Source organism: Zingiber officinale, chromosome 4A (genome assembly GCF_018446385.1).
Source record: "Zingiber officinale cultivar Zhangliang chromosome 4A, Zo_v1.1, whole genome shotgun sequence".
NCBI lineage: Eukaryota > Viridiplantae > Streptophyta > Magnoliopsida > Zingiberales > Zingiberaceae > Zingiber > Zingiber officinale.
Window position 1 is genome coordinate 56,519,885 of NC_055992.1, and position 144,179 is coordinate 56,664,063.

General features: G+C 36.8%; 2 protein-coding genes across 3 annotated transcripts; both read right to left on the bottom strand.

Annotated features, from left to right (window-relative positions):
- Positions 1-28,625: 28,625 nt before the first annotated feature.
- LOC121969933 lies at positions 28,626-110,550 on the bottom strand. Of its 2 annotated transcripts, XM_042520259.1 has the most exons (10): positions 110,102-110,550; positions 98,960-98,998; positions 98,613-98,727; positions 96,394-96,455; positions 61,191-61,258; positions 61,033-61,082; positions 57,471-57,540; positions 38,899-39,022; positions 38,720-38,836; positions 28,626-28,863 (listed from the first exon to the last, which is right to left on the bottom strand). In XM_042520259.1, exons 1-10 carry the CDS (start codon positions 110,444-110,446, stop codon positions 28,771-28,773), a joined length of 1,083 nt encoding a protein of 360 aa, XP_042376193.1. In that variant the 5' UTR covers positions 110,447-110,550; the 3' UTR covers positions 28,626-28,770. The 2 variants fall into 2 exon arrangements, with proteins under 2 accessions (XP_042376193.1, XP_042376194.1); XM_042520260.1 differs by lacking the exons at positions 28,626-28,863; positions 38,720-38,836; positions 38,899-39,022 and adding an exon at positions 56,653-57,120 and having other exon boundaries at positions 110,102-110,549.
- On the bottom strand, positions 47,500-51,716 carry LOC121969932. Its single transcript, XM_042520258.1, has 2 exons — positions 49,819-51,716; positions 47,500-49,738 (listed from the first exon to the last, which is right to left on the bottom strand). Exons 1-2 carry the CDS (start codon positions 49,826-49,828, stop codon positions 48,432-48,434), a joined length of 1,317 nt encoding a protein of 438 aa, XP_042376192.1. The 5' UTR covers positions 49,829-51,716; the 3' UTR covers positions 47,500-48,431.
- Positions 110,551-144,179: the final 33,629 nt, after the last annotated feature.

A 144,179-nucleotide genomic window follows, 5' to 3' on the forward strand; every position in this document is an offset into this window, starting at 1 on the left:
ATTATCAATGAAATCTTTTTGTGATCTTCCTTCATATGCTATCTTTTTACTAGTATCTGGCTATATAGTTCTGATCGGCCGCTACGACCGTACTTTCTTTATTAGTAGATTCTCTAGGAGCATACCTCCTGGATTTAAGGTCGTCGCTTGACCCGAGGGTTTATAGTCGCCGCTCAACTCCGGGGTTTAACGTCGTCACTCGACGATTTGGTGAAGATCGGGGTTTAAGGTCGCCGCTCGACCGTCGATGGAGACATGGGTTTAACATCGCCGCTCGACGATTCGGTAAATACCAGGGTTTAAGGTCGCCGCTCGACCGTCGATGGAGACCTAGGTTTAATGTCACCGCTCGATGATTTGGTGAAGACCGGGGTTTAAGGTCGCCGCTCGACCATCGACGGAGACCTGGGTTTAACGTCGTCGCTCGACGATTTGGTGAACACCAGGGTTTAAGGTCGCCGCTTGACCATCGATGGAGACCTGGGTTTAACATCGTCGCTCGACGATTTGGTGAAGACCGGGGTTTAAGGTCGTCGCTCGACCATCAATGGAGACCTGGGTTTAACGTCGCTGCTCGACTAGAATTTTGGTAACCTTTCATTTTTCATTCCAATCCTACACCCAAAGGAAACAGGAAAAATGGAGAGTACACCTCAATTACATTGGCACACCTTTCATCCAGCTCAATACGGCTGGAGATGGTTCACGCTCCAGGGACGTTCTAGTTGTCGCCTGTCTTCATCCTCTAGGTAGTAGGCACCAGAGCGGAGCTTCTCCACGACTTTGAATGGTCCAGCCCACGGAGCTTCTAGTTTAGTGACGTCACTGACCGACTTTACATTCTTCCACACGAGGTCGCTGACCTGGAACGACCTTGGGATCACTCATTGATTGTAGTTCTGTCTCATCCTCTATCTATAAGCCATCAGCCGAACGACTGCTTTATCGCACGTCTCATCCACCAAGTCTAACTCCAGAAGCCTCCGCTCGGCGTTGTCTTTGCTGTAGTGATGTATTCGATTGGATTCGACTCCGACCTTGACCGGGATGACCGCTTTAGTGTCGTACACCAGGTGGAACGGGGTTACCCTCGTGCCTTCCTTAGGGGGCATACGGATCACCCATAACAGGCCGGGGAGCTCGTCCACCCAGCTCCCTCTGATGTGGCCGAGCTGAACTCGCAAAATCCGCAAGATCTCCCAATTGGCGACTTTAGCCTCTCCGTTGCTCTGAGGGTACGCTATGGAGGTGAAGGCCTGCTGGATGCCATACTCCTCGCATCACTCTTTGAGTTTCCGTCCGACGAACTGTCTACCGTTGTCTGAGACAAGTCGATGCGGAATGCCAAACCAACAGATGATATGTTGTCAGATGAACATTTGAACCATCTGATCAGTTATTTTCGCCAACGGCTCGGCTTCAACCCACTTAGAGAAGTAGTCTACCGTGACGAGCAAAAACTTTCACTACCAGTCGCCATGGGAAAGGGTCCCACAATATCCATGCCCCACTGGTCGAACGGGCATGACACAATGGAAACCTTCATCTCTTCAGTCGGCCAGTGGGAGAGGTGGTGGTACTTTTGGCAAGACAGACAGTTAGCTACTGTCCGAGTGGCATCTTCTTATAGTGTCGGCCAGAAGTACCCGGCCAATAGAATCTTCCTCGCTAGCGACCGACCGCCCGGATGCCCTCCATAGGAGCCTTGGTGTACTTTTTGCAGTATATAGTTGGCGTCCTCCGATCCGACGCATTTAAGGAATGGCCTGGAGAAGGCCTTCTTGTAGAGCTGGCCCCCAACTAGGGTGAAACGACCAGCTCTTCTTCTCAATAAGTGAGCTTCCTCTCGATCGAACGGCGTAGCTCCTGATCATAGAAACTCTACCATGGTCGTTCTCCAATCGCTAGGGAAAGTGAGCCCCTCCATCCGATCGGCGTGCACCACCAAGGATACTTACTCAATCGGCTGAGTAACGACGATCGGCGAGAGTGAGCTCGCCAATTTGGCCAACTCGTCGCTTGGTTTTCTGCTCGGGGGATCTTCTCGATGATTACCTCCTAAAAGTTTGCCTTCAGCTTTTCGAAGGCTTTAGCGTACAACTTGAGCCACGTATTACTGATCTTGAATGCCCCAACCAGCTGCTGAGCAGCTAATTGAGAATCAGAGTGAATAAGAACCCTGCTTGCACCGATATACCGAGCGGCTTGTAAGCCGGCTATAAGAGCCTCATACTCAGCTTCGTTGTTAGTTGCCCAGTACTCTAGTCGAACGGACAACTGCACCCACTCTTCTTGTGGGGGAGATAAGTAGTATGTCAATCCCACTACCCTACCGGGTGGACGACCCATCCACGTATACTTTCTAGATCGAGTCGAGTTCAGGGTTTTGTACCTCCGTGACAAAATTGGCCAAGGACTGCGCCTTGATGGTCGTTCAGGGCTGATATTGGATATCGAACTCGCTGAGCTCCGTGGTCCATTTGATCAACCAGTCGGACGCCTCTGGGTTAAGTAGGACTCTTCCTAAAGGGTTGTTGGTCATCACAACGATAGTGTGAGCAAGGAAATAAGGACGGAGCCTCCGAGCGACGAGTACCAATGCAAATGCGAGCTTCTCGAGACCGGTGTAGCGAGATTCAGCATCCTTTAATATATGACTCAAGAAGTACACTGGCTGTTCTTCGCCGTTCTGTCGAACCAGCCTTGAGCCAACAACATGCTTGGTCGAAGATAAATAGATCCGGAACGGTTCACCGGTAGTAGGCTTAGCTAGTATAGGTAGTGAGTTCAGATATGCTTTAAGTTCTTCGAAGGCCTGGTCACATTCCTCGTCCCATTGAAACTTGGTGGCTCGGCGTAGAATCTTGAAGAAAGGAAGGCTCCAGTCGGACGACTTGGAGATGAACCGTCATAATGCTGTTATCCGGCCGGTGAGGCGCTGCGCTTCCCTCAAGTTTCTCGGTGGTGGCATATCTTGGAGTGTCTTCACCGTGATGGGGTTTGCCTCAATGCCTCGCTCGGTGACGATATATCTCAGGAAGCGCCCACTTCTCGCGCCAAATAGACACTTATGAGGATTTAATTTGATTCCGTACGCTTGGAGGGTCAGGCAGGTCTCTTGGATATCTGCACAGAGATCGGCGACTCCGACTCAGAGGGATTTAATTAATATGTCGTCGATATATACCTTCATGTTGCGGCCGATCTGCCGCCTGAACATTTTGTTCATCAGCCTCTGGTAGGTGGCTCCTGCATTCTTTAGGTTGAACGACATTACGTTGTAGCAGTATGTATCGTCGACAGTGATGAAGCTGACTTTTTCTTGGTCTTCACGGGCGAGCGGCACTTGATGATACCCCTAATATGCGTCCAGCATGCATATCAGCTCACACCTGGTCGTGAAGTCTACCATTTGATCTATACTAGGCAAGGGATAGAAGTCTTTAGGGCACGCCTTGTTAAGATCCTGAAAGTCGATGCAACCCTTCATTTATTGCCCGACTTGGAGACCAGCGCCACATTGGCAAGCCAGCTCGGAAACTGAACCTCGCGTATGTGGCTGACCTCCAACAGCTTCTCAATCTCCGCCCAGATAATCAGATTCTGCTTAGCGCTGAAGTCTCTCTTCCTCTACTTCACCGGCCGAGCGTCTGGTCGGATGTGGAGCTCATGTTGCACGATGTTCGAGGAAATACCGGGTAGCTCATGGGTAGACCATGCAAATACGTCATGGTTTTGCTGGAGACAAGTGATTAGCTCGACCTTCTACCCGACCTCTAGGTCAGATGCTATAAAGGTTGTCACCTCTGCTCGGCCCGGATGTATCTGCGCCTCTTCTTTCTCCTTATAAACCAAAGTAGGGGCTTATCGATTATGGTGCTTACCTCCATCCGGGGTGTTTTCCGAGCGGACTTTACCTCGGTCTTGACCATCTTGACATAGCATTTACGAGCGGCCAGCTGATTCTCCTTTATTTCTCCAACTCGATCTTCTACTGGGAACTTAATCTTTTGGCAGAAGGTTGAGACGACCGCTCGGAATTCATTGAGGGGCAGTCACCCTAAAATGAGATTGTAGGCTGAGGGGGCATCTACTACGATGAAGTTGGTGGTCCTTATCCTCCGAAGTGGTTCCTCCCCGAGCGAGATGGCCATCTTGATCTGGCCAATCGGCAAGACTTCATTTCCGGTGAACTTGTATAGAGGGATCGTCATTGGCAACAACTCGCCTCGGTCAATTTAGAGTTGGTCGAACGTCTTCTTGAAAATGATATTAACCGAGCTGCCTGTGTCAACGAATATACGGTGAATAGTATAGTTTGCGATTACCGCTCGAATAATGAGTGTGTCGTCATGCAGCACTTCAACTCCTTCGAGATCACGGGGGCCGAAGCTAATCTCAGGTCCACTGGCCTGCTCCTGGCTGCAACCCACCGCATGGATTTCTAACCGCCGAGCGTGTGACTTCCTAGCTCGGTTGGAATCCCCTCCAGTTGACCCACCAGCTATGATGTTGATCTCCCCTCGAGCAGCATTGCTCTTGTTCTCCTCCTCCCGAGCGGACGACCTATTTCGCTCACGCCCGGCTCTTGCCGGCTCTGCGCTTCTCCGATGAGGCTTCCTTGGGGATCACCTTGCTTCCTCTCGCTGATCGGAACGATGATACTCGTGTCGACGGTCAAGAGAGGGGGATCGACGACGATAACTCTTAGGCGCTGATTGGGCGACCGGGTTGAATCCGCTACAGTCGTGGGTGTTGTGAGTTGCAGACTGATGGAACGAGCATAACAAAGGGGTTCATACCTTCCCCTAGGGTCTCGGCCGCTCGGCGGCAACATGCTGGACTACGTGTGGCTTTGCTTCCTGGTGTGGGCGTACTCCTTCGACTCGAGGCCCTCTCGGAGGTTGATGGCAGACCAGCGGCCTTCGTTCGGTCACAGAGGGTGGCTCGATCGGCGCCTCCTTCCTTCTTGCTGCCTGAGCCTCCTCTACATTGATGTACTCGTTGGCCTTCTTTAGCATGTGGTCGTAATCACGGGGAGGCTTTCTGACGAGAGATTGGAAGAAGTCCCCATCCACGAGCCCTTGCGTGAACGCGTTCATCATGGTCTCGGACGAGACCGAGGGGATAACCATCGCCATCTGGTTGAAGCGCTGGATGTAGGCTCAGAGAGTTTCCATCTAGCACTGCTTCATGGAGAACAGGTTGACGCTTGTTTTCTGATAGCGTCTACTGCTCGCGAAGTGGTGAAGGAAAGCCGTTCGAAAGTCTTTAAACCTTTTGATTGACCCGTTCGTCAACCTCTGAAACCACCGTTGCGCCGAGCCAAAGAGAGTGGTGAGGAGCACTCGGCATTTGACTTTATCTGTGTACTGATGAAGAGAAGCGGCGTTATCAAATTTACCGAGATGGTCGTCCGAGTCGGTCGATCCGTTATATTCTCCGATCGCCAAGGGAGCGTAGTGCCTCGGTAACGGATCCTGCAGAATGGCCTCGAAAAATTGTCGGTTGATCCGCTCAGGCGACGAATTAGCTCGAGGTACTTTGCCCTTTCTTGTGTCCCACACGGGAGTCTCGTCCGAAGAAGAACCCCTGTCCTGGTTGGCCTGAGTGATCTCTGAGGGTGTTTGAAATAACGCATGGTGAAACGGAATGAGCGTTGGTGGAACCTCTCCTGGAGTGCCGGTTGGCATCTTGTTCTGTCCTCATATGGAGAGTTGCTCTGGCCAGTCCTCATGTGTAACACCTCGGTCCGAGCGGGCCCCACCCGAACCGAACCAGGAACGCCACCAGAATTGTCCATCGGGTTGACGACTAACTCCACAGACCACCTGAGGTCCTTTCAGCGTGCTTTGTCCTTACTCGGACGCACTCTGAAAATCTTCCCAGGAGGTCACCCATCCTCAGATTTCTCCAAGTCAAGCACGCTTAACTTTAGAGTTCTTAAGTTTGATCTTCCAAAAAGGAAGGTGCACCTTGGTGATATGGATAGTATCATCTAATCTTTTAAGTCATACTTAACCAGAATCTCAAAACCGGCGTATTACAATCACCCCCACTTAAAGACACAACGTCCTCATTGTGTAACCACGAATCACACCACGGACAAATCCCAGAATCTCCCACGCTAGGTGGTGCCCTAGGTGCTCCTGCCACAGGCGCACTCACGGTCGCAAAGTCGCTCTGATACCATCTGTAACGCCCCGCCCCGAGTGGGCCCCACCCAAACCGAACCAGGAACGCCACCAGAATTGCCATCGAGTTGACGACTAGCTCCACAGACCATCGAAGGTCCTTTCAACGTGCTTTGTCCTCACTCGCACGCACTATGGAAAACTTCCCAAGAGGTCACCCATCCTCAGATTTCTCCAAGTCAAGCACGCTTAACTTTGAAGTTCTTAAGTTTGGACTTCCAAAAAGGAAGATGCACCTTGGTGATATGGATAGTACCATCTAACCTTTTAAGTCATACTTAACTAGAATCTCAAAACCGGGGTAGTTGTAACGACCTGGCCCCTTGGGCGGCCCCTTGACGGTCCCTTGGGCGACCTCACTAGCGACCCCTTATGTCGTCGACCGACGACCCTCGACCGTGTCATTACTCACTAGGTCTTTCCACCCCTGGCCAGTGGATTTTTGCCTTCCCCAGGATTCGAACTCTAAACCTCCAGGATAAGTATTAGAGTTTATGAATCCTGGTAGCCAAGTGGGATAAGTATTAGAGTTTATGAATCCTGGTAGCCACTCACTTGGCTACCAGGATTCATAAACTCTAATACTTATCCTGGAGGTTTAGAGTTTGAATCCTGGGGAAGGCAAAAATCAACTGGCTAGGGGTGGAAAGACCTAGTGAGTAATGGCACGGTCGAGGATCGTCGGTTGACGACATAAGGGGTCGCCAGTTGGGCGCTAGTGAGCCTGCCCAAGAGACCGTCAAGAGGCCGCCAAATGGGCCGCCGGTTGGGCCGCCCAAGGGGCTGAGGGGCTGGGTTGTTACAATAAAAAGGCACCTTTTTATTGTAAGGGCCCGACCCTTTGGCCTCTTGGGCGGTCCTTGCGGCGACCCACTAGCAGCCCCTTATGTCGCTGGCCCATTTGGCAACCTCTAATGTCGTCGACCGATGACCCTTGGTCGTGCCGTTACTCACTAGGACTTTCCACCCATGACAGTGGTTTTTTTCCTTCCCCAGGATTCGAACTCTAGACCTCCAGGCTAAGTAGTAGAGTTTATGAATCCTGGTAGCCAAGTGAGTGCCATAAATTGTCACGCCCCGGAAGAGTCCCTACCATAAGAAATTTCGACAACAACTCCCTTGTACGGGTGACAATCTGAGACATATCTACAATGCCCTCAGAGCCACATATACCTCGACCAATACGGCCGGAATAATAACAATAAAATAACTAAACAACCACGCAATTATATATGTAGCAACCCACTCGGCTATACTAAAACCAAAACATAGCGAAAAATGATAGAAAACCAAATACAAACCAAAATACAAGGCTGCTAGACGACTAGGCTTACATAACCATCAAACAACACAAAACACTCCATAACAACACTCCAGCGCCAAAACCAGAATATACAATGCTAAGTACTCTTAATACACAAAACAAATAAAAACATAAATGAAATCGGTAAGTCTTCAGATGTGACGTGGAAACCGGCAGACAGGATGCTCCAAGCGACTTCGTAAACAACCTGGTACCTGAAAATAGTGTCCAGGGGGTTCAACAACTCAGCAGATACCTAGTTGACATGTATAGTAAACTATAACAAATAGGAATAACTATGGAGTACAGTCTCTTGGACAAAAGATGGAAATGCACAATAGAAAAGGCTGAAGAGAACTATACTCACTAGGGCCTCCTATTAGAATAATCAGGTCGTCAGACCGAGAGTATCATAAATCCTGTATGCATGTCAAACATATGCATCCATCCAAATGCAGCATATAAGTACAACAAACACAATCAGTAAATGCATAAATGCATATGATGTCAATGATGGGTCCTGGTCACCCTTGACGCCTGTCAGCCATCTCACACACGATGGTGAGACCGAGTGGGTAGGGCTGTGACAACCGTGCACTCTGCCATCACTACTCCTGATGAGTGACCAAGTGGACGGGATGCTGTCGGAGTACACCTATCCTCCTACCCCAAATCATAAGTGGGGAGCGCAATGCTCTCATCTCCCAGTGCACAATGACGGGGAGGGATCCCGGCGTACTACCACGCTACAGTCACACTACCCATGAGCGTCCCAGCGGAGCACCACCGAGCAAATCTGACGTGCTACCACACTGCGTCACGCTACCCATAAGCATCCAGCAGAGCACCGATAGAGATGAAACTAGCGATGTGCTCAACAATAATGGAGCAAACTATCGCGCAACATGCAATCATGTGAATGATGCATGACACTAAGCATGACAAAATCCTGAATAGCATAACAATATCCATATATATATATAATGTGTACCATAGGACAATGAACCAAATCAAAGGTACACAGATCAGATAAGGTATAAAAACCTAGATCCTGAACATAATAAACACATGGTTGTGTCACTACCCCTATAAGCATGTATAATCAGGTAAGTACTAACATGAAGTGCATAATAAGTAAACAAAACAAGTATGTAGCAGGTATCGGGTAGTGACCAACCGAAGCAAAGACGAACATAATCATTACTAAGGGTTATAACCTACTAAACATATCAACATGACATTATCAAAGATAAGTCAAGATACCCGCCTCAAATAGCAGGTCCAATCCAGTCAAATCCAACGTCAAGACGCTCATCTCGAATCAGAGTCCTGTAATACATGGTATCCAGATTTAGCTAATTACATATAAATAAATTAGCTGCATCAAATCTTCGAGAAGCTAACATAAATCCAAATCCAATTATAAACCCTAATTGGATCATCTAATGCCTCGATCATATCTTAACCAATCCATTCAAATTTGGACTTGTAATAAGCATAATCTATCACAACAACTTAATCTAAACCAATTCATAAGAACTCACCTAAATCCAAGATGATCGCTGATGGCTCACGGTCGAAGGGGTTCCCTGCCCAAACAGACCGGTGTTATGGATCGCCAATGAACAGTGTTGGCCAAGCTACAAAGGCTGGTAGACTAACAATCACAACGGAGCTGCTGGAATACTTCATAGCAGTGCTTGTTGATCTAGAGCATTCAGCACTGGATACCCTTGGTGAGCAAGAGACAAGAATGCTCAATCACATAATAATCTCAACATCCATACAGAACATGAAATTAACCTAACACCCACCAAATCTTACCAAAACCAGATTTGTAACCTCCTCCCCAAAGCTACTGTGGTGGTGAACCAGAGCAGCGAGTAGCGGTGAGAGAAGATCGGCTGGTGTCACGATGAAGAGCCACCAAGAGTCGGCGATTTAGGGCACAGAGGGAAAAATCGGTGCTGGTTCGAATCTAGTGGCCGGCGACAGTGCAGTGCAGAGGTGCGGCGGCGGCTGTGAACCCAAAACTAGGGCACGCGACTGGAGGCTAGGGCAGAGAGGGTCGGCTAGAGAACTAGTGTAGAGGAAACGGCGACCCTCGGTTGACTCTCGTTGGCCGGTGAAGATAGCGTCGACAGAAGAGAGGAGAAGGGAGTCTTCGGCGTCGGTGATTGTGAACCCAAACTAGGGCACAGAAATCGGCCGGATAGGCGGCGATGGTGGAGATGGCTAGGGCAGAGGAGAAATTGACCGGCACTAGGACTGAGGAGGAGCAACAACCGGCACTGCTCAGTGATCGGAGGAAGGGCTCGACCGGCGATAGTTGAAGGGCGCATAGTGGGTTGCAGTCGGCTCTCGGCTGTGGTGGCGAGAAGTGGTTGTCGGGCGAAGGTAGAAGAAGAGAAGTGGGCGGCAGATTTAGGGCACGGGTAGGAGAAGATGAATGGGAAGAAGAAGAGAAATAAAAGGAGGAAAACCGTCGCCCGTTAGGGCAAGGATCGAGAGAAGGAGGCTTGGCGTCGAGCGTATGAGTTCGGCGGGGGAGAAAGGAAATAAGAAAAAGGAAATAGGAAAAGAAATAAAATTTTTCCTCGTTCAGTGAAGTAGCCTAAACAGGCTTTCCCGGGGCCCAGTTTTCATCCCCGTGAACTCATCCATACGGGTTTGGAAAAGTTCTCTAAAAATTTCTAAAAATTCCAAAAAATTACGTTAAGGTATTACGCCCATTTTCAGTATTTTACAGTAGTACATCATGCGCCGCCCGACCCCCCGAGGCCGACGTCGCTTGCTGCACCAGACGATCGGCTAGTGCCTTTTGCTGTTGCTGTTCGGCTATCTTTGCCAATTGTACTTGAATGAGCGCATCGAGCTCCTCTGGAGTGAGTGTCACGGTGTGGAGACGTCCAGCTTCTTCCATCTCGTCAGCTCGGATTCAGGTGTGTTCCCACAAACGGGGCCAAATTTGATCCTGTCCGAGAGTGAGTTGACGGATGCTAGGGAGGTGGCGCTCACGTTGACTGGATATCGACTAAAGATGGCTTGGACATCCAACGAACTAAGCCTGCAACCACAAGTCGTTAGTGCCTAGCCAAGGAGGGGTTCCCCGATGATGGCCCTCCGACGCTCAAGCCAATCACCGGCGGCAAACGAATGAAGTGGAGAAGAAAGGATCAGCAGCGTAACTGTAGCTACAATAGTGAACATACCTTCGTCGAAGCCTGAGGGTCCTTATATAGGGCTCCTAAGAGGTGTGTGCATGATTCCCAAGGTGTGCACGCTTCCCAAAGCATACCTGGAAAGGATGTATCAGAAAAGCATGTCTGATGTCATACCTTAACAGCCTGAGCATACCCTGACGTGACAGTGGAAGCTTCCACCGTACAATTCTCTGTCTGACCATGCCACCGACCATGCCGCCTGTCGATGACATTGGTTCCTAGGGAGATATCGCCAACTACCCCTTTTGTCTTTTATTGGGTCAAGCGGGAAAGTCACTCGGCCAGTCTGCCGTCCAGGTGATACAATGGCCGAACCGCGCGTCCGCTCGGCCAATGCTCTACTATCCGGCTCCCCCCTATAGGGCGAGGGAGCCCTATCTGCCAGGTCGAGGTTATGTCCACTATTTAGCCGAGCGGGACGGTCGCTCGACCTTCGTGCCTCCCTGCTTGAGCATTATGAGCGTCGGAAGCTCGGTATCTGACCGAGTTGTCGGAGTGTCGGACCGGCTACTCTTCATGCTGACCGAGAAGGTAGTTCGCCCAATCAGACTCATGCTTGGGACGTTGACCACTTTGATCTCCTGCCGGAGAGACCCCACCTACCTTACCACCGGATCAAATATATTTGTGAGTCTTGGTAATATATATATATATATATATATATATATATATATACGGAGATTACTCCCGAATCTATGATTTTGCAATATGTAGCTCCGCAACATAAGAAATACGTGACTTTGAATGATGATGATGATGATGATGATGATGATGCCCTTAATATGATACATATTCATATGTGTATGAAACTCAGCATGATCGATTTGAGTGTAGAGAGTATAAACGAACATGTTAATAACCTAAATTTTGAGAGGTAAATTATTATATCTCATTTCATATTGTGGTTTTGATAATATTTTATTTTACATTTAGCACAAGTACATATGATATCATTTATTTGACACTACTAATTGTATTTACATTCAGTACTTTCATTTAGGGGTGAGCAATAGGTTTAAACAAAATTGACCGAATAGATTAAACTAAAAATCAATCCGATTAGATTTTTTTCGAACCAACCGAACTTTTCAAAAAAATCAAACTGACCTAACCGATAAAACATAGGTTAATTCGGTTTCAATCGAAATAACCGAATTTTTTGATTTCGTTTGATTTGATTCTGATTTAGTTTGGTTTGGTTTGGTTTGATTAGGTTTGGTTCTCATTGTGTTCGGTTCAACTGATAATATCGATTCGATTTAGTTTTGGTTTGGTTCAATTTGGTTTGATTTAGTTTCGGTTTAATTTGGTTGAACTCAAAATATCAGTTTAATCGGTTTAACCGAATTTCGATTTTCAAAACCGAAACCAAACCGATTAAACCAATTAAACCAATATTTCTAGAAAAAAAAACTAAATTTCTGAATTAACTGAACCAAACTTTTAACTTCAATCGGTTCGGTTGGTTAATTCAATTTAACCGAACTTTTGCTTATCCCTACTCTCATCATGTATGTATGGTATATATTTTATACTTATTTGTGTCCAATGCATCTTAATAATTTTGTATCAAACTAGTAAGGGTTGAGAAGGAACACACACAATCAAGGAGTGATGAGGAAATCGAACAGACCCTGTTGTCAAATACTATAGATGTTTGGATTAATTGCATCCATGGCGAAGGGCAAAAATTCAAGGATGTTGTTGATTTTAGAAGATGTGCTAAAAACTATATTTTTACTAGATATTCATTTTTGTATATAAAAAATAATAGCGAGAAGATTATTGCTATTTATAGTGAAAAAAGTTATGGATGAAAAATTTATATTTTAAAATATAAAGTAGATAGTATATTTGGAATCCGAAAATGCAACTTACAGTATACATGTGGTGAGAGCAATCTATGTAGTAGAGGACATCCTAAAGTCGATGCAACTTGGATTACTAATGTGGTGAAAGATAAATTGAGAGCAGAGCCCTCATATCGCCCTTGTACAATCAAAAAGATTTACAAAGAGATTATAGGATAGAGTTAGACTACCGTAAAGTGTGGAAAGGCAAGGAGTTAGTGATATATGATATTCATGGCACAGAGAAGGTATGCTACGACAAGATACGATGGTATTATCGTATTATTCAAGAAACAAATCTTGGCAGTGTTGATGAGTGCGAGATTGATCATGTAACTAATAAATTTAAATGATTATTCATTTGTTTCCATACATGTGCAGTTGGTTTTATTACTAGTTATAGGCTGCTGATTTTTTTTTGAATGGAACTCATATAAAGAATAAATATAAAGATAGTATCTTAGTTGTTGTGTCGAAGGACACCAATGATGATCTTTTCACAATTGCTTATTCTGTAGTGGACGCGGAGAATGATGTTAATTGGGAATGATTTTGTTAACATTTGAGAAGTGTCATAGTTTCGTGTCAAAGCATTCCATTTGACGAGTTCACATTTTTCTCCAACAAACACCTTGGAATTATGAAGGTAGTTGAGCAACTATTTGTGGGTAGTCACCATTCGTATTGTTCCAGGCATGTAGTGGATAATTTTATGAAGTAGGTAAATTAATTACTTACTTTCGTCTAGAAAATTTTTATTTTAATTTTTATATTAATACATACTTTGAGGGCAATTTACGAATGTTTTGAATCTGAAATATTTTTATTTTTATCATTCTAGGTGTTGCGAAGTTATCCAAAACATTAAAAAAAACACTGGTCTTCAGTATTCAAGAAAGCTATGTATGCTCCATCTTTGCAAGAGTATGAACAACATATAAACAATATCATGCATTTCATGCCACTTATCATAGGGTTTATTGCACATTCCTAGCCACAAAGTTAGACAAATGCTTTGTTTCTTAGTGATAATAAATTGGGTATTATGAATAATAACATAGCCGAATGTTGGAATAATTAAATTAAACCAGCTCGTTATCTCCCTATTATGGCTATGGTAGACCACATACACATGCAAATCATGAACACGATGTACCTACGATGTGAATCGACATTGGCAATGGTTAAAGAATTAACTCTAAGAATAGAGAAGGCTATTACTAGTGTTTATTTTGAATCCCAAAATTTAAGAATGCATTGGTCATGTTATTGGAAGTTTGATATAGTTGATAGTGAAAAGTCCTTTACTGTTAATTTAATGGATAAGAGTTATTCATGCAGAGCCTGGCAAATCAATAAGCTTCCATTCAAGCGCACTTGTGCCACTATTGAGTCGAAGTCGTTGTCATTATCTAATTTTTGCGACAAGTATTTCAAGACAGGAATGTATCGCCTAGCATATAAAGGAATTATTAATCCATTCTCAACTTTTGACATTAATGAGTCAAATCTTGATGAAGAAAATGTAATCAATGCCCTTGATGTGCACAGTCAGCCAGATTGTAGGAGGACAAAGAGGATGTCATCGCAAGTTGAAACACGTGTGTCAAAGTATAGTCGTTGTCATACAAAAGACCACAACAGATGCAGCTGCAAAGAAGCTATAAACTATCTGTTATTTATTTGTTTCATTAAAATGGTGTTTTAATATTTCAAACTTGCCTATTTATTAGTAAATATATGACACTTGACTTTTTGGAATCTTACTCTATATTTTTTATGGGTAGCCTGATAAACTTTTTTACACTTCCATGTAAAAAAGAGATTGCTAGAAAGGGAATCAAGCATAGTCTTACGTTCGAAATAACATACATGTTTAAGTGGCAACATTGGTGATTTACATATTGTTTAATGGTTTTCTATTTGGAAATGTTGTGCAAGACTTGGTTTGTCTCGATATGTAGTTGTTGTAGTATACTATGATGTATTGTGTTTTTGTATGTGGTTGTATGGTGGGAACTTGTTGTTGTGTTTGGGATTTATGTTATGTATGGTGGTAACTTATGATTGTGTTTGAAGTTTAAGTTAACTTTGTATCATGTATGGTGGGAACTTATGATTGTGTTTGAAGTTTATATTGACTTTGTATCATGTATTAGTTATTGTTGTGCTTGTGGATGATGTTAGATACTTGAATAATATGTGTTTGTGTTTTGATATTTGATATGTGCTTTAATTGAAGTGAAGGGTTTATGGATGACCAATTCATATCCAATTTCGGCCAGAAACTTAGTACAAATTTTGATAAACTAGGTATATGAAATACAAGGATGAGTACAAATATTGAGAAATTAGGTATATAATAATAATCACTAATTAGCTGAAATAAGGTATCATAAGCATGTTAATAATCACTAATAATCCTTCCCCATATATGATATATAATGATATTCCCCATATATTAAATGTACTATCCATTTTGTCATAAAGTTTGGATCTCGGTACCATTTTTAACTTTAGGTACCATTTAATAAAACATGATACCAACTTAATGTAACATGAGACCAATTTAAATATAATTATGCAAATTCTCAGTACACAGTTTACTTACTATAATAGTAAATTGTCTTTAAATCTCCAACCATAACTCCAACTCTCTCGTTAGTCCCTAGGTAAGAAAATATACGTTCTTGCTAATATGGTATCATTCGTTAACATTTAGATACAAATTATGCAAATTCTCTATACCTAATTATTGTTCAATTATATCTAATTAAATTACATACATACTTGAATTTGAATATAGTGTATGAAATAAATTAGTGATGTTGAGTGGGGACCACAACATTCCAATTAGTGTCTAATTTGCATCCAAATGTACTCGATAATTTACAAATAGTTCTACAATCGTGTACATATATACCTGAATTGGAGTCAATTGTACATGATTTCTTGAGGCAGCAGAACCTATAGATGGAGTCTCATACCTGGATACTCAAATTTTGTACAATTATACTTAATCAAATTAGACATATACTTGAATTTAGATATTTAGTACCTAATAAAGTAGATTATGTACCTTGATCAAGAATGTAAAGCAATAAGTCAAGCAATATTGTCATTGACCTTAATCCCCCTAAAAATAATCATCCATAGTGGTTCTATTGACAACAACATCATGTTGATTAGTAGGGACCAGATGTTCCAATTAGTGTCTAACTTGCATCCAAATGTACCCAATAATTTATAAACAGTACTATATTTGTGTACATATATACCTGAATTAGAGTCAATCATATCCGATTCTTGAGGCAATGCGACCTATCGAGGGAGTCTCATACTTGGATACTTATATTTTTTACAATTATACTCAATTAAATTATAAACATTCTTAAATTTGGATATTTAGTACCTAATAAAGTATATTATGTACCTTGATAAGAAATATGAAGCAATAAGTCGAGCAATAGTGTCACTGATCTTAATACACGTTATATAATCAATGAAACTAGATAATATGGTCAAAAATCTCACCAACATTAACCTCTTCTAGGATTTAGTTATGAGTGTATACCACATCATGTGATGCCAAACATATATGACATACATTTTCTTCTTCCACTTATGAAGTATTGACTTTCATATTGGTTCATCCATATTAATGTTATTGTGTCAATGCTTTCTTGATGAAAATAACTATCCATAGCGATTCTATTAACAACAACACATGTTGATTAGTAGAGACCATAATATTCCAATTAGTGCCTAACTTGCATCCAAATGTACCCAATAATTTACAAATAGTACTACAATAGTGTACATATATACCTGAATTGGAGTCAATCATATCTGATTTCTTGAGACAATGAGACCTATCGAGGGAGTCTCATACCTGGATACTCAAATTTTATACAATTATACTCAATTAAATTACATACATACTTGAATTTGAATATTTAGTATCTAATAAAGTGGATTATGTACCTTGATCAGGAATGTGAAGCAATAAGTTGAGCAATAGTATCATTAACCTTAATCCACGTTATGAGATCAATGAAACTAGGTCATATGGCCAAAAAACTCACTAACATTAACCTCTTCTAGGATTTGGTTATGGGTGTATACCACATCATGTGAGGTCAAACATATATGACATAAATTTTCCTCTTCTATTATAAAGTATTGACTCTGATATTAGTGCATCCATATTGATGTTATTGTGTCAATGCTTTCTCAATAGAAATAATCATCCATAGCGATTCTATTAACAACAACACATATAAGTTGATTAGTGGGAACTATAACATTTCAATTAGTGTCTAACTTGCATTCAAATGTATCCAATAATTTACAAATCATACTTTATTTGTGTGTATATATATATATGAATTGGAGTCAATTCTACCTGATTCCTTGAGGCAATGAGACCTACCGAGGGTCTCATACCTGAATACTCAAATTTTATACAATTTTACTCAATTAAATTATATACATACTTGAATTTGAATATTTAGTACATAATAAAGTGGATTATGTACCTTGATCAAGAATATGAAACAATAAGTTGATTGCACCTGATTGTACCCTATTGGAGTCAATTATACCCGATTTCTTAAGACAATGATACCTATCAAGAGAGTCTCATCCATAATGGTTCTATTGACCATAACATTCTCAATTAGTGTATAACTTGAATCCAAATGTATCTCATAATTTATAAATCATACTAATATCGTGTACATATATACCTTAATAGGAGCCAATTATGCTCTATTTTTTAGGCATCGAGACCTATTGAACTATATATATACCCAAATTAAACTACATATATACTCAAATTTTATATAATTATACACAATTAAACTACATATATACTTGATTTTAGAAATTTTGTACCTAAGTAAACCAACAGAATAAAAAATCAATAACAATTTCTATAACAATTTCTTAATCACTAAGTCATATGTCTGTCATCAGTACTACATCTATTAACATCAATACTATATCTATTTTACTATAAAAAACCAACAGTATAAAACTTCATACAAAGGCAAAATTCAAACTCTCATCGTACATCTATTTTACCATAAGAAGCAAAAGACAAGATGAATTAGTTAAATATATTTTCCAACAATCCATTATCATCTGATAATATAGTTGATGCAACACAGACCCGATAAATGCTCATCTTCACATTATTTGTAAACCTCCATATATCATCTATGTCACGAGATAGACACTCCACCCACATGCATACATAGATGCCATAATCCAGAGTTGCACCTTAATGATGACATTGTTCTGTCAATACCTCATGACTATCTGTCTAATCCTGAAAGATGAAGTATGCAACCAACCAAAAAACGTGCCTACAAAAAAGGGAATGGTTTAATACTATGATCTTAAGACTTATTGAAGTAGATTATCATCAAACTCATGTAAACTTTAGTCATTCCAACTACAAATGAATCATGATTTGAATTCCACACTCTGAAATTATTTTCGGATGTTTTGAAAACCAACAAATATCAATGTCACCTATCATTAATTGAGAAAATGATATATCTGCATCTTCTAAATAGATCTTCATTAAATTCTTACAATCTACCCTTGGTCATGGATGTTAACCTCGTAAGAAAAGCTCCGTAATCTATGCTGCGTATTTGTTTGTGTTTATCATATAGCTCCAAGTGTTGAAACACTTCTTATTGCACATTTAAAATAAGGTATAATCATGTATCTTAATCTAATAAGAAGTAAAATCAAATATCAACTGCCAAATATTTAAATTGGCTACAAACTGACACAATTGTGTCCATACAGTAAATCTCAAATTCATAAGTTGGACTGTGTTTTTCCATAATCCTTATGAAAACATTTATGATTTGACTTCCAACAAGCTCACCAAATAAAAAAGAACGGAATATACGTCCAGTTAAGCTCAGAAACTTATCTTGCCAAATGACAACATTATGGGAAGAGAAAACTAATTTTTATTATTAAATTTGAGAAAGAAGTGTTACAAAAAGAATTAACATATCAAAAATAAACGCACTCCAATTCCTCCCTAAAGAGAAAGTTTGTCAACAACTTTCTCTCTTCTTCAAATGCCTCTTCATGCCCACAAAAATCGGCTCTCTCTTTATATGCATTTATTTTAATCTTGGCAGGACTCTTATCGTCCTCCTCAACATCTACCATAGAATTTACCTATGTTGCTACATGACTAGCAAAAATATAAAACTATTAGACTTCAAAATAACGGATCGGGAATTTATACTCCATTTACCTTTTTCCCCCTTCCTCTTGCATTTTGGTGTTGAACTAGATGGAGTCACAAAAATCAGCGCCTTTTCTTTTCGATACACGATCAACCCTAATCCTCACATTATCCACAATAGAAGATGCTGATCTTCTATGCTTTTGAAGTAGCAATGTCACTACTAGAAACATACAACTTCTTCCAATCGATCACCATTGTGCCTCTCATCAGTCAAATCATTTCCCGAATCAGATTCTACCAATCCCATGTTTTCATTATCCAATAGAGAAAGAACATTTTTTACTATCAAATTAACCTCATCATCAAAGTTAACAATTGACCTAGCGTTCACTTCCACATTCACATAGTCGAACAACCCAACATATTCATTCTCACCACTGACTTCAACTTCAACATTCTTATTCTTTTCAAAATCTTTCTCATCATCTAAATCTTCACTAACTTTTTCTACCTTCTTATCACTACTCTTATCTGCACTACTTGGTTTAATTATCCTCATCGTATTATCAAATCCAGAACATCTCATACAACGTGACACTTGAAAATAATAGTATAGTTAAAAAAAATTTTATCACCATTATTTAACATAATAATTTTATTATTTCTATATTTACCTAAAAACTTTCTTACTTGCCACTTAACAATGTCTCCTCCTTTAAAAATGGTATTATATCCAACACCTTTTTCACAATTATAAATAAAATGTCACTTCTACAATCATATTTAAAAAAAATACTAAAAATATAGCAACTTACCCTAGTGAAATCAATGGCCGTAAATAATCACTCAACAACATCATGTTTGATTGAAATCTTACTCCATTCACATCCAAACAATTGTGGGAAGCAACATAAAGAACGTGCATGTCCAAATGAAGGAATTCTTTCATATAACCATGCTTGAGTACATAAAGAGATTAATATAATAATATGAAACATATTAAATTTGCACTTCAAAAATTTAAAACCCACCATCAAGCCAATGGTATAACCGTCTATATACTTTTTGTTCTCAACCTTTCCTTTGCCATCACCATTATGTAAGATAATTGGTGGCATAAAAAATCTGTATGTTGCATCTCCCCACGAGTAATCAAAAAATCTCGTCAAGTTATCAATGTAGGGTATAATAAATCGAGGAGTGAAATAGTTACCAACAGAAACATACTATAGTTAAATAAAAGACAAATAAACAACCTAACAAAATCATTCACTTTAGAATCCTTCTCTAATCCAGCTAATAAAATCATATTATCATGAATCGTGGTCCTATTTACGTTGCTAACTTTTTCTCCAAATAGTCGAGCAACAAATTTGGACTCCATGCTCACATTCAAATCAATTGGTTGCTCCACATAAGCCAAACCAAGGACGATGCTAAACTCAATTGATGTGAACGGAATTATAATGTTGTTACCAAATAAGAAAAAATGAGAAGGCAATTGCTCGAATATCTTTAAAACTAAATCTATTATGTTACTACTAATGGACATCTTAGGCATCTCAAGCCATGGAGCAAAGAGAAAGTGGAGTGCTTTTAATCCTCTCTTTTTGTCAATTACCCAAATTAGATAACACTTCATCCAATACTTCTATGAAATATGTTAGTGAACAACGAGAATAAGATTACTTGCTTCTCTTGCTCCTCGTAACCTTCTTTATTTTTATAGATTTCTTTCCCATTTCTTCATAAAAATAAATTAACAATTTAACAAAAAAAAATTAATTTATAAGTTGTACCATCAAGTACAAAACATATAAAATAGAATATCATACCACTTAAATTTGTTGGTGCAGCGGGGCCGGCAAGAGGAGATGGGTGAATTGCTTGTAAAATAAGAACTACTTTCCTCGTACTTTCAACTCTAAAATAGTAGCAATTAAATAAAAGTAAATAACTAAAAAGAAGGAAAAGAGACTCAGCAATTTGACTTGGTTATAACCTAGATGGTTATTAATCCAAGACAGTTGAGCGACGCACTAAGAAACTCTTTCTCTGAAGGCGGAGAAGACTTTTACACACTTACAGAGCTCAAGAGTTGCTGGGAATTGATTACAGAGTTGAATTCATAATTTCCTAGCTCCAAGGGGCTTTATATAGCTCATGGAAATTCTATCTCGAATCTTGAGGGCACTTCCAAAGGGGTTGAGGGCGCCTCCAAGTGGATAAACAGATAAAACTTTATCCGCACGCAAACGGTCATATTGACCCAGTTGAGGGTGCCCTCAATGCTATTGAGGGCACCCTCAATGTAGTTGAGGGTGCCCTCACTCTGGTGAGAGAGGAGGCGCCTCAACAGTTGTTGAGGACGCCTCCAGCTGCTTTTCCAGCACTTCTTCGTCTTCACTTTAGCTTCCGAAGTCTCCGATAGCTTGGGTGATTGCGGCTAACCGAAATAGGGCTCATCCGAACCCAATTTTCGGCCTTCTCCTCGAGCAGGCTTCTGCCCCGACTTCTCGTCCCTCGAACGTCATGCACGTTCTTCTCGTCCACCGGTGTACTTTTCCGTAGCTCTTTCATCCTTCGGACGCACCGAGCTTGTCGGCTCCTTTCCCGTGTCGTCCTTCTCGCTAGCTACGTCATCCACTCGACTTCCTGCGCTCCTAAGCTCCTGCACACTTAGACACAATGATCAAAATCAAACAGGACCTAATCTAACTTGGTTGATCACATCAAAACAACCACGGGGTCCAACAAAATTGAGTACATTATTCAATTTATTGATAATCACTACCTTTTAATCATTCAATTCAAGAAGTTAAAATGCAAACACATACATAAAATTGCAACTAGAAATCCAAAACCCAATTTTATTCAAACTAACAATATCGGCAATACTAAAAAATAGGAATAATTTAGCTAAAACTTATTTAAAATTCATACCATAAAGTATAAATCATGAAAAATTAGACATCAAAGCGTTTAAATTGAGTTTATTATTCAGTTTATTGAGGGGTAATTTATTAAAATATCCCAAATATTTCAATTATGTCCCAATTATATCCCTAAACAAACAATGAAGATATGAAGAATACTTGAAAATCATTCATAACATAAGTAGTAGAAGTTTGGAATACATAACATAAGCACATATGTTTATCTTGATACATCCATCAACCTTCATTACAAAAGAAAAAACAAACTATTTAGTATCATCTTTAACATCTTGTTGTTGTATCTCGTCTAACATCCCTACAACCTTTAAACAATGGGTACGATGCTCATTTGCTAACTCTAACTATGCATCCATAAGTTTAGCTAGCATCTTAGATTGGTCGGGTTTACTAGAACTCGAAGCAGCAGTTGAGCTTGATGTAAATGTTGAGCTCAAAGGTTTCCTCTCAGCACGAGTAAAGGTGGCAACTTTTTTTCTGTTGTATGCAATAAATGCTATTATTGCTTCCTCACTAGTTTTATAGGATTTGTGTATAGTTTCGCTAAATTTGTTAACTTACATTCGTGTTTCTTCCCAAGTCTTATAAATGTCAGGCTTCCGTCCAACAAATACAACATATATCTTGCCTTATAATTCCAACAAAGATTTCCCAACTTATTTCCAAAATACAACAAATAATCAAAAATTGAAATTGAAATAAAATGACTCACCATATCTAAATTTATTTACTCCTCTTCCTTCTCCTACTCGGTTTTGATTATCACGATATGTTTTCCAATCTGCTTATATAAGGGAAAAACCACGTGAGAAGCACATGCTCATTCCGTTAATTATAAACAATGGAGTTAATAAGAAAGATGTATTTAGAGATATTTAAAAAGATAAGGGGCGCATTCAACCCTTATAATTCTGTAGGGATATAATTAGGACACGATTAAAATAATAGGAATTTAATGAATGATCTCATGTATTAATAATCGTATCTCTTTCAATTCTTTAATAGAAGATGATAAAACATAAACACAGTCATAACATTACAATTTAAAAATCAAACTAATTTTATTCGAGCTAACAGAATTAGCACCACAAAAATTAGAATAATTTACCTATTCATATTATAAAGTATAAACTCTAAAATTTTTGGGACATTAAAGTTTTTAAATTGGGTACATTACTCAATTTATTGATAATCACTATAAAAAAAAAAACTCATATATCTCATTTATTCCTTGAATTAAAAAAGATGCAATATATGCAAACTCATTCATAAAATTACAATTCAAACACTAAAACCTAATTTTATTCAACCTAACAAAATCAACAACACCTATGAACTTACCTTCTACTAAATACGTCTATTTCTACCTTCGAAATACAACGTAAACCACTTCTTCACGTTAGCAACCCTCTGGTTGTTCTGATTACCACCTTTTTACTTCTTTAGATCTGACATTCGTCGATGATCCTTGGGTTAAAGGTGAAAGTCAGGTTTTGCACTCGAACCTTTAATTTCTGCACTTGAAGGTGAAAGTCGAGTTTTGCACTCGAACCTTTAATTTCTGCACTTGAAGGTGAAAGTCGAGTTTTGCACTCGAACCTTTAAGTTCTGCACTTGAATGTGAAAGTCGAGTTCTGCCGCCTCTCTAATTTTTGCCTTCAACGTCGACGGAATTATTTTAGACGGTCGCCTACAATTTAGGGTGGAAGTCGGGGAAGAAGTTCTCTAAAAGTTGGAGTATAAAATGAGTCGGAGGAATATAAAATGAAGAAATATGGCAATTCGATAAATTGAAGTAGATTAAGCAGTTGAAGAAAAAAAAGAGATTTGGTCAGGGAGTTAGGACACATTTTGTCTGACCCAAGGATTGACAAGGGAGTTGAAGTTGCAGTAAAAAATTTAAAGATAACTTATCGTTAATTTTTCAAAAATCTCTCTTTCTTATTATGTTTAGTAAGCGGACTAAATTTTGGAGTAGATAAAACTAACAAGCATAGACATTGATGGAAAATCAAAGGCTTGCTTTTTCTTGATGGGGACGAAGTCTCTCTCTACCCCCTCCCCCTCTAATAATAATAATAATAATACTTAGCGGGATAACATGAACCTCATAATTTAGCATAATAAACTTAACCAATAATAAGAATCTGTGTAATAATTTTTTACTTTTAATTTAACAAAAAACCCTAAATTATTATGTGCATTATATTCTTTTAATTTCATAATAACTTTTTCAAATTAAATGATAATATAAAAAATAAACAATACGTAATAATTAAAATATTTTATTATAATCGTATAATCAGATAACCATTCTAAAATCACCAGTAAAAAATAACCCATCTTATCATTTTAGAGCTAAAAATACTAATCCAGTTGTTTAGTAATTTTTTTTCTCTCGATTATGAACATAGTCGATCCATTTAACTTTTCTTGTGGCATAATTGATTAGAGAAACGTTTTGATGGATTTTAACTTTGAAAAGCTTTGTGTTGCACATGCTCTTGTAATCAGGATAGTTAATCAGATTTTATAAACAATGTGAGTATTCAAGAAACATCCATCCTTTTTTTTTCAAATAATTCACTATAGTAATTACCTATTTTTTCTTTTCTTAATAATCCATACTTTAAAAATATCAACTTAGAAAATAAATCATCCTCATTAATTTCAAAACAACTTCTATAAGTCATAATTTTCAAGATTCTTGCAAGACCTCAACAAAACTTCATCATCATCTGCACATTGTAACCTCTCCAAATTTAACCAAAAAAAAAAAATCAAATGTTTCTTCATATTTTTAGAACAGTTCAAATTGAGTTTTTATAGAAGAATGAGTTTGATCAATTATAAAGAGAAAATAGTTTATTCAAAAAGAATCTATAGGTGACTGTGCTACTTCTTCACTATTACTTTCACCAAATTGCTTATTTCTTTGAATATGTTTCTGTCAAAATATATCTTTGTTCATCTCACATGTCATTTCTTTAGCTTCAACCATGACTTTACCATAACCATCTACTCTAAATGCTTCTAGAAATAAAAAAAAATCTTTGTATATATGATAGCAATATCAATATACATCATATTGAAAAAATTTGCTCGCAGTGTTAATAGCATGTAACAACTTGTGTCGAATTATCACATCAAGTAAGAATTCAAAATTCTCAAGTTCATATAACACTAAGGACTCGGCTTCAATCTTTGCTTTGGGATTATCTCTATCATTTGTCAAGTCATACATAATATCTCTTATTTGTGCAGTTTGCTACTTTATAGGTTTAAAACTCTCAACATGACTTTCTCGTGATAATGACTTAATTGTCAAACCCTTCACATGATCTTTAAAATTCTACCATCACTTGGTAGAAAAGAGGAGAACAATGTATAGAGTTGTCGTATCACTCCAAAAAATAACATAATTTTAGGACAACAATTCATCATATCACACAAAGTTAAATTAAGACTATGGTCGTCACAATAAGTATAAAAACTTTGGGATTCATTTCAAGTACATTTTCCGTATGCTTTTATATTTCCTTTATATATTAAATCCATTATCATATTCTTGATCTCTAATATCAACAATATCAAGTTCAAGATTGACTAAAGTATTTTTAAGATGCATAAAAAACTCAAGTCCTGAGGTATTATCAACTTCTAAAATTTACACCCAATATTCTTATACTTTTATGGAACTTTCTAAATCATCTAGACATCATATGACAATAGACATTTACTCCTGGTGACTAATATCATGAGTGTAATCTAAACATCATATGACAATGGACATTTACTCTTGGTGACTGATATCATGAGTGCAATCTAATATGATTGAAAAATATTTTACTTGTTTAACTTTTGTCAGTATTATTTTTCTTATCTCACTTGCAATTATTTGTATCAACTCATTTTGAATTTTGCAACCGAGATATATAGCATAAGTTTCATGGTCTTTAATACGCCAGAGGTACTCTTTCATTACTAGATCAAATTTTGTAATCGTTTCAATCATTTGGAACTATTTTCAACATAAAGCTTTTCACAACTTCCTCGAAATGCTAATTTATTTTTCATCAATCGTTGAACAACTATCATTATCCTCTATAACACTTGTTTCTAATATTCTCTTTCTTTATTAAATTGTACTTGAATGATTCACTTTATTTGTTCTCAATTTTTCTTTCCAATTCAAGTCAATTCGTCTTACACTCCATATATGCTCCTTACTCGCTTCATGATTTACAAGACATCAACTCAAATTATATCAATCATTATACCTTCATTAGCAAACTAACCATATTTAGTCTTGCTTACTTTATTCTTGAATAACTTGCAACAAAAATAAAAAAAATCTTGTGAGAAGAAACTAAATATAATAGCCATCTTCTATCACTTTCCTCCAAGTTTGACAAAGTTTTCTTATAATGTGACATGTTGAAAGTATGTTAGCACTATCTTGAAACACATGGGCATCTCTCTTTGGACCTCTTTATACTAAAAGTCTCTAATTTTCTAATCAATGTTGTCCCACTTCCCCGGATCATCAGAGCAAGTCTCATGATTCAAGTTTTCATGTTGAACATACTAATTATCTTTCTCATTATCATTCAATTTATCCATTGAAAAAATTATCATGCATCCAATTTTCTTTTCAATAAAGGCATTATTAACTACATCATCAGTCAACTATTATAAATCCTGCCCCCAAGGGTTGACGTAATTAGAACATGCATGGGTCGTTGTACCAATAGGTCTTGAGATCAATTTCTAATGGGTGCAAATGTTTCATTGGGTATCCGACCTCTCCCATTCAAAGAGTCATTGTGGTAAGGCAAAATGCTCCCATAATTCACCTGTCTGTATCTAACCGGAGGATCGGTGATATTGGACTGCCTAGAATGAGTGTTTTTATGTTTTGTTCCAACTATTATAAATCTCAAATCTGACAAGCATAATTTTATGATTTCAAGTTCATTAGTCAATTGAAACTCTAATTGTCATGCCAAGAGACCTCATGTCTCTAACACTTTTTTGTATGCTTAATACAAGTCAACTTATCAAGACTTCCCATACCTAGGGACTCTTAACCTCCAAGACTTCACTTCATCACTTATCAAGCATCCACCACTCTATAACCTACTTGAACTTCCATCACTATTAAGCACCTAGTTCTCTATAGCATACTTGGGCTTCCATCACTACAAACATCTATTGAACTTCTACAATACCAAGTGTCTAATCGACTTTCATCCACTTAATACTTGTCTCATTTGAGTAATACATTGTTCACCAACAAACACATTACTCAAACATCAACATATATTCTCGATCTTCAATTCATACATGTGCCATATGATACTTGGCCCATACAACATGACTCCTTGGAACATGATTTAGTAGGAAGCCTATTAAAACATATGCCACCTTCTCAATTAACATCCTTGTATATATTTAGTGGTGGGTCACTATGACCCATTTCGGATGAAACCATGTTGAACAATATAGTATATACCACAGAAGGAAGAGAAAATCACTTTCAAATGCAACATTGCAAGTCTAACGAAAATTATGAGACCTCGACAAACAAGAAAGATGAATCGAACGTAAAATATATAATTTGAGCACAGCACAAAAGTTCCATTCATAGTTCCAGTTTGTATCAAATAAAACAAAACTTTTCCCACTTTTAAATACTCTTGCACCAACATCTCAAGATGGCAGGTTCAAATAACACAGGCGGTAGAGCTACATGAAAGGTAAGTGAAGATTGTAGAGTTGGGTCAAAGGCTAGGCATTAAAATGAGAACTATTAAATACTATAGACATAAATTAGAACGAGCCCTAAGCAGAATTCTTAAAGTAAAATGTAATTTTATAATTAATACTAATTTTGATATATCAACATATGTTATACTTGTGCATATATTTGCATTTATAAGTATTTTATTTTTAGTTAATGTGATAAATTTTAAAAAAAAAACTCTCTTTAGATTGGAAGAGGAAGCAAATAAAGACACTCATGAGATGAAGCTCTGTGGGGAAATTATAAATTGACAGAGCATGAAAATTCTTCTCTATATGAAACAATTTGTGTCACCATATTAAAAGTCTAGGAGGAAAAGAAATGAAAATTCTCCAGTTTTCACAGTTTTAAGTTAACAAAAATAGTGTATGTTGGAGTTAACTCAATGAAGTGCAAATTAAAAGATAATATTAAATTAAGAAAGTTCTGATTTCCATTACAAATGACACTTGGCATATTCTAACTTGCTCAAAAATAAGCGGCCTAAAAGTTAGACATGCCATCATAGTATTTTTTAGCTATTAAAAATTTACTATAAGAACAAATTTGGAAATTATAGATAGATAGATGGCCGGGGGACCAAAATAATTTTTAATTTTGAGCTTAAGATTATTGATGAAATTTAGAATTTGAAGTCTAAGGAGAAGAATTAGAGACTATCCGCCTAATAAAAGAGGAGCAGCTATGCCGCAAATTCCCAAAAAGGAAAGAAAAAGGAGGGGCAAGGAGCTATAACTCTGAATTGAAGTTTAAGGATGAAAATTTAGAAGGTTAGGCGAAGAGGTTTTAGACCCCAACAAAAAGAGGAAGGCAGACATAAGATGCTGTAGATATGAAGTGAAGGTTGAGAATACAACTTGGATGGTCAGGCCCAAGAAAATATGGACCCTAAACTAAAGACACCAGAAGGGAGGCATCAAATTGAAGAAGCATCCAAACAGTAGGGAGGCAGTTACCAGTTAAATATATGTAAATCAACTAGACATTCCCTGTCATGCACAACTGAAGTTTTATTAGAGGGTTATTTACCCAGCCGGAAGACACCCCCCAATTACATGTAATTAATTACTTATAATTTAAAGACTAAATGGTAGTTGGTATCATATTTACAGTCATTCAAACATGAAATAGAATAAAAAAAAGATGAGATTTCCAGCTTCAATAAAGTGGAAGGATGGCTACATGAATGGAAGTACCTGAAAAATATAACAGAAAGCTAGCTACTAGAGTATGTCTGGAACAAGTAGCGCAAAATCTCTTTATAGTCACCCATTTGAATCCCGGTGTTAGGATCAACAAAATAAGGCACCTACAAATGAAAGAAAAAAAAAATCCACATTTTCTGGCATTAGTGTAAGCATGTTCAGAGAAATTGAGTACATTATGCAACATGTATTGAATTAACTAGCGTATGCATTTTTGCCTATATGCGATGCACAGGTGCCAACTTGAGAGATATATGTGAGCAAAAATTAAAATATTTTTATAGAATAATATTATAAAAATGCCTCTTTTTTTATTCATCATCAAAATGACACCCCAACTCTTCAAATTAGCCTACTAAATCCGCTGCACTTTCACATGCATCTCCAAAAAAAAAAAACAGATTGGCTATCGAGCCAGTTTAACGTGTCTAAGTAAACTCATACAGTATTTTTCGATAAAAATTATCACATGAGTGATAAATTTAAAAAATAATAATAATAAATAGTATAGTGATATAAATATTGTTATAAATTTAAAAATTATTAGAAACAGCAACGTGGTAATCTTAGTAGTTTTGGTCCAAAAGTATTACATCATTTTTTTACTTAAAATTCAATATAGGAATCATTGGAGTTTATTCATATTTTTAAAAATCATCAAATGACTTAGAAATTACCATGTAATAGTTTTTGCCATACTGTCACATTTTTATTTTTGCTCAAAATTTTAAAGATGCACCCTAATAAACCATTGGAATCTGATATTTGAGATGGAAAAAAATCATATGCTTTATTGAAAAATGAGGCATATTTATATACCAGATTAGGAATCTCCCTTAGAAAACTAACTACAATTAGGAAGCTAATTAACAACTAACATTTATTGATAGATATATACTGCTATATAAACGGCTAACAGATATACACTGCTATATATATATATATATACTCCCTTTCAAATTTGAGCATAGATATTAATCATGCCCAACTTATTACAAAGATAATCAATCTGAATTCATTTAAAGTTTTTGTGAAGATATTCCCTAGCTGTTAACCCGTCTTCACATATCTTCACATATTCGATAGAAATTAAGTTTTATTGAATCTTCTCACAAAGAAAATGATAATCAATTTAAATATGCTTAGTTCGCTTATAAAACACAGGATTTAATACAATATGAAGAGCAGTTTAATTATCACACCACAGTTTTGCTGGTACTGAAGGCTTAAGTCATACTTCAGTCAAGAGTTGATATTTCTATATTATCTCATACACAGACTGTGTCATAGCCTTACATTTTGCTTCTTACTCTTTCATGAAACTAAATTTCCTCCAACAAAGATATAATAACATAAAGTAAATCTTCTATCCATTTTTGAACTTACCCAATATGCATCTGACAAACATTCAATATGAGTATGTCCATGATTTTCATACATGATATCCCGTCGGGGTGCTCTTTTCAAGTAACACAAAATTTTCTCTACCGCTACCCAATGATGAACTGTTAGAGATGACATAAACTGACTAACAACACTAATTGGATATGTAATATCTAGATGAATTACAGTAAAGTAATTCAATTTCCCAACCAATCTTCGATATCTCTCAGAATATTCATATAGTTCTCCATCTCCTGTGAAGTGTATATTCTGAGTCATTGGAGCACTATAAGGCTTTGCCTCCAATTTTTCTGTCTCAGTTGATGATCAATGGCATATTTTCTCTGAGATAGAAATATACCTTTTATACTCTGTATAACTTCAACACTCAAGAAATACTTTAGCACCCCCAAATCCTTCGTGTGAAACTGAGTATGAATAAAAAACTTAAGAGATGAGATTCCCGTAGCATCACTTTCTATGATAACAATATCATCCACATACACAACTAACAAGTGTTGGTGCAGCGGAGTGCCGGCAAGAGGGGGGTGAATTGCTGAAAACAAAAATTAAACTATACCCTCCTCGTACTTTCAACTCAGTTAGTGCAATAGATAACAAAATAATAAATCAATAAAAAGAGACTCAGGAATTAACCTGGTTACAACCAAGGAGGTTGTTAATCCAGGGCAGTAGAAACGCACTAAAAGAAACTCTCCTTTGCTGAAGGCGGAGAAGCCTTTTACACTTTCAAGAGCTCAGAACTATTGCTAGGAAACACTACAGATTGAATGCTTGAGTTGTTGTTGAATTCCTAGCTCCATGGGCCTTTATATAGGTCCTGGAAATTCTATCCCGAGGCTCCAAGGCGCCTCCAACGAGGGTCCAAGGCGCCTCCATGGGAGTCAGCGGATAAAACTTTATCCGCGCGCAGAACGGTCACTTTGACTGGTTGAAGGCGCCTCCAGCCTGGCTGAAGGCGCCTTCAACCTGGTTGAAGGCGCCTTCAAGCTGGAGGCGCCTCCAGTCAGGTTGGAGGAGAGGTGCCTCCAGTCAGGATGGAGGCGCCTCCAAGCTGGCAGCTCAGCTCCTTTGACTTCGTTTCCAGCTTGTTGCGACTTCCGATGCTCCGATCTTTTGGGTGATTGTGGCCAACCGAAATAGGGCTCACCCGAACCCAATTTCCGGCCTTCCTCGAGCAGCCTTCCGTCCCGGCTTAACGTCCCTTGAACGTCGCGCACGCTCTTCACGCCCACCGGAGTACTCTTCCGCAGCTCTCTCGTCCTTCGGACGCACCGAGCCCGTCGACTCCCTTCCCGTGCCGTCCTTCTCGCTAGCTGCGTCTTCCGCTCGACTTCCTGTGTTCCTAAGCTCCTGCACACTCAGACACAGGGATCAAATACAACGCAGGACCCTAACCAACTTGGTTGATCACATCAAAACTACCACGGGGTCCAACAACAAGATGATACCAACTCCTGATTGCTTATAGAACACAAAATGGTCATATTTCATTTTTATCATACCAAAATTTTCAACAAAACTAGGAGATTGTTCCATATACACTTCTTCTTGTAGATCTTCATAAAGAAAAGCATTTTTGATATTAAGTTATTGTAAAGGTCAATGATGAGTAACATCCATTGAAATAAACAATTGAATATATGTCAATTTTGTAACAGGAGAAAAAGTATCAGAATAGTCTACACCATAGGTCTAAGCAAAACCCTTTCCGACAAGATGAGCTTTCAATATGGCAACTGACCCATCCAAGACATTCATTTGCATCTAATAGACTGTTTCCTTGAAGGTAAATTGACCAAGTCCCAAATGTCATTGTCATCTAAAGTATTTATCTCGTCTATCATTGTATCATACTAGCTAGGATGAGATATGACTTCACTGACACTTTGAGGAAGGGGGTGAGTATTCGGTTAAAATCGAACTGAACCAAATTAACTAAAATTGAATTAATCAATTTTTTTCGAACTAACCAAACCAACTGAATTTTCCAATAAGAACTGAAGAAACAAAACCAATAAAATATTGATTAATTCAGTCGAAAATCGAATTTATTGGTGCACGGTGTATGTAGATAATCGAACCTAGGTTTTAATATTGGCAAAAGTTCAAAGTTAAGCTTATTTGTGAACTAACGATGCTAATCAAGTGTGCAGATATTAGTAAGACTAGTCAAGTAAAAGTCCTAGTGAGACTAAGCAAGGGAAAGTCCTAGTAGATTAACTGGATTGGATACTAGGAAAGGCAGAAGACTTGACAAATCAATGACATCGGACGGGAAGTCTAGATGGGTCAATGGATCGGATGTCAAACAGGTCGAAGGGTCAGCAAGGACCGGACATCGAAAGGAAGCCTTGAGTCAGATGATTAGATGCTGAGCAGTAAGTTCAAATAGGTTTAGAGGATCGGATATTTGGCAACATGTAAATTCTCTTGAAAGGAGTGCGTAAGGACACATTTGCTTGAAGGGAACAGTAGGCGTCGATCTGACCTAAGATTTCATTGGAAATCCAAAGTTAAGATCGGACAATTGCAAGACTGCCACCAATTAAATTTTCATATTATGTCTGTTATGCTAACTATGTGGTGTAAGAACTTGATATCGAAAGGTGGCCAGAACAATGCACTTCGGGAGACAGGAGAGATTCCAGGCCCCGAAGTTCCGAGTAACCGGGCAGGGTACAGGCACCCCGGATGACTCGAACACAAGCCAGCGTGTCAAATGAGGTGGCACACTTCGGTTGGTTGGCGCACGTCAACAACACCCAAAAGGGATCCAGGCGTTCAGAAGAGATCCAGATGCCTGGAGAAGGAAAAGTCACAACCGAAGAGGGCTCCATCCTCTGTTCACGCCACGTCTAGGTGCTCGGTGATGGCTAAGTCACTGATGGTGTCAGATCGGATAGGCTCAGCTCTGGAGGCGCCCGGAATGGTCAATAAAAGCAACATCGCATAGCAACTTCGAATAAGCTGTTCTACTCCTCTTCCAAGTGCTACATGCTCCGAAAAGTTGCTATGACGTCGAAACGTTGCTCCAACATCGACGCTCTACTTCAAATCTTGTTTTATCGATATAATTTTATATTAGCACACTCATCTTTTCGTACGCAATTTTTTAAGGGTCGGTAAATTTGTTACCATACCTATCTGTTATAAAGACAAATCTCCGTCTCCGAGTTTCTATTCTGAGAAGGAGATTTTTAGTGGATTGTCAATCGGAAGCGGGATTGCAGGCCTTGAACTAGCAACTGTCAGGCTATGAACCAAGTAAAAAGAAATGATGTTCTTGCTGTGTTAATTTCACTTATTCCACTGCCAACATTAAAACGAGTTTTCAAAACAAGTTTACAAAAAATATGAAAAAGTGGCATGCGCTATTTATCTCCCTCTAGCAGTTTTACGATCCTACAATTGGTATCAGAGAGGGGCGCTATGAATTGATGCAACCACTGTTTGAGCAACTTCTTTTTGTTTTTTTTCGTGTACTTTTTCATTTATTTTTTTTTCTCACGCACTACTAATCCAAGACCAAGTCTTGACAATCTTTTTCCCTTATTTTTTTTATTGTGCAAGATTTGCTTTGATGTCCCATCAAGAAGGCCACAGCACAGCTATCTCCTATGAAGATTTCGACTATTGGAAAGGTCAGATGGAGTATTAACTGAAGACTCAAGTGGAAATGTGGATAGCGACCCAAACCAAATTCACTATCCCAACCGACACGCCAAATGGGTCCAACAAATGAAGAAGAAGATCAAGGCCGACGCTAAAGCTACTTAAACTCTACAATGCAATTTGACAAAGGAGGAGCTTAACCGAGCCCCTTATGAGCGCGAAGGACTAGTGGGGCATGTTAGTTGAACTACATGAAGGGGCGTCCGAATCTAAATTAAGGAAGCGTGATTTAATTTTACATAATTTATATAACATAAAAATGTAGAAAGGAAAAACAATTCTGAGAAATACCTTGTGGGTGTCGATAGTCAATGCTTACAAGGTTTCTCAAGATCTTTCAAAGGTAATGTTGGACGAATTATTTTTCAAATTCGAATTACATGAACAGACTAATGTTACTCCGGTCGAAAAAGTGTTACTTTGTTTGCAAGAAAATTCAAAAACAAGGAGCTAAAACCAAAGTCTCAAACTGAACCCGAATTCGAAGATGAATCTGATTCAAAAGACGACAGAGAAATTAGCTTTAAACTAGTCAACCTAGTTCAAAAACTATTCAAGAAGAAGAAGGGGTTCACTAAACACGAGATTAAGAAGGTGATCTAGTCGAAGAACAAGTAAACTAGACCAAGCCAAACCACAAAGGTGAAATCCATGATCTATGCATCTAACGAACATTTCAAGGCTGTTCAGAAATGAAGAAAGAAAAGAAGCAACGAAGGAAGAAAGCGCAAAAAGCCACGTTGGATGAGTAATCATCAAAAGATTCAGACGAGGAAGAACAAGCTCAAGTGAGCTTCCTAGCACTACCGGCGCAAGAACAAGTAATCGAAACCAAGTTCAATCCTGAGTCCAGATCCAAAGCTCGGTTCGAGACAAGCCACAGATCTGTATCCATTTTAGACGTACCTAATAACGAGGTAGACTCTCCACTAGTCAATAAACTGTATTTATTAATTTATAATCTGACTTGAGAACTAGCTAAATCTAATATCTAGGTCAAGTAACTCCTAAAGGAGATTAAAACTCTTAAGGAGAAGATTAACCTAAGTGTTTCACACGTTCAAATTGGAACTTCAACTACTTGAGGAAGGAAATTCTAATTTAAAAGCTCAAGTTGAAAACCTTAAAGGATCATTGGAATGGTTCACTTCGGGTTCTAAATACCTTAATATGATGTTTGGGACTCAAAGGGTCATATACAATCGATCTGGACTCGGACACAAGGTTAAGACTCAATTCAAATCGTATCTATCATTGGTGAAACGAAATGCTAAAAACCCAATTCAAGCATGGGCGTCTAACTTAAGCTTATTTAATCAAGTTGGACCTAATTAATATTGGATCCCAAGAATCAAATTCACTATCTACATAGACCATATCGAGGTTATGATTTAGAGGGAGCCAATAGAAAAGTAATATTTTCTTGTTGAATTGCATGATTGCTTGATTTACTACTTTACTTTGCATGCTTATTTTTCTTATTAAATTTGAATGATTAGATAAGGACTTAGGATTCATTGATACTTGCATAACCTAGTACTAGGTAGGGTGAGATGATAGTACGTTAGAAAAGCATGGTCTAGATAGTCAAGTGGGGTAAGCCACGTGTACCCTACTTGGTGTGCTTAGCTAAGTGGAACTAACTGAAGCTACCTCACCGCATCCTAGACTAGTTAAACCAAAGTTTTTCAATAGCTTAGCTAAGTGTTCAATTTTACGAATTAGCTTTATCTTAGAAAGTGATCATTGCTTCGATACCCAAGAATACGAATCAAAGTTGAAACCTAGAATGTGCACTTAGTTGGTCACTTGAATTTAACACAAGGTCAAACAATCCTTAGAATTCAAACTATATTAATAAAATTGACAATCATCATACAAAATCTATAAGGTACCATGCAACTTTTCTACAATGCTACAATATAAGGTACCGTGTTTGAAAATCCAAAAATGGTTGAGAAAGATATCAAGGTAGAATCTAGTCAATTTAAATATAATCCAAAATAATTTTAATTATTTAAAACCAAATAACTAAAAATCTAACTTAAATTAATCCAAAATTCAATTTAATAAATCTAATTTAATTAATCCAAAATTTAAATAATTAATATGAAGTAAAGTGAAGTTAACTAATCTAATTTCAATCAAATATAATTCAATTAATTCAAATTAATTTAATTAATCTAATTCATTTAATCAATCCAATTAATTAAAATTTAATGAATTCAAAATTTATTTAATTAATATAATTCACTTAATTAATCAATTTAATATAATTTAATTTAAAAAAATTCATATTTATACTTAATATACCTATTCAACTTAAATTTAATTATTATTTTAATATTAACAGATATAATTACTTAAATTAACTTAATTAAGCTTAATCAAATGCATTTAATTTTAATTTTAACATGATCAATAATTTAAAAACTTAATTATTTAATCTTAAGTCTTAACTTAATTTAAACATGTTTAACTTAAATCAATTTAAACAATTAAACTTTAATCTTAATTAAATAATTTTAACAATTAAACCATAATTAATTAATCTAAACTCAATTAATAAATCTAACTTTATAATCATTAACTTAATTAGTTTAACTTAGCTAAAATTTGATTAATTAAAATCGATTAAAATTTGATTAACTAAATTTAACTAATTTTAAACTTAACTTTCATTTAATTTAAGTAATAGTTTTAACTTTAAACTTAATTAAAGTTTCTAATTAAATTTAATTTAATTAACTAAACCTAAACTAATTAATTTAACTTAATTAATCTAAACTTAATTTAAAATCTAACTTAATTAGTTCAAAATAAATTAAATAAATCTAATCAAACTAAGTTATTTTAACTTTAATTTATAATTTAAACTTAATTAAGCTTATATAATCAAGTTAAATAAGCCAAATTTAATTAACAATTTTAATTTAAATAATCAAACCAAAATTAAATTAAAAATTCTAATTAATCAATCAGAATTAATTTGAACTAATTTAATTAATTCAATTAATCTGAAAATTACTTAATCAAGATAAACATAAACCCAACAAATCCAATTTCGTTAATTCAATTCAAAATTAATTAATAATCAAGTCAACGCTATACTTGAACAATTATATATATATATATATAAAGAGCTAAAACTAAGTAGAGTTAATAATGCCCAATTATAGTTAATGATTTGTCAAGTTTTTTTAATCTAGTAAATTATAAAATTTAGTAAAAATTAAGGGAAAATAGAAATGACTAATTTAGACTTTAATAAATTATGAACAAAAGGAATAATGTAAATATGCTTGAAAACTTATGATTGATTATACAAGCTTGGACTCTAATGACCCGTTAGCTTGTTTAAAGTCTTAATTGCTTAATATCAATTATTGCAAAAATTAATACTTTTGGTAAAGCATTCATTGGTGTTATTGCAAACCGTGCTTAAAGTTGTCTTTTGAATATATTTTTAAGTGCAAAATATTTTTTTTGATCTTTCAAATTTGAAATATGTCATTTAAAGGCTATTTTTTTTTTTTGAAGATTATCTTTGATTTAAAAATAATTTTTTAAAATCCTCTTTGACTCAAAAATATTTTTTTCAAATATTTCTTAAAAATATCTTTTTGAAAATACCATTTATGAAAAAATTTTGAGTACTTGAAAAATATTAAGTTTGTTTTAAAAAAACATTCGTCTTTAAAAATTCTAAGTGTTTTCAAGGATTTTTTTTTAAATTAGATATCTTAAATATTTGTACATTTAACTGTTCTTTCAAAATTATTTCCACATACTTCTATTTTTTTTTTGGAAATATTTTTTCTCCCTAATTACTTTGTGATTTTTTAATCTCCCTACTCATTTTTGATATGTGTCAAAGAGGAAAAAAATAGGTTAAAGTTTTTAGAAAAAGTTTAAGTATTTTCAAAAACTCCTAAAATGTTAATTTCATGGAGAGAAATTAAGTTAAGGGGGAATATTTTTGAAAATATATATATATATATATATATATATATATATATATATATATATATATATAACTTTGAACTAAGTTGTCATAATCAAAAGAGGGATTGTTGGTACACGGAGCACTAGATAATAGAATCTGGGTTCTAATGTTGCCAAAAGTTCAAAGTTAAACTTATTTGTGATTTAATGATGTTGATCAAGTGTATAGGTAGCTCAACCAAAAAGTCTTAAGACTAGACAAGTAAAAGCCCATTGTTTTACAAATTAGCGTTCTTATATTCTATGTTTCAAATTTAAGATAATCAAGATTCCTATAATGTTTGTTCTTATTGAACCTATGGTATGAAAAATCTTGCATACATAACACTACCCAAAATATAGCGGCTATTACTGAGACATTGCAATCAGGCCATGCATTACATTCCTTTCAAGGAACAATATAGTATTAGTATAATAATTTGATGAATCCATTCATTATGCATTTATTTGTGTTTGATGCTGATTAGCAACCTAACATAACCCTCAACCATTTTCATCCAAACTTAGGACATATATTTTTAATAATTTTTAACTTATAATTCACGTAGTGTTTTTTCAAAAATGTCACAAGTTATATCATTATGCTTTCTATTATTTTAAAAATATATATTTTTATTTTTTAGAAAAAAATCCAATTCATTTAGTAGTTTTGACCAAAATTAAATGGATGTTCTTGTGATGATAAATAAAAAATGGACACTCCTTTGGTGATTCTGTAAAGAAGGGACATTTTGATTTTTGTGCCCAGCTTATGTCGATATCTGGTATATATCATGACATGACTAGCTCAAACTTACTAGTATTGATAAAAGAATATTCGCATACCAACCCACCTAAAGTAATGATAAGTTGAATAAATGGTCCTTGGCGGCTTACCTCTTGTGAACCAGACATCTGCAACAGGAGCTTCAATTTTGCTGAGCCCTCTCCAACGTTATGAAGAACGTATGGAATTTCCAACTCACATAGTGCTTCCCGTATGATTCTTGAATACTACATTGTACAAATTAATTTAGAAAAAAGACGCATACTTTGGAATATCAAACCAAACTTACCATATTGTTCTCATATGAAAAAAGTTCCAATTTTAGAGAAGGTTGTGTTGCTGCTGCATTTTCCCACAATGTCATTCCTCTACCAGACCGGAGAAGAGTAGGTACCCATCCAGTAAACATAGTGCTGCACCTCTCAAAGAAGGATAATCGAGTTAATAATAAATTAATAAATACATATTATGATTTTATTTTAAAGTAAACAATCTAATACGGTCTAATTACCATAATACCAAAATGACTTGCACAGGTTGAACACCATTATTTTCTTTTCCAGTATCATGATATAAGTTGAAGATTACATTATGTGAGTCCTTGAATCGTATTTGGATTGTTAAACTAGCGCTGATCCACCAAATGCCATGCAGCATATTCTCAGGTTGTCCTTGTCGAGTTCCTACTTGAAATATATGTACAAAGGTCTATTTGCATCTCTAAATGGGGAAGATTCAGGAATCAGTTCAAATATATTGTGGCAATCCAACTTGGTTCTTTAAAAATTATTTAACAGGTCTACTAAATGAAGTTCAGATCTCATTGGATATTTCATTTTTTTCTATGATGAAGCGATAATAAATCTTTGTGCTGTCCTTTTCATCAAAACACCAATTTTGGGTGCATGGCATCTTGATTGTTGCAGTAGAACTTTATTGGTTCTATAGGGCTATGGTCTAGCTTGATTATCAACTCCTTAACCCAAATGAGGCTCTATTCTCCCTACTTATTAAATTACCTCCAAAAAAGAATTCAATAGCTAGAAGTGGATTATCTGTTTAAAATAGACCTCATCATAGTTCGGAACCGCCGGTTCAAAGGTTCCAAGAACGTCGACCCTTAACCTTCTAAGGAGGTTATGGTTCACGGTTTGGAACCGCTGATTACGATTTGGTTCACAGTTTGCTAGGGTTCAAAATTATTATTATTTTTATTTAAAAAATTATAAATTTAAAAAATATAAAAAGGGGATATCCACTTATTGAAGTTGTCTATGTATCCCTTTAGGGATAGGGAATTAAAACTCACATAATTCGCTTACCTTTTTACCCTTGTTACCTTTGGAAGTGAGCACACTTTCATTTCTCATTCACATAGTGTTAGTTCCTTCGGTATTAAACTCTTCTACCTTGTCATTTGAAAGTTGTATTCCTTGTATTCTAGATGCAACTCTCGTCCAATCATCAAGTAATGCTTGTGCTTTTAAAGAGCTAGGAGACAGCAATCGTCTTTCATCTAATATATTAGCTCTAAAACTAAATGTTACTACTACAGCAACTTTAGAACAACAATGGTTTATATGGATAAGCTAGAATTTCTTTTGCTATGATGGAGAGGATGGAAAATTTTCGAGTCTTCTACTATCACGACCATAAAATATCGAAATCTACCTCACTATCTGTTTCACTAAAATTAAAATAAGTCGTAAAATAATTCTCAAATTCTTATCTAAAATCAGTTCTTATTTGAAATCCTCATGGATGTTTCGTCCGTTCTTTTAATAAAAATTGTACTTTTATAAGTTTTAAATTACTACTACCACTAATATTTTTTTTATTTCTTATACAATAGTTTCTAATTCATATCTTAAACCATAATCTTTATAAATATCATATAAATTATTTCTAGTATTTTGTACAATAGCGAAGAACCTTTAAATGGAATTAAAGCATCAAAATATATAACTAACATTTCATATAAAACATCTAATTTAAGTCTCAAGTTTAAAGCAAATACAACTAAATAAATATCAAGAATCCGATAAAGATATTTTTCCCATTTTTTTTTATTACTACTAAGGAGATAAAAATTATTCATAACATATTTATTTAAAATTAAAGTTATGTTATAAAAAATCATCATAACTAAATGATATCTTTAACCCATTTTTTTTTATTACTACTAAGGAGATAAAAATTATTCATAACATATTTATTTAAAATTAAAGTTATGTTATAAAAAATCATCATAACTAAATGAGAAGTAGGATAATAAATACCAAAAAGTTGTTTAATTGTATCATTAAATATTATTAAAATTTTACAAATACTACTACATATATTTTATTGGTGTGAAATTATTCATTAATTTTATTAGCATTTTGTATAAAAAAATAAACATAATAATTCTCTATATTGAAATAAATTTTATAACAATTTATGTTGAATTCCAACATGTTGGTAGACCACATGGAAATTTTTTAGATCTCATTTCATTTCTTTACAAATTGTACTTCATCATTTCATTAGACTAGGATGTGATCATAAATAAGAAATACCAATTTTAATTAATTTAATTTGATTTTCTAAAATTTTTAAACCATCTTAGATGCATAAATTTAAAATATTGTTGGTACAGTTTGCACTAACGGTCTAACTCAGGTTTTAATGAATGACAAGTAAGTTAAGTTAGATAGCGTTGTGATCTAACTACTTGATCAAGTGTGCAGGAGAAGTCCAGATAGGTCGACGGGCTGCCGGATATTTGGCAGAAAATCTAGCTAGGTCAATAAGCCGACCGAATAGCTGGTACAAAATCTAGATAGGTCGACAGACTGACCAGATATCTGGCATGAAGTCCAGCTAGGTCAACGGACCGACCGAATAGCTGGCATGAAGTCTAAATAGGTCGATGGGCTGACCGAATGTTTGGCAAGTTGGTAAGTTAAGGTAAGTCACTGGAGAAGAGTGACCTTGTGAGGACGCGTCCCGATTGAGGGACAGTAGGCGTCGGTTCAGTTTAGGTCCATTTGAGATCCCTAAAACTAAGACCGTAACTAGTTCCGGGTCCTGGGAGGACAGGAACTAGCTACTACTCTTTATTATTAATTGTTATTGTCCTAATAATTATTTTGTAGGTTATTTGGACTAACGTTGTTTTGTAGAAAAAAAAGGAGCAAATTTTCTTTCGGATGAACAGTGTCTGAAGGTGCCTTCAAGCAGTGAAGGCGTCTTCGTACTGTTCATTGAAAATATTTTAAAAGTCAATTCATATTCTTCTAAAATCATACATAATAGTTTAGATACATTATGAGTAGTGTGTGCATCAAAGACTCAATATGCTAATAAACATTTTTGAATTATCAAAGAGTTGTCGTAGTGTGTACTTCATCAAAGACTCAATATGCTAATAAACATTTTGAATTATCAAAGAGTTGTCGGTCTAATGGCAAGTCACACTCAATACTTTACTATTTAATTTATTAAATTCTTTAATTAAATCTTTCTTTTCCCATCTAACTGATTTTTTAACTATACGAGTGAGTGTCGTGGAACACGTTTAACAGATGGGTTAAGTGATCCTTGATAAAAATTATTAAATGTGCATTTAGACCTAAAACTAAAAGAAAGATGTTCTATAGAAACAAATCCAGTTAATAATTCTCTTAATTTATTATCAAAATATTTAAATGAACTTGAATCGGTACCTCCACTAGTCTATGATAATTTGAACAGTGTGTTTCAGAACATTCAACTACAAATTTCGTCGGGTGCTTTGTTTTGACGTGTCGCTTCAATGACTCATAACCATCACCTAATTGAGATTTATAGGAGGTTTTGCAATCTTATATTTTGCCCAAAATTCTCAAGATGGAAGAATAATTTTCTCAAAATGTTTAATAAAAATAGGTGATTTTAAAGATGGAGTATCCCGAATCGTAGAAGTTTAGCTACTTCCTTATGACTTGACTGTCAAAAGTTGCTCTAGTTTATCATTGGTAAATTGAATGGTGTCGAGATTCAAATTCATAGTGACTATTTCTTTACCCTTCCGAGACCAAGATGAACCTCCTTCCATAAGAATTAGACAATTAGTGTATCATACAAAAAATTAAAAATAATACAACAACAACCAAGCCATTTCCCACTAGGTGGTCGGCTGTATGAATCCTTTTAAGCTATTGAGCTCTATCTCCTATTATATCATCATCTATATTTAAATAAATTTTATCTTGTTTAATTGTTGCTAACCAAATTTTTTTTGGTCTTCCTCTTCCTCGTTTGATATGCATGTTTATCATAGTTTCACATCACCTAACTGGAACATTTATTGGTCGTTTAAGTACATGTCCGTACCATCTTAAACATGTCTCTCGAAGTTTTTCCTCAATAGATGCAACTCCGACTTTCTCTCTAATGCTCTCATTTCTTATTTTGTCCATCTTCGTATGTCCACACATCCGCCTTAACATCCTTATCTCTGCAACTCTCATCTTCTGCTCATGTGCTCGAGTCATAGCCCAACATTCAGCTCCATATAACATAGCAGGTCTAACTGCGATTTTATAGAACTTACCTTTAAGTTTAAGAGGTTCTTTACGGTCACATAAAACACTCGATGCTCCCCTCCATTTCACTCATTCTGCTTGTATTCTATGTAAGACATCTCTCTCAATCCTTCCATCATTTTGTAAAAATGATCCTAAATATTTAAATCTCTCGGTTCCAGGCAACTCATCCTCTCCTATCTTAACAATTGTTTCATTATTTCTAATATTGCTAAACTTAAATTCCATATATTCTGTCTTTAATCTACTAAGCTTAAAATCTTTCCCTTCTAGTGTTTCCCTCCAAGATTCTAGCTTAACATTTACTCCTTCACGTGTCTCATCTACCAAAATAATATCATCTGCAAACAACATGCACCACGGTACTGTGTCTTGAATGTGCGCAGTGAGTTCGTCCATAATTAGTGTAAAAAGATAAGGACTTAGAGCCGATCATTGATGTAACTCTATCTTTATTGGAAATACTTCAGTTACTCCCCCTGAAGTCTTTACTCTGGTCGTTACATCCTCATACATATCCTTAATTAGTTCAATATATGTTACGCTAACACCTCTCTTTTCTAAAATTCTCCATATAATTTCTCTTGGGACTCTATCATAAGCTTTTTCTAAGTCAGTGAATACCATGTGTAGATCTTGTTTTTGCTTCCGATATTTTTCAATTAATTGTCTAAGAAGATGTATAGCTTCTATTGTCGACCTTCCAAGCATGAACCCAAATTGATTTTCTGTCACTGTGGTCTCCTTCCTTAATCTTTTTTCTATTACTTTTCCCAAAGTTTCATAGTATGACTCATTAGTTTAATACCCCTATAGTTTGCACAATTTTGTACGTCTCCCTTATTCTTATATAAGGGAACTAGAGTACTTATCCTCCATTGATCAGGCATTTTTTTCGTTTTCAATATCATGTTAAATAATTTTATAAGTAATTCAATACCTTGTTTCCATAAGCACTTCCATACCTCTATCAGAATATCATCTAGTCCAACGGCTTTTCCATTGTGCATCTCATTTAAAGTTTGTTTATTTTTGAAGTTTGAATTCTATGATAAAAATTAAAATTTCTATGCTCATTTGACCTAATTAAATTACCTAAGTTAAGTTGGTCACCCAAACCTTCATTAAAAAGTTGATGAAAATATCTCTTCCACCGCTCTTTTATTTCTCAATCGTTTACTAATACCCTATTACATTCATATTTAATACATTTTATTTGGTTAAGATCTCTTGTTTTCTTTCTCTCACTTTAGCTATTCTATAAATGTCTCTTTCCCCTTCTTTTATATCCAATTTTTTATATAACCGTTCAAAAGTTTCATTTTTTGCTTCACTCACTACTTTCTTAGTTTTTTCTTGGCTATTGTATATTTTTTTAAAGTTTTCCTCGTTCTTACAAATATATAATTCCTTATAAGATATTCATTTTCCCTTCACTTTCTCTTCTACTTTCTCATTCCACCACCAAGATTCTTTACTTAGAGGTGCATGTCCCTTTGACTCACCGAGTACACTCTTAGCTACTATTTTCAATTTTGATACCATCTTATCCCATGTTGTATTAGAGTCATCGTATATTTCACCTAATGCTTGTACTTCTACCTTCTCCTTAAATATATGTTGCTTCCCATCATTTAACTTCCACCACTTAATTCTAGGAATTGTATATATTTTCTTTCTATTGATACTATGTTTGAGGCGTATATCCAACACTACTACCCTATGTTGGGTAGTTAAGCTTTCTTCAGGGATGATTTTGCAATCTTTACAAATCTTTCTATCCTTTTTCCTATCCATAAGAAAGTCAATTTGCGATTTATTATTTCCACTTTTGAATGTGACTAAGTGTTCTTCTCTTTTCTTAAAAAACGTATTAGCTAATATAAGGTCATATGCTATCGCAAAATCTAATATAGTTTTCCCTTCCTCATTTCTCGTTCCAAACTCATACCTCCCATGTACTCTCTCATATTCCTCATTTTTCACTCCGACATGTCGATTTAGATCACCTCCTATTAAAATCATTTCATTTGGTGGAATATTTTGTAATATTTCATCTAAATCCTCCTAAAACCTTGATTTGGTAGCTTCATCTAATCCTACTTGTGGTGCATATATACTAATTATGTTCATAGTTTCTTTCGCCACTATTATTTTAAGGGTTATAATTCTATTTCCTTTTCTAACTACTCCTACAACTTCATCCTTTAACAAACTATCTACAATAATACCCACTCCATTTCTTGCTTTACTCTTTCCAGTGTACCATAACTTAAAACCCGAGTTCTCTATCATCTTTGCCTTCTCACCTGTCCATTTTGTCTCTTGTACACACAAAATACTAATTTTTCTCCTAATCATCATATCTACTATCTCCATTGATTTACCAATGAGAGTTCCTATGTTCCATGTTCCAAATCTTAGATTATTAATTTTCCTATCATATTTGTTCTTATCTAACCTATGATGTGAAAACTCTTGCCTATTTAACACTACACCCAAGTTCTCATGGAGATGTAGCAGTCCTTGCTGAGACGTTATAGTCGGACCCTGTAACACGAACTCTTGCATATTTATCACTACACCCAAGTTCTGGAGATGTAGCGATCCTTACCGAGACATTACAGTCGGACCCTGCAACGCGTTCCTTCCGGAGAACAACCTAGCATTAGCACAATAGTTTAATGGATTCATTCATTAAATATTTACCATAGTTTGACGCTGGCTGGCAACATAACGCAACCCTTCTCCTTTATTATTATTACTATTATTATTTTAAAAATAATAATAATAGTAATAATAATAATGATAATAATAATAAAAAAAGCTCGGTGCACGAAGCTCCCGCTATGCGGGATCCCGGGGAAGGATCCATTGTACGCACCCTTACCCTGCTTTTTGAGAATTCGAACACGTAACCTTTTGGTCACAAAGCAACAACTTTACCGTTGTGCCAAGACTCTCCTTCAAATAATGATAATAAAATTAAATAAAATGCAGGTTGTGTAATTTATATAATTAATGTTTTAACTATTGCATTAATGGTCCTGGCCCAAATTGCAACAAATAGATAATTTCTTAACATGTTATTTAACCGGAAGAAGGAAAGGGGATCTCCGATTTTTCTTGAACCTTTGTGTCGCCACCTTCATCCTTAGAAAACTCTCAAGAAATTGAAGGAGAACATTGTCGGATCGTCTCCCATCGCTCTTCTACGTCTCGCTCAATTTTTTGCACGTTAAAATGCTAAGACAAAATTTCTAACATTTGTTTAAGCACTATATGGATTATAATACGAATGTTTTGATGCTTGATGCTGTTAGATAGTAGAGTTCGCTAGAGGGGGGGATGAATAACGATTGTCGAGAATTCGAAAATCAATTCGAGTATGCAGCGAAAATAAGGAAAGTAAGGGTAATGCTAACACAACCAATTTTACTTAGTTCGGAGCCTTCGTCGACTCTTACTCCAAGGCCCACACTTGTTTAGTGCTTTCGTTGGGCAATCACTAATAATTCACAAAGAATTATTACAAAATGAGTACAGGAATTATTAAAAAAAAAATACCAACAACAGAAATAGAAATGAATCGTAGGTTGTCAAAGAAGGCTCGCAAAGTCGAAGGAACAGTGCGCAACAGAGCAGTCGTAGCAGAAGTTGTTGTATTTTGCTCCAGGTGGTGGCCTCCTTATATAGGAAGCTTCGGGCGCCCGGATCACTTCGAGGTGCTTGGACTATGACGTAGTTCCAACCAACCAGCGCGCTCCACGTTTACGTCGAGACAGAATTTTGCATTCCGAGCACCCGACCACCATTTTCCAACAAATCCTTTTCCTGTAAGAAAATATTAGTCTGAGACAAATACAAATTATACTACCCTACAAAATAAAGTGTTAGCACAATTATAGTCAATTAGGGTAGTAATTAGATTCTGTTTCCTCAAGACCAGAATCTAGTCAAGATCTCAACTTAGATTTCCGAAATGGGTCTAAGTTTGATCAACGCCTACTGTTCCCTCAAACGGGGAATGCGTCCTCACCAAGTCACTCCCCTCCAGTGACTTACCTGTTAGACATCCGATCAGCCCGTTGACCTGTCTGGACTTCGTGCCAGCTATCCGATTAGCCTGTCGACCTAGCTGGGCTTCGTGCCAACTATTCGGTCAGCCTGTCAACCTAGTTGAGCTTCGTGCCAGATATCCAGTCAGCCCGTCGACCTATTTAGACTTCGCACCAGCTATCTGGTTGGCCCGTTGACCTAGCTAGATTTCTCCTGCACACTCAGTCAAAGTGTTAGATCACAACATAACATAACCTACTTTGTCATTCATCAAAACCTAAGTTAGACTGTTAGTGCTAACCGTACCAACAAACGCATGTTTTATAGATAACGAATGTGTTTTTCAATCGCTGCGATGTGTTGACGAAGTTCTACGACCTTTTTTTTACTTGGAAATTTTGATGCTGGAATTTTCGTGAAGTTACTACTGCCTTAGAGGCGTTGAAGTGCAGATTTGATGCAGTTTTATTGACTTTTTGATTGAAAATCTGATGCCAGAAAGAATCAGGAGTTTACTGTTGCCTTAGGGACATTAAAGAGGTGCTTTGATAAAGTTTTGTCGACCTTTTACTGGAAATAATCGGGAGTTTGCTGTTGCCTAAGGGACATTGGAGAGGTGGTTTGACGTGCTGCCTGAGAGACGTGGAAGGGTGTTGGAGTTAAGGAAGTGTTGTTGTGGCGAGGAAAAAGGGCGGGAGTCGAGGAAGTTCGGTCCAGTGGTTTAACCGTGAGTCGAAGGGGCTTAGAAGGGGTTGGTCGATGGTTGTGTCGTTGGTTGAGTCGATGGTTGAGTCGAGGGTTGGGAAGAGGTTCGAGTAAAGATCTGATCGAGTTTAGAGGTTGCCGTAGGAGATGGGAGGAGTTGGATCAGTTTTGGGACAGTAGTTGAGGTGTCGGTGAAAGGTCTTGAGACAAGGTTTTAAGTCTAGGATTGAGGGGGTGAAGATTTGAGCTATATAGATACGTTTAGAGGTGGATGGAAGCATGGTTTAAAATTTCGAGCCGTGCCGGAGTTTCGGTCCCAGACCGGAACGATACAGTTTCGGTATCGTATCGTGCCATGTCGATACAGTTTCGGTAGTTTTTAATTTTAAATATAAATGTAAGGCAAAACAAATAAATATATTTTTCTTTTAAGAAAATTGATATATGAACAACTCAAATTAAAATTGATACATCATAATACAATACCTTACTAATACCAAAAGGAATGACATGAATCAGATTGAAGCATTGGTTCTTGCAACATTCTGGTTAAATCAACTCCATAGTTTTCCAATGCCCAGATTAAATAATCATCCCATGACATGCAATATTGATATTGATTTCTCCACATGTCCATCAGCATGTCTCGATTGACCACTGAAAGTTGAATTTGAACTGACACCACTGGAATTAGGACTGGTACAGGTACAGGCACAGGATAAGGATAAGCATACGTCCCTGAGCTCTGATATGATGGATCACCATATGATGCATCAGAACTATAATAAGAAGGTTGAGAGTACGATGAACTTCGATCAGAATCAATCTCAGCTAAACTCTCCCGCATATCATGATAATCATGAGCTTTCTTTTGTTTGTCACCCTTAGATCGACGTTGATACTGAGATTTAATAATTCTACCTCTATGATCTTTATCTTGGGTTGCATGTGTGTAATCTTTCTCACATGTCCAAGGCTCCGGTGCCGGAGTAGAAGGAACATAAGTGCTACAGCCACCAGATGCATCACCACTGCCATCACTTCCATTAGTACTTGCACTGCTAATGACATCACTATCATCATTTCGAACTTCTCGTCGGACTATAGTGTCAGAAGGTGATGATGTTTCATCACTATCATCATGCTCTTGCTCATCAATTGCATTGAGTGGATTTTTACTAATTCTCAATGGACCACTTTCTTTAAAAGCAGGAGTTTTGACTTTTCTTTTCTCTTGAGTAAAAATTGCAGGAGTTTTACCTTTGTCTTTATCTGCGGACTTTGGTTGACTTTGAGGTTGAGATGATTGAGAACGTCTCGGTCGTGATCCGGAAAATCGAAATTCTTGGTCAAAAGCCTCATCATTATATTCTTCGCTGACATCTCCTCTAGCTTGTATTTTTTCAATCTCTTGAGTAAGAAATTGAGATGGTCGTGGTGGATCTCCAGTTTCATCAAGTAAGGGATTCTCAGCCTCCACAGCACTCCACCAATCCATCATTGGATCATCCTCAGTTTGGACAAATCCAATATCAAATGGGTCTACATCACTAGATTCTTGTTTTTTCAGTTCTTGTTCTTCTGTAATCGCTCTTAGTTGAAGACGCATATTATAATGAACGTAGACCATCTTCTCGAAGCGACGATAAGATAAACGATTGCGTACTTTTGTATGAATGAGGGAGAAAGTTGACCAATTTCTTTCGCAACCACTTGAAGACGTTGTCTGTGAGAGAATTTGTACTGCAATCTTTTTTAAATTTGGGGCTGATCCTCCATATTGTAACCACCACTCAGCTGTAAGATAAATAAAAATAAAATTAAAATAGTATTTATATTTATTGACAAAAATTAGTAATAATTTTTTCTATATTTACCTGCATCCATTTTATATCTGCATGACACTACAAAAGAATCGCTAAAAGAACCATATGCTTCTCGAAATAATCGACTTTCATTAATAGCCTCAGCAGCTAATTCTCTATTTTTTTGGAGTCTTGATATTACATTTCTGAGGGCTACTAATAGATCTTCATTTGTGGCAAGATTATAACGATATTGATATGTCGGATTGAGATAATAACCTAAAATAATTAAGCATATATATAATTATTAATAGTAATATTAAAAATTCTTTATCATAAAAAATACGCACCTGCTAAATGAATATGTTTTCCCATTTGGTTGTCCCACCTTGTAGTGATTATATCAATATAATATTGATACTTGGTTGGAGATTGTAGACGTCTCTTAATTTCCTCTTTTGCTTCGTGAATTAGACGGTAGACGTTGCCCATTTGTGGCTTCTTGTCCATATCAACTTTTCGTAGAACGACGTACAAGGGTTCCACTGCTATAAGAATATCTGAAATATAGTCCCAAAATCTAGCAGATATAATAATTTTTTGTACCTCCCTTCCTTCAGTAGAACTAGAGTATCGAGAGGTTTCCCAATCTTCAGAAGTGAACATGGCTTTCAATCCGACTTTTTTCTGAAATAATGATTTTAATAGGAGAAAGTGAGTTGCAAACCTAGTTGCTCCTGGTCGTAGAATCTCCCCATTAATAAATTTCCTCATTAATCCGTGAACCCAATGATGATTATAAAGGAATTTTGTTAACGATTAACCTTTTTTCACTACCTTCTTTACTATATCGAGTTTACCAATATCTGCCATCATCAAATCAACACAGTGTGCTGCGCATGGTGTCCAAAATAACATTTGATATTTTTGCTCCGGTAATTCTCCAGCCCTCTTGAAGTTGGCACCATTGTCTGTAATTACCTGCACTATATGTTCTGCACCAATCTCTTGAACTACGTTATCCATCAAATGATATATATAAGATGCATCATGATAATCTGCAGTTGCATCAACAGATTTATGAAAAATCACCTTTCTATTGCAGTATAGCAGAAAATTAATAATGCTCATCCGTGTAGGTCCTGTCCAACCATCACACATTAATGTAACCCCATATAAGCTCCATTGCTTCTTGCATGATAGGATCCAAGTTTTGATTTCCTCCACTTGTTCATCTAAATACGGACCAGCAATTTCATATGCAGTCGGAGGTTGAATACCAGGTCCAGATTTTTGAATGTTGGACACCATGCTGCGGTAGTATGTGTTATTTGCTGCATTGGGAGGAATTTGATTAAAATGAAAAAATTTAGCAATACTTTGACCTATTGATTTCTTCTTCTCCCTTGTATAAGCATCATCAATCCTAGTCTATTTGCTAGCTTGGTCCGGGAATGCTAGTGGATCAATATCAGCAATATCAACTGCACGCCTTCGTCCCATAGAAGGAAAGAAACGACCGATACCACCTTGTGTTGAAGTAACACGAACACTTTCACTCCTCCCCAATGTTGCTGCAGTAGTTGAGCCACTTCCACTATCACCAGCTGAGCCACTTCCACTAGCACCAATACCACTATGTTGCATATGTCGCTCATATTCATATTGAGTTTGAGAGGCACTAAGAGCTGCTAAAAATTCTTCATCATTTGGATCTTCACCACGACCTTCAAATTCATCATAGACTGGTGCTTAAGAGCTTCGCCTATCAAGCATTTCACGTTGTTGTTGTTGTTTATGCTTTAATTCTTTTTTGCCATCAAGTTCATCTTTCATTGCACGACGAATTTCTTGAGACACTTTTGGGCATCTAGAGACATCTGGATATCCATCAGGAAGATGTTGTTTTAGGCGTGTGATCCCACCACCACGTCCAATCATATCCCAATGCAAACATTGCCAATGAAATCGATTTTCTAATCGATGTGCATGTCTCCAAGCTGGATCATAAGATTGTTGTTTTGGTGCCATTACCTATGCGTTATAAAAATGTAAATATTCATAACTATAAAAATTAATAAAATTAAAATTTTAATTAATAATATGATAATTATATTATTATTTATCAATTTAATTAATTATCAATTAATTTATATAATATATATCTATATAGTTAGTGTTTATATATTTTGTACCATATATAATAAAAATTACTATTTATATATTTATATATTATTTTAAAACTAAATTTATTCAAAACATCTAAAATTATATATTTTTAAAAATATGATTAATAAATAAATAATTTAAATTATTTAATCAATTAATAAACAGTTTAACAATTTTTCTTATAAAATTTTTAATATATCACAAATTAAATTATTTAAGTAAACATGAAATAATTAATTTTGATATATATAGAGAATAATTAATAGATAAAATTTACTATAAATTAGTTAATAAATAAAAATTTTAAATTACTTATTCAATTCATAATCAATTTATTTTCCTCATAAAATTTTCTAGGATATCACAAATTAAATTATTTAATTATACAGGTAATAAAGTATGTAGATATTAAATAATTAATAGATAAATTTTAATAGATTTTTTGATAGATTTTATTTGTATTTTTAAAAAATAATTTTAAAATATTAATTTAGATATAATTATATAAATTAATTATTAGTTCACTTAATTATTTATTTATTTATTTATTTATAAAAATATACTAATTCATGATGATTTATTTAGAAAAAATACATTACAGTTTAATAAAAAAATATGAAAAATTAACAAAAAAAAAAAAGACTAAAAATATGTATAAAATAAGTAAAAATAAAATGCAAGTGAGTTATAACATGCCTAAATAAATTTTAGGTCATTAATGATCAAATTACTAATATTTGACTAATTTAAGTTAATTTACTTAAGATAATATTAAGGAATTAATTAGAAAATTAAAAATTAATAAAAAGGATATAAACTTCGATACTAAAAAATAGCTAAAATTAAGTTAATTTTTTAAAACTCCAACTCATAAAGGAAATTGGTCATCTATTTAAGTTATAATCTACTTTATATAATTCTGTTTATAAATATTCTATATAAGTTTTATATTAAATAATTAAATGATTTAAATACTATAATTTATATTACAGAAAAATTAAATTTATTTAACAGATTCAAATTTATTTTAATTTTTAATCATTTATAAAATTTTTAAACTATTTATAGATTTTATATAAGTTTTATATTAAATAATTAAATTATTTAAATACTATAATTTATATTACAGAAAAATTAAATTTATTTAAAAGATTCAAATTTATTTTAATTTTTAATCATTTATAAAATTTTTAAACTATTTATAGATTTTTAAATTATTTTAAAATTTTAAACTATTTTATTTATAAAATTAATTTAATATTTAATTTTTTTAATAAATTATAAATTCAAACTTTTTAATTAAAATATTTTTATTTTTTATAGTTTTAATAATAAATAATAATAATAATAATATGAATTTATATGTCATAATTATATTAGTTAATTATAATTTATATAATAATTAATTAGAAATTATACATATTTTAAATATATGTATATAATTTTAATTTGATTTTTAATCAATTACAAATATGAATTTAAAATCTAAATACTTTTATTATTAATAAAAATAAATTTATATCTTATAATTATATTAGTTAATTGATAATTTATTTAATTAATATTAATTTTTATATATAATTATCGTTTATATCATAATTAATTAGAAAATAGAAATTAGAAATTATATATATATATATATATATATATATGTAATTTTTTATAGAAATTTAATATAACACTGTTATAATAATTATAACAGTTATAAGTTATAAACGAAACCCTATTCCTTTATAACACTATTATAACATTGTTATAATAATTATAACATATAAATAAATCTTTTATTTTAATATAATGGTTTTAATTAAAACCGTTATATTAAAATTTTTATTAAACGAAGCCCTATTCCTCCACGAAGTCGCGATCATCACGATTCCGCCGCCATCCTCCTCCTCCTCCTCCTCCTCCTCTGCTATGCTCGCGATTCAGAGTTTCTACTTTTAAATTGACAATTTACTTTGTTACCTGCCGAAGATATGTGATCGCCGCCTTGCCTCCTCGCCGCCTCGCCGCCTCGCTGCCTCGCCGCCTCACCGCCTCAACCCAATCTCCGTCGCTGATGCTTCCAGGTAAGTTTTCGTCGTTTATATAAGTTTTTTCCCTGATTAAAGTGATCTCGTGATCGACAGAAGGAATCCAATCGATTCCTTTTGTCGCGCACTGTGCCGCAACTGGACGCACGCGAAGACGCATGCGATGACGATCCGAACTTCACGCCCTCGTGCTGTGTCGGTCGCGTGCTGTCTCGGTCGCGTGCCGGTGCCGGTCCCTTGTCGGAACGGTAAAAGCCGTGAGTTTCGGGCGGAACGGTTCGGTATTTAAAAACATGGATGGAAGGGGGTTTGGTATTTTTAGTTTGAACCAATGTGGGTGGCGGTAACATCTCTAAACTTTATTTTATATCTAAGCACCTTTAATTCATTTATTACATGCCATTGGTATTGCGCTTTAAAATCATAGGGAAAAGGAATTTATACATTTTAGTAATGATTTTGACGTATGAAAAGTGAATCAATTTTTCTTTTAGCAATGAGAATTATTTGTGCCTATTTGATGGGTAAGGAGTCCAGCTTAGAGGATACCAGAATTCTTACTAAATCAGGAGAAAAAGGGGTTGAGAAATTCGGCTTAGAGGATACCAGTGAACACAACCGAACCTAGTACTAAGGTAAACGTTTGGCCAAACGAACAAAGGTTGAGGTAAAGGGGCTACATTCAATGATATGAACTCACTTAAATATTCTGATGTTTAAAGTTTATGTTGAAAGTTAATGTTTGATGTTATTTTATTAATGTTTGAAGGTTCATGGAATTAAATGCAAGCAAGGTTTAAATTTTAAATGTCCAAGATATTTTTCTTAAAAATATATATTGAAAAACATGTGAATATATGTTTATTTCTTGCTATAAAATGTTTAAACTTGCTGAGTCTTTAGACTCACTAAATCCATATGGCGTAGGTAATGAGGAGACAGAGGGTCTTGATGGATGAGTTAGCTCGTACCAAGCAGTGCACACTCAATGACCTTGTTCTTTCTTTTTCAATTTACGTTATTCTCCGCATTAGGATGTTGAGTTTTTTTCTGAGTCGGTGATGTAATTGCTGGTCAGATGTCTTAGATTCCTTTATTTGGTTGGTTGCACATTCTGGTCTTTAAATATTTATTCATACTGTTAATTATGATGTTCAAACAGGATTTTGTTTTATTGATTTCTAGTTGAACATGCTCAAAATGCACAACATCGAAGTTGATTATTTAACTTTAGTTATTTTTGAAAGGGTTTGTACAATGTATTTCGAAAGCTATAAGGGGATAAAGTTTTAGGTCGTTTCAATTAGAGAATTGGAAGTGAAAGCAGTTGAGATTTCAAAATTCAGAGACAAGAGTGGAGAATATGGTTTGAAAACAATAAAATGAGTAGTCTATTTATAGAATTTGGAGAATAATGACCACTAAATCGTAGTCATTAATAAAAAAATGATCAAATAGTCTCATCATTCAAAAAAAAAAAAAAATTTAACGGTTAGAACTGCTGATTAACCAATGGTTGGATAGTCATATTCAAAATAAAATAAAAATTGAACCGATGGTTCAAACTACTTGTTCACGATTAATTTGGGGCCCTAGAAAGGTCAGTTATCGTTCCAACCTGTTTAACTAAGTCAACAAGTAACCAACCCGTCAACTCGATTACGGATCCAAGCTAGGTCTGGTTCAGACCCAGCCCGTGGTTGGCCTAGTTTTAAGGATTGGCCCAATCTATATCAAAATATCCTAAATCATTAGAAAAAAAAAATCACTATAACAATCTCGAAATATTGTAATGTTCTTAAGGCTCCTACCCAACAATAATGACATGAGATCTCTCAAAAATTGATTGATCACAATAACCGAAAATAATGTTAGCTTGTGTAACTTAATGCTGACAATCTAGGCAAAAGATTAACAAAATGATTTAGTTCAAACCGATTCTGTTCTTGGATTTTGAAGAGTAGTGTTACAACTGCTCTTAATAAACCGCATCTATATAAGTGTTTTTTTTCTAATGAGAGATTCATGGAGATCGATCAAGGCTTCCACCACGATATTTGGATGAGCAATATGGTGGAGAATTCTCTGGTGATCGACGATCTCCTTCACTATTTCCCTATCGTCACCATTGACACCGAGTTTCCTGACTTCCTCCGCAACACTCCCAGCCACGCCTCTGACGAACAACGCATGTCGACATCAAGCACAATGTCAACGGAACCAACATCATCCAATTCGGCCTCGCCAGTCATGGCCCGGTTGTTGACATGGCTGGTGTCGTTCTCTCCTCTCTCGTTTTTCTTCAGTTTCTCTTTTGTGATTTCTTCATGATTATTACGGTTTGATCTCAACACGAACTAAGCACTCAATAAGTTGGAGCCTTCGACCACATTGAGGACTCATGGAAAACCCGAGTAGACTGGAGCACTGCATAAGATTGAACAATTTGCCAACTTAGCCTAGCTTCAACTTTTTGAGTTCAAATTAAATTTATTTTATTAACATTATAATTGTAGCAAAAGCAGTGGATCGTTTGAGCGAATTCAAATTCAGTTATTTTTTTTCCCCCCACTAGCTAACAATTTTCATGTAAAAATTTCCCCACTGGCTAACAATTTTCCATGTAAAAATTTAAATAGGAAAGCCAGGTCTAACATTAATAAAAAAAAAAAATTGGAAAAAAAAATTAAGACCGGTTCCGAAATAAACTCCTAAAATTTTTGTTATTTCTATTAACTGATTGTTCAAATAAATACGAGTTCGGTTAACTTTTAATTCTCTGCATGCAATCTTCTTCCTCCTCTATCAGAAATTCATGGATCGATCTATCAAACCTTCCACCATGGACGTTTGGATGAACAATGTGGTGGAGAATTCTCTAGTAATCGAGGATCTCCTCCGTTATTTCCCTATCGTTGCCATCGACACTGAGTTTCCCGGCTTCCTCCGTGACACTCCCCGCCACGCCTCCAATGAACAACGTTATGCCGACGTGAAGCACAATGTCGACGGCACCAGCATCATTCAATTCGGCCTCGCCATGTTCGATGCGAGCGGCAACCAGCCATGGCCCGGGTGTTGCTGGCAATTCAACTTCGCCGACTTCGACCCCGACCTCAGTGCTTCCTCGCCCAACTCCATCCGCCTCTTGCAGGAGAGCAGCCACGACCTGCATAAGAACTGCCGCAACGGTTCTTATGCAGGTCGTGGTGGATAGCTAATTTCGCCGACCTGCAATAGAATAACAAGAACTATAATCAATTATTCTCATTTGTAATAGGATAGCTAACTTAGCTCGTGGTGGATAAAATTATCATATGCTTCAGAAAATAAAAGATCAGTGTACATTTCAGAAACTATATTCTGGACTCATCTCCTAGAATTACTAAACTAACTTATCCTTGGAATCATAAATCATAAGAACATAAATCCTATATTCCAACTTTCTCAAAATGGGCAGCAGATGCAAACTAAAAATGCTACTATCTAGATGAATAATGTAAGAAGTGCAAAGCGTACCTCTCAAGGAGCCCAAACGTGGGTTTCCTTCCTTGACCATACTGCTGGAACAGGTATTTCACTATATCGCCTAATACATAGACAACGTTAACAAAAGGTAATCAGACAAGCTGAATTTAGAAGACAGATTACACTCACATCTAGAAGGATTAATGTTTGAATGATTCTAAAAGTACAAACACACAGATATGATTTCGTGGACTCAAATATTATTTAAAAAACAAACAGAATCTGAGATTGGCAGTGCTATCCTTCCAGTTAGACTTGCTCAACCAATGGTAAATTGTTTACAGTATATCTAATATCCAACCCCCTCAGAGAACTTGACTAGCTTTGAAACCCAAAACCAGAGCCTTCCTCATTTCTAGGGCCTTCTTCCATTCTATTATAGGTGTCACCAAGGCTGGTTAAGGCATTACCCTTATCTTGGAGATTGAAGAATTCAATGCCATATGGCCTTACAATGAATTCAACATAGTTGTGAAACTTTCTACTTGAAGTTTTAACCCTTTGAACCTATTGTACCAAACATGACAAGGGTTTGAAGCTATCAGGCAGACTTTGAGGGCCATAATCAATGGACTTAGGACCCAGTTTCAGCCACAACATCTGCCTCTCTGTTTACAGGTCTATGTTTCTCAGTTCCAATCCCTATTTGAGGTATTGTGGGTGTAATTGAAGGATCATAACTAGTTTTAATAGGGACTCATTTCAATGATAAAGGGGTGCTCCAAGCATAGTTTCAAATGTTGGTCACTATCGGGGAACATGGAGGAACATATCGTATCAAAAAGGAATTAATAATGCAGAAAAATAAATGTCTTGGAGAATAATACAAGCTTGGCACATCTTTTAAATTTGACAAACATTTGGTAGTTTAGAAATTGTTACATTGTTTTCTTTTGGTAATAATGAGGACAATTCTGCAATTTAGGATCTATAATGTCTTGGAGAATAATGCAAGCATGGTTCCCTAATTTAGATTATTTATTTTATTGTCTGTTTTAGAGTTGGATTTATAAAAGAGGTTTAGAATCCTGCAATTTAGGATTTTCAGATAATAATAATCAAGTTCATTTCTGTGTGTGAGAGTTCCTCTGTGTTAGGTTCATCATTTGTCTATCTTGCTAGATCAAATGGTATCAAAGTTAAATTTTAGTTCAATTCAATATCTCCATCCCTGATCACCATTCTATTCCTACAATTTCCTCTCCATCCTTGTCACTCACTTCCCCAACCCACTTGTCTGCCGTCTTCATTATTCCTCTCTACCACAACTCCACTCATGCCCCATTTGCATCTTCTATTCATCGCTTGTGAGATCTAAAACTCCTCATGTTCTTCACTGTGCCAAGGAACCTGCTGCAGCAGATTCCCCTTTTATGTGTCAACACCATCTGCCTCCTCGGAAATCTCACCCAATGGTGGTTACATCCAGTGCTTCCTCAACGTCACACATCCCTGCTAGCGTTGATTCTACCAAACACTACCTCCACCCGGCACTGCCTCCGCCTGATCAGATTGCTGCAGGCATCTACTTGCACTGGGAAGTTATGTGGGACCTAGATTGAGCTATCATCTGATGTCCATCCACAAACTGATGGGCAAAGGTTGTCAACCACAGTCTAGGGAACTTACTAAGATGTTTAGTGGATGTAAATCAAATATTTGAGATTCAATGTTGCCACTTGTTAAATTTACTTAAATAATTTGATAAACCAATCTACTCGTCATACCCTATTTGAATCGTGTATGAGTCAAAAGCTCATCAACCTATTAAACTTATATCCTTACCTACCACCTCCCATTCAATTGAGTCAACTAAGAGTTCTATTTTAGTGATTGACACTGATGTGATGTCAGGAGGAAAATCACACCGAGTAATAAGGCATATAAAATTCAAACTATACACATCATAAATTTAAGGACTATAATGTAGGGGGACTACATGTTTGTCCACATTCATCCTAAATATTATCCTAAAAACACCTTTGAAAAGATTTATGCTCACTCCTCTAGTTTATTCTAAATTGTGAGGAAACCTAAGTATAACACATATGTTGTTAACTTGCCTAGTAACTTCAGTTCAATTTTCAATGTTGAGAACATATGTCATATTAGGGAACATTCGAATTTTTCTCTGTTTATGCCATACAGGTCATATTCCAATAGTGTTAACTCCTTTGTCCCCCATCCATGACACAACATTCTCATCAAATTAAGTGTGTTGGGAACTCCAAGACGGTGATATCTCCAGATGGAAGCACCCGCTAGTACCAAGTCCATTGAAAAGGGTTTCCATAGATTGAAGAAGCATCATCAAGAATGAGTTTCAAGCTACTTGAAATATTAGAGCAGGATCCAGTTGATCCATCTAGAGAGGTGTATCTACTTCGCACCTATATACAACATTGTCACACTTGGTGTGGTTAGTTCCATCTCCCTATTTGATGCAATCAAGTTCTTCTTAGTGCAAGAGAATAATACATAGACGGTGCGACTAACGAAACAACTTGGAAAATAATCTAGGATTGGCACATCTCTAGATAAATTAGATTTTAGCATTTGGTAATTTAGAAAATTTTGCATTTTTCTTTTGGTAACTAATCGGCTGATATTTGTAATCCCAATTATTTTAGCATATTTTTTCTAATTAAGACTATTTATTGCCTCATATGTTTTAGAATTTGATTTATAAAACAGGTTCAGAATCTTGTGAATTGGGATCTTTCAGTTAATAGTGATTTTTCAATTTGTTTTCTATGCGAGAATTCCTTCTGTGTGAGGTCTATTCATTGTTCATTCTCTATGCTATATCAACAGGTAAGTATAACTATGTCACCAATGTCAACATAATTTCAACGGCATTGATTGAGATGGAGCCTATTTCCACCCGTACTATCTGAAACTCACAAAGACAAGAAGATTATGCGCTTATGTCTAATCCTTCAATTCCGAGGTTAAAAAAAAGAGAGGAAACGGGAAGATGAGAACCATCAATTGGCAATATTAACCAAAATTAGAAGATGCTCCCATGACTCATCTTTCAATTTCATCTATTGAACAGAGGAGATGAAATACCAAACAGAGAAGATAGAGGAAAAGGAGATCCACCAATTAGAGCATAAACTGTAGGAAAGAGGAGGAAGTTAAAAGTCAGAGAAACCAAGAGGTATGTCTTGTACCTAAATTTGGTTCCAATTGTGTACTCCCAGTAGCTAACAACAAAAAATTTATGGACATGTATATCTTAGGAGCATTATCTACAAATGAGAGACATTTATCTAGCTCAACGGGAAGTTAGATTCAAAATCAAATCTTATGTTTCCTTCATGTATTATTTTCCTTTCATGTATACTTCCTATTCGCAAAGCATCTAATCTTTAAGAAGGATTCCTATTGAGAACTTGTGCATTCTATGTTGTATATGTATGACACTTGTGATCCCAACAAAACCCAGATCAATATCAATGACAAAAATGGATTTGTCAAATATTCTATCACAATGAATTCAGAATTTCCTTATTTTATGACTCAAATCAATTGGTGCCTGGTGACTTACTGCTTTCATACATTGAAACACCAGTGTTTAAATCAACAAGAAATGGGAACCTGCACAAAAACAATTTTTATGTAAAACTGAGATTTGAATTATAAATTATTATGAGATACTTTTTACTAATGAAATATATGATCAAAGGAAGAGAAAAGATTACTCACTGCTCCTTCCCACCAATGCTTCGGACCAATTCCCTATGATGTAATGATCCTTTTGGACAAGGATAAACCTGAAAATCAATTGAAACAAGTCAATCAATAGAATATTGCACTTAATGAATATTCTAGCACAACAAATATGTTCAAGCATAAAATCAATATAACAAAAATCAAGTCAATTTTGAGATCATATTTTTCAATTATATATTGATTGCAGTATAACATAATAATGTTCATTATTCCTTAATATTTTTTATTAATCCAAAAGTAATAACGACAAAGTTTAGTTTGCAAAAATTTTAAACAGAAAATGATGGGGTCAATATATGTATGGTAATTAAAAAAATAATAATTTTATTTGTTGTCAAAACCAAATTTGATTTGAACTTCCCTAAAGCTACAATTCCCTCCAGTTTAATAAATGCTTCCCATCCATGTATATCAAATTAAATATTTACAATTGATCAATGAGGATTTGAATTGACAAAGTACTTATATAAGAAAATATCCTGGGCTAATTTCTAATAAACATGTTAGCTTTACTCCAATATACCAAATTCAAATTATTATTAATTAGTTAATAAAAAGGTGTACTATATGTATAGATCAATTACTGAATTCAACAATTAATCCATAGAGATTTAACAAAGAAACATTATTATACAAATGTCCATTTTTAAATTCAAATATATCATTAAATACTCAATGCATGAATTGTTGGCAGAGAACCAACAAAAACTGAATTGGCAGTAAGAATATACAGGACTATCTATGATTTCCTATTCATAAGGAAGCTTAAAATTATATGCAAGAAAAATTAGATGGACACCTAATGAAAAGAAAATTACTTTTATGTATATATATATATATATGAATGGATGAGTAGAGATGTTAAAAGAACACATCGATGGTATCACGTACAAATGATAGATAGATGTCAATGTTATAATTTCTTTTCTCATTCAAAACACTTCTACATGGAAAATAACCAGTCCAGCATGGGAGGCTACGTTCAGCTAAAATTCATAGCCATCTGTAATGAGTATTACACAATTGTAGAAGAGAAATATGAATCCTCGTTGAATTAAATTAGAACTTTTCTATGTGTATATTTGTTGGGTTTGCAAAACCAAAATTTTCAAAGAGTTCATCAGAACCATAATGAAGGAAGAAGATGCGAGCTCAAGAAGCAATTTAGACTCACATCTACATCTAATTTTATGAAAAAGAGAAATAGAATTTGATACATATTCTTATAGAGTTCTTAGTTGAACCACACAGTTGAACTATGCAAGTAAAGCATAAAAAAAGGGAAGATTTATGTGCAAAACATGATGTGATCGAGTAGAGATATATACACGATATATGACACAAGTAGATTATCCTAAAATTAATTTAGTGAATGTGAAATTAATGTCTAATTAAGCACTACTCCAGTGATAGAGGAAAGCAATTTCAGTTTGATCTGCATCAATTTATGATCTAATGAAGACACAAGCTTGTGTATGAGCATAGTCCGTGAACGCAAATAAATGAGTGTTAACTAGAGTATGCGTACATAATCTAGTGTGGGACTAAAATTGATTTCCTGCAAGACAAATACGGTCATGACAAATCAGGCAGCAAAGAAGCATGGGCTGGCCACTTATTTGAGCCAACTGGTTCAGCCCAAATAAGATTGGATTTACAGTCAATTGGCCGAGTTAATTGTCCAATTGATGGTCAGATTCAAGACTATTTCGTTGTAGGCTTCTTATTCAGCTTCCCAATTGGGAAGCCTAGCTGACAAAAAATTAGAGAAAGAAATTTCCCTGTGCAACACAACAGTGTACAATGACTCTTGGAAAGAGTGTTGCTCACCACCGTTCACACATGAATAATTCCAGGTTGTGATTGAGAAATCATAATTGGCTTTTTAACCACTTGATTAATGCCTTTTCACCCATTGGATTGCCCTTCTAGCTCTATAAAAAGACTCCAAGGCACTGAAAATTCATAAGGCTCGAAATTTGGAAATTTGGAAATTTGGAGTATTTCTATTTTGAGGCAAAGGTCATGATATCATTGGGAAATAATTATTGACAACCATAAGTACCTGAGTTAGGCAATATCATTTTAAAGAAATAGGATTCAGTATTCGCCTCAACCTTACAACTAACTAAACGGGGTCTATCGATTACCCAAAAGGGTGGGTGCATTGATGAAGTCAAACTATGCGTTGAAGATGACTTGCCTGAGAGGGTGTGTTGACTAAGTCCGACAACCACGCATGGAAGATGAATAACTAAATAGGTTGACTCAACTATAAGAACAGGTGTGTAGTGTAACTAGAGAGTCATCGTCTACCTAAAAGGATGTCTAGACTAAATGGAGGGATGTGTCTACCAAAAAGAGGGCCTAAACTCTTGTTTGTGCAATCATATCCTAAGTGGTTGTGTTCAATGTTTAAAATCTCAACTTATGTGAAGGTTTCGGTCCAAGACTGGAACGATACAGTTTCGGTATCGTATCGTGCTGTGCCGATATAATTTTAGTATTTTTTTTATTTATATATAGTAAATAGAAGGAGAGCCTTGGCGTAACGGTAAAGTTGTTGTCATATGACCAAAAGGTCACCAGTTCGAATCCTAGAAACAGCCTTTTGCAAAAAGCAAGGTAAGGCTACGTACAATGGATCCTTCCTCGGGACCCCTCATGGCTGGAGCTTCGTGCACAGGACTGCCTTTTTTTATATATATATAGTAATTATTAGATAAATATGTTTATTGTGTATAATTTAAAAATAAATTGTATATTAATTTTATATAATTATTGGGCAACTTAATATGGTTGGAAAAAATAATTAAATATGTTTTCTTTAAAGGAAATTAATTTATAAATAACTTAAATTAAAATTGATACATCATAATATAGTACCTTACTAATACCCAAAAAAGTGGCATGAATCAGATGGAAATATTAATTCTTATAATATTCTTCTTAAGTCAATTCTATAGGTCTCCAACGGCCAAATTAAATAATCATCTCATGACTTGCAATATTGACATTGATTTCTCCACATGTCCATCAACGTGTCTCAATTCATCACTGGAAGTTGGATTTGAACTGGCACCACTAAAATCAGAACGGATACAGGTATAGACACAGGATAAGGATAACTTGATAGATCGGATGCGAGGGGGGGGGGGGGGGGGGTGAATATCGCTTCTTTTAAAACTTTTCTTTTGCTTTTAAATCAGAATTGTGCAGCGGAAATAAGAAAAGAGACAAAGTCGTTTACTTCGTTCGGAGCCTAGTTCGACTCCTACTCGAAGGCCTGCAGTCCTTGACCGCACTGATGGGCAAAGCACTAAAACCCTTCTTTCCGAAATCTTCGGAAAGAAGCAGATCGTACAAGTACAATGAAATAAGATAGTAACAATCCTACTATCTTATTTTAATTTAAGTGCAATATGAAAATAAATATACCGACAATAGTATGCGTAGGATGTAGCTTGGTCGGTACTTCCGGACAGAGTGACTTGCTGGGCTGTTGAAGATGCGTAGCACAATCCGTACGCGAAGAAGAGCATTTGAGATAATCAGAAGAGTTGTTGTGGCCTCAGACTTCGAGCCTTATTTTATAGGTGCCTTGGGCGTTCGGTCGACCGATCCCTCTGTTCGGTCGACCGAACCCGCTCCCTTCCTTCCTGGCTGAAGTCTGACGCTGGCTCGATCTCCGGCAATCAATAATCTTTAAGGCTTCGGTCGATCGAACCCATTTTTCAGTCGACTGAACTGGTTCCTTCCCTGTTCGTCGAAATCTGCTGAGATCTTCATTAAATGCAGTATTAATGCTAATTGGATCGGTCAACCGGTCCTCCGGTTCGGTCGACCGATCAACCTTTTTCCCTTTCCTGCTGATCGGTGCTAATGAGCTGGCCAGTGCTGAGTCACCATGGATCGGTCGACCGATCTTACTGTTCGGTCGACTGATCAAACCTTGATCCGACTTTGATCTATTCTCGTCTAATCTAAATGTTGTTCTGATTTTGTTTGGTTCGGTCGACCGATCCGTCCGGACGTGCAAAACAGTATTAAGACAAAAAATCTCCTGCAAAACAGATGTTAGAACAATAATATTATAAAGCAAGAGTAATATGAAAGACAGTAGAACTGTCTTGATCTCAACTTGAAAACCTTCCCGGTTTCTTCAGTTGGATCAGCAACCTAAGGCTGTTCCCTTCGGGAACCCGACCTCACTGTCGCTCCTCCAGTTTGTTTACCTCAATCTACCTGCCAAGCTTTGATCCTCCAGATCTAGTTTGGACTTTTCACTCAGCCTTGATCGGCACCCCAGGACTTTTCTCTTGATCTTCGGTCCTCCAGACCTCTCGATCACACTGCACCTGGGTCTCCTCGACCTACTTGGACTTGCACCTAGGTTCCACGATCTGCTAAGATTTCTCCTGCCTAGCCTCCAACTAGGTCTTTCCCGGTTGAGTAAACATCCTGCACACTCAGTCAACTTGTTAGATCATAACAAGACTTAATTTGAACCTTTGACAACATCAAAACTTAGGTTTGATTCTGGTGCAACTTGCACCAACATAACCATATGTCCCCAAGCTCTGGGATGATAGATCGACATATGATGCACTAGAGTTATAATAAGAAGGTTGCGAGTATGATGAACTTCTGCCAAAATCGATCTTAGCTAAACTCTCCCACATATCTTGATAATTATAAGTTTTATTTTGTTTGTCACCCTTCTATCAACATTGATATTAAATAGTGCTACTTCTAGCTACATGACCATAATCTTGAGTTGTATGTGCGTAATCTGTCTCACATGTCCATGGCTCTGGTACTAGAGTAGGGGAAACATAATTTTTACCACCAGATATATCACCACTGTCATTACTTCTATGAGTACTTGCACTGCTATCAACATCACTATTCTCATTTTGAACTCCTTATCGCACTACAGTGTCAGAAGGTGATGATGTTTTATCACTGTCATCATGTTCTTACTCATCAATTGCATCAAGTAGATTTTCTCTAATTCTCAATTGGCCCCTTCCTGTAAAAGAGGAGGTTTTTCTTTTTCTTTCTTTTTAGCAAAAATTGCATGAGCTTTGCCTTTGCTTTTGCCTTTATCCATGGACTTCAGTTGGATATGGGGTTGGGATGTTTGAGAACGTCTAGACCAAGATCCAAAAAATCAAAATTCTTGATCAATAACTTCATCATCATCTTCTTCCTCACAGATATCTCCTCTAGCTTGTATTTTTTCAATCTGTTGCGTAAGAAATTGAGATGGTCATGGTGGGTCTCTTGTTCATCAAGTAATGAATTCTCAACCTCAACAACGCTCCACCAATCTATAATTAGATCATTCTCACTTTGGACAAATCCAATATTAAATGGGTCTACATCACTAGGCTCTTGTTCTTCATTCTCTTCTATATTGCTCTTAGTTAAAGATGCATATTGTAATGAATATAGACCATCTTCTCCAAGCCACGATAAGAAAGGCGATTTCATACTTTTGTATGAATGAGGGAGAAAATTGATCAATTTCTTTCACAAGACGTTGTCTGTGCTATAATCCTTTTCAAATTTGGAGTTGATCCTCCATATTCTAATCACCACTCAGTTGTAAGATAAACAAAAAATAGTATTTATATTTGTTGACAATAATTAGTAATAATTTTACTATATTTACTTGCATCCATTTTTATATCTACATGTGTAATAGGATTACTAAAAGAACCGTATGTCTCTTAAAATAATCAACTTTCATTAATAGTCTCAGCAATTGATTCTCTATTTGTATGTAGTCTTGATATTATAAATCTAAGGGTCACTAATAAATCATCTTTTGTGCTAAAATTATAATGGTATTAATATGTTAAATTGAGATAATAACCTACAATAACTAAACATGTATAATATATAATTATTAATAACAATATTAAAAATTCTTTATCATTAAAAAATATGTAGCGACCAAATGAATATATTTTCCCATTTGATCATCTCATCTTGTAGTGATAATATCAATGTAATGTTGATACTGTTGGGACCGATGTGCCCGCTAGAGGGGGTGAATAACGTTTCGTTGCGCTTGCGTCGGTTTACTTCGTCTTGTTGTTGTGCAGCGGAATACTCGAAGACAAACACTCACAATGCTAACACCTAGGATTTACTTGGTATCCACCTCAAGAAGAGGTGACTAATCCAAAGATCCACACACGACACGCTCCTCCACTATGAACAGCCTCCTTCTCGGTCGTAGCCGGAGGCGGAGAAGCCTCGTACAAACTCACACACAACAACACAACTCACACAAGAAGAAAATACAAGATATAAATGAAATACATCCTTCTTCTTGCTTACTTGTTGCTTGTTGTTGCCTCTTGAACCTTGGGAATGCACCCAAGCGTCTTCAAGAACTGGCGGTGAAGATCGGAAGAAGCTCGCGTGAAAATCGCTGAAGATCGCTGGAGAAGAACGCAAAATTCTAGCGAAGAAAACGCTCCACCCAGGCTATATACAGTGCTCCCAATCGATTGAAATCAACCCCAATCGATTGCCACGTCAGCTCTGCACAATCCCAGCCGTCCATCACCTGCATCCTGCGTAATGGTCGAATCGCAATCGATCGGCCAATCGATTGGGACAGTCTAAATCGATCGGTGGATCGATTCAAATGCTTTCTGTGTTCTCATAATCGCGCGAGAGCTTCTGCTTTCCAATCGATTACCGGATCGATTGGGAAGGCCTCTGTGCTCGCGACTCATGCTCCCAATCAATCGACCAATCGATTGGGTCATTTCTTCCTTTGCAGCACACTCCAATCGATCGGTTGATCGATTGGACCCTGGTTCAATCGATTGCCCAATCGATTGACCAGCCTGGACTTGACTCAATCTCAAGTCCAAAGTCTCCAACCCAACTCCCAGTCAACCGTGACCTGTTGGGTCTCCATGTCTAGCATTTGGCCACACCCGACTAACCTCGAACTAGCCTTCTAGCCTCCTCCATCAACCTTGCGTCCCTCGGATATCTCCCTATCCTTCACGCCTTGCCTTCAGGAGCTTCCTTCGGCCTCATCCTAGTTGTCGGGTCTTCCTTGCCAAGTTACACTAGGACTTATCTTGCCAAGACCACATACTTGGACTTAAACTCTTTGCCAAGACCACACTTGGACTTTCCAATTGCCTGGCTCCTCACCAGGACTTTCTCCTTTGCCAAGATCACACTTGGACTTTCTAACTGCCTGGCTCCTCACCAGGACTTCCCCTTGCCTAGCTCCTCACTAGTACTTTCCAGTTGCCTGGCTCCTCACCAGGACTTTCTCCTGCCTAGCTCCTCACTAGGACTTTCCAAATGCCTAAAATCCAGTTAGGACTTTCTCAGTCAAGTCTCCTGTCAACCTTTGACCTACTTGACTTGTATTCTCATCAACCTGGTCAACCTTTGACCATCTTCATAATCGGACGATTGCTCCAGCAATCTCCTTATATTGTCAAACATCAAAACTCAAATCCTAACTCAAGCTTGACTCAACTCAAGCTTAGTCAAACTGGTCAACCTTGACCTAGGGAAATTGCCCCAACAGATACTTGGTTGGTGATTGTAGACAGCTCTTAATTTGCTCTTTTGCTTCATGAATTAGGTTATAAACATTGCCCATTTGTGGTTTCTTATCCATAACGACTTTACGTAGAACAACATATAATGGTTCTACATCTGCAATATAGTCCCAAAATCTAACAGATATAATAATTTTTTTGCACTTTCTTACCTTCGGTCGTGTTAGAATATCAAGAGGCTTCCTAATCCTCAGAATAGAACATGACCTTTAATCCGACTTTTTTTTTGTTAGTCGCTCCTAGTTGCAGAATCTCTCCATCAATAAATTTCCTATTAATCCATGAACCCAATGATGATTATAGAGGATTTTATTAAAGATTGACCTTTTTCACTACTTTCTTCACTATATCGAGTTTACCGATATCTGACATCATCAAATCGATACAGTGTATTACACATGGTGTCCAAAATAATGTTTGATACTTTTACTCCAATAACTCTCTAACCCTCTTAAAGTTGGCACCATTATCTATAATCATCACCACTATATATTCTGCACCTCTCTCTTGAACTATAATATCCATCAAACGATATATGTAGGGTGCCATGATAATCTGTAGTTGCATCAATAGATTTATGAAATATCACCTTTCTATTGCAGTATAGTAGAAAGTTGATAATGTTCATCCGTGTAGGTCCTGTCCAGCCATCACACATCAACATGACCCTATATAAGCTCCATTGCTTTTTACATAATAGGATCCAAGTCTTGATCTCCTCCACTTGTTCATCTAAATATGGACCGACAATTTTATATGCAGTTAAAGGTTGAATACTAAGATTAGATTTTTAAATGTTGGACACTATGATACGATAGTATGTGTTATTTACCGCATTTGGGGGAATATAATTAAAATGAAAAAATTTAACAGTACTTTGACCAATTGATTTCTTCTTCTCTTTTGTATATGCATCATCAATCCTAGTCTATTTGCTAGCTTGGTCTGGGAATGTGATCAATATCAGCAATATCAACTGCACGTCTTTATCTCATAGAAGAAAAAAAATGACCAATACCACCTTGTGTTGAAGTAACACGAACATTTGCACTCCTTCCCAATGTTGTTGTAGTAGTTGAGCCACTTCCATGGCACCTGAGTCACTTCTATGTCGCATATTTTTCTCATAGTCATATTGAGTTCAAGAGGCATGAAAGCTACTAAAAAATGTCATTTGGAACTTCACAGCGACCTTCAAATTCATCAAAGATTGGTTTTTTAGAGTTTCGACTATCAACAAGTTCATATTGTCATTGTTTATACTTTAATGTTTTTTTGTCATCAAGTTCCTATTTCATTGCACGACAAACTTCTTGAGAAATTTTTGGACAATTAGAAACATCCGGATATCCACCAGCAAGATGCTATTTTAGGTGTGTGACCCCACCGCCGCGTCTAATCATATCGTAATGCACCATTACCTATGCATTATAAACAATTAAAAATAATGCACATTTCCAGATAATGGTCATCATTTTATAACGTCAAGAATGTATTTATCATTGTAAGCTTACAAATGAAGTATATAAACTATAAAGAGCAACTTCCTAAAATCAATCTTTCGTAACATAATTTTATAAAGTAAATTTGAAACAATCACTTAAGAATATTATTTTAACTTTCTCAATTTAGAATGATGTGCATAAGATTATAAGTGTTTTATTAGGATTCATAAACTTGATAGCATATCTTTATCAAAACTTCTAAAATCCTAGACAGATCAGTAGAGATATTCTAAGACAAAAATATATATATTTCATATGTTAAGGAGGTAAGAATCCTAAAAGTAAAAAAGCTAAATATATTAATATTCATGAATCCAAATTTCAAATTAATTCAAAGATAAATATTATCTCTAATAAATATATAAATTAACACAAAGATATTATTTTATATATAATATTTATATAAATTAATTATTAATTTAAATAATATAAATTTTAAATAGTAAAAAAAATATCAATAAAACATAATATAAATGTAATTTATTAGAATTTTTTAGAATATTAATTAATAACATTTATTTAAAAATTTTAATTTTAAATATATTCTTTATATATTTTATTGGAATAATTTAATTAAGGTTTATAAAAGTTGTTCGAAATATCACACATACTTGAGAATTGTTTAAATTAATTCAATCGAAAATTTAATTTTTGATCGGGTGAAAAGAAATATCGCCGCGTGGGGGCTCCACGGATCAGGGAGGGGGGTGCGTTCGACGGCGTCGGAATCTGGCACCGCCAGAGGTATCCCGCAACTCCTCTGACACTGCCTAAGACGCATTTGAGACAGGGACACCTCTAGGTCGTTTGCGAATAGGGGAAATCATACCTCTAGAGTAGTCACCGCTCTTGTTGCTGCCTCGTTGTTGCTCGCCATCGCCTCACCGTTGCTCGCCATCGCCTCACCGTTGCTCGCCATCGCCTCACCGTTGCTCGCCATCGCCTCACCGTTGCTCGCCATCGCCTCACCACTGCTCGCCGTCACCTCGCCACTGATCTGTTGATCGCTTGCTAGTGCCTCTTTATATTGGGTTTTTCTTACCTTCTCCTTCTACGCGATTAATCGACCGCGACTGAAGGAATCAATTTGATTCCTTCTATCATGCAAATAATCGATCATGATGGAAAGAATCGATTTGATTTCTTCTATCGTTGGTGCTGTCGTGGACGCACGTGACGCACGCTAAAATCATCGCGCGCGAGGTGCCAGTTTCACCCGCACGTCCGAACGGTAAAACCTAGCACAAAATGACATTTCATTCCTTGATCATGTTAGACCAAGATATTTTGATATGTTTGACAAAGGGTTTAACTTAAATTTATCTATGTTACTGATGTAAGCATGAAGTTTTGCAAGGATTTGGCAACATGCACAAGAAGTTCGTTGAGCTGTCACTTGACAAGGTCGAGTTGTGTTAGTTGAACTTGGCATGACCAAGTTGGTATGGCTCAATGTCTTAGAGGTCTGTTGTAGATTAGTGTAGGATGAGATGCATGGAGCTGGTTTAACGAAGCTTAAAGAGATTGTTATGGATGATGACTTAGTGCGATCAAGTGGTTTGGATTGATGACTTCAAGGTCTGCTAGAGATTTGCAAAGGATGGTATAGGGCATCTAAGAGATCACAAGACAAGGAGCATTGAGTAATTTTGATAACTTTGACAACAACTACATGAGATTGGCTATATAGATGAGGAATGATATGAGAACGAGCCGAGGGTTTAGTGCATCCAAGGCACTAAGAACATGACAGGAGATGAACTCTTCGGCAACATAAAGCTTGAAGACATCTTGGCAATATGTGGGAGATTACGAGAGAACATGTAATCTTGGAATTAAAGGTAGATTCTTACCTAGGCATAAACTTGATCAAGAACCAAGTGTTTATGTCTATAGTCGGCAATCTAGTCAACTAAAAATCAAATTCAATCGATTAATGAGTCAATTGAAAGGGATTTCAATTGATTGATGAGTTGAGACTAAGATACTATTTGAATTTGAAAATAAGATTGTTCTAAGTGGATTTTATCCAATTAAGTAGATTATTGGGAATTCAATAGACTCGACTATCGATGAGTCAATTGGAGATACCAGTTGGTAGATAAGAATTCTATGATTAACATTTAAGTTGATTAGCAAAAATTTAAGTCAACTAGAATTAAACATAAGAGTTGGGTGAAAATTATTCAACCACGATTTGAAAACCGTTTATAAAGGGGCAAGGGGAGCTTGAAGAACAATAATCAAGCCATTGTTCTAAAGCATCTCCATAATTCCATATTGCCATTTTGGTTATTTTATGATGTCTGGTTTAGTGCTTAAGCTTTATACCTTAAAGCTCTTATTCTTTTCTTACAACTATTGATTTTATCATTTTACTCTTGTTTGTAAAAGAATGCTTTTTATGAGGTTTCTCAACTTTCCATAAGGGAAAAGTTAGTTTGATTTTCAAGGGGTAACTCACCTTAAGAGTCTGTAGGACATGGAATGTAAATTCTATTGTGATAGCACTTTTTTTATATACTTTCATTGCACTAAAGTCATTTATTTACCTTATAAAGAATTCACAAGAAAAGCTTTTATTTTCAAGGCAAGCGCTACTCACCCCCTCTAATAGGGGTGTAAATGAACCAAGCCGCTCGTAAGCTATTCGAAACTCGATTCGATAAAAGCTCGTTTGAGCTCGTTTGAGCTCGTTTAATTAGATTCGTTAAGATAAACAAGCCAAGTTCAAGCTTCACAATACTCGGCTCGTTAGCTCGTGAACACGTTCGTTAAGCTCATGAATCAACTTTTAAATAAAAATAATAATAGTTTTGATATTGAATTTATAGATTTTACACTCTACTTATGGAAAATATAGACAAATATATTAAATTTATTTATTAGAATAAAATTATAAATTTTAATAAGAATATTATAATTTTTTCTAAATATATAATTTAATTTTTAATGAATATTTAAATTTATAATTTATATTTATTAAGCTCGTTTAGGCTAGATAAAAGTTCGCATAAGCTCCTGAGCCATGAATATATTCATTAAATAAAGCTCGAGCTCGACTCGATTATAAACGAGTCAAGCTCAAATATTCAAGGGTTCGGTTTGGCTCGACTCGATTACACCCCTACCCTCTAGTTTTATCTTCATGAACCTTCTTTGGTATCAAAATAAGGATGTTTTCAAAAGACTAACCACCAACAAAGCCATGACCGGAATTCAATTTGCACCATGAAGTTCGAGGGAGACCTCAAAATATAAAAAAGACAAATTGAAGTATTTTTTAAAATTGATTCTACTCAAATCCTTGCAATAGAATGTGGATTTGAAACTCCAAAGGGCAAAAAGGCCAGAAGGATGGATGAACAAACCAAGCTTTCCAAAGATAACAAAAAGGCCATAGAAATATTACAGTTTGTTTTACCTAATAACATTTTGAGCACGGTTGGAGACTACACAAATGCAATGATGGAAAAGATCATTCTTCTTTATGAGAATCCTGTGCTAGAACTCAAAGCTCAAATACATGGAAAGATTGAAGACAATAAGGAAGAAACAAAGAAGCTCAAGGTTTAAGCTTCGAGATAATGACAAACAATGAAGATCTGTCATCCTCTTCATCAGAAGATCCAAATAGTGAGGCATCATCTACACCAAAAGATGAGAATACAAGAAAGCCAATGGAGATAGAAGTTGTTTCTTCAAGTTCCTCAATCCAATCCAAATCAAAAGATCACATTATTTGGTTTAGATGAAACAAAAGGACATTACAAGAACAAGTGTCCACACACAAAAGGATAAAGAAAAGATAAAGAGGCTTAAACTCAATAAATTTGAACAAATTAATACTCTATCCAACTTGTAGCAAAAAGGAAGTAAATAAGGACCACACATAGTATGTTTCACAAGCAAAGTGTGGAGACACTACTACAACAAATGTCCACATAAGGGGAAAGACAAAGGTAAAAAAAATGCTTAAAGAAACCTAGCATCTTTATCTACTCAAAGTGACCTAGCACCACCTAACACACCTCCACTAGTCACATATGAACATCAAATTGTGGGGTTGTGTTTGAAGTCAACAAGGTAGAAGATGCTTAGTAGTGGATCAGATTGTCCCTGTTGCTCCCATCTCATGGAAGAACGAAGTATCAAATCATGAAGTATCCATCTTCGCCAAGCTTTGTATGATGGGTGTGTTAGTATTAGCCCTAGTATCAATTATAAGATGATTGTAAAGGGCACATTATTGTATCATATATCATTATTAATAAAAGGCAAAGTTGGTTATTATATTTATTTCAGTTCAGTGTCAATTGAATAAGTATAATAATGTCCTTGAGTAGTAGATTTTTATCTACAATATATCAATTGGTTGAATTGATAGTGAGATATTGTAGAGAACACTACTCTTAACTATTCCTAGTCAAGCATTAATATACAAAGGACAATATTAATGCGTTGAGACTAGCATGTAGGTCAACGGATGACTTGATCTCACAAGTCATGGATATAAGATATCAGGTTGACACATGGGTATATATTAGAGAATATATACTGAATGATCCGCCATGAGAATGTTTCATAGATCGTTATATGAGTGTCATAAACATTCTCATGTGACTATTAGTATGAATAATCCTTTGACCTGAAGTTACTATGGTTTCCTACATAAGGAGTTGTGTAGTTTGGTATCGGCAAACGTCACATGTAACAAGGTGGACAATAAAGTCGATCACTGGGTATGCAAAGAATTACGCGGAGGGATGTGAGTGATATAGATGGGATCTATCCCTTCCATATGACGGAAGCGATATCTGTGGGCCCCTTGATTAGTAGGACACAAGAAAGCATGGTCATGCGCAAATGAGTCAATATGAGATATTGAGCTTATTTTATTGAGTGTCTACTTAGAGATCAAGAAACACAAAGGTTGATAAGAGGATGACACGGTCTATGCCTCATTGATCAACCTAGATATCATGGATAGAGGGACCAAGTCATACAAGATAATAGCCACGGACATGTTAGGTCGGATCTTGACCTTCTCGTCACTTGGGTAGCAATGATGCCTTGCTATATGCCACTCATTGCTTATGTATCTAAATGGCTTTAGATACATTGCCAACGTTATGAGAGCCTATTGGGTCACACACAAAGAACACGTTGACTTGGAGATGGATTATGGGGTTAAGTTTAATCTGAATTATACAGTTAGACTCGAATGAATTCGGATTAGACTTATTGAGTAATGGGTTAGACTCATTGGTTTATTGGGTTAATGGCTTATTGGATTAATGGTTAATCCAATATTCTAAATCCAACCCATTAAGATTAATGAATATTAATAGAGATTAATATATCATTAATCAAAAGGAAGATCAAGAGACAAAAGTATTTCGTATTCATTGGATGAATACAAAAGTCATTTGTAAAAGTAACCTTTAGGTAAAGTAACCTTTTTGGTAAAAAAAACTTTTTGGTGAAGTAACATATTTGGTAAAGTAACTCTTTTGTGAAGTCACCTTATATAAATGAAGTGACCTTTTGGGTGAGTGTGCTCTTCTTGGTTTTGCTCTTCTTCCTTTTTCTTCTCTTAGCCAAAAACAACCTTGTAGAGTTGCTAGCACAACGAAGGTTGTTTCTTCTCCAAGTTGTGAGTTTGTGAGACGGACGGAGAACATGTTCGTGTGGATACTGTAGAGGCGCGGACGTACTGATCGCGCTGAGATCCGCATTTAAAGAAACGCTGCTGTCGGGATTGCGAAGGGCACGTAGCAAAGGTATAACTTTCTCATGTAGAAGAATTAGTACTTAGTATATGGTTTCCTTTCGCATGGATCTTCTGGAAAGGAACTAAATGTTTTCCGCTGCGCTTTCGCGTGTTTAGCGGCCTAGTTCCTAACAGTGGTATCAGAGTCACTTGCAAAGGCATATACTAAGTTGTAGTAGAATTTCATATGTGATATAGAAATTGCATGATATATTTATTGTGATTTGCATGATTATGAGCAAGTTTCGGCCAAGAGATTTTTAGCGAAACCATCATGGCGTTGTGGCTCATAATTAGTTGTTTAAATCATAGTAAATTTTGTCATAGTAGATTGAGAATGTTATATGACATGGTGCATGGTTATGACCCTTAAACCCCGATGTGATTGGATGTGTGTGTTGTAATTCATAATACGGTCTCCGTGTCGTGCCTCTCCTCTTTTATTCTAGTTGTAAATTTAGAATACGCTCGAATGTAACTCGAGTTTTCTTTAGATTTTGTAATGTACAAATTAGAGAAGAATAAGTCTACTTGACGGTGATAAAAAGGGAGAAGGTCAACAACACATGACGACCAAGGAAGCACTTGGAGAAGATGTTTTTGCCTAGGTTGACTTTTCGATCTTCTCATTGGCTTGAGAGGATCATAGATAATGGGGTCATAACCATGTCATATTTCTTTTATGCATATATGTGATGTGTGCCATGATATGCTATGTGATGCATGTGTAGTTTAATCATAATTAGGCCTTTTAAATATGCCTACCAAAGTTTAGTACTCACTACTAGCTCGATTAATTGTGGTCAGGTTTTGCCAAAGCAAAGTGACTCGATTTATCTTGCTAGAGTGCGACAGGACAATTGTGATGTCCCACTACTAAACTTTGAGTGTGATTTAACTAAGTTGAGAAGTTAGAGGCATATCCCATACAATGTAATTCAATTATACTAGTCTTGGGCGATCAGCCAAAGCTAACTCAAGATGTGTTATAATGTGAATTTTATAAGATGGGTAAATGAACAAATAGTCTTGTTCACCTAATGATACAAGAGTTACATAGGATGTAATTGGTAAACGTTGTCTACCTAAGTTATACAAATCTTGGGCGATTAGCCACAACTAGCTCAAGAAAAGGTATAATATGGATCTTTTCCAATTGGTACACGTTGCCTACCTAAGTTATACTAAGTCTTGGATGATTAGCCAAAGCTAACTCAAGATGAGGTATAATATGGATCTTGTTCCACATGAATGTTATTGTAATTGGATTTGAAGCTGATAGTGTGGGTAAAACCACATCTATGACTTGCTTCTACCAAAGTTTTACAATTTAGTGGGAGAATCATTTAATTAAAGTCCTAGTTAAATGATCAAAATATGATACTTATTTCTGCATTTTATTGTTGTAGATCACCATGTCATCAAATACATTAAATACTCTCTCTCTGCGATCTGTCCTTGATAAGGACAAGATCAATGGAGCTAACTTTCTGGACTGGTATAGAAACCTTAAAATAGTTCTCAAACAAGAAAGAAAACTGTACGTCCTAGAGCAGCCCATTCCTGAAGCACCCCCCACAACTGCTACTAGAACTGATAAGGATGCTTATAAGAAGCATCATAATGATGCATTAGATGTATCATGTCTTATGCTCGCCACCATGAACTCTGAGCTTCAGAAGCAACATGAGAACATGGATGCTTATGATATGGTTGAACATCTTAGACAACTATATCAAAGACAAGCAAGGCATGAGAGATTTGAGATCTCCAAGGCTCTATTTCAATGTAGAATGCAAGAAGGAAGTCCCGTAGGGCCTTATGTGCTCAAAATGATCGGGTATGTGGAAAACCTACAACGATGGGGTTTCCACTAGGCCAAGAATTACCCACTAACCTTATTTTGCAATCGTTGCCGGAAAGCTATACTCAATTTGTCATGAATTATAACATGAATGAAATTGGCAAGTCATTGCCTGAGATGTTGAACATGTTAAGAACTGCTGAACTCAACATTAAGAAGGTAAAGCCTAGTACCATTTTGATGGTGCCAAAGGGCAAAGGCAAGTAGAAGCCTAAAGGTAAGGGTAAGACCCAAGCCAAAGGCAAAGGCAAGACTAATGCACTGAAACCTAAAGGCGGGGTAGCTAAGGAAGGAACCTGCTTCCACTGTGGTGAAAAAGGACACTGGAAGCGGAACTGCAAGTTGTACTTAGAGGAAGTGAAAAGGAAGAAAAGTGAAACTTCTGCCTCAAGTATACATGTTATAGAAGTCAATCTATCTATTTCTTCTTCATAGGTATTAGATACCGGATGTGCATCTCACATTTGTACTAATGTGCAGGGCTTGAGAAATAATAGAATATTGACAAAGGGTGAAGTGGACCTACGAGTAGGCAATGGCGCAAGAGTTGCTGCTATAGCTGTAGGAACTTATTCTTTATCTTTGCCCACTGGACTTGTATTAGAACTTGAAGAGTGTTGTTATGTGCCTGCCTTAACTAAGAACATCATCTCTGTTTCTTGTTTGGACAAGAAAGGATTCTTATTTATAATAAAAGACAAATGTTGTTCTGTTTATTTCAATGAAATGTTCTATTGTAGTGCACATCTTGTGAATGGACTCTATGTTCTAGACTTTGACAACCTAATTTATAACATAAATATCAAACGGTTCAAGTCTAATGATTTGAACCAAACATATCTCTGACATTATCGCTTAGGTCACATAAATGAGAATCGCATATCCCAACTCCATAAGGATGGACTTTTGGACTCCTTTGATTTTGAATCATATGAGGTATGCGAATCTTGTTTTCAAGACAAGATGACAAAGACTCCATTTAGTGGGCATAGCGAAAGAGCTAATAACTTGTTAGGACTCATACATACTGATGTATGTGGCCCTTTCAAAATAGCAGCTAGAAGAGGCTACCATTATTTCATTACTTTTACTGATGATTTAAGTAGATATGGCTATGTGTATCTAATGAGACACAAGTCAGAATCTTTTGAAAAATTCAAATAATTCAATAATAAAGTACAAAATCAACTTGGCAAGAGTATTAAGATGTTTCGATCAGATCGAGGTGGGGAATACCTTAGCCAAGAATTTCATGATCATCTTATTGAGTGTGGGATCATATCACAACTCACTCCACTTGGAACACCACAATGGAATGGTGTATCAGAAAGGAGAAATCATACTTTATTAGATATGGTACGATCGATGATGAGTCAAACAGAACTTCCTACATCCTTCTGGGGATATGCTCTAGAGACAGCCGCTTTCACACTTAACCGCGTTCCATCTAAGGCTGTCAGAAAGACACCATATACAATATGGACTGGGAAAAGTCCCAAGATGTCTTTTATGAAGATTTGGGGATATGAGGCTTACGTTCGACGACAAGTCTTAGATAAACTAGGACTCAAATCAGACAAGTGCTACTTTGTAGGATATCCCAAGAAAACAAAGGGATATTACTTCTATAATCTCACACAAGGCAAAGTGTTTATTGCCAGAACTAGTGTCTTTCTAGAAAAGGAATTCATTTCTAAAAAAACTAGTAGAAGTCAAGTCGATCTTGAAAAAATTCAAGATACACGAACTAGCACCGAAGCCTTAATGGAAACTGAACAGGTACCACAAGATATTGTGGATCATGATTTTGTTACACCCTAAGAAATTGTGGAGCAACAACCTGTTCAAGTAACATATGCTCTACGCAGATCTGATAGGATCCGTCGTCAACCTGAGAGATATTCTTTTCTGTTGTCTGATAACGGTGATGTAGTACTTGTTGGTCTCGATGAGCCTACATCTTATCAGGAAGCTGTACAGGGCCCAGATTCTGAGAAATGACTAGAGGCTATGAGATCTGAAATGGAATCCATGTACACTAACCGAGCTTTCATGCAATATGACAACCTACTAATAATCACACCCATAGTTTAAAATATCATTCATTATCGGGCAAAACAGGAGAAATTTATTGTTTCGCACATCGCCCGGCACCAGCACCGGCACCGACACCATGAGCCGCAATGCTGTGGAGCGATCCCTTGGTGACCTCCATAGGTCGAGGCGAGGATGCCCGCAGGTCACTACTGGTCAGGGCAAGGGCACATATGTGTTCTCCACAAGGTCGAGGAGGAACCGTGACCTCCACAAGTTGCAGAGGAACCGTGACCTCCACGAGTCGCGGAGGCACCGTGACCTCCACGGGTAACAAGGGCACCCAAGCGATCTCTGCGGGGACGTCCATGTAGTCTCCGCGAGGACGACCACGTAGTCTCTAAGGGGTCGCGGAGCCATAGTGACCTTCGCAAGTCATGGTTGTGGGGCGCATAGGGATGCCTGTGTTAGTGCATATTGCATTGATAATCAAGTTTTGGTGTATAAAAAATAGTTTAAAATTAAATGTAGTGTTGTTTAACCTCTTTACCAAGTGTGCAGGAGTTGGCGGGTCTGAAAGACTTGACACCAAGATGAAATCCAGCTAAGTCTGAGGACCTGATAGTTGGTACGAAGCCCAGATAGGTCAAAGGGTCGACCTAACATTTGGCGAGAAGTTCGGTTGAATCTGCAGGACCTGACAACCTGCAGAAGTCCAGTTGGATCTACGGACCTGACAATTGGTATGAAGACCTGGTGGGTCATGAGGACAGTCAACCGACTGTAAGTTGGTAAGTAAAGGTAAGTCACTGGAGGAGAGTGACTCGGTGATGACACATCCCGATTGAGGGGCAGTAAGAATCGGTCCAATTTAGGTCTATTTCGGAAACTTAAATTAAGACCCTGACTAGATTTTGGTCTCGGGAAGACAGGATCTAACTCATAAATCTTTATAAACTGTTCATGTGTATATTTTTCTAACTCTATGTTGTAGAGACAAACGTAGACCTTCGAATTCTGCATGCGTGGCAACTGACAGAGCTTGATTCCAAGTTCGGAGTCAAAAGTTATGACCTTCGGAAGATTGCTGTATCAAACTAGCAGTTGGAGGCGCCTTGAGCTTACTGGAAGGCACCTTGAGCTTGCTGGAAGGCGCCTTGAAGAGCTTTAAAGGCGCCTTCCAAGGATAAAATCAGAAGTTTGCAGATTTTATCATCATTAAAGATTGAGGGATAAACTTTACTTGTAAAGGCGCCTTGGAGGAGGTTGAAGGCGCCTTCCACAACCTATGTAAGCCTTGTTTGAGCAGCATTCAAGACACAACTCTTCTACAAGTTTGAACGTGCCCGTTTGGAGTTCCGACTGCTCCGTTTTCCTACTGCTGCTCTACTACGACACTGCTGCGCCCAACTACTACTAAGGAGTCGTCTAACATCGAGCCTAATCCGATCATCTTCGAGGGTGTTGGATTACAAAATTTTAATACTGTACTTAATTGTTACATAAAGAAAAATGCAGCGTGTTACACTCTTTCTTATTCTTTCATTGTACTCGATCCTCTCTTTTGGCGGTTCCAAAAGAAGTATTTTAGTGAATTACCCATCGATAGGTCCAAGAGACTTAGGTCTTGGAGCAACAGTCGCCGAAGACTCCGAACCAAGAAAATTGACTGTGTCTATTTCTGTCTTTTTACTTGCTTTTGATTTTCGTGTTTTTTCTGCTACATTTATTTTGATCTCAAAACGAAAGCAAAGTTTTTCAAAACCATGTGATTCACCCCTCCTCTCACGTGCGACTTAATCCAACAGCCTGCACTGTGCAGAACTTTGGAAACTTGAATAATTAAATACTTAAAACTAGGCTAATAATTTAAATCTACTCCTAACTAGTTATAAATACAATAATCTAAGTAGGTTTAATCAAACTCTAATAAAACTATCACATTATATATATATATATATATATATATATATATATATAATGTTAATTTTGAAAATATATAATAAATTTTTTATTTATTTACCATATGGGACATTATGATCCATTTTTTCCCTTTTTTTTAAAATTTTTAATATTTAGACTAAATTTTCTATTTTTAATTATTATATTTTATATTTAAAAATATTGAAATTATATGGACACAATATTTTATCGAAATCGTATCATTCCAGTCCAGGACCAAAACCTCAAAATGTGTTGAGATTTTAAACCATGATCACTCATACGGACATGAGCACCATTTGTACTAGCCTCTGCTTGTAATCCAAGCAATCGTTGAAGACTATACCTCATGTAGGTACAAGCACAGCTACTACTAGCCTTTGGTCTTGACCTGACTTGACTACTTGTATGTGGATGTGAGAATTGCCACTATTAGCCTTTACTCGAGATCTAATTGCCTACCTATAACCCATACCTTAAGTGGACATGGGCACTGCCATGTGGGCTTCATCTCTAGTCTTTATCTTAGCACTTGTGTGCTTCATCAACTATTTCTAGAGCTTTGCTAATCAACAATTAATGGATCATTGGTTGTGTACTTCATTAACTAGTTATGTTTTGTTTCAGCATTATATTTCTATTATAATATTGTTGTATGTTTCTCAATATAAGTTCTCTGGTTTATATAACAAGCTAAACCAACATCTAAAATCTCTAGCTATCGGTTGAGATGGGTAAAACATTTTGTCTTGATTGACAAGACAAGCTAGAATGTCAATAGAACAAGGCGACGAACCATTGTGGGCACTGATTCCTTCATCAACACACCTTTCTTTACAGCTTTCTCCTCCTCATCCTGAGTCCTTATTAGAAGTTATGATCAAAGTGTCAACTGTTGGTACCCCAAGGTAGTTTTGATGTGATCAAACAAGTTAGGTTAGGTCATATTGTATTTAACCGTATATCTAAGTGTACAGGAACTTAGGAGCAGGGTGTCGAGCAAAAGACGCAGCTAGCGAGAAGGACGGCACGGGAGAGAGCCGACAGGCTCGGTGAGCCTGAGGGACGAGGTGTTACAGAAGAGTACGTGGGGGGACGAGGAGGCGCACGACGTTTCCGAGGGACGAGAAGACGGAGCGGAAGCTTGCTCAAGAAGGCCGAAAGTTGGGTTCGGGTGAACCCTATTCCAAATGGTCGAAATCACTCAAGCGAGCGGAGCCGAAGTGGAAAAACCGAACCAAAGCAAGCGGAGCCGAAAATGGAAACCCGGAGAGAAAGTCAACTAAAATGTTGACTTTCACCTTCGAGGCGCTTGGAACCATTCCGAGCGCCCAAAGCTGTCCGGGGCACTCGGAACCATTCTGAGCGCCCAGAACCCAACTTTTAGCCAAATTCCACGTGGCATGTACCGTTACATTGGGGATAAAATATTATCCCATTCCAGGCGCCTGGAACCCTTCTAGGTGCCCTGAGTAGAGCTATATAAACAACCTTGCTCCTAGAAGCTAACAATAATAAGAAATATCCAAGCAACACTTGTACACACTTCCTTTTCTGTTTAGCTTCGTCTTTCTGTGCTTTCATTACTATAAAAAGGTTTCTCCGCCTGAAGGAGAAAACAATGCGACTTCATCTGTCTTGGATTAACAACCTCCCCAGTTGTAACCAAGTAAACATGTGTGCCTCTGTCTTTTAGTCTCTTTAGTATTTCTTATATGCAAGTGTTATTTTAATTAAGTTATTTGTTCGAGAAATATTTTTTTGCTTGATTTGTGAAGGGGTTATTCACCCCCCTCTAGACGGTCGCCAAGGGTCCTAACAAGTGATATCAGAGTCAGGACGCTTCAGAAGGACTAATCGCCAACTGAAGCAACGAGACGATGGTCGGACCGAGCATATGCCCACCGAAGTTCGAAAGGAAGTTCGCGAGCTGGAAAAAGAGAATGGAGGTATTCTTTAAAACCGATTTTGAATTGTTTTTAATAATGAAGTTCAATTTGTAGTGTCCGAAGGTAAGGAAGAATATCAGTGGACGAAGAAAGAGCAGGCCGACTACGTAGCAAATGGCAAAGCAGAGTTCCATCTGCTGAGCATTCTACCGCCACAAGAAGTCAATTGGATCGGCGCCTATAACTCAGCAAAGGAGCTTTGGGAGAAGTTCCTTGAGCTACACGAAGGGACGTCCGAAGCCAAACTCGTAAGACGGGATCTGCTAAGGAACCAGCTGAGTAACATAAAATTGGAAACAGAAGAAACCCTTGTACATCTTCACTCGAGAATGAAGGAACTAATCATCGGACTCATGAATCTCGGAGAAAAGGTAAACAACCGAGATTCGCTAAGGTACGCGCTTAATGCATTTCCTAGAACCACCGAGTGGGCATCTTTAGTAGATGCTTACTATATATCTAAATATTTAGAATTTGTCACCTTAGAAGAAATGTTTTCAACATTTGAAGTCCATGAAACGAGATGTGCAGATTCGAAGGAGCCGAAGCACAACATTGCCTTTAAAGCAAAGGTGGACGAATAAGATTCAGAATCCTCTCTCAATGACAACGAAACGACGTTAATGGTAAAAAATAATTTAAAAAATTTATTTAAAATTAGAAAAACTAACCATCTGCAGGGTAGAAAGAAAAGAACGACCAGATGCTACCGCTGCAATGAAGAAGGGCTCGTTAAAGACAACTGCCCTAAGTTAAAGATCAAGGATAAGGACAAGGGAAAGAATAAGAAGTCTATCCAATCTAACAAGTACAAAGTGCTAAAGGCGACGTGGGACAAAACATCGTCTGAATCAGAGATTGAGACTTTCTCCGGACTTGCATTAATGGCAAGCTATCAAGACGACAAAAATGAAGCAAGCTCGTCCGAAATGAACATCGAGAGCATCGATGAAGGAGGAGCAATATCGGAAGAAAGCAGCACTTCAGGAGGAACTACGGATAATGGGATCGAAAAGGTAAGTCAGGTACGATCTCTTCCTCCTGATAAGTCATTCAAGTTTATAAAATATTTATCAAAGAATTGTTGCAAACTAGAAAAAGAAAATAAATAGTTAAAATTGATTCTAGCCAAATCTTGTCCATTAGAAGAATATGATAAATTAAAAATAGAAAATGATAAATTGAAAGTACAAGTAAAAAACTTGACAAATTGTGCATGCTTAAATGTTAAAACCTAAAATTATAATAGACAAAGCTGGCATCCTAGATTTCATAGGGGTCAAATCAGAAAATTGTCCAGAAAATATGTCCCAAAGAAATTCTTAATTAACCCAATTGGTAGGAATCTATATTGAGTTCCAAAAACTTGTATAAATTAACACCTTAAAGTTAGGACTTTCAGAGAGTAGATTGAATGTTTGATTTCCTTGAGAGGTTTTGTCTAGAAAGTGATTGTTGCTCCAATAACTAAGAAGGTCTAGTGTCTCACCACAGCTTGAAAGCCAATTAATAAAATAAAATATTTAATTGACTAACTGATAAAGCATTTAATTATAATTAATGCTTTAATAGTTACTCAAACATTTTTTTACTTAGAAATTTTTTTTCTCAAATCTACATTGTCAATTTTTTTTTGTGATATCAAAATTATTTTCAAAATTTTCAAAGCTTTCAAAAACTTGATAAATTTTTCAAAATTGTTAGAAAATCTAACTAAAAACTTTCTTATTTTTTTGAAAAATTACCCTTAGATTTTTTTTTGTACCCATTTTTTATGTGATCAAAGAGGGAGAATGGAAGATTAAGTCTAGGGGGAGGTAGCTGAACTATTTTCAAATTTTTGCACTTTAATGCAAAATCTATTGCTTTTACTTTATGTTGGTTTATCCTAACTTAACTTGGGTTACTCACATCAAAAAGGGAAAGATTGTTGGTACCCCAAGATAGTTTTGATGTGATCAAACAAGTTAGATTAGGTCCTGTTGTATTTAACCTTGTGTCTAAGTGTATAGAAACTTAGGAGCAGACGGGCTCGGTGCGTCTGAGGGACGAGGTGCTGTGGAAGAGTACGCGGGCGGACGAGATGGAGGTGCGCGGTGTTTCCGAAGGACAAGAAGCTGGAGCGGAAGCTTGCTCAAGAAGGTCGGAAGTTGGGTTCGGGTGAGCCCTTTTCCGGAGGGACGAAATCACCCAAGCGAGCGGAGCTGGAGAGAAAGACCCGGACCGAAGCAAGCAGAGCCAAAGCTGGATGCCTGGAGAGAAAGTCAACTAAAAGTTGACTTTCACCTTCGGGGCGCCCGGAACCATTTCGGGTGTCGGAGCAGTTCGAGGTGCCCAGAACCATTCCGAGCGCCCGGAGCAATCTAAGGCGCTCGGAACCATTCTGGGCGCTCGGAACCCAATTCTTAGCCAAATTCGACGTGGCACGTACCATTGCGTCGGGGATAAAATATTATCTCATTCCAGACGCCTAAAACCCTTCCGCGCACCCCGAGCAGGGCTATATAAATAGCCCTGCTCCCAGAAGCTAATAACAATAAGAAATATCCAAGCAACACTTATACACACTTCCTTTTCTGTTTAGCTTCGTCTTTCTGTGCTTTCATTGCTATAAAGAGGCTTATTCGCCTGAACGAGAAAATAGTGTGACTTCATCTGCCTTGAATTAACAACCTCCCTGGTTGTAACCAAGTAAACCTGTGTGCCTCTGTCTTTTAGTCTCTTTAGTATTTCTTATATGAAAGTGGTATTTTAATTAAGTTATTTATTCGAGAAAGGTTTTTGCTTGATTTGTGCAGGGTCTATTCACCCCCCTCTAGCCGGCCGTCAATGGTCGTAACACCAACTTCTTTGCTTGAACCCTTCTCCTTCACACCAAAACTGAAACCACAGTAGCCTAGCTTCCTCCTATAGTGTTGGCTAGCTTCCACTGCTCCATGTAGCTTATCTCATGCTCTTCCTCTAACATTGATACTCTTCCTCCTCTCCTTTTCCTCTAACATTAGCAACCCCTTCTCCTTCGGCACACCTTCAGTACCAATACCGACTCTCAAATCAAGGAGTTTATCTTGCATAAGACAATATTGTTTTAGAACCGTAATAGTGTTTTAAGGTTTAGTGTTGATAGAAAATTAAAAGGGGAAGGAGGAAGGAGATAAAGAAGAAAAAGAAGAGAATACAACTATATATAGTTAAATTCCAACTTTGTGTCTCATTTGAAATGCAATTTTGATATGTATGGACACAAGATGAAAAAAATATTGTTTCAATTCATCTTAACACATATTATAGCATGCCATGAGGCATCAATATTGACATGACACGATAATCATTAACATGATTGACACAATAGATTACCTATGCTAAATAGCATCAAATTTTAGTAATTTATCCAAACCACACATTCTTAGTGTGCTAGTAGGCATGGTATGAGATTTAAACCATACCAATGACACCGTTCTGATTCTATTGGGGAATAAAACCCTAGCTTAACAAGAAATTTCAATCCTTGAGCTAGACATAGATAATATACTTGCTCCAACTTGAGAAAAAGTGTTATGAAATATGAAATAGGATCATTGTACTAATGGAGTTTGTTTCTCTTTATTAGTTCCATTAGAATGTTATTAGAAGTTTATATACACTCCATACAAGTGTCATTGCATAATTATGAGTGCAATACAATACTTTTCTTTTTCTCATATTATACACCCAATATGAGACTTATAACAACTAAGTCTTATCCCACTAAATGGGTTGGCTACCCAATATGAGACTTTCGAGAATCAAAATCATATCTCAAAACTTGGTTTAGGATGGTATCAAACAACGGTTGCTTCGCCCTTTTTAGACGACTAAAAAGTGAGCAACATGAACCACCTAAGTACTATGCCTAGGGATCTGGCCTATTTAGTGGCAAAACAATATTTTTTTAAAAAAAGTAGTTGATTCACCTATACCCTAATCTAAGATTTACGATTTCAAATCATACTGAAATTTAAGTTTATGACTTGTGTCGCGTTGATACAGTTTCAATACTTGTTTAAATATAAATACATTGATTAAAAAATGTTTCATTAGTATTTGACTCATATAGATATCTAATATGAGTTACATTTGAGATGTTGAATTGTTGAATTCAAGTTTTAATATTTAAAATTAAACCAAATTTATATATAGAAGAATTTAATCCATAATAGTGTGTGTGTATATATATATATACCCTAACAATTTGTTTCCTCCATTTGAAAGCAATTTGTTCCTTTATTTACCTCGTGGACCAATAGAAGGAAAAAAATTAACTTAAATAGGTTAAGAGGTTTTTTCTCTATGATTACCCTTACGCACTGGCGTAGCCAAGGCTGGGCTACACTGGGCTCTAGCCCAGTGCAGCCCAGATAATCTCCATGTATCCATCACTCCTTGCAATATTATTTCAGGGCTGCATTGGGCTCCAGCCCAGTTTAGCCCAGCCAATTTTTTTTATAACAACCACTTTTGACAATATTATTTTATGTCAATACCGGAATAGGTCATATATGAACATCAATGATGGAGCAATTGAACTAAGATTTAGTCTAGGGTTAGTGATAGAGTTATTGAATTAAGATTTAGCCCAGGGCACGTGATGATCCTGGCTACGCCATTGCCTTGCGGAAGGTTGGAGGAACAAAAATTAGGGGAAAAAATAACTAATGAATTAGGAAAAAATTAAGAGGAAAAGGAATAGGGAAAGAAATTGGTATTAAATGCATAAAAAATATTAAAAATGAAGAACTCGTGAAAGTGTCGATCGGCGAGCAGGATGGTAAATTCCACCCATACCAATCGACATGGCTCAACATTTTATACCATGCCCTAATCCCTTTTCATTCTCTCTTTTTTCCAACGAAACCACCTCCACTGTCCACACGCTCACACGCAATGGCTTTTCTTTTCAACAAAGATGTCTTGCCATCCTCTATCAATCCTTTCTTATTCCCATCAATCTTGGCTTTCCCCACAGCCAATGCATGAAATGTTTTCACCAAATGAACCAACTAGCTCAAATGTCGAGTCATCTTTCATTTATCCTTCTCTTCTCTAGGTATATTTTCTCTATTCTCTTGGCTCTTCTTTAAGTCTTGACTATTGATGCTAGGAATATAAATGTGAAATAGTAGAGCATGAGATGATCACTACTTGATCAGAAAATGCCTGGTCCTGTTATATTGATCAAATATTGTGATGATCAGTATTTAGATAAGTATTTAATCTGGATAGATCAAGTACTGAAATGATCAATATCTAATCAGTATTTGATCTAGAAAATATTGATCAAATATTGGGATGGCCAGTATATTTGACCAGTATTAAGATCAAATATTTGAACAAAATCTTGATAAGTATTTGACATTGTTTAAAATTTTTACCCGTATCGAAGTTTCAATTTAGGACAAGAACAATACGTTTTTGGTATCGTATCATACTGTGCCAATATAGTTTCGATATTTTTTAAATATAAAATATATTAACTAAAATAAAAAATAACCTAAAGGATGAGGAATTATAAGGAATTATATATTTGTAAGAACGAGGAAAATTTAAAAAAATATACAATAGCCAAGAAAGAAGCTAAGAAAGTAGTGAGTGAAGCAAAAAATGAAATTTTTGAACGGTTATATCAAAAATTGGATACAAAAGAAGGGGAAAAAGACATCTATAGAATAGCTAAAGTGAGAGAAAGAAAAACAAGAGATCTTAGCCAAATAAAATGAATTAAAGATGAATGTAATAGGGTATTAGTAAGCGATGGAGAAATAAAAGAGCGGTGGAAGAGGTATTTTCATCAACTTTTTAATGAAGGTTTAGGAGACCAACTTAACTTAGGTAATTTAATTAGGTCAAATGAGCATCGAAATTTTAATTTTTATCGTAGAATTCAAACTTCAGAAGTAAAACAAGCTTTAAATGAGATGGAAAATAGTTGGACCGGATGATATTTCGATAGAGGTATGGAAGTGCTTAGGGAAACAAGGAATAATTTACAAAATTATTTAACATGATATTAAAAACGAAAAAATGTCTGATCAACGGAGGATAAGTACTCTAGTTCCTTATATAAGAATAAGGGAGACGTATAAAATTAGCAAACTATAGGGTATTAAACTAATGAGTCATACTATGATTGGGAAAAGTAATAGAAAAAGATTAAGGAAGGAGACCACAGTGATAGAAAATCAATTTGGGTTCACGCCGAAGGTCGACAATAAGCTATACATCTTCTGACAATTAATTGAAAAATATCGAGCAAAACAAGATCTACATATGGTATTCATTGACTTAGAAAAGGCATATGATAGAGTCCCAAGAGAAATTATATGGAGAATTTTAGAAAAGAGAGGTGTTAGCGTAACATATATTGAACTAATTAAGGATATGTATGAGGATGTAACGACCAGAGTAAAGACTTCAGGCGGAGTAACTGAAGCATTTCCAATAAAGATAGGGTTACATCAAGGATCAACTCTAAGTCCCTATCTTTTTACATTAATTATGGACGAACTCACTGCACACATTCAAGACACAGTACCGTGATGCATGTTGTTTGCAGATGATATTATTTTGGTAGATGAGACACGTGAAGGAGTAAATGCTAAGCTAGAATCTTGGAGGGAAACACTAGAAGGGAAAAGTTTTAAGCTTAGTAGATTAAAGACGGAATATATGGAATTTAAGTTTAGCAATATTAGAAGTAATGAAATAATTGTTAAGATAGGAGAGGACGAGTTGCCTGGAACCGAGAGATTTAAATATTTAGGATCATTTTTATAAAATGATGGAGGGATTGAGAGAGATGTCTTACATAGAATACAAGCAGGATGGGTGAAATGGAGGGGAGCGTCAAGTGTTTTATGTGACCGTAAAGTACCTCTTAAACTTAAAGGTAAGTTCTATAAAACCGCAGTTAGACCTGCTATGTTATATGGAGCTGAATGTTGGGCTATGACTCGAGCACATAAGCAGAAGATGAGAGTTGCAGAGATGAGGATGTTAAGGTGGATGTGTGGACATACAAGGATGGACAAAATAAGAAATGAAAGCATTAGAGAGAAAGTAGGAGTTGCATCTATTGAGGAAAAACTCAGAGAGACGCGTTTAAGATGGTACGGATATGTACTTAGACGACCAATAAATGCTCCAGTTAGACGATGTGAAACTATGATAAACATGCATATAAAACGAAGAGGAAGACAAAAAAAGACTTGGTTAGCAACAATAAAACAAGATAAAATTTATTTAAGTATAGATAATGATATAATAGGAGATAGAGCTCAATGGCGTAAAAGGATTCATACAGCCGACCCCACCTAGTGGGAAAAGGCTTGGTTGTTGTTGTTGTAAAAAATAACCTAAATATTAAAACATTAAAAAATATAAAATAATAAAAAAAATAATTTAAAAGAAAAAAGTAGGATCTCGGCACCTTCACATCCTCGACCCCCCTCTGTGGGCTTGTGGGCCCCATGATCCCATGGCGACCTCTGCGAGGTCATGGAGTCTGTCACGATCCCGCGGGGTCACGGTGGCTGTCACAATCCCGTGGGGTCACGAAAGCTATCATGATCCCGCAATGACCTCTACAGGGTCATAGAGGCTATCATGACCCATCACGGCGCCTCTGCGACCCCATAGGGGTCGCCATGGGATCGGCTAAAAAGAACCTCCAGAACCCATAGTCGCAGGATTACAGCACCTTCAAGACCCCGCGAAGGTCGTCACGGGATCGCGACACCTCGATGAGCCCGCAGAGGTTGTTGCGAGATCGAGATGCCTCCACAACCCCACGTAGGTCATCACGCCCCCACGACCCTGCGGAGTCCCGCAATGCCGATGCCAAACAGAGTGACAAATTTTGCCCATTTCGCACAACACGATATGAAATTTTAAACCATGTATTTAATTACATAACTCCTATGTTAGTTTGCAAAAGAAAGTGAAGAGAGGGTGATGAGGAGGACTTGAATGACTCTTTTATATAATTGATACTACGAGAAATGGGTCGACCGATTTAAGCCCGTAAGAAAGAATATTGGGTTTGGCATTTAGGAGAATCGGGTTTAGAGTTATGCAGTGCTTGGGAATCAAATTCGAAGGTGCTAGAGAATCAGATCAGACGACATTCAGGGATCGAAATTGAAGTATGAAAGTAATCGGATATCAGAGTCAAAAGGTGCTCAGGAACCAAGTCCAAGACCTCTTGGCACTTTCCATTAGAAACCAGTGCTCGGGAAGCTCAGAGCCAAATGGTTTGTCTAAGTACGAAAGCGATGGTTTGAGAGAACGTTAGATGCAATAATAATAGCCAATAATGATGAAGGTTAATTACCGATGATGCGAGGATCATGATGTTGTTGGGGAAGGGAAACGAAGCAGACAATAATAAGGAATAATAGTAGTAGTTGCGATCGGAGAACTAAGGTGTTATCAAAGATGTCGTTATGTGAGAAAACTATAAAAGAGTATGCTAACCCTCATGCATTCATCTTTCTCATTTCTATTATTTTCTACTCGTTATCTCACTTAAGCATTGGAGGGGCCTTGCTAGAATTAGATCGACACCCTTTAATTTCGTGTTGACTTTGAGCAAAAGCTCTTCTACACGATACGGAGAAGACAAAGAACGCTTCGCCATCAACATCCAAGAAGTACTTGGGAGCTTCCAAATTATGCCTTATCAATAATGTTTCTCTCTTAAAGGATACTAGACTTAGTTATTACCTTGATTGCGAACTTGAATGTGTGACAACAGTTATCTTCCCATTTTTTGATATTATACTATGATTATCATAATTATGATTTTGTCATGTGTTTTCTTGCAATTTGGATTTATAATTAAGAATTTTATGTTTGGCCATGATTTTGTTGTATTAGTTGCAATATGAAATATAATATATTTTGTTGATGTTATGTATTTAGTAATTTTTTGTGTTCTTGGTGTGTCGATTATTAGAATTATGATTTTTCATTGATTTTAGACAACGTGAAATGCATGCTTAATGGGAGTCCCCACTCAATTCTATGCTACTTTCTAAGGTGGTTATCTGATTCATTGATTTTTCATCTTTTCCCTTCCATGCTATATGGGTGTGATGAGGGTAAGGTGTATTTCTCAGGGGTATTGGATAAGAGTAAATACTTGGTGAAATTGAGTCCAATTAACGAAAGCATACTAAAATTAAGCGTGAATACATGTGGGGCCCCCTCCGTAATGCTTGGTGATGAAACCTTGGTGTAACGGTGATCTAAGTGGTTGTGGGGCTTGTTGATGTGTGTTGTTGCTTGATTTGACCCTAGTTTTTATCTTGTTCTTGTAGGGTGCGCTTGACCAACAACTTCTTTGTTCTTTTAACCCCATAATTTTAAAAATGGAGTATCCTTCTCAAGAGCCCTCACAAGTATGTACATATTTTACTCTATTTTATAATATTTCAGCGTCGAGTTCTTATCTCCCTGCCTAGCATATGCCTACCGCCAAGGCAGTATGTAGTAGGTCAACTACTTTATCATTTAGTATATTGTTAAACTATCTAAAAGTATAAGGTGTATAATAGTGGTTAGATTACTCTCAAGAAACTTGTTTAAAGATCATATAGGAAATTTCATTTGTTGTCATTGAATTTAGTCTTAACTACCTTCAAGAAGAACAACACTTGGGTCCTTGCTGATCTACCATCAAGGCGGAACCCAATTGATTGCAAGTAGGTATTTTCAAAAAGAAAAAAAAGGCAAAATTCCTTTCGAAAAATATTATTAGACTCTAAGTCCTAGTTATCAGTCAATATGAGTAATAGATGTATATTGGATGTTTAGATGTATATTGAATGCGTTTAGGACTGAATTAACTGTTTTATGGTCGAACTCAGTTGTATAGGTGCTCATTTAGTGGATTAGTTTTGAGATTAATTTGATGTTAGATCGACTATTCAGAGTGGGAGCAGGAGTGAATCTGTTTAATTTCGCCTGCCTTTAATTGGGCTTGAATTACACTTGATCTGTTCAAGCTAGGACTGAAACCAAGTCAAACCAATTTGAAATTCAAACTGTGTCAAGTTGAGTTAGAGTTTACTTGGGTATTAAACTCTCCTTGCCTCCCCTCTCTCCCTCTCTCTTTCTCTATTCTGAGCAACACAAACACACCGCAAACCCCTCCTCTCCCTTGATCAACACTTGATGCACTTCCCCCTCGCTGTACACGACTAACGGGGCTGGTGGCACAAGACAAGCAGGCAATGTGATGTGAGGCAAGATGGGGTTGTGGAGGCAAAGATGAGGGTTACATAGGTGAGGAATTGAGAACTTTTTCTCTCGCAGAAGAGTAATAAAACCTGTCAATGGAGGGTCACGAAAAGGGATATGAAAATGCAAGAATATGAAACAGAGAATCAATATTCGACTTTTATATAGTTGGATGCAACACCAAACTGAATGATTTCATGCAGAGCACAACTCAAAATTTCATTAATTACAAGAGAAAGTCGGGGTCCCTTTTAAAGACCTATGACTCAATCTCCTAATCCTACAAACTAGGTTAAAAAAATATAAATAGCCTTTTCTATTCAAATAAAATATAATTTTCCTACTTTACTTTGATTACTTTTAAACAGAAAACTCACAACCTTTTAAGAAAAAAGGGAAGCTCCTGCCAATGAAGGTCTCGGGGAAAAGTCTTTTGTACACAATCTTACTCTACTTTGCAAGAGATTGTTCTCATAAACAGTCATACAGCAGCAACTTTACCATTGTACCAAAGCTTCCCTTCACAACCTTTTGAGAAAACAGTAATAAAATATATAGTTCCTATTTAAACTTCAAAATTTAAAACATTCTAATTTTCAACCATTTTGCCTACTTAATGTACTGATAAACCCAAAGTAGACCATTACAATGCAATTAAAAGAGTCACAAACTACTTAAAAGGCACAATGGACTATGGTTTACTGAATTTCAAACAATGCTCGAGGAAACACTTAGATGCAAGATAACTAATCTTGAGGCTTACTCATTCGCTAATGGTTGAATTTTCACCCTTTATAAAAGTTAATTTTATAAGACTCCGAAAAAACAGATATGTATTACATATTTGATTATGGGACTAGAGTTTAGCATTTAATCCAGGATGGTATTATTTCCATTGATTTTATTTATTAGGCCAGACGAAAACTTAGCAGACCTATTGACAAAGGGTCTTGTAAGAAACAAAGTCAAAGTAATTGTGTTAGGATGGGCCCAATTGTCTGAGGCCTACTAACTTGATTTGCTTAACGATGGAACCTCAACTCAATCCATAAACTTTTTGTTTTAAGTTCAATGATGGTTAGCACATCTAAGAGTGAATACAAGCACAAATAGGTTCTTGGTTACCTATTGGATAAATTAACAGTCAGCAAGTTGCTTTTGATGAATCATACACTATTAAATGTTAGTTTCATATTTACAGGGGATACTTTGGTTCAACGTATATGAAGATAGGAGAGTGGCCAATCCAAAGGATTCAAGAGCTAAATCCTAATTTCATGAAAATGAGTTTACATACCCAGCCAGCATACTATGAGTGCTGATGTGGTACTCTGATGGAACTCATGGTCACAGAAGGCTCACATGGTACGCATGAGATATAATGTGGTGCTTTGTGACTTTGTTCATTCACACTGTCCTTATTGAGACAATACTGAGTTTTACGCCACACAGGAAGCTCTATCTAATTCTGCAAAAAGGTGAAATTCGTTGGCGGCACCTCCGACTGTCCCACACCATCGGAAAGGAGTAAATAAGGTACCGAACAAGCCTGAGGGTATTTCCATGGCTTTTGCCAGGATTCAACCCTTGTTTAATTCTACAAATCTACCATATGGTTACCGGCTCGGCTACACCCTGGGGGCACAGGAAGCTCTATCTAAGCTACCAAAATGGTCAGTCCACTTGCAGGTTTCATGCCAACAGATCAGATTGGACAAAAATGGTGTGGCTTTGGAGGTCCAGGTGAACCAGTTAGTATTGCCAGATATGGATGATCCAAGGAACCAATCAAACTTGAATTAATGTAGCCAAGTCAATACAAACTATTAAGGTGAGACCTAGTTTATAAATAGACCAAGAATTTGCAAAGAAGAATCACTTTGAATTCAAGATATTCACAATCTAAAGCAGTCATCTATTCTAACCTACCACAGCATGTCTACCTCCCAGCAAACAAGATTTTACCACCTGATTTGAGCAGTCTAGCAAACATATATAACCTAATATCCAAGTCTAGCATTCCCAATTGAAGCCTAGATATGAATCATTTTCCAGGAACAACTATCTTAATGTAGTCTAGATAAACTAATAATCTAGTCTGTATCATTCCACAATTCAAATATGAAGAAAACAACGCTTGCCTAGTTTTTTAATTTTAATATCAGTCAAATGAAAATAGCAACTTAGAAAATTAAGGTAGAATAAGTGTCATATTTTGTCACCTCCACTGTGAGATCTAGCTCGGTCATTGCTTCCCTCACTCTCCTGCAAAAAGGGCATGCCTCTGTTGGAAATAAAGTTTGAGTAAATTCCACCTGTGAATCACTTCTATTGCAAAGAAAAATGTGTCTAGACACAAACTAATATCAATATCTAATTCCAAAAAAAGTTGAAAATCTAGCAAATTACTCTTCTAATATCATTCACAGTAAGTACCATACACACAAAATAAAGAAAGTGATAAAAATTGTACATAGATTAGATCAACATAATATATATTCTAATCACTCAAAATCCATCCAAAAGATTAGTACATATAATATCTGCACATAAAAGTAACAATCCATCAACACAAAATAAAGAAAAAGAAAACAAATGTTTATCCAAAGATATATGGTTTGTGTTTAATAAGCTAGAGACTTGGGATAATAAGGAACTACCCTTTTGTTAAGCCTATTAGGAACAATATGCATCACAATTTATTGTCACAGTGAACTTTTATTCGTCCAATAGAAGTGCATCCTAACTCGGTCACCGAATGTCTAACCCAAATGAGCTGACCCTATATTCTCTCTGCACTGGATCTTTCCATCAGTGTTTGTTTCTCTCTTTCACAAAAAGAATATTAACTCCTAAGAGAATAAATAGGTAGATGTCAATTGCTTGCTTGTAAGGAATGATCCTTGTGGTCGTTATCTAATGGTCATGGCCTGGATTCTCTAAAATCAACTAGAAATACCTTCCGGTCTATGACCAATCTAATAGTTGAGTCAATATCTCCCATTAGGTAACCTAAGTCCTTTGGATGCATCGAGCTTTTGGCTCGTTCCACATGTTATACTTCACTCTTCACCTATGTAGTTCTTCCTCCTCAGGCTACTTCAAGGTTGCCACCTCTGCTACTCATCCTACAATCTCTGAAATATCTCATACCATCGTTTTCCAATCTATCCTTCTCCAATATCCAACGGACCTCGAGCCACAAAGCCATTGAGCCATATCAACTTGGTCAAAATTAAGGTTTAAATTTCGAGCCGTGTTTCGGTACTACGTCGTGCAATGCCAAGATGGTTTCAATACTTTTTTAAACATAAAAAAGAACAGATCATGGGGAATGAGCTATTGTATGCAGCATTACCCTACTTTGCAAAAAGATTTTCGAGACTTGAACTCATGACCTCCAGCTCATATAGCAGCAATTTTACTATTGCGCTAAGGCTCTCACTTTTTTAAATATAAAATAAATTAATTAAAAATATTTTTATTAATATTTGAATATTACAAATGCTTACTGAGTTAGATTTGATATTAACTTATGAAATATCTCATCATTATTTAGTAAAAGTCGATTTAGGGTTCACTAAAGTTCACCAAGGAAACATGCCATGATGAGATAGGTTTAAATTGGATTTAATTTGAACTTATTATAATCAATTAAAATTAAGTTAAATTAATTTATATATAAAACAATTTAATTCATTAATAATAATATTTTAATATGATTAGAAATTATATTATTTTTTTATCTTTTCTAATAATCTGTATTCTTCATCTTTAAAGAGATTTTTTTCTCTCTATATACTTCGTGGACACATGAAGGAAAAAAATAATCATAGATGAATGGGAAAAAAAAATCTCCCATAGCCGAATATAGAAAGATAAAATTAATAGAGGAAAAGAAATTTTTGGTAAAAAAATAAAAACAATCTATAAATGGGGAACAAAGGGAAAAAAAATTTAAAAAAAAAAAGGAAAAACAAGAAAAAGGAAAAAAATTATTTGAAAAAAGACATGGCCGCCTCGACACATGACTTGTCGTCAGGTTGCAACATGCCTCACGGCTCCACGCCCTACAGTGTTGTGCAAGTCCTCGCGGCTCCCACAAGGTTGAACATGACCATTTAAGATATCTAACCAAAAGTATGAGAGATAAAATATGGAATATAAGGGACTCCTGGCGTGAGTTCGCGTCAGTTGAAGGCGTCAGTCATTTTGATCGCTCTTTCTTTTTTATGCAGATGCGGATATTCCAGTAGGAAGTTGAAGTATTTAGTTGCATTGGTATCAATCCATTTGCATGCCCTCACTACGATCGAGAAATTGAACGATCGTGGGCATACAGGGATTCTTCTTCATCCGCTTCAATTGGTTGGAGTGAGGCAATTTGTCTATAATAAGGGAAAAAAGGATTCACAATAAATTATTCTCTATGAGGACTTACCAAATTCATATATTTGCAAAGATGTTTGTTGTGTTGTAGAATCAGGGCTTCTTATGTTTAATGACTTTGAACCCCATGGAAATCTAGATAAACTGGATAGGGAAGATGTTGCGACCTATAAGATAAAACAATTTAACTCAAATCAAAAATCAATAATTTCATATGTGGCATAATGAAATGATAAACAATCTTTTGTCTTTAACATTGCCAGTGGAAGAAATTTGTTTGTGTTTTCACATATCCAACATTTTGGACATAGGGAATCAAGAAATTATTATTTCTAAGTGATGGCTCTTGATTTTCAGATATGGAAATTGAACAATTTGCATAATTTGAGTATACTGTACCTCGAGAAGTTCATTCCGATTTTGAGAAGGATCCCCACCCTGCTTAATAGAAAAAGTGAAATATTCACCAATAATACAAAGATCAGCTTAAGAAGTTTTGAGTTTCCTTAAGAAATAAATCTAGATTAAGAACAAGCAAGCTTTGACAAGAAAGAAAAGTTGGGTAACATAATACAATTTATAGATAGGCTTAGTAGTGTTCCATTTAAGCACCCGAACCAATCAGAAAATCTTTGAAAAATTTTATTCAATCAACCCATTTGAGGTCCTAACTGTAGGATCAAAATCAACGCTAGAGGAGGATGAACAACGTTAAGATTTTAAAAATGAGCAAATAGTAATTAAAGAGTTGAATCAGAAAGCATAGCGGAAATAAATTAAACTTAGACTGATTCAATTAAGTAACACAAAGGTAATAAAAGCATGCAATGGATTTATCTAACAGTTTAAGCATGCAAGTTGATCAATCTAGAAGTATAAACACGCAACAGATATAAAATGTAATTCCTATTTCTAATTTTTCTTAAGTGGAGAAATCTTCAAGAAAAAGAATCTACAATAAACAAATAAGGCAACACTAAAATATATAAAAATGTTACTCTAGGTGTTGTTGATCAGAAATGAAGCGCAAGTCACAGCATGTCGCAGCACACAAGGCAAGGGAGATGAGTGAATGACTGATTTTTAAGCTCTGCCTCGAAACTCATAGATATAGGATTCCTCCGGTTGCTTGGAGCCTTCCCAGTTGCCTTTAGAGGTGTTAACATGGCTGCAACTTCTATCCGTAAGATAACGTTAACAAAACTCTCTGGTGGCCCATACACCCTCCAATCACCTAGGTAGGGGTCAAATTTCATCTTGACCGCCTTGTTCGAATTACTGATAATGTCATCTCCCGATCACCTAGAAGCTACTCTGATCGCTCGTATCCCTAGTTGCATGGACCCTATATGGTCGTCTAGACCCTCTAAAATCCTTCGTCAAGAGTCATCGCCAGACTCTAACTGTGTAATGAGTATGATATAATGTAAAGTTACTCGCACTTGATGAGATTTGATCCGTCTAGTTCGATTTTGCCAAGTAATCAGCTTCGAACTGATTCCACACACTTGGACTTTTTGCCAAGCAATCAGCTTCCAACTAATTCCACACACTTGGACTTGATTCACCTAGAACCCAGTACCAAGCTAGGAATTTATCTACTAAGCCTTAATCACTTAACTTGATTCACCTAACCTCTAATTAAGAATTTTGTCTTTCAAGCCTTAATCACTTAATGTGATTCACCTAACCTCCGGGCAAGAATTTGTTTTGTCTCTAACCAAAACTTAGCTCATGCCTGATTCCCAATCAGGACTTTAGATGCCTAGATCACTAGGACTCTAGTTCATAACTAGTATTTTAAGGCCTATTAAGTATCCTACACCTGCAAACATGACATAACTGGTTAGATCACAACTGACATAACTTTAACCTTAATCATAAATCAAAACTCTAGGTTAAATGTTGTGCACGCTGCATTAACAATCTCTCCCTTTTTGATAATATGAAAATTAAGTTAAAGTTAGTAATCAATCATCAAAATATAAATTTGAATTTGAATTTATATTCAATGTTGCATGAGAAATAAAATAAAGTTAGTGCATTCATATATGAATATAATAAATAAAATATAACTCTCCTTTAATTATTGCTCCCCCTTTATCAGATAAGGAATTAAAATTGAGAAGTAAGAAACAAAGACAATTTTATATTTTACCCCTTTACTTTTCTCCCCTTTTTCATATATCAAAATGGATTAAATAATAAACATAGAACAAATAATGGAGTCAAAAATAAATCAAGCAAATAAGTTGGTAATTAATTTGCAATTATAAATAGAGTTCAAGTCAAACCATATAGTAATATTGCACGAATTAACACAGATAAGTTAATTGTGGATGGATTCAAGTTAGATCAAATTCAAAGAAATAAGTTAACCAAATCAAATAATATTTAATCAAAATACAAACCAAGCTAAGAATTCAACTCAAGTCAAACTAATAATTCAATCATACTAAATCATAAATCAAATAGAAAGTTCAAGCATAGGCAACTGTAAATTAGCATAAGTCAAGGATAAGTCTACTGCAAGTCAAAGTATAATAGAGCAAATAAGTCAAGATCTAAAATACTACAAAAGTAGCAGAAGTAAGATACTACAAGTCCCAAACAAGTCAATCAATAGTCAGACAGAGTCAAAAAAAGTCCATTAAACAGATAAGCTGAGAAAAGTTTAATCAAAAGGAGGCGGCTGGCTCAAGTACTGGATCCTCATCATATCCATCATCTCTCGTATTGGGGCCCTTGTATCTTAAGACTTATGAGTGACTATCTTCTTGAGTATGGTAACTCGCTCCTCTAATGTCAACAGAGGAGCCAGAAGATCATCCAGTATCTAGTCAAGGTCAATCTCAAACTCAGCTATGATCGTAGGAGTACACGGTCAACCTAGTACATCAAATCAGGGGCGCCCATTCGATGTCATGCGAGCGACCATATACAACTAGGGTCAACCGTATACAACTAAGGTCGACCGTATACTGACTTTTCACCTAACACAATAAATGTAATTTAAGTTATGGCGATTCATTACCAATCGCCCATAAGGTTGTCCGGGCAACCGGGAGTCAATGATGTTGATTTTTTGATTTTGTCTTTCTAGCTAAGTTCTTCAATCCTGCCTTAAGGTCCTAAGTCAAATTTCAAGAATAAGTTAACATGCAACTCACAAATATAAAAACCATGACATTTTATATAAAAAAAATCTAAGTTTTTATCAAAATAAATTTTTCAAAATGTCCAACTTGATTTTGAGTTTGACTATCTATCTTATAGGATAGGAGCTTTCAATCGGTTGGTCAAGTTATATAAGAGTCTCCAACTCAATCTTATGAAAACTAAGCGATTAACATGTGAACATTTTCTAACTTGAACCATTTAAAAATTTTTAGCCTCAATTCATGTTGATGCAGATTGTCACCCTAAGTATTTCACACCATTATATGTTTTACAATCACAAGCAAGCTACCCCTTAGTGTGTTTTATGAGATGCAGGCTGCCTAAATCTATAGATATATGTTGTTTACGATAGGGTCTAGGCTAAGTCCATTGATGCATGATAAGAAATAAAATAAGAATTTTATGAAGATAAAATATACTAATTTTGAAATCATATTTTGAAAATAATAAACATGAAAACATGGTTTAAAATTATCCTAATCTAACCGTTCAAAAATTTAGATCCCCTAAGTTGGAGGTCTAATATATTTCAATTTTATAATTGGGTTAGCATAAGAAATATTAGCATTTACCACATATATATGTTGTTTGGGTATCCAATAGTAATTATTTTCTACTTGATTAACTAAGCATAATTTAGGAACTCAATTAATCTTATTTCTAGCATTTCTTTTGACTAAGGTTTTGATTTGAGCTAAACCCAAGTCCCGTCTTGTTGTAAGCAGCACATCTAGTCTCAATCATCATATTCAAATATTTTGACCCAAACATGAACTTGCATATGGTAGTTTTTAATTCACTAATTTGGTTTTTCAAATCAAAATTCTCTTCCTCAAGTTTTGACACCTGAGTTGAGGTTCCAACTTGATTAACCTGAGTTAGTGAGTCAGTCCTTTCCTTAAAGGTTTTTGAACTCCTTAAGAAAAATTTTAACTTTGTACTTGTATTTAGCTAGTCTTAGTCAAATAAGCAACAGTACATTTAACTTTTCAGTAATTGGATTTGTTACATCGTCGGCTGACTTGTATGAGTCGCTGAGTTGACTTGAGTCTGATGGTGAGTTATATTTTAACTCAGACTTTGAACTTGGATTGTTGTTAGTGCTAACAAATTAACATGGTCTAAGTCTGATTCAGATTCCGATGATGACTCATGCCTTTATAGCCTACTTTTTCTTTTTCTTCTTTTCAAGTTCATTCTCTTTCTCCTCTAATAAGGGGCAATTGGTTCTAAAGTGTTCTTTCTTCTTGCATTCGAAGCATCGAACGTTCACCAAATCCTTGTTTGAGATCTCTTTCTTTATGAATATTCGGTTGAATTTCTTCCGTCGGATCATCCTTTAACTAAGTGTGCAACTCCTAAAGAGATATCATCTTCATTGAATGTTGATTCGAGCTTGGATTCTAACTCAGTTTCTTCCTTGGGTTTGGATCATGGTTTGGATTTTCCTATAATCAAAGTTATACTCCTCTTTTTATCAAGATTAGTCATGAAGTTCAAAATAACTAGAAGTTCATCTAATTTAATAATAGACAAGTCCTTAGAAACTTTGTATACATCAACCATTGATGCCCACAAGGTGGTCTTTGGAAATGCCTTAAGGCATACCTGATCAAGTTGCGGTTGTCTACCTATTCACCAATTGCATGAATACCATTTAGTATCTCTTTAAAGTGGTTGTACAACTGACTTACTGTTTCACCCTCTTTCATTTGGATGTTTTGAAGCTGGCTTAATAATAGGTCCTTTTAGCAGTTCTTGAGTCAAACCTTTATCTAGTTCAATTAGTTTCTCTTAGAGCTATTTAGCACAACTGAATTAGCCGAATTTGGTCCATTCTTGTGTTAACCCGCACTACAATGTAGTTGTGGCTCTAGCATTGGCTTAAGCCTTTTTCTTATCGTCATTTGACCCGTTGTCAAAAAGAACTGGGGTGTCATCTAAAGTTTTGGTAGCTTAAAGCTCATCTTGATGATAAGATAATTTTCTATATCATTCATCATATAATATTCCTTTTTGTCTTTCAAATAGGATAAAGTTTTGCCATTGAAAAGCAGCGGGCGGGTTGTGCTCAATCCTTCTTGTAAAGACATCTGCAAACAAATATTTGTTCAAAGTTGTATTAAGGCTTAGGATAGGATATGAGCTTGGTTTGGGTTTGGTGTGATTATAGTTAGGGTTTGGATTTAGGTATGGGCTAGGTTCAGATTATTAAATGATTTTATTTGTTTGTCTCTGATTCAGAGCGCAAAGTTTGTCCTATGTTAAATTCAAGTTGTGCTTTAGACTAATTGACAAGTACATCCAGCGCGGCTTGCCAGCGCGGGGCTTTGCCGGTACAAGTAAAGAAGTTAAATAACTCTTTAGCTCCTCCAGCGCCTTGTCGCACACGGCGTCCCATTGAAACTTCGTAGCTTGGCGTAAAACCTTGAAGAAAGGGTGGCTCCGATCGAACGACTTGGATATGAACCTTGATAAGGCGGTAATCCGTCCGATCAGCCACTGAGTTTCCTTCAGGTTGCGTGGAAGGGGCATGTCTTGGAGCGCCTTCACTTTGCTTGGGTTTGCTTCGATCCCTCGCTCAGTGACTATATAATCGAGGAATAACTCACTTTTTGCCCTGAACAGACACTTGCATGAGTTAAGCTTGACTCCGTACTTCCTCGACGTTCGGCAAGTCTCTTCTATGTCTACACATAGATCAGCAGCTCAAAGGGATTTTCTTAAAATGTCATCTACATATACCTCCACATTTCGGCCGATTTGGCGGCGGAACACCTTGTTCATCAACCTTTGATATGTAGCTCTAGCATTTTTCAGCCCAAACGATATGACATTATAGCAGAAGGTTCCGTCCGCCGTGATGCAGTTGACCTTCTCTTGATCCTCCTTGGCGAGCGAAACCTGGTGGCAGCCCTGGTATACGTCCAGCATGCATATCAGCTCACAGTTGGCCATGGAATCCACCATCTGATCAATACAAGGCAGTGGGTAGTAGTCCTTCAGGCAAGCCTTGTTCAGATCGTGGAAGTCGATGCAGACTCGCTATTTGTTGCCTGGCTTGGGAACTAAACTTCGTGAATGTGTCCTGCTTCAAGTAACTTATCTATATCTGCTCAGCACTGAAGCCCCTTTTCTTTTGCTTCACCTGTCTTGTGTCCGATCGAACATGTAACTCATGTTATGCTACGCTTGGTGAGATTTCTGGGAGTTCGTGAATCGCCCATACAAACACATCGCGGATTTCCTTAGGCAGGTATCAACTCCGCCTTCTTTTCTGCACTAAGGTCAGCTGCGATAAAAGTCGCGGCTTCCAGCTGGCTAGGATGAACTTGGACTTCTTCTTTCTCGTCATAGACCAGCGCAAGAGGCTTTTCTAGAATTGCATTAACCTCCAGCCACTGAGCCTTCTGCACGGCCCGTGACTCAGTCTTGACCATTTCGACATAGCACCGCCGAGCTGCTACCTGGTCGCCCTTAACTTCGCTAACCAAGTTATCCATGAGAAACTTAATCTTCTGGCAGAACATTGACACGACCGTTCGGAACTCGTTCAACGTCGGTCGTCCCAGTATGACATTGTAGGCGGATGAGACGTCTACCACAATGAAGTTCGTCGTCCTCGTCCGTTGAAGTGGCTCCTCCCTGAGGGATATGGCTAGCTGAGCCTGGCTGATCGGCAGTACTTCATTGTCCGTGAATCCATATAAGGGTGTCGTCATAGGCTAGAGCTCACTCCGCTTGATCTGAAGTTACTCGAACGTCTTCTTAAATATGATCACCAAACTTCTTGTATCTACGAAAGTATGGTGAATATTATAACTAGCAATTATTGCCTTAATGATCAAGACATCATTATGAGGGGCCTCTACTGCCTCCAAGTCCTGAGAGGTAAAACTGATCTCCGGCCCCTCTACTTTCTCCTTACTGCATCTGAGAGTATTTATTTCCCATCGTCGGGTGTGTGATTTCCGAGCCCGATTAGAATCGTCGTCGGTCAGGCCTCCCGTAATCATACTGATGTTTCTCCGAGCAGCGTTGCTTCGGTTCTCTTATTCTGAGCTGGTGGGCGTCACCGCTCAGCAAATGCCAGTGCAAGCCTCTCGTACTCTCTTCACGGGGGTTGTTGTCGGTGCTGCTCATCTCCCGACTTGCCTTCCTCTTGCTGCCCTCCCGATTAGCTATAATGGCGACGATCAGGTGTCTATTAGCATGGCTTTGATTTAAGCTGATAGCAGTCTCTGGTGTTGTGTATTGGTGCCCGATGATATGAACAGAAGAGCGGCATCCATGGTCTAGGCTCGACGAACTTCGTCTGATCAGCCTCCACATGTTGAACCGCATGGGTCCAAGACTCTTGATGTTGTGGTGCGGCTCCCGCTCGGGTCCCTTTTGGTGGTTGGTGTGTATGGGCTACACGGCGTTCCGGGATACAGTTGGCTCGAGAATCACTTCCTTCTTTCGAGCCGCCTAGGCCTCCTTCACATTGATGTATTCTGTGACCCGCCCAAGCAAATGATCGAAATCTCCTGGGGGCTTCCGAATGAGTAAGCAAAAAAACTCACCGTCTACAAGTCCTTGGGAGAAAAAACTCACCAAGATTTCCGGAATAGCCGATAGGACTTCCATAGCCACTTAGTTAAAACCTTTTAATATAGGCCCACAATACTTCCTTGGGCCCTTGTCTTCTGATAGCGGCGACTACTTGTAAAGTGCTGGAGGAACGCCGTTCAAAAATCTTTAAAGCTGCATATAGATCCGATCAGCGGCCGCCTAAACCACCTCTGCGCTCATCCGGAAAGCGTGGTAAGGAATACCCAGTACGTGACTCGATCGGTAAACTGGTGGAGCGTGGCCTCGAATTTGATCAAGTAATCATCTGGGTCAGTCGCTTCCGTGTACTCTCCGATCGTCAATGGCCTATAGCGTCGTGGCACTTGGTCATCCAAGATCTCCTAGGAGAACTGCCTATTTATCCGCTCGGGCGAGTCATCGAGCCGGGGTGCTTTTCCTTTCCGTCTGTCCCAGACGGGTGCGTCATCTAAAGAGGAACTTTGTGGTTTTTCCGCTCGACCCTGCTCTTCTGATGGCGTGCGAAATAATGCATGATGAAGGGATTGGCGAGTTCGGTGCTTCTCCGAAGGCGCCGATCGGCCTGTTGTTTGGCTTGCGAACAGCCATTGAGACAATGGGGTTTTCCACTCGGCCTCATCAGCTTGCTGACCTATCATTGAGACTATAGGGTCGTTTGCTCGGTAATCAGCTGTTGTCTGCTGTTGCTCTACTATCTTTACAACTCAGGCTTGTATCAACAACTCTAAGTCTTCTTGTGTTAGCATCACAGTGGTGAGTCGTCCAACGTCTTCCATCTTTTCGTTTTGAATAGTGAAGTTCTCATAGACCGCGCCAAATATATTCCTGTCCAAAAGCGGAGAAAATGGCAAGGGGAAGTTTGACAGTATAAAGACTTCATGTGGTCTTGCAAAATAAAAGCGTCAGTGCCGGGCCTGGAAGGGGTCCGGCGTTGGCCCTCCGACGCTCAAGTCAGTTTCCGATGATGTGGAGAATAGTAGAAAATGTTGTAGCAAAGAGCGTGTAGAGTAATAAAGTTGCACATACCTCTTCCTGTAGATGGGAATCCCCTTTTATAGCCTCTGCGCATGCATCTCAAAGCATACGCATGTTTTCCCAAATGTCATCTGAAAAGACAAGTCAAAAAGTGTCTCTGACATCTTTCCTTAAGAGAGCATGCATATCTCTAATGTGGCAGGCTAGCTTCTACCGTACGATTTGCCTGCGAAACATGCTCTATTGTTAGTGGCATAAACCTCCAAAAGAGTACGAGGAGATGCACGGATGGGTCCCGCTGTAGGCCGACCAATGGCCGCTCGGCCGAGACACTCCCTGCTTAGCTATGCTACACTAAGCAATCACTGCATCAAATATCATGGTTTAAAATTTTAAGTTGTATCGAAGTTTTGGCTTATGGCAATACGGTTTCAGTATTTTTTAAATATAAAATATATTAATTAAAAAATTATTAATATTATATTTGATTATTATAAATACTTACTATTTGATTAAACTAATCTTTTAAAAATTAGAATTGAGTATAAAATATTTTAAAACTAATTAAATCTAGGCATAATGATTAGGATCAAATAGCATTATATTAAATTCACATTTAATTTATTTTAATCAGTTTATGAAAGAAATTTTTTTCAATGAGAAAAAGGAATAAGAAAAAAAATTAAAAATCATATAAATAAAATATGGGGAAGAAGGAGAAAGAATTAAGAGGGGAAAAATTGATCATTAAAAAAATAACAATTAAAAAAATAAATTTGAAAAAAAAAAGGCCTAACTCAACCTCGCGTGATGCTTCTGCGGTGGCCACGGGACCTCACGTGGGGCATGCCAATGTCGACGTTGTGTCGGTCAATAGGCAAAACAAAATGTTTCACCCTTGTCATTGGTATGACATGAGATTTTAAACCATGATTAATATAAAGTTATTCAATAATATTAAATGTTAATATATCATTCGCTAAAATAGATTATTACTCAATACTTTATATTATTGGATTTAAATAAGAAGGAGGTTAAGCCGACATTGTTCGAGAGATACTATATTGCCTCTCAATCTCTTGATCAACACTAAATGAAAATGACACAAATGAGGTTTTGGTTTACTTAGTGGTTGATAACATGCTACAACAAAGTTATTCATCCATTCTCACAACACATCTTAAACGGTGAGGAAATGAGGGATTGGGTTTTTAATCTGATAAGACAATGAGTCTAGACTTGGGATATTGTATAGTAAATATAAGACAATAAGTCTAGACTTGAGATAGTGTATAGAAAATAGAGGATACACTAGCAAGTAACAAATAACACTAGATTGCTCTAAATAGGTTTCTCGAATATCATTAAAATACTTGTTCACGTAGACTTCAAGTTAGTGGGTATTGTATGTATTAGAAGGATTAGTGCTAATTGGTTAAGTAACACATCAGGTTTTATCTCTTTATTCGGTGGGGTTGTTGTATCTTGGAAATTTAGTAAGCAAATTGTTACCACTAGAAATTCTCTGAAGTCTAAAGCTATTGCTCTTGAAAGCACATGTGCCAAAATTGAATGACTTTGAGAAATTAATTACTGTTGTATTATTTACTACACCTTTATTTGTTACCAGCACTTTTGATGCAAGAAAAAGTTGCATATTTAAAAATAGATTGTTGTCTCAAAGCAAGCGCAAAAGTATAACATACAAAATGAGGCACAATATTATTTCCCTGAACTATGTAAGCTTTACTAAGTTTACACTAAGATTATTGAAGATGGGAATCCAAAAATATCAAGAGAGATGAAGCTAAATCCATAAGAAAGTCACTACAGATTAATGGAAAACCTGCAACTTAGATGTTCAAAAAATAGAAATAAGTCAGACTCGTGACTATTGAAGAACTATGATAAAAATATGCTTATATAAGCATGATGATAGTAAGAATTTGAACTCTTGATCATCTCAAAATCCAAGAGGCAAGATGACACCTACAACTGCAACAATATTTGCTCATGGTCCTTTTCATTTTTCTAGATCAAAGTCCTCGCACTTCTTCTTCTTCTTTTCTAACCTCACTGTCCTTTAGATAAAGTGGCCCTTCCTCCAGTTTCTCCCTTTATCCCTCAACTAAGAAGAATATTATGATATGCTTTATTGCCTCCAACATTGTTGCTCCACAGCGCCTATGATGCCTCAGCCATACTATCAACTCCTTTTGGCATCACCTCCTCCAGCTTACTAGATTACTTCGCCTCTCCTGACACAAGATATTCCCTCCACCACTCCCAACTTTTCCTACTCCCCATCCACTTCTCAGCACACTTGTTGTTCCTATCGATAGCCTCATCCCTTCCAGATCCATGCAACCCATCTTAGATGCAACTTTCTTATCTTCCACCAACTTAACCAATGTCTTATTAACTAGAACTTGCATTGATTTGATGAAGATAAGTGTATCGAGATGGGATAATACTTTCAACATTTTCAGTTTGACTGTGTGTTAATGGAATTAAGATCTTCATAGCTATGGAGAGAATGCAATTACTTGATGACTTTTTACCAATAATTATCCTATTGTTATCTCGGTGTATTCACACTTATTATTTCCTTAATCACAATTGTATTAATATGACCATTTTGCAAGTCAGTAGATTAAGAATTATTATGAAATTCATTTTCTAACAATTGGAATGCTCCAATCATCTAATTTCCTAACCCACTGCCGGTTGTTTCACAAACAACGGCATTGCCTAAAATTAGCAACGGTAATTGAAACGCATATTGATTCTTACCCCAAAGAACTTGAGAAGGGGGCAGAGCAAGGACAAGAAGTTGCTAGCTGAGCTTCCGGCAGCATTAACGGAACCAACCCTGCTCTCCTCAGCTACTTGTTTGCCGCTTCGGGCAGGATCGCCGTCCATTCCTGGACGCTGTGCGTTACCTGTGCTTCTGGAGAGCGAAGAGAGAGCCAAGTTGCCGCGGCCACCGAAGGGCCTCCACGGTCCATGAGCTGGGCCCTGCTTGCCGATCGAAGCCTCGCTGACTCGGCGGAGACGGCGACGGGAGACACGGAGAGAGGACTGCAAGTGATCGAGAGGAGTGCTACACCCTGAGGATAACACGATGAAGTCCGCCATGGGGCGCTGCGAAATCTTCAAAGACGCGGTGGTGTCCGAAGCCAACGAATAAACTCACTGTCCGCCACTGAAACGAAAGTAGACGGGCCTCGTAGGATTCGTGGGATCGTGTTTCGCAGTAACCTTCCCAGCGTGCAAAGCGTAGAAGAGACAAATTTGTTTTTACCTCTCAGATATCTAATTTTTTTAGAAGACCCTCTATAATTTTACTATAAGCATTTTGTCCTTTTATTTGGACACATCATTGCAGTTCCATTTAAGAGTCTTTTTGGTGAATCTGATAAACAAAAAGAACACACACAAAAATATCCGAAAACATCTCCAATATTTTGCTCAAGTGTCAAAATCAACCGCACTAAGGCAGTCTTTCATGCTTTGATTTAAATCTCTCTTAGATATATTTTCTTGTCACCTAATATTTAAACTACTTTCTTCAGAATTAGATCTTCATTTATAATGTTGTTAGTCAGCACTGCTCTACTGTTTGACTGCATCATTCCCACGGTCAGAATTCGAAAAAGCTCCTATTTTCCTATACCCGAGTGGCTCCTGGGCCTGGGTCAAGTTGGGCGCTGGGCTGGAGTCAAGTGGGAGAAAATAAATGAACACAAAAGATGAAGAATTTGAGTCTCGCAGAGAGAACAGTCTACCTCCAACTCATTCAACTCACTCTTTTTATAGTATCAAACCTTGACGTCCACGTGGATTGTCATGTTCACCAACGAGCTAACAGGAGCATGGGCCAGCATTGAACTATAGTCCTCTGTTGATTGTCAAAAGCATGGATCCGTGGGCCACAGGTGTGGTGTTGAGTTTGTACATTTGACAATGCACAAAAGTCATCGCAGGTTAAATCTATTGCAGTTGGTTTTCTCCATGCCAGTTATCGGCAATCCCATGTCAGAGTTGCAATGATTGAGTCGGAAGAATCTGACTCGGTAAGAATATTCTTATAAGAATATTCATATATATATATATATATATATATATATATATATATATATATATATATATATATATATATATATATATATATATATATATATATAATGATGATAAAGATGAATATATTTGTCCTTAATATTTTTGTTAATTCGTCACAGATCAATACGGAGGAGGTAAATCATGGACGACTACTAGCCTTTGGAATAGTGACTAGCACATAAGACTCCTATAGCATACATGATTGTAGGGATGATTTGTTAGTATAATCAACTTTCAGGATTTTAATATTTGTTTGATAATATATTTATTAGAAAAAGTTCAATCGGATTAAGATTGACCGGATGACTGACAAAGAGAAATGAATTGATAAAAAGTTCAAATAGGTCAATGTTGATCAGATGTTTACCAAACGAGTGAGAAGTCCTCACAGGTTAAGGCTAACCTAGGCAAAGGTAAAGTTTAGTCAAGTCAAAGTTAATCGGATGACTAGCAAAGAGAAAATCTGTAACACCCCAAATTTCATGATTTGGAGTCCTAAAAGTCCTTATAAAAATCTAGAAATGCTTTAGAAAAATTCTAGAGATTTTTAGGAATTTTTAGAGTATTTTTATGTAATTTTTGGAGGTCGTTTAGTAGGGTTACAAAAAGAAAGAAGTTTTAAAAAAAAAATAACGTTGAAGGTGAGATTCGAACCCACGACCTCGGGTCGGACTGACCCAAGCAAAACCGGCCCAACCAGCTGAGCTAAGCAAGTTATGTTAAATATATATGGTGCGAAATATTCTTAAGCCGTAGTTAGGTAATAGGAAACCCTAGTATAAGAAAGGAATTGAGTTTCCTTTTTTTTCAAAAACCTAGAAATTTCTCTCATAATTCCCAATCCCTCTTCTCACGCGGCGACGCCGACTTCGGCTCGGACGAAAACGCGAAGGAGTTTAGGGCATCCCTCCGACGGCCGACGAAGGCTTCCTTCCGACGAACCTTGCTGATTACAAGATCTTCTCGCCGAGGAGAAGCTGTGAGCACAAGAAAGGGACCGAGATTTTCATCTCTCCGAACCCTAGAACCCCTTTTCCTCGGTTTGAATTCAAGCAAATCACGGTGAGTTGCTTCTCACCTGCAGTAGGAGTAGTTCCGCGACATTGATCTCCTTTTCCTTTTGATTTCGGAATTTGATTTCATTCCTTATCATTCACAGCATGTTTGTTTGTTTAGCTGGTGGTTGTCGGTTTCAAATTCTTGTTAGCTTCTTGATGTTTATTTTGAAACATGCTGTAAGGAATAAGTTGTTCTAGTTTCCTTCTTTGATTCGGATTGATCCGTATATTCTTTGCTGCCGTGAGTTTTAAGAAGATGAGGAGAGATTCGGAATAACATGGATAGCTAGTTCAGGAAGGTTTTGGATTTCGATTTTGCTCCATTAGTTGTGTTGTAGCTTCAATTTCAGAAGTTCGTTTGTTAAATTAGAGCATGAGTTTCTTTGCCTTGGATTATACTGTACAGAATTGAGGAAATTGATAGAGCTTTAGTTTCCTTTCATGTTTTGGATCATGCTATATAGAATTGTTGCTAGGGATTTAGTCTTCCTTTCATGACTTCGGAACAGTTTTGGATTGGTTTCAAGATTGTTTTTATTTCCTAAAGATTCTTTAGACTTATGATTTAGCATGTTGTTGGACTTTTCTATTTGTTATTAGTTAAGCATGTGTAGTTTCTTTATTACTAGAAGAGCACGAGCAGTATTGAATTATAATGTTTCTCCTTACTATTAGAATAACATGAATAACAGTGTAGTTTCCTTGATGAGCATGCACAACTTGGTACCTTAGTATGTTTGGATAGATCTTTTGTGCATATTCATGGGCAAGAACAGCCACCAATTCATAGTAGTTTAGATCCTTTTGTGATGATTTAGTGAGCATGATATTCTGTTAATTCCATGCAGCAATGATTCCTTTATTTTCTAAGATTCCTTTGTTATTAGAATAACATGAGCAGATTTTCTAGATTTTATTGCATGCCTAGTAGTTGAATTTGTTTTACTTTCACAGCATGCTTAAGTTGTTCTAGTTTCCTATTTGCTATTGGAATAACATGAGCAGTTCTATTTTTATAGCATGCGGATTTTTATAAGTAAGGTATGCAGATTTTGATAGGCTTAATATGCAGATTTTTGTTAAGCTTTGCATGCGGATTTATGTTAAGCTTTGTATACAGATTTTCAGTACGTAGGGTGTGTTCTAGTGCACACCAAGTGCTTGATAAAATGCTTAGCTCAATATAATGCCACAGTAGGCATTTTAATAGCTCAGTTAATGCAGGAGAAGCATTTAATTCAGCTTATATAGTCTTGCTACAGCTTTTATGGACTAGATGTCCAATGGGTGGGCTCCCACAGTCGCCTCTAGGTTCAGATAACCTAGTTCTAGGTTCAGATAACCTAATTAAAGCAAGGTAAGAAAATTAGCTATGAAATCAGTATTTTATTTTCAGCAGTGGCACTGTACTGGATTAGATATCCATTGGGTTGGGCTCCCACAGTCGTCCCTAGGTTTAGATAACCTAGTAAACCCTACTAGACTCGGAACTTGCAATCCCGGGTTTAGTTAGGGATGCGCGCACAACAAGTACAGTTGTCGGGCCCATCAACAGCATGATTATTATTTTAATCTATTATGTAAATAGTTTTCAAAACTTCACAAATTAGTTATGTGAATACAAGTTAGACTCAGTTTAGCATTAATTAGTTTAGCTTAGGTATCAATTCAGTTTCTTATTGATACACATGATAGTTCTATGATTAGATTTACATGTTAGCTTTTCAGTTAGTTTCTTCGCTACTTATGAGCATGATTAGTTGTACATGTTTAGTATTTCAGTTAGTATGATTCCTTTGCTATTTATGAACATGATTAGCTATACATGTTAGCTTTTCAGTTAGTTGTTTCTTTGCTATTTATGAGCATGAGTAGCTTTACATGTTAGTATTCAGTTTTAGCATGTTTTTATTTATATACATGCATATCGAGTTTTGTGAGTAGATAGCGCCACTAAGCTTTATGTTTATAGACTGCATTTCCTCCTACTGCAGATAAAGGAAAAGCTAAAATATAAGGAAGAAGGCGACAAGGAGATGCTGTGACGGTGTGTGATGTGTGGACTATGGAGATCCTTGAGACTTAGCTAAAGAACTCACTTAGTTTAAGATTTGTTATGTTTCATTTTCTTTTCTCCTTAATGCTATGATGAAGTTGAGATTGTAATTGAGTTTATTTCCGCATTTGTAGTTTGATACCTCCTATTGTTGGAGTGATATGGTTGTTTGCCATTGCTAGAGTAGTTTCATATTTTTATTGTGCTATTATACTGCGTGGTTGTGAAAATATCTATTCCAGCCGCCTGTGGCTGAGTATACATGTTATGTATCCCAGTTTGGGGTCACCGGTACAGGGGAGACTCTGCCGAAATTTTTCGGTAGGATTTTCCTAAAGGTTTTTATCATACCGGTTAAGTAGAGTTAGTAGTCAAGTAGCGTCCACCTTTAGAGAATAGTAGTAGTGTAGAAAGGTGGGTCGTTACAGTTGGTATCAGAGCAGTTTCCATTCTCTAGCATCACACACATCAGCATCAGCCTTGCCGTCTTCCAAGTAAGAATACTTCTATTCTATTTATGTTTCTTGCTTTCATGTTTAGGAATAATTATAGCATGCTTATGTGTGATAGCCTCTAACATGTTTATAGTAGCTAGTTAAACGTGATTAGATTAGTCATGTATATCCTCTATGTCTTTAGAAATGGTACGAGGACGCCCAGCTAAGCAGGCACCAGCTACTGAGCCCCAAAGAAGAGGCAGCAGCCTGCCTCCCCCAGACCTTATAGCATTAGTGGCTCAGTTACAGCAACAAAGACAGGAGATAGCCACCTTAAAGGCTAATCAGAATACTCCCACACACCCGAGCCCAACCTAGCGACCCCAAAGATTTATAGAGGTTCCACCACGGAGGCTGAATAAGAAGCAAAGAGAGAGCTTACTGATCCAAAGTGGCGTGAATCAAGCCCGAGAACTTCTCGTGCACAACGAACCATGGGATGCTCAAGCCCGTTCAAAACACCGAGAGCACTGGAGCTGGCCAGAACAGAGAAGGTGAAGTGTGCCTCCTTCTGCCGATGGAGACGCTCGTATGTGGTGCCCAATGAACCAGATGACATGGGCCGACTTCGAGAAAGAATTCTTCGAGGAGTTCTTTCACATGCGGGTCACAAATCGCCACTACGACGAGTTCACGGAGTTTCGTCAGGGCAACCTATCAGTTGAGGAAGCCATGAAGAAATTCAACAGACTGGCTCGTCTATGTCCCGAATTAGTCAGCACAGAAAAGGAACGAGTTCGGCTGATGCTCAAAATGTTGAGGCCGGAAATAGCTATGAATGTGGCCGGTGGCATCCATAGGCCACAAACTACAGAAGAACTAGTGAGAGAATTACCAGAACAGCATAAAGCAGCAGAAGCAAGTCTCCTCAGAGTCCAAAGGCCAAGGAAACTCTCACACTAAAAAACAGCAAGGCCACAGCTCTAACTGGAAAGGGAACTCCAACAGCAAGCGCAAATCAGGGAGTGACCCAAAAGGAGGACCATCTAGCAAGCGACCCAGTTATCCAAAGTGTGCTACTTGTGGAAAATTCCACCCAGGGGTTTGTCGCAAGGGCACACGAGGATGCTTTGAATGTGGACAAGAAGGGCACATGGCCAAGCAGTGCCCGAACAAGACCGGTCTTCCTCAGCCACAGCAGATTCAGTATGCAGGCCAGCCAGCTCAGTTATATCAGATGCAGGCCGCTCTAGAAGGTCCACTTATCAGCCAGGGCAGATTAGAAGCCCCTCCAGCTATGGCGAATGCGAGGATCTACTCACTCACCAGAGAGGACGTAGCCAATGCCTCGACAGTTGTCACAGGTCAGATTAGCATTTTACAACAACTGTCTTATTTGACACTCGGGCAACCCATTCTTATATAGCCAGGCATTCGCGAAAAGTTAGCAATACCCGGTCAGTTTCGACGACATTACCTTCGGGAGAAGTTATGACATCCACGCACTGGTTTAGAATAGTGTCAGTCAATGATAGCAGACAGAGAACTCTTTTGTGATCCGATAGTGCTAGATATAATACGATGTCATATTTGGAATGAACTTCCGATCGGTGGCTCCATAGAGTGCCGTAAGAAAGTCGATTCCAACCTCAAGCTGTACACGCCTGAGTACATCGGAGAACCCAAGAGAAAAAGGGCAAGTTAAGTCCTCAATACGTAGGACCCTACCCCGATCACAGAGAGAATTGGGAAGGTAGCTTACAAGCTAGACTTATCTCAAGATATGTCAGCAATACACAATGTATTTCATGTCTCCATGCTAAAGAAGTGTATTCACGACCTTAGCCAAGTGATTCAGCCTCAGACAGTGCAGATCCAAGAGGATCTTAGCTATAAGAGCAGACACAGATAGTGGACAGAGCAGACAAGAGACTAGGAAACAGAGAAGTGTCATTAGTAAAAGTCATCTGGTAGAACTAGAAGCACGAGAAAGTTACTAGGGGAGCGTGGAGACAGCATGAGACAGAAATGTCCAGAATTAGTCTAAGTTCGAGGACGAACTTTTTATAAGGGAGGGAGAATTGTAACACCCCAAATTTCATGATTTGGAGTCCTAAAAGTCCTTATAAAAATCTAGAAATGCTTTAGAAAAATTCTAGAGATTTTTAGGAATTTTTAGAGTATTTTTATGTAATTTTTGGAGGTCGTTTAGTAGGGTTACAAAAAGAAAGAAGTTTAAAAAAAAAATAACGTTGAAGGTGAGATTCGAACCCACGACCTCGGGTCGGACTGACCCAAGCAAAACCGGCCCAACCAGCTGAGCTAAGCAAGTTATGTTAAATATATATGGTGCGAAATATTCTTAAGCCGTAGTTAGGTAATAGGAAACCCTAGTATAAGAAAGGAATTGAGTTTCCTTTTTTTTCAAAAACCTAGAAATTTCTCTCATAATTCCCAATCCCTCTTCTCACGCGGCGACGCCGACTTCGGCTCGGACGAAAACGCGAAGGAGTTTAGGGCATCCCTCCGACGGCCGACGAAGGCTTCCTTCCGACGAACCTTGCTGATTACAAGATCTTCTCGCCGAGGAGAAGCTGTGAGCACAAGAAAGGGACCGAGATTTTCATCTCTCCGAACCCTAGAACCCCTTTTCCTCGGTTTGAATTCAAGCAAATCACGGTGAGTTGCTTCTCACCTGCAGTAGGAGTAGTTCCGCGACATTGATCTCCTTTTCCTTTTGATTTCGGAATTTGATTTCATTCCTTATCATTCACAGCATGTTTGTTTGTTTAGCTGGTGGTTGTCGGTTTCAAATTCTTGTTAGCTTCTTGATGTTTATTTTGAAACATGCTGTAAGGAATAAGTTGTTCTAGTTTCCTTCTTTGATTCGGATTGATCCGTATATTCTTTGCTGCCGTGAGTTTTAAGAAGATGAGGAGAGATTCGGAATAACATGGATAGCTAGTTCAGGAAGGTTTTGGATTTCGGTTTTGCTCCATTAGTTGTGTTGTAGCTTCAATTTCAGAAGTTCGTTTGTTAAATCAGAGCATGAGTTTCTTTGCCTTGGATTAAACTGTACAGAATTGAGGAATTGATAGAGCTTTAGTTTCCTTTCATGTTTTGGATCATGCTATATAGAATTGTTGCTAGGGATTTAGTCTTCCTTTCATGACTTCGGAACAGTTTTGGATTGGTTTCAAGATTGTTTTTATTTCCTAAAGATTCTTTAGACTTATGATTTAGCATGTTGTTGGACTTTTCTATTTGTTATTAGTTAAGCATGTGTAGTTTCTTTATTACTAGAAGAGCACGAGCAGTATTGAATTATAATGTTTCTCCTTACTATTAGAATAACATGAAAAGCAGTGTAGTTTCCTTGATGAGCATGCACAACTTGGTACCTTAGTATGTTTGGATAGATCTTTTGTGCATATTCATGGGCAAGAACAGCCACCAATTCATAGTAGTTTAGATCCTTTTGTGATGATTTAGTGAGCATGATATTCTGTTAATTCCATGCAGCAATGATTCCTTTATTTTCTAAGATTCCTTTGTTATTAGAATAACATGAGCAGATTTTCTAGATTTTATTGCATGCCTAGTAGTTGAATTTGTTTTACTTTCACAGCATGCTTAAGTTGTTCTAGTTTCCTATTTGCTATTGGAATAACATGAGCAGTTCTATTTTTATAGCATGCGGATTTTTATAAGTAAGGTATGCAGATTTTGATAGGCTTAATATGCAGATTTTTGTTAAGCTTTGCATGCGGATTTATGTTAAGCTTTGTATACAGATTTTCAGTACGTAGGGTGTGTTCTAGTGCACACCAAGTGCTTGATAAAATGCTTAGCTCAATATAATGCCACAGTAGGCATTTTAATAGCTCAGTTAATGCAGAAGAAGCATTCAATTCAGCTTATATAGTCTTGCTACAGCTTTTATGGACTAGATGTCCAATGGGTGGGCTCCCACAGTCGCCTCTAGGTTCAGATAACCTAGTTCTAGGTTCAGATAACCTTGTTAAAGCAAGGTAAGAAAATTAGCTATGAAATCAGTATTTTATTTTCAGCAGTGGCACTGTACTGGATTAGATATCCATTGGGTTGGACTCCCACAATCGTCCCTAGGTTTAGATAACCTAGTAAACCCTACTAGACTCGGAACTTGCAATCCCGGGTTTAGTTAGGGATGCGCGCACAGCAAGTACAGTTGCCGGGCCCATCAGCAGCATGATTATTATTTTAATCTATTATGTAAATAGTTTTCAAAACTTCACAAATTAGTTATGTGAATACAAGTTAGACTCAGTTTAGCATTAATTAGTTTAGCTTAGGTATCAATTCAGTTTCTTATTGATACACATGATAGTTCTATGATTAGATTTACATGTTAGCTTTTCAGTTAGTTTCTTCGCTACTTATGAGCATGATTAGTTGTACATGTTTAGTATTTCAGTTAGTATGATTCCTTTGCTATTTATGAACATGATTAGCTATACATGTTAGCTTTTCAGTTAGTTGTTTCTTTGCTATTTATGAGCATGAGTAGCTTTACATGTTAGTATTCAGTTTTAGCATGTTTTTATTTATATACATGCATATCGAGTTTTGTGAGTAGATAGCGCTCACTAAGCTTTATGCTTATAGACTGCATTTCCTCCTACTGCAGATAAAGGAAAAGCTAAAATATAAGGAAGAAGGCGACAAGGAGATGCTGTGACGGTGTGTGATGTGTGGACTATGGAGATCCTTGAGACTTAGCTAAAGAACTCACTTAGTTTAAGATTTGTTATGTTTCATTTTCTTTTCTCCTTAATGCTATGATGAAGTTGAGATTGTAATTGAGTTTATTTCCGCATTTGTAGTTTGATACCTCCTATTGTTGGAGTGATATGGTTGTTTGCCATTGCTAGAGTAGTTTCATATTTTTATTGTGCTATTATACTGCGTGGTTGTGAAAATATCTGTTCCAGCCGCCTGTGGCTGAGTATACATGTTATGTATCCCAGTTTGGGGTCACCGGTACAGGGGAGACTCTGCCGAAATTTTTCGGTAGGATTTTCCTAAAGGTTTTTATCATACCGGTTAAGTAGAGTTAGTAGTCAAGTAGCGTCCACCTTTAGAGAATAGTAGTAGTGTAGAAAGGTGGGTCGTTACAAAATCCAATGAGGTCAAGGTTGACTAGATGTTTAGCAAGAGAAAAGTCCATGCAAATCAAGGTTAATTGGATATTTGTCAAAGTAAAAATCAGGCATGTCAAGGTTGACCGGATGCCTAATAATGTAAAGAGCAAGCAAGTCTAGGTTGATCAGATGTCTAGCAGAGGGAAAAACTGAAGTAAGTCAAAGATGATTAGATGCTTGACAAAGGGAAAATCATAAAGGAGCAAACCCGAGGTAGTGAGAAGTTCTTGAAGTGAACTCTAAACAAATGTGACTGAAAAAGTCATGGTTGATCAAACTAGCATATTTGAAAGACCAAAGCATAATATTTTGCATTACTAATTCTATCGTGCTAACTCAATTTTATTGAAAATATGATTTTCAGTTGATCGAATGGTTCGATCGACCAAACAAGAAGATTCAGTTGATCGATAATAAGAGATAAGGTCGAGCTAGATAAGATTCTCATTTTGATGGAAAGAAGGGTAAACCCTGTGAAATCGATATTTTATTACTTGACGATACCCGTATACTCACAGGCTCACATAAAATTTTTGGTGTTGTTGTCTAGGATTGTTTCTAATTAATATTAGTTGATTAACATATGATTTACTATAAACTTGTTAATAGATTATTTATTTATTTATTTACTTATATTTCTATATTTCCTTTCTTATTTTTATTATGCATTTTTCTTCTTGTCTTTATTTTTTGTTTTCCTTATAATTTTTTTTATTACTGATCCTGTCTGAAGGTTGAGGAGATGGCGCACTAGTTCAGGTGGATGGTTTATTAATGAATAGTTGATTCTCCGATCTAGGATGAAGCTCTGCAATGATCCTGGCACAATCAGCCAATCCAATGAAGCGTTAGTGACCCAAGACCAGGGAAGGGATCCATGGTTAAAGCCCTTTGACTCTCAAGTCAGTGTCGTTTCCTTGCAAGTGGAAGAAGAAGAACCATAGTGGATGCGCGAATGAAAGTTTCAGATGCAAAATTTACGTACCTCACTAACGGAGAGGACCCCCCTTTTTATACCACCTTTCACGATCTCCATGACCATAAGGTGGCATCACACGTCAGAGTTTGTTAGGTAGTTTCACGAAGAGCTTCCGAGGAATCATTTTTGTACCGACAGATGTACATTCATGTCATTTATAACTTAAGCCTTTTCTAAAATCATTGGAAGGAGATGTCATTATAGATTAATCATCAATGAGAAACCAAATAGACTCTAAAGGAGTTTCCAAAGAAATATTATCCCCAACAACTATGCTAGATTGTTAAAATGTTATTAGTTGTTTGTTTGCTGAAATATTATCCCAGCCCATTCATGAGGTCGGTCATATTACTTGTCATTGTATTCTCTTATAGTATCTCGGCCTGTCCATAAGGCTAACCATATTGTTTGTCATTGTATCAATCTGTCATGTCATATGTTAAATAATATAGGGATCTATTTAATATAGTACCCACAATGTGCCAAAGCTTCATTCAAGAAATCACATGGTAGATTATGTATATTAGAGCTTTATTTTAGAGACAAGATGACATTAAGTAATTAAAACTCGATCGACCTGTGCCTGACCGATTGGTATGCAGAGTTTTCTAAAGATAAGTATCTTTAAGCTCGCCCGAGCTTTACAAGGCCACATGTTCACAGAACCTTTATGTTCGCTCGGTCTCTATCTGGCCGACCCTATATTAAAAGATATATATAAGGTTAAGTACCTTTAGGCCCACCTGGGCTTTGCCCGGCCGGATATTTCACAGAGAACCTTATGTTCGTTCAGCCCTAATCGTATATTAAAAGATATATGTAAAGTTAAGTATCTCTGGGCCTGCCCGAGCTTTACCCGGTCGGGTGTTCAAAGAGAACTTTTATATTTGTTCGGCCCTGATCATATATTAAAAAATATATATAAGGTTAAGCATCTCTAGGCCCGCCCCGGCTTTGCCTGTTCGGGTGTTCACATAGAACTTTTATGTTCGTTCGGCTTTCGTCGAGCCAATCATATATTAAAAGATATATATAAGGTTAAGTATCTCTGGGTCCGCCCAGGCTTTGCCCGACCTGGTGTTCACAGAGAACTTTTATGTTCGTTCGGCCTTCGTCTGATTGATCTTATATTTTATTAGGCTAAATATTGCTAAGCCCGACTAAGCCTTTGCTCGACTTGGCTTTCCTTAAATCCGATCGGCTATTAACTGACTAAACATCCTACCTTTTTGTTTTTAGAGTAAAACCCTAAAATCTTTACATTCAACCAAGTTTACACCCAATTGTCCTTATTCGAATGTTCTGTTGTGGAGTCGCACGGGCAAGATCTGAGAATTTTGAGGTTGGACGATCAACAGAACTAGGTATGGAATGTTCATCCATTTTATCTTTGACTACCACATCATCTTACTTTGACTACTATGTCATCTTCTGGATCTGCTTGTTATGACCCATATTGTAACGTCCCTAAATTTTCTTTTTTTTTTGGGAAAATAAAACATATATATCTATAAACTTAAATCAATATCGTCGACATGAAAGAAAATACTGAATTCTTAACACGAGTTTCTGAATTTATTTGCAAACAAACAACTACTAGACTATGTGGAAAGGTAAACTAAAGTAGGTCTTCGGGTTGTACTGCCATGGTCCCGAACTGGCTCACTGATCATTGCTTCATGCCTCATTCATCTCATTTCCTGAAAAAAAAGTGATAATCTGTGAGTCGAGAGACTCAGCATATTCTGAACCGTGTTATGCAATAGATAGCGCCCATAATCTAGTGTACTAAGGAGTACCCAAGCTAGGTAACTTAGGACATACTTACTGACATATTATGGGCATGAGCACAGGCGTTGACATAGGCATAGAGACATACGCATATGCATAAAGCATGCAAATAACTAAGCATGTAATAGGCATAATCATGAGCATGTGAATAAACATAGGCATAAGCATACTTACATGGCATAAATGTATATACTATAGATGAACAGAAACATAGGCATAAGCATGTAAATAAACTAAGCATGATAACATGTACATCTTATGGATGAACAGAAATATAAGTATAAGCATGAAAATAACTAAGCAAGAGAATCAACATAATCACATAGGGTTAGTGAGCTCCCGGACTAAGGTCATCGATCACATTCAACTACATAGTTTGGTGAGGGCTAAGGACGATCACACTCAACTAAGCAAGAGATTCATTAAATTAAAATTGACTTGAACCAATGGTTAGATTAGATCAACCAAGGGAGAGAAGTGGTCAAGTTTGACTTGACTTGAGAGGAAGATGAATGGTCAAGTTTGACTTGACCATTTGCCACCTCATTGGTGAATTGACATTAAGTGGCTAATGATGATGTGCCACATCATCAAGGCTAGCACATGTGTGTGCCACCTCATGAGGGAGATCAAGAGTTGTGACTCTTGAAATCCCATGGAGTATATAAACTTTTTCTTGAAAAGTGGCCGACCACTTGTGATTATTGTGTGAGTTTCATTTGTGTTGTGAAACCTCCTTCTTCTTCCTCAAACTCTCAACCTCTCTCCCTCTCCTCCTTTGGCCGAACCTTACAAAGGTGCTAGCACACCTTTGTGTTAGGTTTCTCCATCTCTTGTTTGTGTGGATACACATAGAGGAGTATCTACTTTGATACTCTCGAGATCCAACGAACCTTGGACGAGCGGGATTACACGAAGGGCTTCGTATCAAGGATAACCTCTTTTCTTTTTGTAGATCTAGTGTAGATCTAGGAGTAGAAAACATGTATATGAAATTTTAAACTTCGCACGGATTCGGTGGCATGGGGATTTCGGGGTTTCCACAACGCAAAAAGCGGGTTTTGCGGCCCGAAAAATCCAACAGTGGTATCAGAGCCACGTGCGAAGCGTATACATGTTTTAATTTGTATTTTTATGAAAATTATAGATCTGTGAATTTCTATAAATTTACTGTTTTTAAAGATTTTATGAGTATTTTTCTCATAGAAGCGAAGCACAAGTGTTTAGACACTTGTAGGCTTCGACTACCGATAAAATATTTCTAAAACGACAAGGTTTCGCCCCAAATCATTTTGGGACAGCGGACTAAGGCGTTGTAGGATCGCTTAGGAACACTCGCGATGGTTATATCGCGGGTAGGGGTGCTGCCCCTGACCCCGCAAGGGGCTTCGTTCCGCGATTGTGCCCGAAAATCGCTAAACGAGACCGCCGAGAATTTTTTACTCATAAAATTATAAAAATTGTAGAAAAAATTACAGAAATTTATAGAAATGACATAATTTAGAATTATGTATTATTTTGTGATGGTCATGGCCCAAAAGACCCAATTAGATTGGAAATTTTGTGTTGTAATTGATATTATAGTCTGCGTGCCATTTTCTGTGATGTGCGTGTTGTATATGATACGCGACCTGCGCGTCGTGCCTTTCCTATTTTTATATTCCTGTTGTAAATAGTTTAGACTCTAATGTAACTCGAGTTTCACCTTTGTAATGTACAAAATGGAGCGGTGGAAGGTCCACTCGAGACGGAGTTACGAGGAGGGCGCGAGCAACACAAGGTGGTCAAAGGAAGGAACTTGAGAAGCTGTTGACCTTAGGTTGTCCATCCGATCTTCTCATTGGCTTGAGAAGATCATAGTAGGGCCATGACTAATCACAAAATATTTAATTAATTGCTTGTGTATGTGTATATATGATGCATGCTAGAATAGTAATTAATTAGCGCCTTGACGATTAGATTAGATCTAAATCGCGTACATGATGTGCCCTAACGATTAGATTAGATCTAAATCGTGTATATGATACACCTCGTCGATTAGATTAGATCTTAATCGCGTCAACTCGAAATGCCTACCATGCCGTGATACCCATCACTACCTCGATCGCATGTTGTTATTGAATCTGCCAAAGCAGAGCAACACATACTATCTTGGTAGGGTGTGGAGGGACAATCTTGGTCTCGTCTATCAACGCATGGGTGAGTACAAGTCAATTAGATTGAGTAACTAGTTAACTCAATTGGATCGAGTTTAACTATAGGCATTTTCCAACTGTTGGTAGATAGGACAAAATCACGTTTATATTAACTCTTGGGCCTATTAGCCAAAGCTAACTCGAGTTTTAATATAATTGCGGATCTTGATCCTATAAACAAGAGTTGCATAGAGATGTAATTGATAATTAGTTACCTACTGATCATACTAAGTCTTGGGCGTTTTAGCCAAAGCTAACTCAGGGCATAGTATGATGTGGATCTTGTCCCACATGAATTATAGAATTCAGTGGGAGTATCATTTAATTAAAGGCTTAATTAAATGATTACTAGAATATGATGTTTATTTATTTTCTGCAATTTCTGTTGTAGATTGTCATGACGTCAAATACGAACTCTTTCTCCCTGTGTTCCGTCCTTGAGAAGGAGAAGCTCAACGGAGCTAATTTCCTGGACTGGTACAGAAATCTGAGAATAGTTCTCACTCAAGAAAGAAAACTGTACGTTCTAGAGCAGCCCATTTCGGAGGCACCTCCTACCACTGCCACGCGAGCTGACCAAGATGCTTACAAGAAGCATCAAGATGATGCATTAGATGTGTCTTGTCTCATGCTCGCAACCATGAATTCTGAGCTTCAGAAGCAACACGAGTTGATGGGTGCTTATGATATGGTTGAACATCTTCGTCAACTGTATCAAGGACAAGCAGGGCACTGGAAGAGGAACTGCACAGTATACCTGAAAGATCTTAAGAAGAAGAGAAATAAGATTTCTACTTCAGGTATACATGTTATAGAAGTCAACCCCTCTATGAATTCATCAGATGTATGGCAGCAGATATGACAGCTTAGTCTTTTAGTATAAGTGGGAGATTGTTAGAATGTATACTAAAAGCCTAGCTTTTGGTATAAACATTTATCTAGAAATAAGAATCACATTGGTCAAATGTCTATATTTGTGATAAATGTAGTTGTTCAATTAATTTATATTGTAGATAACATGGTGTGTGGTGTCACACACAGAGGATCATGTTATTAGTACCTTATAAATTATAAACAGTAGCTCACGACTAAGATGGAAAGGAACAAACCATTTGAAGGTCGTAGTGTAATTAGGTATTAGTTTATCTTAACTATATAATTACACTAGTACACTTAGAGTGTATTGAGTAGGACCATTAGAGGTCGTTTCTTTTATACTGACTTTATAAAGAAACAAAGACCTCAGTTATTATGGAAGTGTGTTCTCTTAATCCTAATATAATAACAAGCACATATATTTGATATTTATTTCTTTAATTTGTCAATGGGTGAGATGTAGTTCGATGAATCAATAAGCCCGATAAGTTGGGAAATGATATCACTTATAGTGTGTGTTGTTGATTATAGAAGGAAACTGTGTCCTAGAGATACTAGGTTGAGAATGTCCCCAAGAGGAGCTCAAAAGGATTGTCATGTTAAACCCTGCAGGTGTCCGCCATGACGATGAAGTTGAGTGGTACTACTCTTGAACTAGATATTAATTAAGTGAGTTGTCAAGAACTTACTTAATTAGTGGACATTTGTTATCTTAAACACAGGGAGACTAACACACTCATGATAAGAAGGAGCCCAAAATGTAATTTGGGATTGGTGCGGTAGTTCAATAATAGTTCTCTAGTGGAATGAATTATTATTGATAAAATTAAGTTGTGTGTTCGGGGCGAGCACGGGATGCTTAATTTTATCGGGAGACCAAAACCAATTCCTCCTCTCGGTCCCTATCGTAGCCTCTTAATTATAGAATACTATACCCACCTATACCCACATTCTTACCCATCCTATAGGGGGGCCGGCCAAGCTAGCTTGGAGACCAAGCTAGGGCCGGCCATGTTTTGGTTCATGGGTGAATTCATGTGGCCGGCCCTAGCTTGAACTCAAGCTTAGGTGGCCGGCCCTATTAAAATAAAAAGGAATTTTATTTTTTAAATTTTTCTTATGTGGATAACATGATTTAAAAGAGAGTTTAAAAATTTAAATCTTTCCTTTTATAAGATTCTACAAAAGATTAAGAGAAGAGTTAAATTTCTTTCCTTATTTGTAAATTAAAAGGTTGATTTTAATTTTGGTAAAAACTTTCCTTTTAATCATGTTCATAATTTAAAAGAGAGTTTAAAAATTAAATATCTCTTTTATAAAGCTTCTACAAAGATTAAGAAAAGATTAGATATCTTTCCTTATTTGTAGATTGGAAGAGATTTTAATTTTTAAAGATAACTTTCTTTTTATCCACATGTTTAAAAGAAATATTTTAATTTATAAAATTTCCTTTTTATTGACCATCATGAAGGGAAAAATTATTAGAGAAATTTTTTAAAATTTCCGGAAACAAATTAGGAAAGTTTTAATTCTTGATTGAATTAAATTTCCTTTGCTTGGTTTAAAGTGGTCGGCCACATTGTTGATGAGAACAAATTATTTTTAATTAAATAAATTTTCCTTATCAATGGCAAAAGAATTAAGGAAATTTTTATTTAAATTTTCTTATTTGCCAAGGCCAAGGATTATAAAAGAGAGGGTAGAGGTGCCTTCATGGCTAACAACTCTATTATTTTTCCTCTCTCTTTTTCTTCCTTGGTGTGGCCGGCCATCCTCTCCTCCTTTCTTCTCTTTGATGGCCGAACCTCATCCTTCTTGTGGAGACTCATATGGTGGTCGGATCAAGTTTAGAGAAGAAGAAGAAGAAGGAGAGAAAGAAAGCTTTGTTTCTAGCATCCCTTGGAGCATGGTGGTGGTGGCCGAACCTCTTCATCCTAGGAGAAGTTTTGATGGCCGAAACTTGTAAGGAAGAAGAAGGTGCTAGGTGGTTCTCATCTCGGAAGATCGTTGCCTACACAACGTCCGAGGTTATAAGAGGAATACGGTAGAAGATCAAGAGATTTTTCTACAAGGTATAACTAGTAATTTTTCTTTCCGCATCATACTAGTTATTTATGGGAATAATACTAAATACAAGAGGCATACGATTCTAGTGTTTCGAATTTGTTTTCGATATAGTGTTTCTTTGTTTTTTTTTTCTTGTGATTTGATTGTTCTTTTCGGTTGACCTAAAGTTATTTAGGAAATTAAATATTAGCTTTCTATAAAAGGTTTTGTCTAGTCGGTGGTGGTTGCTCCCATATCCAAGAAGGCCGTGTGCCTCGCCACGTCAGTACTGGGAACCAATTATGGAAATTAATATTTAATGGAATTAATAACTTAAGGTGATTTGGGTCGAACGTGTTAAGTTTCGCAGGAGACCCAAGTCAAAACCTAAAAGAACAAATAGATTAAGTTTTGGATCAAACGTGTTAAGTTCCGCAGGCGATCCAAAATTTAATTTAAAAGAACACATGGTAGCTAGGAAAAGGTTCAGACCTTTGTACAAAATTTTTGTACAGTGGAACCTCTAGGTTTTCCGAGTAGCAACCAACAATTGGTATCAGAGCCAGGTTTTGCCTCTGTGTATTTGGTATTAGTTTAATTATGCACATGTCATACATAATTTAGGCAGGATAATAGTAGGATGTGCTAACTTTGTGGATGCAGGATCCAACTATTATGGCTTTTAGTTATTATGTGTGTGATTGGACCCTTGGACATGTCAAGGGCATTTATATGTGTGTGCATGATTGTATTATAAAATACAGCAGGAGCTGTATTTAGTTTTATTAGGATTTTATTTTTGATCTAGATACATGTACATTCCTTTTATGGAATATAGGATCAAAAATGTAAAATTCTATTTATGTCGCGGATCGAATCTTGCAAAGCGTGGAACCTTCTAAGGACCAGAGGCGCAGCGGAACAAGGAGCAAGATGGATGGCGGTGGCCAAATATGGCAGCAACTTGGGATGATAACACACGGAGGATAACTAGAGATAAAAGCCATAATAGTTGAAAATTAGATTTTCTATTTATTGCTTTATATTGTGCCGTGTGCATGTTAGTTTACAAGTTTAGTAGGCTAGCATAGTTAAAATTCCTCATTAATAAATAACTAAGTGGAGGGATTTTAAGTAAATCCCATGGTCTCCATTACTGGTTTGTAAGTGATGCAAACAAGCTTGCATTGGCTCGAGTGCCTTCCTCCATAACGGATGAGCTAGTTTGCAGATCACTTCCATTTTTGGATGACTATAGGAAGTTAATTAAGAGCGTGTGATCTTCCCCAACGGAAGGGGCATAATCTTATTAATGGACTTAGTGTCAAGTAATGGTATACACTTAGACACATCTAATAGTATCCTCCCCATCGGAGTCACTGTTATTATTTGTGTGACCAAATGAAACCAACTATTAATTTGTCATAAAACTAGGTTGACAAGATAATAAAATTAAAGGGTGAAACCCCTCTTACAAATGATTGATTTTGTATACGTCCACACTAACGTGGCATACAAAATTAACGGTGTTTGAGATAATTTTATTTGTCATAAAGTTACGTTGACAAGATAGTTAATGAGTAAGACCCTCCTGTTACAAATGTTGATTTTGTATACGTCCACACTAACGTGGCATGCAAAATTCACGGTGTTTTGAGGTGTTGGTAAATTTAAATAGTATTGTTAGAGGAATCAATATTATTTTAAATTTAGAAGTCTTGACCAAATATTTGATTAAAGATAGACCAACTATTAATTTTATTCGTCATAAAGTAAGGTTGACGAGATAATAAAATTAAATGATAAAATTTCCTCTTTGAATTTGTATACGTCCACACTAACGTGGCATACAAAATTCATGGGATTTTTAAGGAGTTGGTCTTAACCAAATATTTTTGTGATTCTTAGGATGATGGTCAATCCCTAGCTGATATACTTTAGGATAGACTTAGTGGTCCCAATTATAATTGATTGGAAATAGGATTTGGACATTAAGGTAGACTGTCCTCTTAGAACTAAGAACAATATAGGTGTATTTTATTCATTAGTTGAAACATGTTTAGTGGTGTTATCTACCAGAACCTGGAGTGTAGATACAGATGCCATTAATCATGTCCGCAATTCATTGCAGGGTTCCAGGAAACCCGACAACTAAATGAAAATAAAAACACCGTCCACATGGGCACTACTGTAAAAGTGGCAGTTGTTGCAGTGGGAGATGTTTATCTTTTGATAAAAATAAAACATGGATTTTTAAGTAATTGTCTTTACGCACCAAGTTTAGAAAGAACTAGTTTTCAGTTTCTAAACTATTCAAAGAACATGATATTCTGTCTCTTTTAATAACAAAGTTGTTATTAAGAAAAAGAGGGAAGTTATCTGTTCTGGTACGTTGGTTGGCAATTTATAAATCCAATAACTCTCACGATGCAACAAATAGAAATTAGTAACACATTTTCTAACTTTAAGAGAAAGTAACTTTCGGAAATGAACCAATTATATCTTTGGCATCTAAGGCTAGGTTATATTAACTTGAGTATGATTCATTGGTAGCTGATGAACTTTTGGGTTCATTAGTAGTGGAAATCTTTCCAACCTGCGAGTCTTACTTGGAAGGAAAAATAACCAAGAAGCTTTCAAGTCTAAGGGGTATGGAGTCAAAGATATGTTGAAATTGGTTCATTCTGATTTGTGTGATCCTATGACTATCCAAGCAAGAGGTTGTTTCAAATATTTCGTCTATTTTATAGACAACTATTTGATATACGGATACATTTACTTGATGTGCCACAAGTCTAAGTGCTTTGATTAGTTCAAAGAGTATGAGGCTGATGTGGAGAAATGTCAAGGTAAAAGTATCAAGACACTACGGTGAGATCGTAGTGGCAAGTACCTCTTGGGAGAATTTAGAGTCACAAGTAGGGATTCAATCCCAACTAACTACACCTAGGTATATCCCAACAGAATGGTGTAGAAAAAGGAAGGTATAGGACTCTTATGGAAATAAGTAGATTGATGATGAGTTATTTAGAAAATTACCAAATTCATTTTAAGGATATACTCTGGAAATGGAAGTGAACATAGTACCTTCCAAATTCATAACTCTCTACTCATATAGAATTGCTGAATAAGCGTAAGCCTATTCTGAAGCATATTCGGATTCAGGTAGTCCAGCACATATGCTGAAGAGAGACAATGAAAAGTTGGACAGAAATTCACTTGTTTGTGGGTTATCCTAGAGAAATGAAAGTAGGTTTATAGTCTTAAAAATCAGAAGGTCATTATTAGCATCAATGATCGATTTTTAGAAAAGAACTATGTAATAAACCTCATGCCCATAAGAAAATTTGTTCTTAAGGAAATAATAAAAGACATGTCTAATCTAGTACCAACTGTACAAGATGAGATTGTAACACCCACTAAGCTTTTAAGAATAAATATGAGAATGATGAATTTGCCTTAGAAAAATAATAAGAAGTGAGTTGAAGTAAAAAGAAATAAAATGAAATAAAAAGAAGTGATGGTCAAGGATTGAACCTTGAACCTCTTATATTATAATTCATAGAATTAATTAGTAGAAACCAATTGGGATAGAGAGAAGATATTGATAGCAAAGGAGGGAAACTCATGATAAAGGTGAGAATAAAAGATAGCCAAAAGAAAACAAGAAAAGAGCAAGAGAAAGGCAACTTGCCTTCCTCCCTTTCTCTCCCTCTTCCTCTTTGATCTTGCCGAAATTTTAAAGAGGAGTTAAGGGGATTCATTCCCCCTTATTTTATCATGAATGGTGAGAATAAATGGAAAATAAGATAAATAAAATAAAAATAGAGAAAAAGGCTAAGGGAGAAGGAAAGCAAAAATCAAGTTTGCTACCTCTTCCCCTTTAACATAAAAGGGAGCAAGAAAAGAGAAAATTATTTTTCTCTCATTTTCTTTCACTCATCCTCTCCCTCACCGAGAACACCACAGTTCCCTCTCCTCCATCTTCAGCCCCAAAGCCAAGTTTGTCCCTTAGAAAGCCTAAGATACAAGGAGGACTTAGCAAAGGAATCAAGGGAAAGGAACTAGAAGAAGAGACTATTTCTTCTTCACCATACCTTAGATCCACAAGCGAAAAGGATGTAAGCTTCCCCTCACCTGTGGTACAAGGCGTTTTATGTACTTTTTGGATTTTATGAGGATTTTAAAACCTGGAAACAAGTTTGAGAAAATTCGGCCAAGAAGAGCTTTCAAAATCTAATGATGTTTAACTAGTCTTCACTATATGATAGATTTTTCTATGCTATGTAGAGGGGTTTTTCTTAATGCTTTTATACCTATATGATGCTTGATCAGAGGAGTACTGAACCCTAGAATTTCAGCCAAAAATATTCTTAAGAGGCTAGGGAAATTTATTGTTTTACCCAACTAGTACAAGGTTCTCCCTATGAAATATTAAGGATTATGTATTGGTTTTCTTCCTTAGAAGATATTTGAAACTAAAAGAAAACCCACTCATATGTTTCGTCCAAGGAAGGGTTTAGGATTAGGAAGGCCTTTAAATTTAAATAACCATGCTCATGCTATAGAATACAAATATCTTAAAGGATTTGTATGCTTGAATATTGCTAGAATTTCATGAACTCCTTCTTAGGGTTTTTCGGCCATGATGAGATGGATAGCTTAGAAAGCTTAAACAAAATTTTAAAATGCTCAAGACCTCTGTGCTGTTTAGATATGAAAGTTGTTTAATGCCCTCATGCTTAATTAGGGTGTAGAAAAATTAGTAGCATAACATATATCATGTATGACCACAAGGGGTCCTAGTTTACTCATGAACCAATTTGTATATATGTTTCTTAGTAACTTTTGCCATGAAACTTACTTAGATTTTTCATGCTTTAGGCCACTTAAAAACCTAGCTAAAGAATGGTAGGTTTCGGCCATGGAAAAAAAAAATAAAAGAAAAAGAGAAAAAGAAACCTAGAAAGCCTAAGACACAATTCATATGTATACTCATTAGGCTTGTCTTTACACATGCTATGAAACTCGTATGACTTCACATGTTTTTTTTTATGTTATTGAAGCAAGTTTAAACACTGATGAGTTTCAGCCAAGTAGGGTTTAAATGACCTAGAGGCCTTAGAATTTAAACCAAAGGTGTTAAAATGCTTCTTATGAAAATATGATAACCTATTGAATGTGTCACATGCTTGTATAATTTTTCCATGATCTAAAAGGACTATTGTAAGTCTCGGCCATGGAGGGTTAGACACCCTAGGGACCCTAGGACTTAAATTAAATATGCTCATGTCACCCTACATGAAATGTGATAAGTAGAAAGCCAAGGTTCAATTGCTATATGTTGTTTTATGACCTAAAATGATGCTAGGGTATGTTTCGGCCATAACTATTGTATGATGCTTTGTATGAATTTATACATAATGTTAGTCAAAGTTCACATGCTTGTATGCTTGTTTGTACCCCTAATGAGAACTTGTTAAATTTCGGCCATGACATATGTTAAGGGCTTAAAAGAACTTAGGAACTAATTCAAATATGTCAAATGTGCTTACCTTATTTCTTGGTAAAAATGTTATAAATATGATTTCAAGTTGTCTATGTTTTTATGTCATATGGAACCTTGTTTCACACCTTAAGGTTTCGGCCACATGAAATTAGGGACTTGAAGAACTTAGAAACTAAGTTAATCATGTTTATAATGCTTCCTATGAAAATGTTATGATGATAATTTAGGTACCACATGCTTGGATGTTGTGTTTAGCCTAAATTGAGCTCTAAAGGGGTTTCGGCCACAAGGGTTTAGGAAGCTTAGAACCAAGATAAATATGATACCATGTTTCCTATGATAGGATAATCACAAGATACACCCTTATGCTTAATATGTATGCTTGTGATTTATGACTTATGATATGATATGCATGCTTTTATGATATGATATGCTTTGTGCTTAAAATATGCATGCTTTTATGATAAGCTATGTGGATAAAATATGCATGCTTGATGATATGCTTTATGCTTAAGATATGCATGTTTTTATGATCTATGCCTAAGTGATGCATATTGTTATGACATGATGTATGCCTAAGTGATGCATACCTTTATGATATGATGTATGCCTAAGTGATGCATACCTTTATGACATGATGTATGCCTAAGTGATGCATACCTTTATGATATGATGTATGCCTAAGTGATGCATACTTTTATGACATGATGTATGCCTAAGTGATGCATACTTTTATGATGTGTGCCTAAGTGATGCATGCTTTTATGATACATGATATGTATGACATGTACTTTACTTTATGTGTGAGTGGCTTGTACCAAGGGTGGGCTCCATAAGCGCCCCGGGGACTAAGGACCTCGTTAGGGATGGGCTCCTAAGTACCCCTAGGACTAAGGGCCTAGTATGTTTGCCTCGTAGGGTTCAAGACTTGCTACCTTGGACCTACAAGGTTGCGCGCAATATGTAAGTGGTACATAGCCGGGATCCCCCTTATGTTGAGATTATTTTCAAGTATATATACATATAAAAGAGAATGATTTTAAAGATCATGAGACATACACATGTTTTTCGGATACATGTTTTCCAAAATCATATTGCATACACCTTTTGATTATGCTATGTTTCATGCTATGCTCTTGATTATGATATGCCATGATAAGGTATGTTTATGTTATGCTCATGCTATACCTTATAGACATGTTTCGGCCATGGATATGTTGATGCTTGATATATATAGATTCGGCCATGGATTTGATGATGCCTTGATGTACATATTCGGCCATAGTTATGATGCTTTGATATACATGTTTCGGCCATGCTTTGATATACCATGATACTTGTTTGTTATGCTATGTCTAGCTATGTTTTATGCAATGCACTATGTATATGTTTCGGCCATGATGATGTTTGATATGCCATGACTAGTTGTGATTATATTATGATGCATGATAAGCTTGAATAGAATGCTATGTTATGCCATGATTAGCTGAGATTATGACTTGTTGATACATTCTTGATTATGTGCTGATTGTTGGCTTTAGTGAGTAGGAAAGGAACTTACTGAGCCATGAGTGCTCATAGCTTACTTTTCTTGTACCACAGATAAAGGAAAAAGCTGGATGAGTTAAAGGAGCAACAGGAGGGGCAACAAAGATGTGTGTGGCGGTGGCTAGGCAACTAATTAAGAACCTGCTTTAAAACCTTTAAGAACTATGCTTTGGTTTTGTGAAATGTAATACAATATGAGTGACTTGATACTAAGTTTTTATTTATTTCGTTATCATGTTATGAAACCATGTTAGTGTAGTTCGGTTTTAATTAAGTTAAGAAAAATAAATTTTAAGTCTTCCGCTGTAGTACGTACGTAGAGTATCGTAGCCCCGTCCCTTAGGGTTAGCAGGGAGGGCGGGCGTTACAGAGATACCACAAGGAAACTGCAACACGTATCACAAATGATACACAATTGCAGAAAGTGCCTCATCGTAGTGGGAGGGTTGTTAGGCAACCTAAAAAGATTTATGTTTTGAGAGAGTTTTTGGACTCGATCCCTGGAGGACATGAATCTGATCTCCGGACATATGACGAAGCACTCCAAGATAAAGATGCAATATCTTGGCAAAGAGTAATGAATAACAGAATTAGAATATATGTATTCTAATAAAATCTGAAAGTTTATAGAACCACCAAATGGTATAAAAGCCTTTGGGTGTAAAAAGGTCTATATTAGGAAAAGAGGGATAGACAGGAAGGTAGAAACTCTCAAAGCAAGGCTAGATGAAAAAGGAAACTTTTTCACTGGTAGCCATGCTTAAGTCTATCCGGATTCTTTTATCTATTTGACAAGTGAATGTCAAGACAGCATTCCTTAATGGAAGTCTTGAAGAAAACATCCATATAAAGCAACCAGAAGGGTTCATTGCAAAGGGCTAAGAGCATCTTGTGTGTAAGCTCAATCAGTCTATGGACTGAGGCAAAGCTTCAAGGTCTTGGAACATCCGGTTTATCAAAGTAATCCAGATCTATGGATTTAGTAACCGGATAAGTCTTGTGTATACAAAAGATGTGATGGAAACGTGGTGGTATTTCTTATACTATACTTAGATAACATTTTTGGTAGTTGGAAACAATATCAAAATGTTGTCAGAAGTAAGGGTATGGTTGTCCAAACAATTCGATATAAAGGACTTGGGAGAATGTATATATTCTTGAGATCAAAGTAATAAGGGATCGCAAGAAAAGAATATTTTACTTATCCCAAGCTTCATACATCGGAAAAATCCTTGTTTGTTTTAAGCATACAAAACTCCAAGAAAAGTTTCTTACCTTTTCAGGATGGAGTAACTTTATCTAAAGATATGTCTCTGTAGACATCAAAGGAGATAAAGGAAATAAAGGCAGTTCTTTATTCTACGGCTGTTGGAAGCCTAATGTATGCTATGCACGAGATCAGAAATCTGTTTTGCCAAGGGCATAGTTAGCAGATATCAAAATAACCCTGGACAAGGACAGTGGACTGCAGTAAAGCATATATTGTAGTACCTTAGAGGCACTAGAGATTATATGCTAGCTTACAAGGCAGTTAATTTAGTCCTTGTGGGTTGTATGGATTTTGACTTCCAATCGAATAGGGACAATAATAAGTCAACCTCGGGGTTTTGTGTTTACTTTAGGAGGTAAAGTCATAACTATGGAAGAGTGATAAGCATAGGTGTTTTTTTGGACTCCACCATAGAAGCTTAGTATATGGCAAGCCTCTGAGGTAGCCATAAAAGCTGAATGACTCAATAACCTCAAGATAGACTTAGATATGATTTCTGGTTTGTCCAAAAATTATTACAATTTATTGTAATAACGTTGGTGCAGTAGCAAACTCGAAGAAACCATAAGTCTATAAGGCAAGTAAACACAATAGAGCGTAAGTACCACCCAATACGAGGAATCGTATAAATGAGGAGAAGTTGTTGCCGCCTAGATTGCATCAGGTGATGACCTATAGATCCTTTCACTAAGGTCCTTAAGGCAAGAGCTTTTGATGGGCATGTTGAAGGGATGAGAATCAGATGTATGGCAGCAGATATGGCAGCTTAGTCTTTTAGTATAAGTGAGAGATTGTTAGAATGTATACTAAAAGCCTAGCTTTTGGTATAAACATTTATCTAGAAATAAGAATCACATTGGTCAAATGTCTACATTTGTGATAAATGTAGTTGTTCAATTAATTTATATTGTAGATAACATGGTGTGTGGTGTCACACACAGAGGATCATGTTATCAGTACCTTATAAATTATAAACAATAGCTCACGACCAAGATGGAAAGGAACAAATCATTTGAAGGTCGTAGTGTAATTAGGTATTAGTTTATCTTAACTATATAATTACACTAGTACACTTAGAGTGTATTGAGTAGGACCATTAGAGGTCGTTTCTTTTATACTGACTTTATAAAGAAACAAAGACCTCAGTTATTATGGAAGTGTGTGCTCTTAATCCTAATATAATAACAAGCACATATATTTGATATTTATTTCTTTAATTTGTCAATGGGTGAGATTTAGTTCGATGAATCAATAAGCCCGATAAGTTGGGAAATGATATCACTTATAGTGTGTGTTGTTGATTATAGAAGGAAACTGTGTCCTAGAGATACTAGGTTGAGAATGTCCCAAGAGGAGCTCAAAAGGATTGTCATGTTAAACCCTGCAGGTGGACTTAGTCCGACATGACGATGAAGTTGAGTGGTACTACTCTTGGAACTAGATATTAATTAAGTGAGTTGTCAGTAACTTACTTAATTAGTGGACATTTGTTATCTTAAACACAGGGAGACTAACACACTCATAATAAGAAGGAGCCCAAAAATGTAATTTGGGATTGGTGCGGTAGTTCAATAATAATTCTCTAGTGGAATGAATTATTATTGATAAAATTAAGTTGTGTGTTCGGGGCGAACACGGGATGCTTAATTTTATCGGGAGACCAAAACCAATTCCTCCTCTCGGTCCCTATCGTAGCCTCTTAATTATAGAGTACTATACCCACCTATACCCACATTCTTACCCATCCTATAGGGGGGCCGGCCAAGCTAGCTTGGAGACCAAGCTAGGGCCGGCCATGTTTTGGTTCATGGGTGAATTCATGTGGCCGGCCCTAGCTTGAACTCAAGCTTAGGTGGCCGGCCCTATTAAAATAAAAAGGAATTTTATTTTTTAAAATTTTTCTTATGTGGATAACATGATTTAAAAGAGAGTTTAAAAATTTAAATCTTTCCTTTTATAAGATTCTACAAAAGATTAAGAGAAGAGTTAAATTTCTTTCCTTATTTGTAAATTAAAAGGTTGATTTTAATTTTGGTAAAAACTTTCCTTTTAATCATGTTCATAATTTAAAAGAGAGTTTAAAAATTAAATATCTCTTTTATAAAGCTTCTACAAAGATTAAGAAAAGATTAGATATCTTTCCTTATTTGTAGATTGGAAGAGATTTTAATTTTTAAAGATAACTTTCTTTTTATCCACATGTTTAAAAGAAATATTTTAATTTATAAAATTTCCTTTTTATTGACCATCATGAAGGGAAAAATTATTAGAGAATTTTTTTTAAAATTTCCGGAAACAAATTAGGAAAGTTTTAATTCTTGATTGAATTAAATTTCCTTTGCTTGGTTTAAAGTGGCCGGCCACATTGTTGATGAGAACAAATTATTTTTAATTAAATAAATTTTCCTTATCAATGAAAAAAGAATTAAGGAAATTTTTATTTAAATTTCCTTATTTTCCAAGGCCAAGGATTATAAAAGAGAGGGTAGAGGTGCCTTCATGGCTAACAACTCTATTGTTTTTCCTCTCTCTTTTTCTTCCTTGGTGTGGCCGGCCATCCTCTCCTCCTTTCTTCTCTTTGATGGCCGAACCTCATCCTTCTTGTGGAGACTCATATGGTGGCCGGATCAAGTTTAGAGAAGAAGAAGAAGAAGGAGAGAAAGAAAGCTTTGTTTCTAGCATCCCTTGGAGCATGGTGGTGGTGGCCGAACCTCTTCATCCTAGGAGAAGTTTTGATGGCCGAAACTTGTAAGGAAGAAGAAGGTGCTAGGTGGTTCTCATCTCGGAAGATCGTTGCCCACACAACGTCTGAGGTTAGAAGAGGAATACGGTAGAAGATCAAGAGGTTTTTCTACAAGGTATAACTAGTAATTTTTCTTTCCGCATCATACTAGTTATTTATGGAAATAATACTAAATACAAGAGGCATACGATTCTAGTGTTTCGAATTTGTTTTTGATATAGTGTTTCTTTGTTTTTTTTCCTTGTGATTTGATTGTTCTTTTCGGTTGACCTAAAGTTATTTTAGGAAATTAAATATTAGCTTTCTATAAAAGGTTTTGTCTAGTCGGTGGTGGTTGCTCCCATATCCAAGAAGGTCGTGTGCCTCGCCACGTCAGTACTGGGAACCAATTATGGAAATTAATATTTAATGGAATTAATAACTTAAGGTGATTTGGGTCGAACGTGTTAAGTTCCGTAGGAGACCCAAGTCAAAACCTAAAAGAATAAATAGATTAAGTTTTGGATCAAACGTGTTAAGTTCCGCAGGCGATCCAAAATTTAATTTAAAAGAACACATGGTAACTAGGAAAAGGTTCAGACCTTTGTACAAAATTTTTGTACAGTGGAACCTCTAGGTTTTCCGAGTAGCAACCAACAGTACAAGCGCTGAGAAATAGCAGAGCATTGACGAAGGGCGAGATAGACCTACGAGTAGGCAATGGAGCACGGGTTGCTGTTGTTGCTGTAGGAACTTACTATCTATCTCTACCCTCTGGGCTTGTACTAGAATTAGATGAATGTTGTTATGTGCCTACCTTGACTAAGAACATAATTTCAGTTTCTTGTTTGGACAAGAAAGGTTTTTCATTTATAATAAAGAACAAATATTGTTCAGTTTATTTAAATGATATGTTCTATTGTAGTGCACCTCTGATGAACGGACTCTATATTCTAGACCTTGAGAACCCTATCTATAACATAAGTACCAAGAGGTTCAAGTCAAATGACATGAACCAAACCTATCTCTGGCACTGTCGCTTAGGTCATATAAATGACAAACGCTTATCCCAGCTCCATAAAAATGGTTTCCTGGACTCATTTGATTTTGAATCATATGAGACATGCGAGTCATGCCTTCTAGGCAAGATGACCAAGACTCCCTTTAGTGGACACAGTGAGAGAGCGACTAACTTGTTAGGTCTTATACATAGTGATGTATGTGGCCCTTTCAATGTCACTGCTAGAGGTGGTTATAGGTACTTCATTACATTTACTGATGACTTCAGTAGATATAGTTATGTATACCTGATGACACATAAGTCAGAATCCTTTGAAAAGTTCAAAGAATTCAAGAATGAAGTACAAAACAACTTGGCAAGAGTATTAAGATACTTCGATCAGATCGAGGTGGTGAATACCTTAGCCATGAGTTTCGTGACTATCTAGCTGAGTGTGGGATTCTATCTCAACTCACTCCTCCTGGAACACCATAGTGGAATGGTATATCCGAAAGGAGGAATCGTACCTTATTAGATATGGTGCGATCTATGATGAGTCACACAGATCTTCCTATGTATCTTTGGGGCTATGCTCTAGACACAACAGCCTTCATTCTCAACCGAGTTCCATCCAAGACTGTAATAAAGACACCATATAGGATATGGACTGGGAGAGATGCCCAGGTGCCTTTTATGAGGATTTGGGGTTGTGAGGCTTACGTTAGACGTCAAGTCTCGGACAAACTGGGACCCAAATTCGATAAGTGCTATTTTATTGGATATTCCAAGGAAACGAAGGGATATTACTTCTACATTCCCAGCCAACACAAGATAGTTGTGGCTAAGACTGGGGTATTTCTAGAAAGACTAGTGGGAGTACGTTCGATCTTGAAGAAGTTCAAGATGTGGACCATAGCACAGAAGCCTCGATGGAAGTTGAACTGGAACCACAAAGTATTGTGGATGATGTTGTTCCACAAGGAGTTGAGGAACCACAACCAATTCAAGTAGACCTACCTCTTCACAAATCTGATAGGGTACGTCGTCAGCCTGAGAGATACTCATTTCTCTTGTCTGACCATGATGACGTTGTGCTCATTAAGGATGAGCCTACCTCCTATCAGGAAGCTGTGATGAAACCAGATTCCGAGAAATAGCTAGAGGCCATGAGATCCGAGATGGAATCCATGTACACTAACCAAGTATGGACTTTGGTTAATCCACCTGAAGGGGTCAAACCCATTGAGTGTAAGTGGGTCTTTAAGAGAAAGACTGATATGGATGAACTTATTTATAAGGGTCGCTTGGTAGCTAAAGGTTTCAAGCAAATTTATAATATTGACTATGATGAAACATTTTCTCCAGTAGCGATGTTTAAATCCATTCGGATCATGCTTGCTATTGCAGCGTACCACGATTATGAGATCTGGCAGATGGATGTCAAAACCGCGTTTCTAAATGAAAACCTACTCGAGGATGTGTACATGACACAACCTGAGGGTTTTGTAGATCCACAGCATACTGGCAGAGTATGCAAGCTGCATAGGTCCATTTATGGACTAAAGCAAGCTTCTCGGAGCAGGAATCTTCGATTCGATGATGTAATCAAACAGTTTAGTTTCATCAAGAATGAAAATGAACCCTGTGTCTACAAGAAGGTTGTAGGGAACACGGTTGTCTTCCTTATATTATATGTGGATGACATACTACTTATTGGGAAAGACATCCCTTTACTGCAGTATGTCAAGACTTGGCTTGGGACTTGTTTCTCAATGAAGGACTTAGGTGAAGCATCCCATATTCTAGGCATACAGATCTATAGAGATAGATCTACGAGATTGCTTGGCCTAAGTCAGAGTACATACATTGACAAGGTATTACTATGGTTTGCCATGCAGAACTCCAAGAAGGGATTTCTGCCGATGTCACATGGTGTGAGTCTTTCGAATACTCAAAGTCTCTCTTCTAGAGAGGAGAGAGACCGCATGGATCAGATCCCTTATGCCTCAGCCATATGATCTATCATGTACGCCATGCTATGTACTCGTCCTGATGTTTCGTATGATTTGAGCATGACGAGTAGATACCAGTCAGATCCAGGTGAAAGTCACTGGATAGCAGTCAAGAATATTCTTAAGTACTTGAGAAGGACTAAAGAATATTTCTTGATATATGGAGGCGATGACGAGCTAGCTGTAAAGGGTTACAGTGATGCTAGCTTCCAAACTGATTAGGATGATTATCGATCTCAGTCAGGGTTCGTGTTTTTGCATAAATGGTGGTGTTGTGAGCTGGAAGAGTTCGAAGTAGGACACAGTAGCTAATTCTACAACAGAGGCTGAGTATATTGCTGCATCAGAAGCAGCAAAGGAGGCAGTTTGGATCCGCAAGTTCATTACTGAGCTTGGGGTGGTTCCTAGCATAGCTGATCTCATAGAGCTCTATTGTGACAACAATGGAGCAATAGCACAGGCTAAGGAACCTCGCTCACACCAGCGGACCAAACACATACTACGGCGCTTCCATCTCATTCGAGAGATTATCGAGAGAGGAGATGTGAAGATTTGCAGAGTACCCACAGAGGCTAACATCGCAGATCCCTTGACCAAGGCTATGACACAGAGAAAGCATGATGGTCATACTAGGTCAATAGGCCTTAGAGCCTACACTGATTAGCACTAGTGCTAGTGGGAGATTGTTAGTTAGAGCCCTAGAGCCAATCATTTGATGATTGTTGTATAGACTCATTGTATCATATTCTTGTATATATAAATAAAGGCATTTATTTTTTGTTATTATACTTACTTGTATTGGTGCCAAATAACTAAGTATAATAACGTCCTTGAGTAGAAGGTTCTTACCTATATCAATCGATTGGTTGAATCGATAGTGAGATGATATAGGGAACACTACTCTTAATCATTCCTAGTCGAGTATTAACATTCAGGGACAATGTTAATGCGACGAGACTAGCATGTTGGTCAACTTGATGACTTGATCTCACAAGTCATGGATATAGAGATATCAAGTTGACACATGGGTATGCATTGGAGAATGTATACTGAATGACCTGCCATGAGATAATATCATGGATCGTTATATCAGTGTCATATACTTTCTCATGTGGCTATTAGTATGACTACTAGTCCTTGGACCTGAAGTCACCATGGTTCCCTACATAAGGAGTTACGTACTTTGGCTTCGTCAAACGTCACCCGTAACTGGGTGGACTATAAAGGCGATTGCTGGGTATGTAACAAATTATGCGGAGGGATGTGAGTAATGTAGATGGGATATATCCCTCCTATATGACGGGAGTGGGATCATGATTCTTGATAGAGTGAGACCACTAAGTACATGACCATGCCCAAATGAGTCAATATGAGATATTGAGTTCATTTGATTAAGTGAGTCTACTTGGAGTTCAAGATTTAGATTGATTAGAGGATGACACAGTCTATGCCTCATATTGATCAATCTAGATGTTTAGGATAGAAGGACAATGTCATATATTGTGAGGAGTCCCAATTAGTAGTCACAAGGTGATGTTGGATCTCAACATTCTTGTAACTTGGGTAGTAATGATGTGTTGCTAGATACCGCTCATTACTTATGCTTCTAAATGGGTTTAAGAGCATTGCCAACGTTATAAGAACCTATAGGGTCACACACAAAGGACAATTAGATGGAGATTAGGTTCATTTGATGAACCTAAAGGATTAGGTTCATGTGATGAACGAAATTGGATTAAGAGTAATCTAAATTAGGCTAATTGAGTTGGACTCAATTTGGTTCATGTGTTAAGTTAGTCTAATTTGGACTTAGACTCATTTAATTAATTTAATTCAATGAATAGAGATTCATTAAATTAAAATTGACTTGAACCAATGGTTAGATTAGATCAACTAAGGGAGAGAAGTGGTCAAGTTTGACTTGACTTGAGAGGAAGATGAAGGGTCAAGTTTGACCTGACCATTTGCCACCTCATTGGTGAGTTGACATTAAGTGGCTAATGATGATGTGCCACATCATCAATTGGTTGCTACTCGGAAAACCCAATGGCTCCACTGTACAAAAAT

What these genes read in the sequence shown, in the direction of transcription:
- LOC121969933 (XM_042520259.1), bottom strand. Translation starts at nt 110,446, where the DNA reads ATGGCGGACTTCATCGTGTTATCCTCAGGGTGTAGCACTCCTCTCGAT. An exon ending in AGCATTGGTGGGAAGGAGCA is followed by an intron (nt 61,083 to 61,190) that starts GTGAGTAATCTT and finishes GTTTTTGTGCAG; the next exon opens with GTTCCCATTTCTTGTTGATT. An exon ending in ACGTTTGGGCTCCTTGAGAG is followed by an intron (nt 39,023 to 57,470) that starts GTACGCTTTGCA and finishes TGAGAGGTGCAG; the next exon opens with CACTATGTTTACTGGATGGG.